This window comes from Manis pentadactyla, chromosome 11 (genome assembly GCF_030020395.1).
Source record: "Manis pentadactyla isolate mManPen7 chromosome 11, mManPen7.hap1, whole genome shotgun sequence".
NCBI classification, from domain to species: domain Eukaryota; kingdom Metazoa; phylum Chordata; class Mammalia; order Pholidota; family Manidae; genus Manis; species Manis pentadactyla.
In genome coordinates this window covers 117,518,643-117,662,821 of record NC_080029.1, presented here as the reverse complement: position 1 = coordinate 117,662,821, position 144,179 = coordinate 117,518,643, and the positions used below count along the sequence as shown (strand labels likewise).

At 47.8% G+C, this 144,179-nt stretch overlaps 1 pseudogene; it reads left to right on the top strand.

Moving 5' to 3' along the window:
• Positions 1 to 27,723: 27,723 nt before the first annotated feature.
• Positions 27,724 to 140,484, top strand: LOC118923596 (ER degradation-enhancing alpha-mannosidase-like protein 1; annotated as a pseudogene).
• Positions 140,485 to 144,179: the final 3,695 nt, after the last annotated feature.

The following is a 144,179-nucleotide window of genomic DNA, read 5'->3' as shown; positions in this document are numbered from 1 at the left end:
CACAAACAGACAGTGGCTGTTTTTGTTCATCACTGAACATTCCATCAAAGCACAGTGTCTTGCACACTGAAGGAGCTTAATGAATAGTTGTTGGTCGAATGAGTGAAACCAAATCCCTTCAAACAATCATGTGATAATCAGCCCTGGTGAAGCTTCTAGCAAAGTTTAGTGAAAATCCGAGAGTTGCGTTCCATGCGTGGAGGGCCCCATGTCAGACCTTCACAACATCTAGTGTCCCCTACTGGGGGCTCAGCTCCTTACGTGACCTGTCCAGTCCGGATTGCTCAGTGTCCTCTGAGGCTCCACAGGGACCCTCTGCCCTGGGGCACCACTAAAGACAGTTTAGTCATACATTCATTTATTCATTTGACAAACATTTGCCAGCATCTGGCCCTGTACTAAGTATGCGTACAACAGTAATGATTTAAACTGGCCAAGTTCCTACTCTCAAGGAACTTAACATGCATGGAAAGAGAGAGGAAATAAGAAATTTGTGTTGAGTATTACAACGAAACTGGTCAGGTGTAGAGCTAAAAGAAAAAATGGAAGGATCCATTTTAAGAAGGTGGTCAGGGAAGGTCTCCCTGTGGAGGTGACATCTAAATGACATCTGAAGAATGAGGAGTCTACCATGCAGACTGTGTGGGCAGAAGGGCATTCCTGGGGGAGCAGATAGCATGTGAAAGGGTCCTGAGGTTTGTGTGTGGCCAGAGCCAGGAGGATGAGGAGGGAGAGGGGTGCAAGGCAGGCAGGTTGAAGTGGGCAACCATGTGAAGTGTGTATGAACCAATGACTGTCAGTTGTTGGAGTTTAAAGCATAAGCAATGAGAGAAAACTACAAGGATCCTCAATATAAAATTTTAGAGATCCTCAACCAGCTATAGTCACAGAACACCTTTTGGGTACAGCTTTGTGCCTAACAGTGTGGGAAACAGAATGATGTGTGAGATGTGCTCCCTGCCCCCAAGCCAGTGGCAGCTCCTTTGACACAGAGACCCTCTCCACACCTAGCACTTACTGAGTGTGGCCCGGATCCAGCCCAGCTGAGAATTAGAAAGATAATCTGAGGATCCTGAGGCCTCTTTTGTACCAACAGCCCTGGACATTCAGGAGGAAGCGACATGGAGGCTTGGTGCCGTCGGGAAAACTTAAGCCGAACTTGAGCAAATGAGCAATATTTGTGGGTACCAGCGCTTTCTGCTAGACACTGTACACATCTCCAGTCTTTTCAATCCACCTGGGAGGTTCTGATCATCAGCCCAGTTCATAAATGAGGAAACGGAAGTGCACAGAGGGAATTAGAGCTGTTGGGTAATGTAGTGATTCGATCCCAGCTCTGCCTGGCTTTTTCCATTTTCACTCAGAGGAAATTGAAACTGTGTGCCTGGGTCTGGGCAGCAGGGCCATATAATGACTTTCACGGCCCTTTTGCCTTCATGGGCCCTGTTTCTCTATTTAAAAAAATTACTAAAAATTACATTTTATGAGTGTGTTGATGTAAAGACAAATATATTCATTTTCTCCTGTTGCTTTTACAAAGGTTTACAACATTCTTGTGGACCCCCAAATGCATTATGGGACCAGGGCAGTGTGCCCACTGTGCCGGGAGAAGCAGCCCTATTGACCACCCACAATGCCTTGCAGCTCCTCCAGGTCTGCAGCCACCACAGCCAACTCCAGGAGCTCACACCCGCCACCCCAGCGCTCCCTGCAACAGCCAGACTGTGCCCAGCACAGGGGGAGAGGCTGCACAGGGAGCTCCAACGTGAGGGTCTCTGCAGCTGAGCCGGTGAGGGCAGCAGGGCCAATAAATCTTTGCCTGGGAATGTACGTCTGTGTTGATCAGGGACAAGAGTTGCTTGTCTTTTTTCCTGGAACCAGGGCTTAAATTCACCTGGGTGATAAACGGTTTGGCCTCTGGGATTGAGACCACCTCCATAACTCACAACGCCAAGGAGGTCCCAGAAGCACCAGTCTCATGTTTGCTGTTCAGGGTGGGCTAGGGCCATGCTTAAAAAATCAAGAAAAAAATGGCCCACCCGTCCTGCTGTGCCCCGAGCAGTGAGGCACCCAGATGGTGGGATTGCACGTTAGAGTGGCCCACTGGTCCGGCCCGCCACCCTTGCTTCCCTCTGATCCCCAAGCTTCCTACTGTCCTTAAATTGCTCCCAAATGTACAGCTCTATTGGGGTGCTTCCCTGTCTCAAAGACCTTCCATGGCTTCCCTTTGCCCACAGAAGGAAAGCCACGTGCCTCAGTTTGGTATCCAGGGCTCTCCAGGGTCAGACCTCAGTTTATCTTTCTATGACACCTTCCCACAAGCTTTCTCTTCCAGCCCTGAAACCTGTTCTGTACCTTGAGGTCTTTGTTGACCCTGACTATTTTCCCTTCCTGGAATGCCTTTCCTCCTCCAGGGAGTCCTCCAAGAAGTTCCACTTCGTAGAATTATTTTTTCCTTTCTCTGTGTCCCCACAGACTGTGTTTGGATCTCTGTTGCAACCCTTCGTGTAATTTGCTTGTAGTTACCTATATGTGCCTCTGTCTTCTCCTGGTATGGGAACCCCTACAGGATGGGGACCTGATTTTATTATCGTTGTCCCTCATACAGGGTTAACATTGTGTTTTGCACACATAGGAAATGCCCACTGTGAAGTGAAGTGAATTTCCAATGGGGAACTGCCTTGGTCTGGTTGGATAGTGGGGAGGCACACAGCTCTACTCTAATAGGAGACCTGTGCTTAGAGGCAGATCCAATCCCCCCATTTCTAATTAGACAAAGTCTTGACCTTGACTCATGTCCCTTTTTGGCCTGGGAGAAACTCAGGACACCAGGTTTGGCAAATTCATGTCCAAGAATCCATAATTATTGATTCATTGTTTGCAGAGTAATTTAAATGTCAGTTAAGAGCCCAAGGCAGATAAAGATCTGTATCAACAATAAAACTGGATACAAGCCACCGAGCCCCGGGGAAGCCTTCGAGAGGAAGGGCTTTAAGGGGGAGACAGATCAATGACTCCATGAGACTTGGCTGCCTGTGATGCTTAGGTGGGGATGTGCTTGCTCATTACCATGTCTGCTGTTCGTGGATGTAGGTGGTCATCCATCCATCCATCCACCCATCCGTCCGTCCGTCCGTTCATCCATTCATCCGTCCACCCATGCATCTACTGTGGAGTTCTGTTTCTCAGCTATTCAGAGGGAGATAGAGACAGATACGCATATATACCCAGACACACACACACACACACACACACACACAGAACAAAGATAGACACTGAGAAAAAGTGATCGACATATGGCCAAAGGTAGAAATATAGACACTCGTGGAGAAGGGAACACAGAGAGAGACCGAGGGAGATGAAGGGAGAAACCGCTGCAGCCACAGCAGGAGGGCACTAGGATAACCACGCAGGCTTCGGGCACAGTCGTGCATTGCGGGGCAGCAGACCGGGACTTGTTCTGAAACAGGGGAACTTGATTCTAACTCCAAGAGGTAGTGTGCTTCAGTGGTTAAGATCCTCAGATTAGGAATTAGATTGCAATAATCACATGGAGTTCAAGTCCCAGCTTCCCAGATAATAGAAGTGTATGATATTGGACTCCTTAATTAAACCCCAAGCCTCGGTTTCTTTACCTGTAAAATGGAGATCCTCATATAATACACAAGGATCCTTCCCGCACAGGTTTTGAGGAGTATATGTATATTAAAGGCTTAGTACACCATAAACACTCTGTAAGTGTTGGGTTTTGTCATCCAAGTCAGAGTCTGCCCCTAAACTATGTGACCTTGAGCAAACTGGCTCTTCTCTCTGTGCTTTGGGTTCCAAATCTGTGACGTGAGCAGGGGCAGCTTTTCGGATTTCCAAGTCCCTGCCTCCCTTCAGTGCCTTCTCTCCCCATTGCCCTCTGTCTCTGGCTCTTCGTGGCTATCCCAAGTGAACGGTTTTTCTCCTTCACAGAAGGTGCCCCCTCTGTCTCCGATTTCATTTAGCCACAGTCAGACCCGGCAAATGAATTGCTTGCCTCCTCGTGGCTGACACAGGAAAGCAGCCGGCCTGACAGCTTCCCAGGGGGGATCGATTGGAGGATGTCCGACTCTGAAATGAACTGGAGGACTGCTTTGGGATGGAGAACCTGGGCTGGGAGCTGCTGCTTCACCCTGTGCCCTCGCTGTGGCTGTCAGCGGCAGAGAGTGAGCCGCCCTTGGGCTGCGTGGTGTCCTTCTAGCGCCCATGAGTTCAGTCTCTCACCAGACAGTGTCCCCTACCCACCTTTTCCTGGGCTTCTTGATAAATATCCACTGGTCTTTGACACTCTGCCTGAATACCTTGTGCCTGGGAGCTCACGCCATCTCCACCTTTGAACAGTTCTTAGAGACACAGAGCTGTTTAGCCTGTCAATGCTGATAATACCATGACAGTGACGACAGCCCTTACTTTTGCACAAAATATTTTAAGGAGGTGACACAGCTAGAAAAAATATGTTAAGTTCTCTGTTGTTAAGAAGCAGGTGAGTAGAAGGAAAAAAAACCAAACCAGAATTAGCATAGCCTCATCTGCAAAGCTTTCCCACTCTGTGCTGCTGTAACATTCTGTCCTCACATGCACTGTGGGGTTATAAACACTTAGTAGGCCTGTTTTCTCTACTAGGTGGTTAGCTGGGGAGGCAGGGGTTGTGCCCTGCTCTGCTGTTTTTCTAGGTGACTAATGAATGTTTGCTTAATGAATATAATTACATTTTGTAGTTTCAGTGCATGCAGCCCTCAGTTGATTTTTAAAATTTAATTAAAATTTTTACCCCAGTAAATGCATATATACCTGTTGCAAAGGCTATCTGGTATTACATGATTTCCAGCTAGAGAGAGTAGTCCCATGTCCTCCTCTTCCCCCACCATAGTCTGGCTTCCTGGAGACAATCATTTTAACTCTTTTCTCTGCACTTTTCATCTCCATAGTTTTGAATAATATGACTATTCCTCTGGTTTCTGATTTTTTCCATTTTAAATATTGTCTATTGGCTTTGCATGATAGAATTTACCTTTTCTATACACACATGTGCACACCCATGTGTTTTCTTCTCACAATATAGGTCTATCACAAGTTTTGGTAGTATATGAATATTCAGTATGTATACTATTATGGCAATTGTTTACAGCTGAGCCATGTAGTGTACTATGAACACATTTCCTTTCTTTTACAACTTTAATTTTTCCTGCAATACCTAATTGCTTCTTTTTTGTTTGCTTAGTTATCTATATTCCTATCACTAATTTGTCTCTAAAGTTTGCCAAAGAATTGTAAAATTCCTCTAACTATGGTGGAACACATCAAATAGTAGCTCAATTTTCTTTTTTTCCATGGAGACACCCCTTCTGGATTTCCTTATCTTCTGCACCAATCTGGACTGGGGGGGTCTCCAAGTCTGCCATCTTGTTCCTCCCTCTAGCATCATCCTGGTGCTTTTAATTTTTTAATTTTGGGGGCCTTTTTGTATGTTGACTCCCCCACTTCTTGGACTTCATCTTTACCCTCTCTTGGCTTCCTCCTGTACTATGGTTGAGCACAGTTTCCAATCAAGTGCAGGATTTTCAGCCCTTCCGGAACCCCTGCCTGAAGAAGGCCCGGAACCATGGATTCCTGACACTTCCTAGGCTCCAGTACGTAACTGGCTTACTTCTTTGAGCTCAGTCCTTAGAAGTACTTGTAGAGAGAAAAAGCTGAAACTTGAGTCATTTCATCAGTTGCTCATCTTTTTCTGATCTTCCAACATTTTCTTGAAAGCTCATTTGCTGTCTTCTCTTTCATTCTCCCCATGTTTTGGTATTTACCCTTTTAAAACCTCTTTCCTGTAATTTCAGTAAAGTTTTTGAGAGGAAGCAAAGATGAACTGAAAGTCCAATTGATTTATTTTAAGAATGTTTAACGAGTATAATAATTGATTCTTATGTTGTCTCTGAATGAAGAAAAAGTGTCTTAGCCCTCATGTAAAATTCAGGAGCCAACAAATGGCTTTTTTCCTTTAAGTACTTTTTAGCTAAGTTTTCTTAGAAATCCATAGTCAGGATGGGGAACATTTGGGACCCCAACTCTTCACAGCCAAGTATCAGATGAACACTAATGAGCTGTATCAGTTATCTATTGCCACAGTCATGCTGTATTATAAACAACCACAAAACCTCAGAGGCATACAATGATGCTTACTGCTTTCAGGTGTGGGGTCAGTGCCAGGGAGGCCAGGCAGCTCTGCTGTTGTCGGCTGGGTTCTCTCGTGCCTGGGGCGGGCTGGCTGTCGGCTGATCTAGGACGGCCTCATCTCTGGTTAACTGGAGTAACTAGGTTTTGCTGCTCCTGTCTCGCAACCTCCAGCCGGCTAGTTTGAACATCTGCTAATGCAAGTGACAGAGTCTCAAGGCTTCTGGAGGCTCAGACTTGAGAATGACACCCTGTCCCCTCTGCCACACTCTGTGGGCCAAAGCAAGTCAGGAGGCTAGTCTAGACTTCAGGACAGGGAAATTTTGTCTCCAGCAATATGGTGAGACGAACTGAGAAATGACAGGGCAATGGCTATGACTGTGGTGCGTGTGTGTGTGCGTGCATGTGTGTGTGTGTGTGTACAGCTGGGATCATTCAGGCAATCAAGCTACTATGCCGACAGAAATCAGGAATTCTTCAGATGAAGGCCGCCCCTACAAGGTAATAGGTTGCTTGCCCTTATAATCTGCTTTCTTTGTAAACTTTTGCCTGTTTCTGGCACCACAGGAATAATATAATATGTGCTAAAAGCCCCCAGGACAGGATAAACCGACAGCTCTGATGTTCACTCCATTTGCTGATCTTGGTCTCATAAAGTGGATTCTTTAGGATTTTTGAAAATCCAGATTGTTGACTGGGTTAAAAGAAAAGCCCCTTAGGTCCTCCCCTTGGGAGTCTCCCGGGTTTTCCGTGAATGGTCTCCACATTCCTGAGCCAGAGCCTGCCTTTTCTATCTGGACCTAAGCCCGGGGCCCAGAACTCTGCTAGGGAGGCGCAGGCAGCATATCTGATCATTGTCCGCAGCCCGTCTGCTGAGTAGCCAGACCAGCAGCTTCTCTCTCTTCCTCTTACCTCCTTGACTTCTCACGGGGTCACTCTGTGCTTTGACCCGAAGGCCTGACTTCGTGGAGGAGCATTTCAGGCCGGCCTCGGGCAGGCAGTCCTGGCCTCTAAGTCCCCATACCTGTCCTACCCTCGAACGAACCCTAGAGCAGGCTTTCTTTCTTTTAGACAAAGTGGGAATGAGTATTGTTTGAAATGGAAGCAGTGTCTGTGGCTTTGACCCCACCAGTGGGGTGGGGATGGTACGGGAGCCTCCCTCCCACGTGCGCTCTAAGGGTCTGTGGAGCTGATGGCCATAGCGAGCCCTTTAAAAGTCCTACCTCCTAAAAAAAGGCAGTTCCTGTGTGGAGACCTCCAATGAGTTCTACACAAGGGTATAAAGGGCATATAAAAGTGTAGGCAAAGGGTCTGTTTGTGTTTATACAGAGGATCAAAGCCTAATTGGGCTACCCCGAAAATGAACTAAGATACGATATGAAAAAGAACTTCCAACATCAGCACTCTCTGGAAGACTCATGCCAGAAGATGATCATCAAAAAACCCCAACAAAGATCCACGCACTGCTACAGCTGTAGATGCACTCATCCCACCAGTTCCTGGACTTGCCATGGGAATGAGGAAGGAGATATCTAAGCTGGCCTGTGCATACAGTAAAACAAGAAATTTGACTGGATCTATACTGTTGGAACTCAACCAAGAATTAGGAGAAGTGCAAATTGTAGCGCTCCAAAATCTTACAACTACAGACTATTTACTGTTAAAAGAACATAAGGGATGTGAACAGTCCCCAGGAATGGGTTGTTTTAATTTGTCTGATTTCTCTCAGACTGTTCAAGCTCAGTTGGACAATATCCACCATATCACAGATAAGTTTTCACAAATGCCTAAGGTGCCTAACTGGTTTTCTTGGTTTCACTGCAGATGGCTGGTAATTACAGATATGCTTTGGTTATGTAACTGTACTCCTATTATGTTAATGTGTGTGTGCAATTTAAGTAGTAGCTTAAAACCTATACATGCTGAAGTTACTCTACAAGAAGATATGTCAAAGAAATAATCAATCTTCCCATGTTTTCTTCCGCCTGCTACTTCTATAGCTTTTCTTCTTCCTTCCTAATTACAACCCTTAAATAGAATTCATGCCTCATATCAAATTTACCGAGTATCATAATTCTTCCAAGTGGTAAAGATACCTCAAGACAAATGCTGGGCATAGAAGCCACAGGGCATAAATATGCAAAGAAGTAAAAAGCTAACCTTTTCAAACAATAAGGCTTCCCTCTCACTTACCAACTTCACATTTCCCTGTATGGCCCCGGAAGATGACTGGTTAGCCAGAGACGGGTAAGATTCCTCAAGGGAGGAACAACCTAAGACAGGCACAGTCACAGGGGGGCCATCAGGTGAGAAATTGGGGATCAACAGAGGTGAGGCTTAGAACCTCACCCCCCCTGTTCTGAGAGAAATCTTCTGCATCCGTGGATGTTTTATTGCCCTTGTCTAGCTTGGATTAACACATAGTCTACAGGCACACACCTGATCATCTACATTTGCTCTCTTACAACACTAAACTATGTTTTCTACCTTTATCTTGTATCTACCTACCACTTCAGCATTTTATTAAAAATAATAATAATAAAGAGAGAAATGTGGTATCCACATATAAATCAAGTATAAAAACCAAATGAGTATTCATATTTGAACTGACTGTTTATAGTTCATAATGCATGAGCAAAACCAAAAGTTTCTGTGATGACTGCCCTTGTACTGTTCACCATGTAACTTATTCATTATGTAAGAATTTGTTCTACATGTAAGAACTTGTTTGTTATGCATCAGAAGATTGGAGACTGACGAAAATTAGGCTTGGGGTGGATTAATGATTGTGCATTGAGCACTGACCCCCCTATACAGAATTTTATTGTTGTTAACAACCATTTGATCAATAAATATGAGAGATGCCCTCACAACAACAACAACAAAAAAAAGTACACACTTCCAATTGTAAAATAAATAAGTAACCGGGATATAATGTATAGCACAAGGAATATAGTCAAAATATTGTAACAACTTGGTATGGTGATAGCTGGTACCTAGAATTATCATGTATATAAATGTTGAATCACTGTGTTGTACACCTGAAACTAATGTAATATAATGCTGTGTGTCAACAACTACCCTTCAATAAAAAATAATTATCTAAAAAAAAAAAAAAGTCCTACCTCCTATTTATTCCTAGAGCTGTCAGCTGACCTGCTCCCTGGCTCCTCCCTGGGTGCTCTCTGAAGAGGCTGCCTCCAATCTATTCCTTTCTTGTTCTTTGTTCTCTGGTGTTGGGCTCAGGCTGTGTCATCCTGCTTCTGCTCCTGAGGCCTGAGCTCCTGCCCAACATACCTGTCTGCCCCCGGTGCGTCTGACCTGCACGGCAGGCCTGACAGCCTGGAGGGAAGGGCCCCACTCATTCCTTGGGGAGGGGGTCATCCGCACACGGTCCTGGGCAGGCTTGGACTGCCTGCCCCAGGTTCTGTTCCCGGCTCAACCCCAAGGTGGGCCCTTGGGAAGTTTCCTTGCCCTGAGGTCTCCACCCAGTTCAGGGAAGAAGACCTGAGGGTTAATTCTCACTTGGCTTTGTTAAGAAAGATGTGGATTCTGACAGTGTCATTGTTCCTTGAAAACCGAGAGGAACTGAGAGGAAGTTCAGCGGCAGCTGGGGGCCACACCTGTGCCAGATCTGGGGGAACAAATGCCCCTTCAGAAACTGCGGAAGCCCCTGGGTCTGAGAGCCCCCGGCTCTGGGCTGCTGAGACCTCAAGGAAGCACCTCCTCCCTTCAGAGCTGGGGTTTGTCCCCCAGGAAATAAGAGTCGGGCCTGATCATTGTTTCTTAACCCAAATAAGACCACAGGACCCCCAAAATGCCTGTGACCTTTCAGGGTGAGGAAAAGGGGGAAGTTTTGGGCAGGTCTGGGGGCCGGAATGTGAGGGAGGCACACGCTATGGTAGAGGGGCCAGTGGGGGCAGACGGGGCGTGCTGGGGATCCAGGCTCCTCCAGGCGTACCCAGTTCTTATTTTATGAATCTACCTCCCAAGCCTAATAGTGTTGACTTTTATTATCATCCCTGGTCCTAGTAACAGCTATGGAATGCTAGTCAGCCGTGAGTGCCATGCAGTATGTCAAGCATGTTGTACAAGTTGCTTCATTGCATTTTCATGCCTTTCCTATGAAGAAATCATCATTATTCCACTTTACAGCTGATAAACAGGCTAAGAAACTTGCCCAGTGGTCAATACCAGTTGCCCATCCTGACTAGTATTGCCAGCAGAGCTAGGAATCAAACCCAGGACTTACCTGGGTCCAGGGTCTTCAATCCTAATGGGATTTCTGGAAGTCAAGCTCTGGGCTAAGAAGTTTGGAACACAGAGCTAAGGGAAAGCTCCCTCTCCACCTTGGAGGCTGTAAGCCAAAACTTGTGCTGAACATTATGACAAGGTAGCAATAGAGAGCTATGGGAGTTGCAGGGACAATCCAAAGAGGCTTCCTGGAGGAGAGGACGTTTAAACTGGCCCTTGAAGGAAAAGGATTTCAATGGTGGAGAGGGGACTCTAAGCAGACGGCATGGCTTTTGTGGAATGCTAGGTGGGAAGGTTAGGGAAAGTGGGTGTGGTTTGGCCCCGTGCAGTTCCAGGTGTATTTCGGTTGCAATGTGCTCTGAAGAGGTACCGGTGGAAAGTAGACTGGAAAGCTAGACGAAGGCCACATTGATGACAGCACGGAACCAGGGAAAGGTTCCAGGAACACGGCAACGGAAAGGGAACTGGAGAGATGATGACAAGTTTTGCAATTTTATTCTATGCTGTAGAAAAAGTGGAAAATGGACAGATACGGACAATACTAGACCACATGTAGGTCAAACAGGGCTAGGAAACCTAAAAATATTGTGCTGTTTTTTTGCTTTGCTTTCATAGAGCAGCTGAATGTCCTCATCCTAGAAATCTGAGCGACCCTCCATAAGCCAGGCTGGGAAGATAAATGACCAACTCCTTTCTAACTTGCTTAGATTTCCTACTTGCAAAACCTCACCAGGCGATGTGGAGAACACATTCAGCTCCTCAGCTTGTGCAGAGTAGCTTCAAATGTTTATTCATGGGTGGCGAGTTGGGGGGCCCCTCGGTTCCTGGATGGAGAGAGACAGCTCATCTTGAAATGACTCATCCTCGGCCCCCACAGGCCACATAATCCCTTCATTTTCAGTATCAGCCGTTTACTCTGCTGATTTGCCTAGTGTCACCTGCAAATGTCTCAGTTCCTGAAACCTCTGTGGCTGCCGCTCAAGCTTTGGGCTCAGGTTTGCAGCTGGGCAGTTGGCTCAGCCACCAGCCGGGGCAGAAGGAAGGGCATGCTGCTGACCTGATGGTCCCTGGGCTCCAGCCCTGCTCCGCTGTCACACTCTCACTGCGTGACCTTGGCAAGTCCCTGTCTGTCTCTGTGCTGCTGTCACCTCACTGCAGTCCACTGAGGGTTGGCACCAGATCAGCATTTTCAGAAACAGTCATTCTCATTCCCTCTTTGCAGGCATCATCATACCTGAGCACCCCTTACTTTAAGTGGAGCATTCCTTTCAGTGGACTAACTTTTTAAAACATACCAATTGATGTCAATTGACCATTCCTGTAAATGATGCATCATTTGCTATAAAATGGACACTGAAGTTCCCTATTACAAGAGTAAATGCTCACTCTTGTACCACCTAAGATTAGTGTGCATGCCTACTTGTGGCACGCATGCACACCACTGGGGGAGCCCTTATCTTGGAGTTCAGGCAGCTTCTCAAACACGACATGCACCCGGAACACCTGGGGAATACACAAAAATGTAGATTCTAGTTCAGCAAGTCTGAGGCGGGACTGAGACTCTGTATTTCTAACAAGCTCCCAGGTGATGCTGATGCTGCTGGTCCAGAGGCCCCACTTTGAGTAACAAGGGTCCATGGGATTTTCCAGTCCTCAGGGTCCAGGGTAAGGCAAGAACTTCAACAGCATCAAAGCAGCAAATTCTCTTGAGCACATTTGAAGTGAAATGCAAAGACTCATATCCAAACTCTGAAACAAAGGCTTAATAAAAGAAAACTCAGAGAGTTGTTATTTCTTCTTTTGTTCCGAATATACATTTACTTTTTCTTTACTTTATGCACATAGAATTATTGCCTCTGCTCGCACCCTCGGTGATTAAACATTTGTGACTCCTCCCAACCCAACACCTTCATCTGAAGACCTGAACATAGAAAACCATTCCTGTTGAGTTTATCACAAATCCTGCTGGCTTTGCCTGCAGCCTGGGCCAGGCTCTCCCTGAGATGGAGCCCCAGGGCTCTGGCGAGGTGGACTGTGTGGGGCTTCTCTTCTCTGAGTCCCACCACCCTCACGGTCAGAACGACTCACTGTGGCTTTGTGTGTTCATGTCATGTCTTCTGGGCTGGGGATGGTACAATCATGAGGTCTAGTAGCAGATGGTGGGGAGCGCCTGGAAGCGAGAGGCGAGGGGCAAGCGAGCTGCTCTCCAGGGACGCACAAAGCGCCGAGGCCACAGTAAGCCCTTGACGAAGTATTACCTGTGTCCAAGACAGGCAAAGAAGTTGCCTTTATGAAAGGTGGGCAGGGGGCTGTTCATGGAGGCTATGTGGTGGCCTGGATGCATCACTCTCATGCTCAGTGTGGAAAACAGGCTCCAGTTGAATGTAAGGTATGCCCCCTCCCAGGAGTCAGTCACAGAGACCAGATGTCCCACCTCCCTAGCCAGTTGCTGGCAGGTCACTGAGGACCCACCATGCAGCAGTTCCTGGCCTCCTAATGAGATTTATTGCAATCCATGCTGTGCTTCTAGTGTGTCTGAGATGATCTGAGAGAGGAGAGCAAAGCCAGGGACTGAGGTCAAGGAGAATTGTTAGAGGGACGTGAAGTTTACGTGCTGAGCAAAGGCCTGACCCGGGCCCCAGGGCAGTGTTTTACCTGGGCATAGCAAGAGGATTGCAAAGACCCTCTCCCCTGCTCCGGGTCCCTGGCAAAGCCCCTGGAATGATGCTTCCCTCTGATATTGCAATATCTTTCTACCTTGTCTCCTGTTCTCATTTAGCCTGGCCTGGCCTGGCTAGAGGAGAGATGCAGTGCAGATCCCATCCACCCTAAAAGGCACAGGAAAGAGTTGCCCTTCTTTCATTCCTGAGGCTATGAACACAGACAAGAGTTCATATATAGAGAAATTAACACACTCTTCTCTCAAATCAGGCCATTCTCATAACAGCCTGCCTTGGCTCCCTATTGCTTGCAGAATGAAGTCAGAAGATCATAAAACCTCTAAGAGATTGAGTCAGGATTTCAGTCTGTCCCTGTCTGGTTCCAGCCCCCAGGTGTGTTCCTCTTTCATGCATGAGGCTCTGCATCTTTGAGGACCTTAGATGCACAGCTGCCTTCTGTGCCTGGCCAGGGGAGCAGCAGTGTGTCAGTAGAGTAGTTCTCCCGTGAGACTGCAGCCCTGGGGCATCAGGGAACTCACATTCTGATTCAAGGACCTGGGGAGAGATGGGAAGAGGAGGTCAGGAGGGGACGCCAGCCCAGGAATCACAAGGCCCTGGCGCCTGCTTATTCAATGGCAAGCCTTGCAAAACCCCCATCAGTCTTTATAGAGCTTTCACATGTGGCTTCTGTACTGAGAGTCCCCAGGCCATGCCAAGGATATGGTACACGTTTTGTCACTCTAGTTCTCCAAACAACCTGGTGAGGTGGGTTGTACTAGCTCCAGGGTTCAGAGAAGGAGATTTGGTAATTGAACACAGACATGTGTAGGGTTCAAGTTCATGTTTTTGCTGCCATGATCTGCTGCCTGTCCTATTTGAGGCTTAGAACGACCCTGGGAGGTGGACATCATGAGTCCCATATTAAAGAGGCTAAAAACAGAGCTCAGAGAAGTTAGGTCACTTTGCCTAGAAGGTAGGTGGTTGAGCCAAGACCAAATGCCATTCTTTACACTCTGATCAGAATTTTCCCCTTGGACTATATCAGTGATTCTTCAGGTTCATATGGCTTGTATGATTTCTGAAGGGCTCGTCCTTATGATTGAAACCAACCTGGGCTGGGCATTGAGAGGTCAGGGTCTCAGCCTGACTCTACCAATGACTGGCTATGTGACAGAGACAAGCTAACTTCTCTCTGTGGGCCGTGGCCATCTTCAAAGTTTCTTTCAGCATTAGGATTCTGCTCTTTCTTTGTATTACAAATGTAATACATGTATGTTGTGAACATGTTCAATAATACAGAAATATTAATAGTAAAAACAACAACAAAAAAGGCTTAAGTCATCATCTCCTTAGCATCGCTAAAGGCATTTGTTAGTAATTTGGTGTTTCCTTCCACATGAATTTCTATCTCTTTCTCTCTAAATATAAATAAGCATATATAAGTTTATTTACCATGACAACATATTTTTTCACTTAAACAATGTTTCAATGGTCCTTTTGAGCCATGATATAGAGATCTGTTTTATTCTCAAAAAGCAATATATCTTGGACATATTTTCTCAGCAGTAGATCTTTCCCCCCTTAATATGATAAATAGTTTTTCATAGTATGGATAAGCAGAATTCATCTGGGTGTTTACATTATTTCTAGGCTTTGTTGCTATTATAAACAGTGCTGAAATAAACATCTTTGTACATATATCCTAACTCAACTGCAGACATGTTTCTTTAACATGAATTCTTGGCAGTAGAACTGCCAGATTAAAGAATACACCATTTAAAATTTTGTAAGATGCTGCCAAAGTCACTCTCCGAAGAGGTCAGTTGACTTTCTCCACAATGCTGAAGGGCAGCCCAAGGATGTTTGCATTTGCCCCATTGGGCAGCCCAAGGATGTTTGCATTTGCCCCATTTGAGTCTGGCTCAGCAGGTGCAGGTGTTCTGATGTTTATATCACAAATGAGACAATGGAAGTGTAAAGAGGACATGTGAATGTCTCAGCGTCACACAGGAGCTGGGAGCAGAGCTGGGATCAAAGCCCCTTTGCCCCAGACTTTGAGTCTAAATGCTCTGCAGCTCTGAAGTGATGGCTGAAGTGGAAAGAACTTTGGCTTTGAAGTCAGAACTTTTGAGTTTCAATTCTTGTCATACAACTTGCCACCTCTGTAACTTTGGCCAAGATGCTTAACCTCCTCCATTTCAGCTTGTTTCTCCATGAAGTTGGAGATGGCAACACTATCAAGGGGGAACTATTGTGAGGATTAAGTGAGAATTTATGTAGGGGCCTGGCTCCTAGAAAGTACTTTTTAAAACCTCCTCCCCTCTGGGTAATTGGGGACCAGGGAATTCTTCTGTGTTCTAGAGCCCTTCTGCATTCATGCAAGATGGTAACAAGAATTTACTGCCCAGTTGAGTACAACTCAAAAAATTACTGCTGAATATTGTTGAAAAGGCTTACAATTCAGAAGGTTTTTTGTTCATTTAGAAGTGAAAAAAGATAGTTCTTCTCTGGTGCAGCAAGAACTGCAAGTGTGGCCCTGAATGTTAGAGTATGGCTCAGAGAGACTTATAATTGTTCCTGGTAGAATTATGAAAGTGACTTCAGCAGGGGCCTGTTGACTTTCAGCTTAAAATGCCTTCTGAGGCAAACTCATTTCTCCAGAGGTTCATCCCATTACTTGTAGCCTTATAGTGCTTTGGAGGTGCAGGATAAAGGGAGAAGAGGCAGATTGTTTTAAAAAAACAGTCACAGTAGTTCCACTCGCTCCCTGGGTCTGGGCCTTTGGGAACTCACGTCTAACGCTGACTCAGAGTTTGTCCATATGACTTGCACTGGACAGTGGAACATTACCAAATGTGACAGAAACTTAAAAAGAATTTGAGTATTGGTGTTTGCCTTCTCTTGTAGGCTTGCCCACCATACAAATAAGCCTGAGCTATCATAGGCTGCACAGAAGATAACTGAGGTGCTTCAGCCAACAGCTTCTCAATCACTAGGTATATGAGGCCATCTTAGTTTATCCAGCTTCAGCCAAATCGCCAGCTGACCACAGATAAGCCAAGAAGCCGAACAAAGCAACCCAGAGAATTATGAGAAAAGATTAATGTTTTAATTTAATCCATTAAGTTTTGGGATGGTATGTTATATAGCCAAAGATAAGGGAAAAAATATATTTATTAAATGAATACCTGGATGAACTAATAAGTATCCCAAAGTTAGGAGAAATAGCCTGTCCCAGTGCACAACAACGTTTCAGTACCATGGACAGAAGCACAGGCCGCGAGTGTGTTGACCTGACCTTTGCCTATGCCAGGCCCTGGGGTGAGAGGGAGAACAGTGGCTCAGGGTAGGGTAACAAAACATGGGTTTGATACAGGCATTAGTGAGTCCTGCCAAGCAGCTGTGTTGGAAACCCATCAGTCCCAGACAAACCAGGACCGTTGGTCAGTCACCTGACTTCCCAAGTTCAGGCAAATGGAGGATTACGGGTTGAGGGCAGGGGAGGCAGGGGACTGAATTGATTGCTGCCTGGCCAAGACTCACTGAGAGATGATGTTTCCATTTTTTAACTGTTTCCTCCATTCTTCATACACAGCCTGACTTACCATTATTTCCTTGGGAGAAAGTCAGACTTTGTGTCAAAGGAATCTTGAATCTGAATTTCATAATAATCATAGTCTCTTGTTTTTGGACAGTGTTTAGACACTGATACATTTTTTCCTAGTCATATATTACATGATATGGCTTGATCCTCATAACCCTTTCTGAGAAAAGCAGAGAATTCAGGTGCCTTCCAGTTCTTTACTCCCGTTTCCTTGTCTAAATGTGTGTGCCAGAGCATGGGAGGGAAGCCCAAAGAGAAGGAGACCAGGATTCCAGAATTTTGGATTGCCTGTGTCCTAAGACTTTCTAACTAGGCGAGTGCCTTTTGGATTCAACATCCAGGCACATGAAGTGGGTTTTCTCACCCTTATGTTAAAATCAGAGGTCAGGAGACTCCAGTCCTTAAATTCTTTGAGGCTCTGAATATCCAGAAGTCTATGAAAGCTGAGGAGATTCAGTCTTTGTTTATTATATGGAGTGCTGTTTGGGAGGCTCCTAGATCATGGCCTGTTTTCCTGGTAGTTGTGTTGGTAGGGCCTCTCAAAGTGGGCAGTGTGGTGGTAATTCCCAATATACATTCAGCAGTCTGGGTCCTAGGGCCTGGATGGAGGGGCTTCCCAGGTGATTCATAGGCTTGTGTGACCTACCCGGGGTGGGGGGAAGGGGCATCAGGGTCCCGGGGTCGATTGTTGATTGCATCTCAGACCTTAGATGCCCCCAGGGCTCTCCCATCTCTGCTCTGCTTTTCTCTGCACACCAGCTTCAATCTCTCAGGCCAGCCTTCTCTATGAGGCTGGAGTCAAATCTCATCTTTATCCCCCCAGAAAGGAAGGGGTTTTCCTTCATTCGATTTTGAAAATAATCTCAGGGGAGGCCTCCAATTGGCCTGGCTCCTGCAGCCAGGCAGCTGGGAATGCCGTAACGGGCGACTTCTTTCAGATCTACATTGTTAGAGTTGTGGGAGGAGCGTTTCCCAAAATATGGGGAGTCACTGTCTGAAGAGGAAAGAGATGGGGAGCAGATCAAGCAGGTGGCTCTCACTGCAGGGTTTTCTTCCCTGCCTATGCCAGGCCCCATGCCTGTGCAGATTCAGAGACCTTGGCCACATTGTCTGAGGTTTGATGACCAGGAAGCTGGAGCTGGGATTTGAACCTGGGCAGTCCGACTCCAAAGCTGGCCTTCCCACTCTGACTTCCCACCTATGCTCTAGGCTCATATGGTGATGGGGGATGAACCACACGACTGCTGGGCTTTGGGACAGTGGCAGGCATGGAGAAGCCGTCCATGTCTCAGGGCATTCCCAGTAAGGCAGCACTGTGCTCAGCGGAGAGTCCTGGGCTGGGCAACAGGAGATATGTGCGTTACTTCCAGCTCTCCTTGCTGTGTGACCTTGAGAAAGTCACTTTCCTTCTCTGGGTTTCAGCTTCTCTGCCAAATGGGGATAATGGTCCCTGAGTCTCTCCCACAGGCCCTGAAGGGAACTAATGAGATAATTCTGTGAATGAGCTTTCAAAAGCTGTAAAGCCCACACAGATGTGAGGATTATTCTTGTGATCCTGGGCCCCACAGGATTAGCTTAAATTTATGGCAACGGGAGGGATGGAGGCTAACAGAAACGTCCAGATGTCTAGCAGCCTTGCTCGAATAACACAATACAACCTGCTTTGATTTATGGAGGGAGACTCATGCTGGGCTTGTTGCCTCTTCCTCGAACTCGCTCTCACCTCCCCGGCTGCCCCGGGTCAGGGGGCTATCGGTTCCTTTTATGATGGTGTGCAAGGCCGGCCACATGGCTCCAGTTTCCCCTTCTCTGTTTCTCCTTCAGGCCGAAAAATGAGGACACCGAACTGTTTCTTCTAGGGTCGGCTACACTTGCGTGTTTATTGGCTGCTTCCCGGGGAGGAAGCACAGCCTGTGGGGACCAGGAAGGGTCAGAGGCTACCATCGAACTCCGTAGGAGGCCAGTGGAGGGAATTGCATGAAAAGAGAACTGACTCTAGGCAGAAACACCCCGGAACCTTTGGACAGAGTGAAAATAAACAATTCTATTTTTGTTCTGTAGGACCTCTCAGTGCCTTTAATATACTGATGACTTTTGATTATCACCAAGAAGGGGAGAGAACAGCCATATATTATAAAAGTAATAATACATTATTATTATTTTTTTGGTGACCAGACTTTTTTCCCTGACAGAGCATTTTTGGGGGTTGGTTACTGCTGAACGCTCTTTGGAAAAGAGCAATCCAGCGTCATAGCCTAATTTCACAGATGGGGATAGGGAAGCCCAGACAGGGCAAGCCAGGTGGAACTGGGGGCCCATCCCCTGCCCCCTGTTCCAGGACTCTTTCCATAGCATCACCCAGTTTACATCCACCCAGGAAACTCTCTGCCTCCATGAGAGTCTGGGTTGCTTTCCAATTCTGAGGTTCCACTGGGCTCCACGGACAGTAGAGAATGTGCATCTTTTTGGTAAAATAGCCAAGATAAGAGAGAGTGTGAGTCTGACTGTGACTGGGGGTTCTGGGTGTGGAGAGAACCTTCAGTTTCCATCTTCACTGAGGGCCAACGCCAGGAATGGAGTAAGAAGACTGCAGGGTGGAAACTAGGGTGCTGCTTATGGGCCATAGGTTGCAAATGGCTGTTGATTTAATAGCTACTTAGCAAAAGCTTGTCACATTCTTGAGGAAACATGGCTCCTGAAGCACCGGTCCAGTTGAAGCGTAACTCAGGAGCTGTCCAAGGTTTGTGTCCTCAGGCCCACATGTGCAGCACCTGGAGGGGCGGGTGCTGCGGTTTGCAGTCAGGAGGGTGGGGACCGTCACAGCTGCCGTCACTAGTACCTGCCGGGCCCCAGGTGCCGTTCTAGCAGCTTTGCACATATTTACTCATCTACCTGTCACTTCAGTTCTGGGACGCAGGTGCTGTCACTATCACTGAAATGTCACAGAGGCAAACAAAGCAAAGAAAGGAAAAGGAGCTTGTTCAAGGTTGTAGGGTTCACAGGTGGTAGAGTCAGGATGGATTTCTCCCCAGCAGGATGAAACCCCCCTTTTAAACCACAAAGCTCTGTCACTCTATGGAGTATTAGGAAGTTTTGGGAAATGCTGCCTTGATTGGCTGTGGAATCTATGGAGATGCTTATAAAATCAGAATCTTAGAGCTGGAATAAGCCTCATCAATCATTTAGTTGACAACACTCTTCATTGTAACTAATGCAGGATGGGTCCAGGGAGCACAGCCGACTGACCAAGGTCAACGGCTCTCAGTTACTCTAGACGAATGGAAGTGAACGTCCAGCAACAGTGGTGACAGTGGGAGTCTCCTTGCTCTGGAGCCTAAGTCCAGCCATGTTGCCTCCATCCCCACAGCACCTCTGAGCCCCACCTGCCCCACCTGCCCCACCTGGCAGCCTAGGCCTAGGGTTCACTGTGTCCCACACCAAAGAGCCCCAGAGTCATTCTTCCCCCACAGGAATGGAAGTGACCCTCTCAGACACTTCTACTCCCAATCCATGCCCATCTGTTGATCTAACTTTAAAAAGAAAAAGAAAAAATGAAAACCACAACTAAAACACTTTAAAATGATTTCTGAGGTCAAATGACTTCTTCAAGACATCACAAAGAATCAAGATCCCTACATCAAAACCCTCTTTGCTCTAAAGGTCTTTCTAATTCAATAATCCCTCCCACTTCCCTTCCCCCACTCTGGGGAGACACGGGCTGCTTACAATACAGCTTGGGTTAAGCTGTGCAGGTTGACAGATCTTTAATCTTGCTGAACACATGTTGAGAAGAATAAAACTTATTTTGTTTAGGAAACCAAAGGCCAAACTCCACTGGAAATGAGCCCTTTGGGGAATCTCAACCATGTATTGACCAAGGAGGCCATGCGGCCTATACCGGGAAGCACTTTAAGGCCTCAGGCTCACTGGGTCCCAGGTAGGAGAAGGGGATAGGGTCCTCGCTGAGCATTCCTGCCTCAAATCCTTTTACTTCTCCCCTTGCAGCACAGAAAGCAGCTCTAATCCAGGCTGGTTATGGATCAAAGCTAATCTGGATGTAACTCCCCAGCCAGCTCACTGCACCCTGAGCAACACATAAATACAGATAAAAGAGTTGTATAGTCGTAAGTTTCTAATCGATCAGTGCAATCCAGCCACTGCAGGGCACATAGATGGCAGCTTTTACGTGAGGGGTTTTCTTCTTTGAGTTCAGTTTACAAAATGCAAGTCCTGTTCCTGTGATTTCTAATGCTAATGGCCATGGGGTGCTGGTGAGGGTTGACAATTCCCAGGAATGTACCTGTAGTGGCCCCAAGTCCTCAAGTTCTGAGGAGACCCTGGACCATGGAAATGCACGACTTCTTGTGGAGTGGTTTGGGGTTCAATCCTAGCCTGTTCCTTGAGAGGCTGTGTGGCCTAGGACATGTTACCCAAATTCTCTGAGTCCCAATTTCTTCATTGTTAAAAAGATGATTAGATCTGCATCAAGGGGTTGCTGTGAAGATTCAGTGCCATGTTTGGAAGTGCATGGCACAGTGCCTCGTGAATTGCTAGCTGCCGTTGTTTGCAGATTCCAGAGGGTGCATGTGGGAGGAGACGGCCAAAAATCTCAGGCCCGAACCTTTCTCTTTGTTCTCATAGATTTTGTTGTTCAGGATTTGCCCTAGATAGGGAACAGGGTTCACAAATCCAGGAGGGGTGTGGTCTCCCCAGGAACCTCCTCTCCTCAACCCCCCACTGCACTGCCCCAAAGGTCTGAATGAGAGAACTCAAGTATCTGACCCATTACACATGGGGTCCGCAAGAAATCACACTGCACAGTGCCGCCAAAAATGCTACTAATTATCGTGATGCTGATGAGCTAGTCATGCTATGTCCTTTGTCTCGCTGTATCTTTAATGACAAACCTATGTGGTAGATACCAATTTTATTCCCATTTTTTGGTTGAGGAAAATAAGACTTTAAGACATTAACAACTTGCCTTATATGGCAGAGCTTTCCTTAGATTGGCTGCCATTCTACCATTTTTCCTTCCTCTCTTCACTGCTCTAATGTTCTACCCCATGGGTGTGTGTGTGTGTGTGTGTGTGTGTGTGTGTACTCAAATTCCCCCACACAGGCCTCAAGCACACAGTTATACACATGCTGCAGTATGCCAGGTGCATGCATTGGCCCAACAGCCCATGCCTGCATCCTGCCTGCTTGCGTGAGGCACCACCACACTGAGAAGGAGCTAGGGAAGAAGGCCTGCAGGAAAAAGGGACGAGGATAAGTTTGAGAATATTTTCTAAGCTGGATGATTTTAGTTACTTCAGACCCATCACCGGTTTCCAGTGAAGTTAAGCAAGGTCGTGGGCTGGAGGGTCCTGGAGTGCCTGCATTTAAAGAAAAACTCATCAAGCTCAGCATTTTCTGCAGACACGGGAACCCCAATAGGAAACAGAAAACTGCTTTTCTCTGAATCGTTCTCTAATTTTTCTTAGGCTTAGGCTGTGATCTCTGACATCATCCATGACCTTGGGCAACTTCTGGGCATCTCTGATCCTCAATTTTCTTCTCTGAAAAATGGCAAAAATCCCTCCAAAATCTAAACCTTGCTTATCTATCTTGAAAGGTAATTATGAAATGCAAATGAGAACATATAGGAAAATTTGCTTTCAAACAAATCATGGGATGAGTGGGGTGGTGTTGAGAGGAATGAGCTCCTAGACAATGATCTCTTTTGAAAACTGAGCTAGGCAAATTCAAGTTCTCTGTCTTGTCCACCACCCTCTGCCACATTAGAAGCACCAGGCCTGGGATTGCCCACGCAGCCTGGGGAACCACCGAGTGCTGTCACTTTAAAAGTAGAGTGAAGTGTTCATTAGCTGGGCTATTTTTTCAGGTGTGTTCTAATTGTACTAATTAACTCTAAGGTAGATTTTAGCACTCCAGCCTCCACTGCTACCTTCAAATGCCAAAACAAATCTTGCCATAATTACCAGCAATCCTTTTCATTACCGGCTGCCTAATTATCCTATTAATAGCACATCCTAAGAGACAGTATTTGCTTGGCAGGCAAATATTTGTTTTTAAATGAGCAAACACAAAGACAAACTGCTCTGTTTGCAGAAGGATTCCAAAATGCAAAATGGTTTGTATTCATGGAAAAAATAATAATCCAAGTAAAACCAAATGCTTAATCCATTTGAAGCATTTGAGCATTAAAAATATATATATTTTTTTCCTGCTCTGTCTCCAGTGCTTTTTTGCTGAAGGGATTGTGGCTAGAAAGTTTCTTTAAAACTCTTCTGTGATTTGGAGTCAGATGTCTTATTGGGTTGGGGCTAAACCCGGTCAAAGAAGGAATGATGACAACAGTAAGTGACATGGCATAAAGCAATGGTTGAGCTAGGAGGAACATGACAGGGTCTCAGGCCAGAGGTTCCCAGCCTGCCGACCTGGGGACTCGCCTGGGGAAGGACTGGCAAAAATGAAGCCTCCCAGGCCTGCTGATTTTTCCTTCTTTCTTTCTTTTCTTGCACTGGTCCCGAGGAGATTGTCATGTGTGTCCCGTTTTGGGACTCATCAATCTAATCCAACCCTCCACTTAACAAAAGATGAAATAAGTAATTGAGGTCGTACCTTGGATACAGAACTCAGGTCAGAACCAGGTCAGCCTTGAGGGTTAAAACACCCTCCATTCAATCTCTGTACTTAATTTTCCTTTAGTTAAAAAAAATAGCGGTCACCATACTAATTGTGATGAATGTAACCCACCTAGAAGTGAAGTGTTAATGTTAAAATAAAAGCTCCCACCCCTCCAGCCTACCCCAATTCCATCCCCACTCCAGCGTTGTTATCCCAGTGTACTTGAACACACAACACCTGCTTTTTTCTTTCTATGTAAACAGGACCGAGAAACCATATGAAATATATTAGGTTGAACCATATGAAACTGCTGATGTGTGGCTGCTTTATAACATACCAGTTGGCAATTTCATATGGCTCAATTTAAGCTAGTGTTCCCCATTTGTTGCTGCATTCTTTTGAATTTCTAGCATTGTGCATGACCAATGTGACCGGTCCCTGCACATGGATGCTGCTGTAACTTCTTCCTTTCATGTGTACTGACACTGGAGCACTGCTGCCATGCAGCACCCTCCTCCCCTGGCTCTCCACCGCGTGGCCCCACCTGGCACGCCTGCTGTCGTCTGACCATCTTCGTTGTTGCTCTCTGTGCTTGCAATGCCTGCCCCAGCCAATACGGACAACCGCATAGTAGGGGCTCAATTAAAGGACTTCCAAGGAACTGAGCATATCCTGCACTTAGGTGTGTCTCTTAAACAGAATTTGCGAGTGTCTTCACATGGCCCTTGGCAGACCCAGGTTCATCACGTGTCAAGTGCATCAACTTTGTAGAGCATCTGCAGGATTAGACCTCACCTCTCTGTACCTATCAAGCAGCTGGCATACAAGAGGGGCTAATTCAGGGGTCGAAGTTATTAGGATTCTTAAGGCTGATTATTTTTTTGACTGGGATTTCCATTTCTTTTTTTAAGTTGTAAATGGCACATATCATCGCGGGTAGTTTGATAAGGGAAAATAACCGCTCATAATCCCAAACACACGATCATTTTTGTTGATTCCCTTCCCGTCTTTAAAAAAGTTTATTGGGCTAAAATACATACACTATAAAATTTACCATCTCAATTATTTTTAAGTGTGCAGTTCAGTGGTATTAAATACATTCATGATGCTATACCACCAACACCACTGTCCATCTCTTCTCTTTACGTTTTGTAAAACTGAAACTCTTAGACCCGTGGAACAGTAACTCCCCATTGCCCCGTCCCTCCAGACCCCTGCAACCACTCTTCCATGTTCTGTCTCGATGAAGTGGACTACTCTCAGTCCCTCATGCACATGGCATCATACGGTATTTGTCTTTCTGTGACTGGCAGATTTCACTGAGCATCATGTCCTCAGGATCATATCTTAGAACTTATTTTAATGGTTTGGCTGTTGGTTTGAGAGAGACAGACTTTATGCCATGTCAGAAAAATGTTTATTCTTAATCTTCTCAGAGATTTAAAATTAAGAATACATTTAAATTCATTGAATAGTTGTTAGCAAACATGAAGAAGATTTTTAAAATTTTGCATTGAAATGCCAGATTTCATCATTAGACCTCCTCGTATTCAATGGTTCCTGTTAGCAATGCCAACCCTAGCAAATCATGGAAAACTGTTCTCTTGATAGATAGTCAAATGCACTGGCTTGTACTGTACCTTGAATTTTTACATCTGTGTTCACTTTTTAGCTGTGTTCATTTAATCAGAGCTTAATGATCCAGTTATGTTTTTGTTATTTAAAAAAAAAATCTATGTGTCCTCTCTGAAGACTTGTTTCTTCCTTTCACATTAATTTGGTAATTGTATTGTGATGTTTTAATTGATTTTAATGTTTGTCCCTAATCCTCTTGCACTCTTACACATTTCCCTTCATGAATTCTCCATTTTGGTTCTTCTCTAAGAAGCCTAAGGCATGTCTTGAAGTATTTCTTTTTCTAGGAGGACATGTGGGTGACTTATTTTCTGTGGCTTACATATCTGAAACTGTCTTTTTGTGTTGTCCTCTCAGATGAAAAACAAATACGTTGGGTGGGGAGCTCCTAGGTTTCACTGCCCCACCCCCATGTCAAGATTCTTTAAAAAAAAGAAAAAAGTCCCCATTTCCTTCTAGTGTATTACACTGTCGAGGCATTGGAGGTGAACCTGTTTGTTTCATCTTAAATGCTCACAAGACACATTTTAGTTTTTGAAATTTAAAAAACATCCCCAAGATAAGCCTTTGCCCATTAGATATTGCTATAACACAATGGAAACAAAGATTTCTTCTATTTTAGGTTTGACTGTTGAATATTCCATTTGCTTGGGTTTCTTCTTGAAGGTACAATCTTGACCTGTACAGGTGAATCTAAACAGGTAAAGCCTAGATCTGGGAGCTTAAACTGATGTGCCTATTTCTGGCCCTTTTAAAAAGTATTTTATTAAAGTTTAAAATTTTTTATTTATTTGCTTTTCAGTTTACACACAGTAAAATTCATTCTTCGGTGTAGAGTTTTATGAATTTTGACAAACGCTTAGTCATGTTACCACCACTAGAGTCAAGATAGAAAATATTGATCATCCCCAGCAAATTCCCTCACGTTCACCCTTGTAGTCAACTCCACCACCAACTCCCGGCAACCACTGGTATGTTTTCTATCACCCAGGTTAAATTTCTAAAAAAATCACTCATTTTACTTCTAAAAGGACCATACACTAAAATTGTCCGTTTTTCTTTGGGTGTACAGTTCTGTGAATGTTAGCCCATGTGTAGATTTCTGTAGCCACCTCCCCAGTCCGTTCCATCATGCAAAAAAGACTCCTCACGTGGTCGCTCACCCTTCACTGTCACCCATTAACCCCGGCAACCACCCCAATTTCTTCTCTATCACCTTAGTTTTGTCTCTTCAAGGATATCAAGTCAGTGGAACCATGCAGTATTCAACCTCTTGAAACTGGCTTCTCTCACTCCACATAATGTCTTTGACATTTATCCAAGTTGTGGCTTGTATCAATAATTTGGTCCTTTATCCTGCTGCGCAGCATTCTGTTGTTTGGATGTGCCACAGTTTATTATTCTGTTCCCCTTGCCCAGTTTTTAGGGTCTTGTGAGCACGTTATACTCTGCTTCTATCATTTCTTCTCTGACTTGCCCCTTCCCAGTCTGTGCAGCCAGCCGCCTCCAGCTGCCTGCCCGTTGCTCTTCTCATCCCTCTGTGTCAAGTCCCCCCGACCACCTGTCTGGGAGTGGAGTTTCTAAGTGCAGGATGGGTGAGATGGGGCTCGGGGTGAGGGGGCTGCCTGTTCCCCACCTTGGTGCCCACAGTGCCCTGAGACAGACAGTCGCCAGGGTGAGCCAGATGCTTCTGCCTTTCTGACTCTCTGAGCTATTTTGATTTAATGGTGGAGCGGGACCAGGCCCTGTGTGTGTGTCTCAGTCCAGCCCTGTAGACTTTGTCGCCAGAACTAACTCCCCCTCACCTGGGTGTGCGGCTACTCCTCCTCGCAGTGTCCAGGGTCACGTGTCTTTATCAGTTGAGACATTTTAACTGTGAGTTGCTAGTCTGCTCTCGGGCCTTGCTAGTCTGCTGTCAAATTCACCCTCGGGTCTTCTGTCCTGCATTTTCAACTTTCTTTCTACTGGCATTTTCCTTAGCGTATGAACCAGGTCAAAATTTCTACCCTCACTTAAAACACAAACACAAAAAAACAGCAGCTAAAAAGAATCATACATAATTTTACCCTGAGAACTGGCTCCCCTGTTATGCTATCTTATTATAAAATAAAAATTTCTTGACAGTTAGTATTAAAAGAATATCCTACACCTATTATCCCCACTTTTTCACATGTGTACGTTTAGTTTTCTTCCAAAAAAGTAATTTTTAAAGTTTAAAAATTTTATTTTTATAGCTATCAAAATTGTACGTGCTCTTTGTATAAAACTTATAAAGTTCAGGAAAGAATAAAAAAGTGGAAAAGAACAACCATATTCTTACCCAGAGGCAGCTAAGAGTAACATTTCGAACACATTTATTTCACATTTTACCTAAGGATGTTTTTCTTTTTCTACAAAATATTGTACTGCATACAATTTTGAGTATTAACCTTTTTCTTTCTTTTTTTTTTTTTGCTTAACATCACATCCTGGGCATTTTCCTATAGTATTAAAATAAAAGCTCTTCTAAAACCTGTTTTTAATGGCCTTGTAGTATTTCATCACGTGGATGTACTGTATTTCATTTAACCATTACCTGAATGTGGGACATTTAGACTATTTCCAGTAGTTACTCTTTGTCACAAGTAACAATGTGTTTGCTTTGTCCATTTTTATACTGTCTCAGGATGGGTTTCTAGGAGAATTATTCCTTAAATATTAACATTTCTAACACTCTTGATGCCTATATAGTTAAACTGCTTTCGCGCCATGCGGGACCAAGGCGCGGCCTGCCCAGCAGTGGTTCTGAGCGCTCGCTCCCTGCCTGTGACTGTGCTTGGCCCCGATGCCATCACCGACTCCGTCCTACTAATGGGAGGGGTGAGCGAGGCCTTTTGTCGCTTCATTTTGCTATTTTCCTTTGCATGCTCTGAGCGCTGCGTGGGAACCTGTGGCCTGGACCTGCCGTGTTGCATTCAGCCGTTTCCCTTTTACTCATCATCCTAGGTTGTGTCTAACTTCTCACTATAGTAACTAATGTTGCATTGAATATCCTCGTACATAAATTATCCACATTACTGGTTATGTTTTCTCTTCCCCCCTTATATCCAGAAGGCTTGTCCCTCCATTTCTTCTGGTCTCTGCTGCCTGCTCTTCCCTGAGCATCCTCCACTAGATAGCCCTCTACCTGTCGCGCTCTGACCCCCTCACCCTGCTTTGTTCTTCGGGGTTATCATCACCTGGCATGCTGTTCATTTATTGGTGGTCTGTGCCCCACCGCTGTAACAGAACCCCACAAAAGCATGGGTTTTTAACTGTTATTATAAAAGTAACACATGTTCATTAAATCAAATTTATAAATAAAAAAATAAGATAAAGGATACCAACACAATGGTTCCTAATTTGATATGTTTCCTCCAGTCTTTTGCTATTGTTTTGATTTTAACATAACTAAAATCACTAACTATATAATTCTGTAACAGCTTAACAGGCTACCATACATAGTATACTGCCATCTTTAGAGCGTGCACGTGTGTGTGTGTGTGTGTGTGTGTGTGTGTGTGGTGTTTCCAGCGCCTGTTGTAACCCACTGCAGTCTGGTTTCTGCTCCCACCTCAGCAGGCACCTCTGTTGCAAAGGTCACGTCTGGCCTCCCAACCTCCACCTGCACTGCCACCATTCAGTCCTCATGTCCTTGACCTCCAGCACCTTGAACTGCCTCCTCAATGTTCTCTGTCCTGGGGTTCAGTGACACCCCCATCTCCATTTTTCCCTTTCTTTCATTCCAGCAGTAATTTGGTGGGGCCATATGTGGTTTTGGAAAGCAACATTTCACTTAATACAAATTCACAACCCACAATGTATCACTTATTTTTAGAGCATGGTGGCTTGGAAAGAAACATACGGTACCAGGAATTTTAGGGCAGAAGGTGCAGTGTTTGGGGTGTTTTCCAAAGACCCTGGGAAGCTCTTTCCCTCAGAGTACCACCCATCCAGGCTTGCTGCCTCCTTCCCTTCTCCACCCTATTCTTTTTTGCTTTTTTGACTGATTATTTTTTATTGCAATAAAATATACTTAAGACTTACCATTTTCAGCATCTTTACATGTACAGTTCAGTGGCATTAACTCACACTGTTGTGCAGCCATCACCACCATTCACTTCCAGGGCATTTTCATCTTCCCAAAGGAAACTTGATCCCCAGTGAACAAGACCCCCGGCCCCCCGCCTTCCCTCCCGCCAGCCCCGGGCAGTACTTTCTGTCTCTATGCTAGACACTGTTCGAGGTACCTGAGGTAAGTGGAGCCATGCAGTACGTGTCCTTAAGTGTCTGGCTTATGTCATTTAGTGGACTGTCCTCAAAGCTTGTCTCTGTTCCCTTGAGGATTTCCTTGAGTCAGTCCCCTGGGGACCGACAGAGCAGCGAGGCCCTGAGACTGCCAGCCAGCCCTGCAGCGTGCCCGCCGATCTCTGTGGCTGGGCCTGGCCTGTGGTTGGGGCAGCCTGTCTGGGGCACATATCACAGCCAGGGTGACTCGTGCTTCACTCAGCCTCTCCCAGGCCTCAGCTTGTGGGGGGCAGACACACCTCTCAGAGCAAAGCCAGAGGTCCCAACAAGACTCACGCTTCTCCTCACTGCCCAGGCCCCACGTGGCCGCACCCAGGGACCACCAAGTGCTTTGTAACCTGAGGGGGCAGGTGCACCGTGTGACTCCGGGGGCTGAACCGCATGCGACCAGGGCCAGCCTCTCCTGCCAGCCGCAGCCCCATGACGCTTGAAATAAGCCAGGCAACACGTCTAGAGGGGGCGTGTGACAAATCGCACTGTGGTCTGTCATGTTGACACTGACAAATGCCATGGGGAGAGTGACGCAAGTCCCAGACTCAGCGGACCCTGGCATGACAGGCAGTGAGCCATCGCATGTCCACAGGAAGGCAGTGCCGCCTCGCCACCAGGTCACCAGCCACCCTCAGGTGCCCGAGCCTGGGTCGCCCTCACGCGCAGTTCGTGCTGCCAGCTCCTGGGCAGCACCAGCCGGCTGGGGAAGGCTGGAGAGAGGAGCGGGGAGGGGAGAAGGGGGAAAGAAGGAAGGTGAGAGGGACGGGAGACAGGCGAACGGAACAAGATCTCAGTGACCAGGGGAACGTGCCAGCCGGGAGGCGGTCAGAGGCGAGGTAGATTCTAGCGACATGGGGCGGTCCGGACAGCACACGAGGCTTGGGGAGGACATGAGGGAGAAACCCAGTGAGATGGGCCGGAGGGAGAAACAGGGGCAGTGAGACAGAGGGGGCAGAGAGGCCCGAAGGAGGAAGGTAAGGGGAGCATCCCGAGCGGCAGGGTGGCTGCATCTTAGGAGACAGTCCTGTAACGCTGCCTGAGAACAAAGTCTCAGGTCCAGCGAGCCTGCTGCTGTCACCTCAGTCCCTAGAGGTGTATCGGACGCCCTGCCGGGCCCAGCTGTAGCCATTTTAATGAACTGGGAAGGAGGTCCCTGCCAACTAAAGATTGATTTAGATCAATTGTCCCGTAATTGTTCTGCCAGCCCAGGAGCTTTTAGGTGATTGAAAACAGAGAGAGAGAGAAAGAGAGGGAGGGAGAGGAGAGAGACAGAGTCAGAGACAAAGACAGAGATAGATTTGAGCATTGCTCTCCCCCATGGCCCTTACAGGACCCCTCAGACCTTGTGCATCTCTTTCCATTTGTCAAGACACCAGATGTATTTGTGGCTATTTCCTCAGGAATACATGAGCCAAGGTGGTGTTTGGGTACAGGAGCCACCCTCAGACACAGTTGATTATTCAGAAATCGGAAGGGGTTGTGCCCTGCTGCTTGGCCCTCAGCCCCCACCTCTGTGGCCTGGCTCTGCCCCCACCAATCGGGAGAGATGGCCAGCAGGTGTGGCAGCCTTGGGGTGGGGGTGAGACCACCCGGGATCTCATCCCAGTCCTGGCCCTGCCTCCACTGGCAATGGAGCCCTGGTTTCTCCATCTGCATGGAGGTGGGCACAGGGGGTCCCGTCTAGGATGAAGGCCTGGTGAGCTCTGCTCTGAACCCTGTGTGTGTGTGGTAGATGAGCTCAGGTTCTCAGGATGCACTGAATGACAGCCAGCCCCAAGCCACCAGGCTCACTGGGCTGCAGCTGCCTGCTGCAGAGAGCTGCTCCCCCATGCACCCCTGCTCCCTGGCCTTGCATTTCCAGGGGATACAACTACCTTATAGAGCCATAGAGCTGGAAGAGGTTAGACTTTAGGGGTCACTATCTAAATGCGTTACATGTTCTTAGGTCAAGAGTGAAACTGTAGCCTCTGAAATCAAATACCCTTGAATTTGAATTCCAGCTCTGCCACATCCCCTCTGGGTGATTTCAGGTGATCGACTCAACCTGCCACAGCCTCAGCTTTCTCTTCTGTAAGTGGGGATAGCAGCAGTGCCTAAATCATAAGGTTGTCATGAGCATTAGATCAGATAATGCAAGCAAAGTACTTAGCACAGTGCCAGACACATGGAAAGTCTTCAATGAACATTCTGTTATAATGTTGACTATATGGATATGAATATATGTGTGCATTTGGACAAATCCATGAATATGCATTCATAATAGCATGCCACAAACTCTGACAGATGCAGAGGGACAGAGCAAGCAGAAGTTTGCTTGGGCCCTCCTTCATCTTCTTCCTCTTTTCAGAAGGGCTTGCTGTTAAGGGTTTGTATTCTTCCAGACGATTTTATAAGCATTTATATACATGTGTTAATATAGGAATACATGGTTTGTTTTGTTGACAAAAGAGCCTATATATATTCTTTTACAACCTGCCTTTTTTGCTTATTAATATGTATTTACAGATATTTTGATCTTTTTCACATAGCTCTCTTCTACACAGACACACACAGACACACACACCCCAACAAAATAAAAAACCTGCTGTGAAATATTTGATAAGATTGTGTTCATTTAACTGCCCTCTGGTGATGAATATTTGGTCCTTTTTTGCTGGTATGGAAAGAGTAGTGAGTAGCTTAGACATATTGCTTTGTGGACCTGTGCAAATACTATTTCTCCAGGAAAGTTACTAAAAAATTTCTTGGTGAAGGGTATGCACATTTAAAAATATGCACATAGATTATGCCAAGATGCTCTCCAGCTATGGTGTTCCAATTTATATACCTGCCAGGAACTCATAAGATCATTTCTTCAGTCCACCTCCAATACTGAACATGTTCTTCCTGCCTCTCCTCACTTTTTGCTGATCTGATAGGTGATAAGCAATGTCCTGCTACTGTATTAATTTGTATTTTCCTGATTTATCATGAGCAGGGGCATTTTTTCATGGCTTATTATCATTTCTTCCACTTTCTTTGCTCATTTTTCTACTGGATTGTTTGTCTATTTTCTTACTAATCTCTAAGTACAATTTTTATATGTGGGATATTATTTCTTTGCCTTTTATTCATAGGGCAAATATTTTCTCCTCATCTGTTTCTTGTTTTGTGATTTTATATTATCCTTTGTCATTTTTATGGCACTTTTATGAGGCCAGATTTGTCAGTGACTGTTAAGTCCTGAATCTTTAAGATATATTTCCTTTCCCCAAGATTACATTTTCTTCTAATATTCTTATTATTTCATTTATTATGTTTAGTTCTTTAACAGGAATCTTTTTTGTGGAGCATGGTATGAAGTAAGAAACCTAACTTTCTTGCACAATGGTTACTGTTTTTCCAACACCACTTATCAAATAGTCCGTACTTTTCTGGCTGATACAATTTGCCACCTTTACCATATAATCAAATATTCTGTATATGTGGATTGAAAACTGGCAACTCAGTTTGGCCAGACCTAACTCCGGTTTTTTCACACCTAATGGTGTTCATTATTTTGAATAATATAGTTACGCATTTCAAATCTGAAGAGGTCCGGCAGAGACCTGGTGGCTGCAGACCACAATCTGTTCTTCCTTTCTCCCTGGGCACTTCGAGCTTCTCTCGATCGTGTGACTGGGCCGGAACCTGTGACGTGTGAACCGAGATCTGCCTCTTTCAGGTGTGGCCCATGAAGAGCTGCCCTCCACACTTCTCTAGCTCTGTCCCCTTTCTCATAGTTTGGAACATTGATGCTTCAAGTCCTGTGTTAAAGATGGGAAAGTCACCATCCACTGAGGCCTCCGAATAATACTGCTTGTATAAAATGCCCACCCTGGATTATTAGATGGACAAGAGAACACCATCCGTTGTGATGGAGCCAGGAGATAGGGGAGTCTAATTTTGTAGCAATTCAGTTAATTCTTACTAATGCAGGGTCTTCACAGGAGGACCCTCTCCGAGCTATGTCTCCAGCCCTTCAGTTTTCCTCCATAGAAGCAACTGATGGCATTCGCCATCTATGTATACTTCTAGACATATTCTAGGCACTTACAAATAATCACATATATGTGTGAGTACATATATAATCGGGCAGGAAAATAGATACGAGCAGGGTGGAGAGAGAATAAGGCCAGTACAGCCCACTAAAAGGGACTCAGAGAGTTTCCAGGTAAAACTAGAGAGCCAGGAAAGACTCAGACTTAATGAGTTAATCAGTTGAAGCTCCAAAGGCCGGGAGTAACTTGGAATGTCCAAACATTCCCCAGATAAAGAAAAGTATCCCAGCATAGCCTATGTCTTCATCGTGTCAAATAGATCACACCATTGTAAGATGTACTTTAGCCTGCTAAAAGGCCCGGCTGATTCCTTAACTTCACCTCTAGGCTGCTTTTCTCCTCCTCCAGCCCCTAATCAAGTAATTTGCAACCTGGGCAGGAGACAGGCATCATGATTAATTTTCCAAACAAGCCCAGATATAAATAGCATAGTAAAAAGAGGAAAGATTCCATCTTAACTAAGATTGTGTTTTAAAACCCAGGAAGTTAAGAAGTTATATTCTTAACATATTCTTTAGCAAGTAGACAATAACTCAGCCCACCTTGGGGGCAGGGCAGGCGGTCTTGATTGATATGTTCCCAGAGGGAAGCCGCTATCCTGGGAACGAAGTGATCAGTAAATTTCTTGTGTTAATTTTGCAGAATTATGGGGAGGACTGATAATAGAAGAGAAGAGACATAGTGTCTCTCATCAAAGATAAATATCTTGAGACCACTTAACAAGTCTACACCCCCTAGCCCTTTGTCACATTCCTGAAAAATCCTTAATAGGGGGATCCTCCAACCTTTCAGCATGCCTCTCTCTGAGGTCACCTGCACTTTTCCTCAGCTTTTCAGCATGTCTCTCCACTTTGAGGACACCCGCAGTTTCTCTCTCTTTAAATAAAACTTAGAACTTTTGGTGCACATCCTCTCTGAGGGTGACCAAAATTTCTCTCTCTTTAAGTGTGTAACTTAAAACAAAACTTCTACTCTGATTCACTACTGTGTCTCTGCCCTTCAATTCTTTGTTGCAGTGGGGACAAGAACCGAGAAAAATAAACAACCATCTCCCTAACATATATATATATATATATATATATATATATATATATTTTTTTTTTTCATCTTCTCATACAAATGGTAGCCCCATAACCATCGCATTCTGTGCCTTGCTTTCTTCTATCGACACTATGTTTTGGAGGCCAGTCCATATTTGCACACACAGGACTTCCTCATTGTTTTAAGGCTGCATGGTATTTCAGTGCCTGTGCTCCACTGTACATAGAGATAACACCATTTATTTAATCAGCCCCTGCTGATAGACCACTGGAATTGTTTCCAGTTTTTTCTATTGCAGATAATGCTGCAATAACTTCTATAACCTGTTATGAAAGTTTTTGAGTCTATCTGTAAGATAAATTCTTAGAAGTAGAATTTTTGGGTCATGAGTATGAGCATTTATAATTTTGAAAGCATTATTAAATTGCCTGCCACAGTGGTCTGGGCCAGGTTAGACTCCCAGTGTATTAGAGGGTCTGTTCTCTCACACCCTTACCAACACAGTGAGGTAGCAAAATGTTCAAAATGTTCAAAACTAGCATCTCATTAGAGCTTTAATTCCCATTTTTCATATTATGAGTAGGATGAACATCTTTCTGTGAATTTCTGTTCACATTCTTGCCAATTTTTTTCTTGTGCTGTTGTTTTATATTAGGTCATTTGCCCTTGTCTGTTACATAAGATGGAAGTTTCTTTGTTCAGACTACCACTTATTTTTCATCTTCAGTCATGATGGCTTTTGTCATGAAGAAAGTTTCTCTATAATCAATTTGATCACTTGTTTTCTTTCATGGATTTTGAGTTCTTTTAGTACTTAAAAAGTATTACCACTGTAAGATTATGAAAATATTTTCCAATGGTTTTTCCTATTACTTTAAAGGTTTTGTTACTAACATTTACATTTTTGATTCATTTACTCAAGTCACTTATCAAATATTTAATGACCACAGTCGATGTGCCAGACACTGTTCTAGGCACAGAGGTTACAACAACAGGAATCAATACAGTCAAAACCTCTGGTTTCCTGGAACTTTCACTCTAGAGAGGAAAGCAGGCAACAAACAATACAGGTGAGAGATCGAGGGTGTAGTAGGTCGGATGGAGCTTACTTTTGCGTGAGGTAGAGAGTTAGACCTAACTTTATTTTCTTCTTAGATATGCTCTCTATTACCTCCCATTTTAACCCATGCCTCCATCTTGACATTTCATCTTTATCATATTTTAAATTCCTTTATGTATCTATGTGTCTTTCTAGACTTTCCTTTTGGTTCTACCTCCCTTTAGTCATGTGCCAGCACCACGGTTTTAACCACTGAAACTTTATACTATGTTTTCCTATTTGATAATGCTAGACTCTCTCTTGGTTTCCTCTTATTTTTCAGAATTTTCCTGACTATATTTGCTTATTTGTTTTTTCTGTATGCACTTTAGATTCACATGTCTCTTTCCCCCAAATTGCTATTAAGAATTACTTAAAAAGTATAGATTAATTCAGGAAGAATAAACATCCTTATGATGTCACCTCTCCTATCCAAGAACATGGTATATCTTTGCATTTGGTTAAGTCATCCATTATGTCTTTCTTAAGTATAAGAAACTTATAACATTATAACATTTAGCCTTTTTTTCCCCCCAATACCTAACAACATTGAAAAATTGAGAGGATTCATTTTTCTTTTAATCTGGAAAATTTTTGCTTCTTGTGAAATATGGGAAGATCTGGCAACACTGAGTGCATGTCCTGCGAGGTGACAATTGATTGCCCACTCGGTAGAAATCCACCTGTCACAGAGAAGGTGAGCTCCCCAGATCACCACACAGTTTGCAGTTGTATACCTGGTTCATCTCTTGTGTTTCCACCTGGCCCTTAAGGGTGTTGGATTGGGACCCTCACTTGGCAAGTTCTGTGCCCTCATGTGTGTATTCATCACTGTGAAGTCCACTGCAGGCTCCTCTCTGGGTCTGCCTGCCTCACCTCCCTCTGGTCCCTGAGCTTCTTTCTCAGAAGGGTCCCCTCAGCGCCACTCATCTCCTGGTACCAGCCTCCGTCTCAGCGTCCTATGGTTTGAGGGCCAGGCTCTGTGCGTCTGTGGGCCCTGGCCAGGAAGCCTTATCAGCCCAGAGCAGAGGCTCTAATTCTTAGCCACTCCTGGGCTCAGTGAGGTGCCCAGCCGCAGACAGAGGGTTGGCTCCCTCAACAGCAGCTCTCAGACGACGCAATCTGGGAGTCTGGAGGATTTTACACCTTGTGTGGAAAACTCTGACCAATAAAAAAAGTAGGAAAGAGACAGCAAACCAACTCTTTATTTCCTCCCTGTTGACAGACTATTCTAAGGAGCAGAGGTTCCAAATAGCCCCTCCAGACACAGCCTGTCTCTTTTTCTTCCTCAATTTTTAACACTACAGTAAACACATAGAACATAAAATTTATTATCCAGCCTTGCTGTGTGCAAAGGTGTGCCAGCCTCAGAATGTGCTGCCTCGTATTTATTTTCCCTCTATATTGATTTCCTAGGACAGTTATAACTCTGTACCACTAATGGAGGGGCTTAAGATGCCAGAAATGAATTCTCTCACAGCTCTGGAGGCCGGAGGTCTGAAAAGGTGTTGGCAGTGCCAAGCCCCCTCTGAAGGGCCCAAATAATTTTCTTTGTCTCTTCTAGCTTGTGATGGTTGCTGGCAATCCCGGACATTCCTTGGCTTATGGACGCATCAGCGCGGTGCCTGCCCCCCTCTTTGCAGCCACCCTCCCAGTATTCGTCTGCGGGTTTCTCTCTCTCTCCTCTCGTGAGGACACCAGCCATCGGATTTAGGACCCACCCTAATCCAGTATGACATCATCTTAACCAGTTACATCTGTAAAGATCTTATTTCCAGATTATGTCACACTCGGAGGCTCTGGATGGACCTGGGCTTGGAAGCACTAGTCACCCTTGGGCGGCTTCCCTCCCTGTCCTCCTTCCTCTCACTTGTGCTGCCCTGGGGCTGCGCTTGTCCCAATAAGGTGCCAGCATACAAGCTCTGGCTTTCCTTTCTAGGGACACTGGGGTGAGGGAGCATCCACATTCCAGAAGAACATGATAACATAGATTTGGTTGCCAACAAGGAACTGGACAAACTCTTTCACAGTGTGTTTCTTCCACAAACATTTATTACATATTGATTTTACTGTAAGTTCTGTGTAGTCATGAGATAACCTGTGAGAGAGATTTGGGCTAGATCAAGTTCTCACACACGCTGTGGGCCTCTAGGCTATGTATATTTTCTTACAGAAACTGCAGTTATGAGCACAGGGAGGAAGTAGGGAGGCCCAGAGGGGAATTAAGATATACAGGAAACTGGGTATAGAAAATGGCAAAAGGTCATATCATCTTATCTTTCCAGTCGCTGGACCAAGGCCTGGAAAAAAGTTTAGCACTGGCTGATGGTATAGTTAAATGTCCTTGTAACTAGGGAAGGGGAGTGCTCAAAAGTGTCAATCAAAAAGACACTGTTGACTTGATGCGTCTCTAGAGATAGGTCCCAGAACTCTGTCTGAAATGCTCCAGTTTACATTTCAACCAATTAAGCTGATGAAGGCAGAACAACAGCTTGCCAAATTTTCAGGTGATCTGATTTTGGGAAGGACAGTGAATACATTAGAGAAAAGGTAGTGTGCATACACACCTTGACAGTCTAGATTGAAGGGGCAAATCCAATGGGATAAAATGTAATAAGGATAGCTATCAAGACCTGTATCTGGGGCCCCGAAGTAACGACACAAATCCCAGGTGCATGTTCAGAACAGGTGGCAGGGGTGTGGAGAGGAGAGCCAGTTGTTAGCTCAGCATGCAGTGTGGCTAAGAACAGAGAGGTGTGATATGGAAGCATTAAGAGAAGCACAGCATTCCAACGGGAAGCAGGGGAGCACCTGTGCTGTGTGCTGTGCAGCCAGCATGCGGAGGACCCGGCCCGGAGTTTGCCCCGTGGGAAGCAGAACAGAAGGGCAGGCCTGCTTCTGCAGCAGGGGCTGCCTTGGAGAGAGATGGTTTCCTCGGGTATAAGGTCGGCACTCTGAACACCTTTCCACCTGGTGAGCTGGTTCTCCAGAGTAGAATTCATTAACTAATTAATTATTTCAACAGATACTAACTGAACTGCACCCTGGGCCATTTATGTGGAAGTGTTGGGGCAATGTCATGAATAAGACGGGCAAGTCCAGGTCCCTGTGGGTCGTGGTCTAGTTCGGATGGCCGTTCTGCAGAGTGCTGTGACCTCCATGAATGGACAGGGTGCTCTGGGCCGTACAAAGGGGACTTAGACTTGGACTCAGGGAGGGCTTCCCTGAGGTCACAGTGATTGGGTCACCTCTGTCCATCATAGCTGGCTAGAGGGTTACATATAACCACCTTAAGCCCATTATTTTTCCAGGAAAATTATCCTAAATTCCAATGTATATTCATTCACACTCACCTGTCATACAGCCATCTGAGGCTGAAAGTGGTGAGGCCTCTGGTGGTCAGCATAGAAGGGCTTAGGCTAGACCCAAGTCTGCTGCAAACTTCCTTTATGACCTCAGGCAAGTCCCATCTCCCTGGGCCTCAGTTTCCTCATCTGTAAAATGAGGACCCTTAGACCCAATGATTCTATGGACTTCAATCGTATGATTTTGGGATCCCATATTGAGCAGCACACTTGCACGTGTGTGCTCACACTCCCACGTCTGAATCTATCCCTGGCCCCTGGCCTGTGGCCTCACCATGCTCCTTATTTTATTGACCTGATCAAGCTCTTACAGGGACTGTGGCTCAAAGGGCAGAACTCCGCTGGCTCCGGGGACCCTTTGGGCATTTGCCCAACGCTTTTGGAGCCGCAGGGAGATGGGACCCAGAAAAGAGGGGTTCCCACATAGTGATACTCAGGTCTGTGTGTGAAATGAACCAAACAGCCAAATTCGTGGGGTCTGGAATGAAAGTGCTGTGCAAATTCCACTCCTTCAGAAGGGCTCACCTGGGTGGGTGAGATGTGTGTCACAGTCACCCAGCATGGGGAAGCGCTGCCTGGGTCCCCAGGCAACTTGTTTCTAAAGCATGGGTGCCCTTTGGAATCAGCCATAACAGGTAATGGATCCAGTTGCTGGAAACTTCTCCAAAACTACTTTGAGGGAAGTCTGCTGGCTGCAGATATCTCAGCAGAGTGAGGGACAGCAGAGGCTGCCTGCCTCCGCTCTTCAGGACAGACATTGGGGAAGACCTGGGACCCTCTGAAAGGAAGGATAGTGGGAAACTGAGAGACTTTACCTTCTTCCTGCCCCTGGTGGAGGCGGTGGGGTCTGCCATGATGCCCAGATTTCTTCCAACCTAAAAAACAAAACAAAACAAAACAAAACCCAGATCTCCAGCTCCATGTCTCTTTCTAGCTACCACCCTACTTCTTTCCTTCATAGACAAACTTCTACAGAGCTGTGTGCACTAAAGTTCTCCATTTCTATACCACCACCTTGAGCCACCACCGCCTGACACCCATCCCATTCCCTGAAGCCGCACCATGAAGGTCAGGAACAACCTCAGGTGGGCAGGTCCACAGGAAGCCTCTCCGTTCTCCTTCTCGGATCACCCAGCTGCATCCGACCCTGGTGGCCTGTCCCCTGTTCTAAAACCTTCCTCTCTTGATTTGAATAACACCATTCTCCACTGGTTCCCCTTCCACCTTCCAGATCACTCTCTGACCCTTTCTGCAGGCTCCATTTCCACAGACCGGTGCTTTCGACTCTGATTTACATTGTATCATAGTGTCACTGTGCACTGGATTTGCTTCTGCCAGAGGACTGCATTCATCCCAGCCTCCCACAGGGATTCAGAATGTCTTGTTTATTGAGAGACTGGGCAGGTAGATGAACGAACACATGAGTGGATACACTTAGCACTGCTCATGAAGCTTTGCCCAATGGAAGAGGGGGAGTCCAAGACCAGTATTGAAAGTGAGAAGTCATGCACAGGTGAAGTACTCAGGTTCCTTCTTGACTAGTGTGAGGACACTTCCAAGAGGAGGTGACGGAACCTTGGAGACAGAAAGATGGAACCCCAGTAGAACCAGACTAGAACCAGGGCTCAGAACTGCTAGACTCCTGGTTCTTTCCAGAATCTGAATCTTCTGTCATGTCCAGTTAACTACAGTTAAAAAAAAGAAGGGGAAATACGGACACCAAGAGGATCATTAAAGGAAAGGGACACTGAGATCAAGAGTGGAGGAAAAATTAGAGAAAGGGATGCTGAGAAGGAGAGACTAAAGGAGGCAGAAAGGGATAGGAGTGCGGATTAGGGAGAGGAGTCAGACTTTACATGCACTGAAGTGTGTTCACGAATTGTAATTGTGGTGACTAACCTGGCTAGGGGCAAATGAGGATTCTGGATGTTATCGCCACTTGACAGTTGGGCCACTCTTCACTGTTGTTCTCTTTCGAATCCTTATAGCAACAGAAGCTGTCCTCTGGGTGGGTCGGTTTCAGCCTCGTCTTGGGCAGAGTTGTCTGCTCACCTCCGGGCTCTGGGCTGCACCGCCGCATCCCCCATTAGCCCTTTGCTCGTCTGTCTCCTACAAAATGTGAGACCCTCTTTATCTCTACCACTGACCACTAACTCATGCCTGGCACTAATCAGTACTCAATATAATGTTTATTTTTTCTTTCATAAATGAAAGGAAATTCATAGACTCCACCCTCAAGGGCCTTACAATTTCCCTGGTGATACGAAACAATGAGACCGATTAGACTGATTGCTGACGCGGGTGTCCTCAACCGTGATGACAGACACTAGCAATGCTTAGCTTTCCTGATTTTCTTCCTACCAGTTCCTCTATCACAGAAGCCCTGTCCCATCATGAAAGAAACCAAGAACTCGGAGAGAGGCAGCTCTATGTTTAGTAGCCTTTGTCATTACATTTGTCATCTGCAATAAATTTAAGTCATGAAAAAAGGAAGACAGTATTTCACAAAACCACAGCTTTAAATGTCTGGTGCATACTGTTGTCTTGGCACCTAACATCAGAATTTAAATGACCTGTTTATAGGTCTTCTGCTATTGGACAGTAAGCTTTCCACAGCACTCTAATTTTATTTTTCTAGTAGTGATTATGAGTATGCATCCCAGAACCAGATTTCTGAGGTTCAAATCCTGGCTCTACCACTTAAATAGCTGTGTGATCTCAGTTTCTCCATTGGTAAATTGTTAAAAGTTGGGATCAAACAGTTCCAATCTCTATGGCTATTAGGAGAATTAAATGAGTAAACTCTCACCAAGAGCCACTATTTTTACCATCATCATCTTTGTGCCCCCAGTATCATCCGGCATCATGTCTTTCACCCGGTAGATCTTCGATGAATGTTTGCTGAGTTGGAAACGTAAGTAAAAGTATCCCTTGAGTTGAAAATTATAATAGTGCTATTAAACATAGATTTTGTAAATTCAGCTGTAGAACACAAAGACAATAAAAATAGTTAGTTGTCAAGGAATTGGGAATAGCACGTAATTGCTCTGATGACAACACAAACAAACAAGATTAATCATTCTAGGATTTGAAATGTATCCCAAGACTGGTTATGCTGCAGATGGCTGACCAGGGAATTCTGAGCGAGGTGCATAATTGCAATGCTATTGCCTCTACTTGGCTGCTGCACCCGGTGCTCCAGTGCATACTGCTGGTTGTCACTGGGAATTACTGCAAAGACTGGAGTCCCTGGGGGGCTGCCCTAGATGGAGTGACAAGAAGCAGTGAGGGCTTGGAGCTTTAGGGCCAAGGAACAGCTCCAGTTTTGAAGTTGACGTTATGGATACTGTGTATGTCATGGTGGTGAGGGAGACGAGGATCTCTCAGTTCCCAGAAAACAACCATCTCCAGCCACCCACTCGTCCCTGAGGACCAACTAATTTTATCTCCTCCTGCCAAGGCCAAGTGGTAACTTTGTACTCCAAGCACCACCATTAATGTGACTGCTCCCTTCTCAGGGTCTTCATGACCTTGTTCTGGCCTTGGCTGGCAGACTGCCCATTGTGCTCCCATTCAAATTCCAGAGGGGAAAGTCTGATTACCTCCCCAATCCTGATTGCACCCCTGGTCTGTGCTCTGGCTGCCCTAAGGTCAGGAGTCCTCCACGCCCCTTCCTCTGGCCCCCACCAAGGGTCAATCAGCGACAGACCCTCGCTCAAGCCACAGCCTGGTCTCTGCTGCCCTCGGGAGGGGGGCGGGGGCAGACCCCTAAGGAGGGTGATGTTCAAGGCAGTCTGGGGTTGACATGTCTGGGCTAATGAGCGTTGTCTGGTTACTGGGACCCTAGAGGAGAATGGATGCAGGAGGGGAGGGCCCTGAGAGGTGGAGGGAGGCTCTGGCGTGAGCACACCGCTGATGTCTGGTGCCTGGGGTCTAGTGCTGCTCTGAGGAAAACACTCGTTGCTGTTCTCAGTGTCACCGGGAGAAGAGACTGCTGCGTGCCTCTGCCATGCCTCTGCCTCTGGCCACCTCCTTCTGTCTCCCTCTGGAATTTTGGCTGCTGTCACAGTGGTGGGGTTGGAGGGCAGGCACCTGCCTGAGGATTCGTGGGGCCCCAGTTCTCTCCAGTGACACGGCGCTTGGGTGGGTTTCAGTGTGGCGTTCCCGTTCAGTGTGTCGTCAGCAGCCTCCTCTCAGGTGGGCCCTGGCAGCAGCCACCTGGGGCAGGAGGAGGTCACTACCATCCTTGACAGGCTCCAGGAAGCATCTGCCATTGGCTTATGCCATTTCTTTGCTCCCTCCCTCTCCACAAAACACAGACACATGGTATAATCATACCTTCTCCCTCACCTTAAAAAAAATAAAACAAATCAGGAAATATTTCTACTTTAATTGTCACAAGAGATCATGGCCTGCTGGTTTGGCTGCTTGCCTGACAAGTAGTCTGCAGGCTTCTCCCAGCTCCTCCCCAGAGTGTTGTGGCATGGAGCTAGATCGCGGGGGGCTCAATGACAGGGATATTGTCTCACCTGCACAGTGAAAGGGGCACGTGACCACCTACACCCCAGTTTGGAGCGGCGGCTGTAGGCTGAAGTTCACCTTTGTCAGTTGGGTTTCCTGGGCAGGTTCTACTCTTTGAGCTCAGAGTCCTCAGGCGGGGGAGACTCAGTGTGGCACAGCAGATCTGGGCCCCTGGGGGCCCTTACACCTCTGTCATGGGTGAGGCCATTGGCTGAGAAGCAGCTGGAGGGCCAGGAGGAAGTCCCCTCTGTCGCACCCTGCACAAAAGACATGCACAAAAGACGTGTGTTTCAAGTCACCCCCAGCTGGGCAAGAGGGGTTGGCCCCGTCTGCCTTCCGTTAGCACTCTCAGACTGCTATTCTGGCTTAATTTCCCTTCCAAGGTCATTGTTTCTGTTCTTTGAAGCATGAAGCCCAAGGTCACTTGTTTCTGGAATGTGAAGTAGATGTGTGGCCAGTGATGGACAGGGCACCATGTTGCCCTCCCAGGCTCGCTGTCTAGTAGGAGGGGGGGTCGTGCCAACTAGCAGTCACCACATGGACGGACATGGGGGTGCCCTAGAAGCACCCCCTCAGCCTCAGGTGGTGGGGATCACGGAAGGCTCCCAGATGAGGTTCTACAGGCTGAATCTTTAAGAACTAGTAAAGATTAATGTGTGGGCTAGGGCCTTTGAAGCCACTTGGTACTAGAGTCCCAATGCCAGGTTTACCTGCTTGTCAGGAGCCTGCAGAGCACCTGGGGCCCAGGGAACCAACTGCATCAGTTCCAGAGGAAAAGAAAACTGCAAAATAAAAACGAGTAAATGGTCCATTAAATGCCTACAAAACATGCTATTATGTCACCCAGTCAACTGCACCTCCACTAAACTCTTCCACACTTACATATAAACTACATCGAATTGAATGTGGCATGTGGGTAAACTGAATGGGCTTGACACCATTATGGGCGACATTATGGGTGAGGCCTCAATGGGGGTGCCCCAGGCCGACGGAAATCCTGAAGCCGCCCTGCTGGGGGGTAGTGCAGAGGAAGAAGAGAATTGCAGGTAAAGGCGCAGAGCCGGTCAAGTGAGCAGCCACCCTGGCAGCTTCAGCAGAGCCTTGGGGAAAGATGTGTGTGTACATGGGTGCGTGGGTGCCATGGCCAGGGGCCCAAGAGGCAGGACGGGCAGCTGGGGAACTCCTAAGAAGGTAGGGATCGCCCAGCCTGCCGCTTCCCAGGGCACCAGCGTTTCCTGCCGCCCTGGATCCGAGTACCCACCGCATTCCGGCGCTTCCGGGGTGCCCCTCCGCAGCCACAGCCGGCGCCACTGAAGATAAACACGCATCCCACAATTCACCGTGGTTTGTTTTCCGCTCCAAGTCCAGATGGCCTATCTGGGGACGGCCGAGGCCCCTGGGTGCGGGCCGTTGCCGTTTTTGATGAGCTGTGCACATATGGATACCCAAACATCTGGAGCGGCCATGTGCTGCTCGGGGCAGGCCAGCCCAGCGAGCCAATCAGGGGCCCCGGGGCGCCAGGGGGTGCGCAGCCCAGCCTGCGAGCACGGATAAATTATTCATGACCGAGTTATTTGTGGTGCAAGGGGTCCATCAGCTACTTTGATTAAAAATCCAATGAGTAATGAATATGCAAACGCCAGTGACTGCTCGGAGCAACAGATTTGTCAAATTGTCTATACTTCACCGAGATAAAGGAAAATCTCCTGGGGTCCCGAAATTGAAAAACCGCACCGTCAAATCACAGCATTATCTTAATTATCAAATCTCCTTGGCCGTGCAAATACCCCGCATGAAGCTGAGCAGGGCGACAGGAAAAATAGAGAGAGAGATATATATTTGTCTCCGAAACCCGGGGGGCCTGGCTTGTGAGAAACAGCCTGGTGGAGAAGCAATTTTAATTCACATGGTGACTCCACAGCCATTTAATTATTTTAATTAGGCTTAATTAGTGGTAAATTTACAATGATATGCTTGATACCTGGCATTAAATCTTTCATGCATAAATGTTTTGTTAAAATGAGAAAAAGGCAAGTGGCATTTCGCCAGCAATTACTGCTGCGTGTTCTAATGAAGGATTAGGCTCTGCGGTGATTCATGAAGACAGGCGGGCACAAACTTGTTCGTGAGGCACCCGGGCTCACCATGACTCACACGCTCCCACCAGCTTCATCCTGTCCTGGTTGCTTCAGGGAACACTTGCTTTGGATGAAGGCCAGGGCAGTAGGGGCAGCGGGAGTTCTGGGGGTGCCGGCTCAGAGCCCCAAGGCCCTCTGCGTGTAGGAGGCACTCCAGTGCACCCCCAGAGAGCCTTCATCTGTGGTGTGTCAAAAGCAACAGCAACAGGGGGTCAAGTGTCACTGGGCAGGGTGGTGGTTCTGTGGCCCTGGCTACTGCGTGAGCACCTGGAATTGCTCTCCACGCAGTCTGCCTGGCTGCAGCCTGGTGCAGACTGCGCATGCGGGCCATGCTGGCTGCCCTAGATAAGAACCTTCGTAAGTCTCAGCTGTTGGGCTGTGGCCCTGCCTAGGATAACTACTTGCGGTAACTACTACCTGTTTGCCAAAGAGGCAAATGTGTGCCTTGTTCTGAGCTGCAGGAGGTTGCAGTTTGTGCGGAGAGAGTTTGGAGATCCCGACGAGATGTCCCCGACCCTTATCCTGTCCAGAGCTCAGCGTCTGCTCTGCTCTTCTCCACCCGAGAGTCCTTTACCAGGGCACCAAGACTTGGTCCCCACACTCAGAGACCAGCTGCAGCTGCTCCCTCACCTCAAAGAGGAAACGCAACACCTCACACCTGGACCAAGATGGAGGCGCCAGAGAGAGCAGGTGGACAGAGGGGAGGGAACAAGGACAGGAAGGGAGAAGGCGAAGCCAACTCTACGTGCCTGCCCTCTAACACCCCGACGTCTGGCTGGCCCTGTCCCTGGCCACGTGCCCGTTCAGCCCTTGCCAGAAGTCAGGAGTCCAGACTGTGACCCTGGGGGGCCATGGGCAGGTCCCTGCCTCACCTCTGGACCCCTGGCTGCTGGGTGGCCGCTGCTGCTCCTCCCGCTGGAGGAGGCCATGCTTAGCATACTAACGGTGCTATCTGCCACCCTTCTTTCACCCAGTTCTTGATCCCTAGTGACCTTCCCTCCTGGGCTCCCTCCCCGCCCCCTCCCTGTTCACTAGCTCAAGCTCCTCCTAATTCAGTGCTATCGCCTTTGGCTCTGACTTACCCATTTCCCTGGAGAGTCCCGATTTATGTTTCTAAAGCCCATTTTGAATCTCCAGTCTACTGGGTTATGTTTCTTGGTTTCAGCCTCTTAATGGGCTTTCAGAATATTCTACCTCGGTTTTCCTTCCCTTCACAAGAGAAGATGGGACGATTAATAAGGAGACCTTTCCTTTTTTAGTTTCTCATTGTACTCATTCAAGGGTTTACGCAGCTAGGAGGCTGCTTCTCTCTTCAGAGCAGTCACTACTTACCTCCACTAGAATGGAAGTTCCATGAGGGCAGACACCTCACTGGTCTGCTTTTCTGTTTATTTCCAGCCTACTGGTGCCTCGGCACGCACAGGGCATGCCGTGAATCTCTGCTGAATCCACAAATGATTAGATCCTGCCCAGCATGTGTAATCACTTCTCCAAGGGAAATGGTATTTGGAGTTTTAGCTTCAAACATGAGAATCTACCAGCCAAGGCTGGGACTCAGTACATACTTACTGCGTAGAAAAAACGTACACACACACATAATTCTATTTATTCCAACAGGGCAGACATTGATACCCCAAGATAACACCCTTATTCATTCCATGGCTTTGTTTCCCCTCTTGAAGCAATGGCACACACTCCAAGAGGTACTGTGCTCCTCTTTGAGAAACAATGATCTGGGGGCAGACCTCGCTGGATCACAGTTGGGACTGGAATGTGGGAGCCCCAGGCTACAGCCAAAAGGAAAGGGGGGAGCAGGGCTTTGAGATGGCAGTTAGAGGGCGTCAGACCTCTCCAGGGGAGGAGGGGACTTTGAGGAGTCATTTCTGTACAGCATGGAGTAGTTTCTTCCACACATCTCACTCCTCTTACTTGGTTGGATAATGTGGAGCTGAGAAAAACTTTCTCTTCTCCGGGGGGAGGGGGTGACAGGCAAAGTCTAACTGCAGGACAACATATGCCATAGATGAGCAAGGGTCAAGATTCACCGACTACAGGATGGAAGCTACTGGACGTCCAATGAGGAAGGATGCTGGGAAGAAGGTAGGATTCAGACCATTTGCTGTTTTATACAACTGCAATGATGGGCACCCAGTAAATGCAGCACAGTGAACATACGCTTACTTTCACCCTCTCCCCAAACCATGCTAAAATAGCAATAAAGGAATAAAAATAGAGGCATACATCCACATTGGGCAAGAGCAAGAGGAGATGACATCAGACAAGAGATTCCAATAAAAATTTTGAAGCTAGGAAGTAACAGAACTAGGGGTAAATAACTCATTAGATGGGAGACAGCCAGGGCTTCTCCAAAGGCAAAGGAGTGGGGGTGGGCCGTTTCCCGCTACAGAACCCCAGAAAGCCCTAGGAGCTAGAAGCACCAAGGACCCCTGGAGGCTAAGGTGGGAGGTGGCGCCGAACACAGCTTAACTGGGCGGGAGGAGCTGGCGTGTATCCCCCAGCTCCCCTGCTCAGAACCCATGCCCGCGGCTCCTGGGAAGGTGGTTGGTGCACAGCTCTCCGTGAAAGCTCTCCACCGGGAGTTCCCCTCCACCAAAGAGGGTCATGTCCTGTCCCTTGGGCAGGCCTGCATCCAGTGACCACCCAGTGCAGGGCTGAAAAGGCCCTACTCTCGTGCTGAAGATGGGGAGGCTCCAAAGGGCCATCCCAGCTGCAGCACCTGTGGGATCAGCTGAGACCTTTGTTGCAGTGATACCGCAGTTCGCCTCCCCACCAGTGTGAGTTTCTTTGCTCCTCCCAGGTACTGATCTGAAGTACATTTCCAAATAACCTCCTGGATACAAGTCTTAGTCTCAGAGTCCTCCTGCCCAGAGAACCCAGCCCAGGAAGGGTGGTTCGAGGGAGCAGACTCTAAACTAGGACTGTGGAGCTGGGTTCTGGCAGCCTGGCAGTGAGGACTCCATCACTGGCGGTGGTGGAGCGTAGGCAACTCCTGACTTGCTGTCTTGGTGCAATTGTTAAAACTAATGTTGCCCTGGAATGGGATACCCAGGAAAGTACCCCAGTGGGGGCAATATTCAAGACCTTTGAGAAGTTTGGGGCAAGTGGTTGTATCAAGACTATCATGCTAAATGGCCATTGCTAGGGGCAATCAATGCAAGGAAGAAAGAAAATAAAAGGCTGAGGGTGATTAATCACCGATTAAAGGCTAAGTCTGAAAGCCAGTAAGTGCAATTGGCAGCAGACAAAAGGACGTCTACTCTTAACACCTGGAGGGCAGGTTCAGATTCACAACTTAATTATAAGGATAGCAGAACTCCAGAGGAGACTGAATTCTCAGCCTCAGAAAGTCTGTCACTCTGAGGTCAAGGCCATGATTGGGAAGGAGTGAGACCCTGAGAACTGGAAGGCGCCGTCTGGGCTGATGCACTTAAAGTCTTGCATCTCCTTTTGATCTCTTTTTGAACTCTGTGGGTCCACAGGAATAGCAGTCTTGTTTCTGTTAAAAGATAGCAATTCTCTCTTGCTCGCAGGTGGTGCAAAGGCCCCTCTGCCACAGGGCAGTGCACTGTGCCCAAGGCAACCCTGAGATCCTTTCTCAAGATCTACTCCCACTTCTCCTTCTGACCACCAGACCAATCGTGACACGTCTGTTGGAATGAGGGCATGTATGGGGACAGGTCATAAATGGAGTCCTGACCCAGTGAACTCGCAGTGGGTCAGTTAGGTCCATAGAGCTACCCACTGTTCATTTCGTAGACTTCAAATGTGTAATAGTCATGGGCATACTCAGTAGTTAGCAGAACTATTCCTTGACATGCAGGGTGGGAGTTACTCTAGAGGAGAAGGCCAAGTGGAAGCCCCTGAAACTGTCTCCCCACCCAGAGTCAAGGCCATCAACAAGAAAACAGTATCACATCCCAGGGAAAATGGGAGAGATTCACCTGGATTTTTAGACTTAGAGAATGTGGGGGTGGAGAAGGTGGGGAGTCTGCATCATTTCCCCTTTTAATTCAATAGGCTGACGCCCTCCTAAACCAGATAGGAGGATGACATTGAACTCTATGCACATTCAATAGGTAGTAATCCTAATTGCAACTGATGTGATTTTTGTTAGAGCAGATTAACATAGCCTCAGGTACGTAATATATGGTCTGTGATTTGATGAATGCCTTCTTTTCCAGCCCTATCAGGAATGAGGACCAGAGATATTTTACATTTGCTTGGGATAGATAACTGTATACATTTATAGTTTTACTCCACAGCTAAGGTAACTTTCCACCCTCTGCCACAGTTTAGTCTGAAGACATGGGCCATCTGGACATTCCCCAGAACACGTTATCCTATTGATGACATGATGCTAATGATACTGGGCAAGCAAGAATTTTGGAGGCTTTGGTAATATACGTGCTTCCGAGGTAGGGCAAAAAAGCTTACAGAGCTTCAGGGCTTGGCCACAGCAGTATTTTGAGATTCAGAGGTATGGGGCCAACTGGGACATCTTCTCCAAAGTGAAGGACTAGTTAGGTATCTTGCATCTCTCATCACTAAGAAAGAAGCACAGCAATGTTGTCTTCGGGTTCTGGCATCAGCATATTGTGCTCTTGGGAGCAATGCTCACATTCATCTGTTATATAACGTGGAAGGCTGGTGTCCTTAAGTGGGGTCCAGAGCAGAAAAGCGTTCTGGGGAAGGGCCAGGCTACGGTGCAAGTGGTCCTACAGTTTGGACCGTATCACCTGGCAGACCCTGTGACATTAGAGGTGTCAAAGACAGGACAAGATGCCATGCGGAATTTTCGGAAAATACCGTAAGAGAATCACAAAGTGGTACAACAGTGTTCCAGAGTAAAGGCTTCCCGTCTGCAGTGCAGGAAGACACATCTCCTGAAACCCAGTTCCTGTGCGCTTCCGGCCGGGCCCTGTTGAGGCAGAGTACCCGGCCATAGACTATCCAGCGGCCACGTGATCAGAACTGTCCCCTCAAGGCTGAGTTTTGTCAGGCCCATGCAGTCGTAATATCAAGTGGGCCCAGCAGCAATCTATCAAAAAAGGGAAGTGGCACTTCTGGGACTGGGTATGGGCAGGTCAGAGGGGGCAGGCAGGTGGTCCCACTCCTGTGTTTTGTACCTCACTGTTGCACTGTGACTAGCTGGTGGAGAAGAAAGTCTCAGTGTGGCTCACAGACAGGTCGGGGTGGAGGTATGGATGCAAGCTGAACGCGGACTGCTGTTGAACTGCAACCCCCTACAACTTAGCTGTGGGTGTCAGTCCTCCCAGGGGCAGGATGTCAGGCTGTGCGTCTGCCATCTGTTTTGTATGGGAAGAGAAGTGACCAGAGGCAAAAACACAACAGGACTCATTCATGGGCAATGGCCAGATCCCCGTAGGTGGCATCAGTGGTTCTGAGAACCCAGGAATGGGGGCGGCGGGGCTGCCTCTCCTCACTCCTGGGGACCCACTGGAGACTGTGTGTTTCTTTCCCCTGCAACTTTAGGCTTAGTGGGTGTGAAGGTCCCAGCTTCCAGGGGGAGAGGGTTTCTCATGAAGACATAATGAGAATTTCATTCACCTTTAATCTATGATTGCTATGTGATCACATTGGGCTTCTTGCACCAAGAGACCAGAAGGCAAAGAAAAGGGCCCTCATCCCATGGGGAGGAGCTGACTGTGGTCATCAGGAGAGGATGAGGCTTTGCTTATCAACAGGCAGAGAGGGCACAGATGGCACTCAGGTGCCACTCTGACTCCACTGCTGACTCCCACGGGTAAATGACGAGTGCAGCATCCCCAGCTTGCGAGGGGCATCGCGACAAGGGCTCAGGCCCCTCCGGGTCTGGTCGCTTCCTCCAGTTGCCTCTCTGGTCCAGCATAAACACTCAGATAAGATAAATCCAGACTGGGGAGTAGAATAAAAAAGACGAGGGGTGTCATTACAGCACAAAGACCAGCTTCAGTAGTGCTGGGTGTGGATGTGGGGGCCATGCTTTCCTCCTCCATGTGTCCCCAAGGAAAAGGACTGACCCTACCCTGGGGGATCCTGTGAGGGCAGGTCACTGGAGCAGAGTGGGTGCACGGAGGGGCTCGCAGTGGCGTGTGCCCAGACACTCCTCAGACCCCAGGTACTCATTCGCCTGGCTTGCTGTGGGTATTGGTGACACTCAGCTCAAGTCTCTCTCCAGGAATTGCTCTTAGAGGGAATCCTCTTGCCTAAGGTCACCACCCCTCTCTGGGAGGAGCCCCCTTCCAACAGACTGGTCAGTGTGGAAGCCCAAAGGCCCAGCCCCCTGCCTCGGGCACGGCAGCTGGGCAGGGTCTCCCAGCGCCTGGGCTCCCTGGGACGGGCTGAGCCCCTCGCTGTGACCACAGCACCCCTCCTCCCTCTGCCGACTCCTGCCTCCTTCACTCAGAGCCCAGCCACATCCTACGGGCCCAATCTAGAGTCTTTCCCCAAAACTTGCCTGATACGGTTTGTGACAGAACAAGTTTGACAATGGATTTCCTCCCCTCTCAGTGCCACCAAGCCACTGTTTCTCCCCCAGCCAGCAGCAAAGAGCTTTGCTCTCAGAGAGGCAAAATAGGGCAGGCCTGGCCTGGGGGCGCGTGGGCTCCCCCGAAGCTGAGATGGAGTGCCACCATCTCGCTCCGTCTGTGGAGGTGGGACCCTTTCTGTCACTTGGCTTCCACCACGTTGGAAGCCAGGCTTAGGGTCACCTTCTCCCTGTTCCTTCCCCAGCAACAGAAGATTGGATGATTTTTTTTCTCCAGGAAAATCAGCAGGCCCAAGAGATACTTCTTGCCAATACTGGCAGGTGGGAGTAGCCCAAGGAATTGGCGGGCCTCCCTTCTCGTCATCTCACAGGGACACCACCCAGCCAGGCACTGAGCATCCGAAACCCCTTTCCGTCCCTGATGAGTGAATATGTATGTAAACACAAGGATTACCAGATATCTGAGGGCTATGTCTTAGTGAAAGACAGAGGTCAATATGGAACCAATAGAAAAGAAAATCAGGGGAAAATAAGGTAGGGGGCAAATGAAAACTTCAAAAAAATAAAATCTCAGAGATAAGTGAAGACATTGTCATGCAACAAAAACAGGATGTTGCACAAAAGGAGCCGTCAGAGAGCTTCTGGAAATTAAGACTACTGCAGCCGAAATAAAAAGCATGATGTAACTATATTGTAATGTGTGAGTGTGTATGAGTGTGAGTGTGTGTGCTGTGTGTGAGTGTGCAAGGGGGTATAGAAGGCCATCAAATCCTCATCTGTAGAAGGAAGATTTTAGATTACATCTTTTTTTTTCTAAGTCAAGAACGGGAAGTATAAATATTTTACTGAAATATGAAGATACAAACAGAAAATAGATAAAAAATAGAAAGTGACTGCTTCTAAGTTTTGGGGCCAGGGGCCTGCTCCTTTTCACTAAAAGCTTTGTGGAACTATTTGACAGTTTAAGTTATAACACTCATATTACCTTGTTAAAAGGCAAATCAAAATTTAAAAATTAATTACAGTGGGATTTGAAATCTGAAAACTTTAGGCTGAAGTCTAAGATCTGCCATCTGCTTGCTGGGTAGCCTTAGGTAAAAGCCCCAGTTTCCTCTCTTATAAAGACCAGACTGCTTGCTTTTCCAGGCTGTTCTGTGAATTCTGCCACATAATAAATACGGGAGCACATTTTCACCCAGCAAGCTCTGCACACATGAAGCTGGCATTGTCATGAACATTTTACCCCCTCCTGGATTTGGCCAGGACATAGGCTGTGCTGGTTGTGCTTTTTGGATGGCAGTGTTCAAAAAGGCAAACCCCTTTTCATTTCAAAGACTTTAAATGTTTCATTCTGAGACAGATTGTCTCATCAGAAATACTAACATCTCCGGATGATTTGCAAACCAACCATCAGCTAAATTTGCTGCCTCCTAAAATAGTTTTGGGATATCTCTAGGACAGGCCCAACCCCAAACACATTCATGAAGGCAGCCAAGACTGTCTTTGGCACTCTCTCTCCTTCCTGGCCTGCAGTCTCTCAGCCCCCACCCCAGACACCCAGTATTACCCCTGTCTCCTCCTCCTCCTCTTCTCCAGTCCTCCGTCTCCAAACAAAACCTGCTCTCTGTGAGGAACTGAGAGCCTAACCACACTGCAGGGACATAATTGGCCCACAGTAGCTGATGTCACACTACCCCTCTCCCACGAGAACGTGTATTTAAATATGAAATAAAGTATTAAGCTAAAGAAGTAAAGCTCTAATGGTGAATCAATGCAGAAGCTAGACATTAAAGTAGTATATTTTTGGATGTGATGACACCCTAGCCCTTCTGAAATTATATTATACATACAAGTACCATTGGAATCTCCATTTCCACACACAGGTGACCCCCTGTCTGATGGGGCCCTGCTCTAAGGCCCCAGACAGGGTCTATGCACTTCATATTAATAGAATCCTGGGACTTTACAGATAGTCCTTGGAAAGAACCTTCACTTACTGCCTTCCTGGTGCAAGGAGCCCCTTCCCAGCATCTCTTGACATAGGATCATTCACCGTCTATGCCAATGACAACCTTCTTCAAGACCTAGCCTACTGCTAGTATTGGGCAGTCATAGTATTAGAAAAGACTTCGTCTTACCAATTTGAAATCTGTCTCCCCTGAGTTTAACTCATCGGTTGCACTTCCTCCCTCTGAAACAAAAGAGAACAGCGAGCGAGTGAAGCCTCCTTCCCAGGGACGGCCCTCGGTTTACGCGAAGACGTTTTGGTTGGCATTTTCCAAAATGTGTCCCACTGAGCACTAGTTCTGAGGGATGCTGCTAAGAGGTATGCGGTGAAATGGGTGGCCGGTCACACAGGTTCGGAGAATGCTGAGCTAACTGAAGCTACACAGGTTTCTTTACTGCAGGACCTTGGGGGCCTTTCCTAAGCTAATGCACCAAACCGTGCTCTGAGAGTGGGATTTAGAATGCTGTATTTTTCAAACTTGTATAACCTTAGAATGTTCCTCTAGTAGGTATCTTTTGGGACTAGTGGTGGGGAATTACTGGTCCTGCAGATAGAGCTGTCCTGGGAATTGCTGGTGTGCAGGAGCCAGTTCCTAACAGCCGACTGTGCACATCTCTCCCCAGCTCTGCATTTCGTGAGGGCACATTGGGAGCTTGGAATCGGCTGCAGTGGGAGGGTTTACACCGCAGAAACTGGCAAATACTAGAAGTCCAGGTTCTACATTCCCAGTGAGCGAATTGTTAAACTTTTACCAGCGCACCACTCCATCAGAGGCTTTGGGTAAAAGCCACCAGATACTAGACCTGGGACAAGTCAGCCCCCTCTCTAGGTCTCTGGCCCAGTCATCTGAATTTGTGAGTTCGAAAGTCTTTTTCTCTTCTAAGACCACGTGCCTCCCCTCAGAATGCCCCCCAAGGACCCAAGGCAGCTGGAGGAACACTCCTGCACAACACGCTGCAGCACTTTCAGAGTGGGACCTTCCTGCCGCCAGAGTGGCCGCTCCTGCCTCTCACACTCACACCAGGCATCATTCAGTGGTAAGACGTCCAGGATCTAGGGTGCAGTGTGGACCTTATCTACTGTGTGACCTTGAGTGATTAGACTCTCTGTGCCTTGTTCGGTTTCCTTCGCCACAATCTTGGGAAATAACAGTACTTAGCTATACGGTTATTACCAGGATTAAATGAGAACACATGTAAAGTGCAAAGGAGAGTGTCTGGCACATTAGTGCTCAACAATAGACAGCTTTCATGACTTGTTGTTGTTATTAATCAATTAAAATACTTTTCCCCACTGTCCTACACGCCCTGGTGCTCTGCCCAGATGCTCTTTGGCCGGTTCTCTCAGCTCCCAGCTGCTGTGAGTGTTCCGTGCTAACGGCCCACAGCTGTGCTCTTCTCTCAGCAGATGGGAGTTCCCTCTCCTGGAGATTCCTGGAAGGTCACAGTCTCCTCTGCCCACCCTCGGGGTCAGCCCACGGCTGACGACTGACTGACGCAGGGATACAAAAGCTTATTTCACGGGGGGACAGCTCTGTGGTATGTTCACAGCCCAGAACTCCCGGGGTATCAGGCTCCACTCGGCATCAGCTGAAACCATGCCTTTGTTTAGCTTCTCCTGCGTCCCTCACTTTCTTACAGGATTCTCTGGAGTCCCCTCTCTCCATAAATGAAGTGCACAGGAATACTTGTCTCAGGCTCTGTTCTGGGGACCAGACCTATGATACCCACTGAGCCTGGATACCGTCTAATCCTAACATCTTGCATAGATCTGCCCACAATCAGACTTGGCAGGAGAAGGGAGACCTATTGGTCATTCCTGCTCCTGGTCTTACCCTCTTCTTGGCTTGGTTGGAAGACTGTGTGGGGCTGGGTAGGGGATCATCGCAGGTAGACGGATACCCGAATGAAGCACAAAAATGAAACGGAACGGAGTTTAGTGAGCAGTGAAGCAGTGAGAAATGAAGCTAGATGGATAAATCATGACTGAGGAATACATGGCCTTAGGTGTAGGTCAAGATATTTAGCTCTGATTCAGAATATCCAAGGATTGAGTCAGCTGACTGATATTGCAGCGCCAGCTCTGCCCCTCATTAGCTGTGTGAATTGGAGAGATGATCCTAACTCTTACCTCACAGGGTAAACATTATGTGAAATAACACTGTGCATTTTAAAGTGGCTGTGGTGGACGCCCCTTGTTTTTGCTTGCTAAGCACCTATTTCCGCCTTTCTTGACATTGGCATTCAGGTGGTTTGGGTGGGCCTTACGCCAATCTCTCCCTTGAAGAGTGGCTGAGTCACTATGATTGGCACAGAGATGGGCGTGTGACCCAGATCAGGCCAATGATGGTTATCTCTGTTACAGAAATGAGCCACTCTCTCCTGCTGGTCTCTCTGTTTCTAAGACTCATGTAAGCCAGGAATTGCTAGGGGCCAACTGCTCTGGGAATGAAGCCAGTGTGGAGGAGAGCAGAGACCTCTGTTCCCAGCAACATTTACCCAGATAACCCCAAATCCCTCCCTCAGAAAATTCCTTTTAAAAATTAGGTATAAACTATAATAAATATGTGTAAGATGCCCAGCTGAGTTTACAAAATACATCAGGAATCAGAAGGAGTCCCAAATGAAGATGAGAGACAAAAATCAGAGCATTTGGCATATAAATGGATGCTATAGCTGCCTTAGGGTGGGGGTGGGCAGTGTCAGTATCTCTAATTTGGACTTGAGTTAAGATATTTACAGGAGTAAGAGACAAGGCTTTGAGCCTATGCTGAGTTTGAAATGAGAACCTGCATAAAGGTGGGCTCCTCCAAGTACTGTGCTTGGAGCAAAAGGGTGAACTGGAAATCATCTTATCCAGGGAGAAAGCAGGAAAGCTGTAGGTGTTGGCCTGAGCTCTGGAGAAGGGGGCATCTCTCCTGACAATTTATAATGCAAGTCTATCTTTGGTGAGGGGTTGAGCTAAGTCATAGTACCACCTGCATGGTCTAGGAATCTCCAAATCTATAAATTGACATAAATGTGATTCTAGGATAGATAGGGATGCCTCCAGGGAAATGGCTAGAACCAAACTCAGACTCTCTGGCAACATGCCATCAACCCAAAGGATCCTCTGAAGATTAAGCTCCACTGAAAGTAGTCTCATAATCCTACCTAACAAAACACGCAGGGACTCTCTCCCCTCTGAGTGGGAGCCAGGAGTCCTAACAAAGAGCAATATTAGATCCTAACACCCTCCACCCACAAAAAACCCAGATCACAAATTGCTAACCTATAAAAACGAGTATGGCTAAAGTGAATAAATATATGAGAAAGTATCAATAACATAAGAAAGAATATGACAATATGAGAAAATAACTTTCATGTTGCATAAAGGACCCTATAATTACTAGAAATGAAAAAATACAGTCATTGATATTTTAAAACTGTGGATGAGTTAAAGAACAGATTAGATACAATTGGAGAGAAGATTAGTGAACTTGAAATAATGTGAAGAAAACACTTAGATGCAGAGAGTTAGAGAGATAGAAATGTGAAAAAGTGGTTAAGAGACATGGAGAAAAGGACAAGAGGTCCATATACATCTAGATGGAGTTACAGAAGGAGAATAGAGAGGCAACATTAGACAATGTAATGCAGAAAAATATTTCAGAATTACTGGTAAGCATTAATCCTCAAACTTGGGGATCATAGATAGTCCCAGTCCGGATAAATAAAAGTAAACCCATTCCTTGAACACCACAAATTATACTAAAACTGCAGAGCACTAAAGATAAAGAAGTCTTCAGAGAAAAGATCGACTGTAGTAAAGGAATGACAATTAGCAACTACAGAAGCAGTAGCAACTTTCAATAGCAACTATAAAAAGAAGAAAATGGAATCATGTTTTCAAAGAGTTGAAAAAAACAACCTTGCCAAATTAGAAATCTAATTAAGAGTCAGAAAAAAATCAAAGTAAAGACATGTCAAACAAAAAGAATAGGGTTTCCTGGTAACAGATCCTCTTCAAAAGATCTATGGCAAGATTATTTTAGGAAGAAGGAAATGTGACCTGGAAGCAAGAACTGAGATGCAAAAAGAAAGAAAATAATAAACATGTGGATGAATCCGACCAAATATTTCCTTTATGGAACTATAGTGATAATATTAAATAACCACATTAAATATAAACAATGTGAATCTAAAGTATTGGGTAAGAATAAGATGGAAAGGGGCCAAAAGTGGTTGAAGTGTTCTAAGGTCTTATATTGTTTGATGATATGGATTTTTATTAACTTCAGACTTTACTAAGTCAAGTATGCATGTGAAAAAAATCAAGGACAACCACTAAACCAATGTATAAGTTACAAACCAGTAAAAGAAAAGAAGGGAATAAAGATAAAAGATCACCCAATTAAGTGGAAGCAAGGAAAAGAAGCATAGAAGGAGCAGAGTCAAAAGAATGCAAAATAGAAAATGGTATAAATAAATCCACATAGACTAATAATCACAATATATCTCGATGGATTTGAATTTCTGGTTAAATACAAAGATTATCAGATCATATTTTTTTTTTTTTTTTTTTTTTTTTGTTTTTTTTTTTTTTTTTTTGTGAGGGCATCTCTCATATTTATTGATCAAATGGTTGTTAACAACAATAAAATTCTGTATAGGGGAGTCAATGCTCAATGCACAATCATTAATCCACCCCAAGCCTAATTTTCATCAGTCTCCAATCTTCTGAGGCACAACAAACAAGTTTTTACATGTAGAACAAATTCTTACATAATGAATAAGTTACATAGTGAACAGTACAAGGGCAGTCATCACAGAAACTTTCGGTTTTGCTCATGCATTATGAACTATAAACAGTCAGTTCAAATATGAATACTCATTTGGTTTTTATACTTGATTTATATGTGGATACCACATTTCTCTCTTTATTATTATTATTTTTAATAAAATGCTGAAGTGGTAGGTAGATACAAGATAAAGGTAGAAAACATAGTTTAGTGTTGTAAGAGAGCAAATGTAGATGATCAGGTGTGTGCCTGTAGACTATGTGTTCATCCAAGCTAGACCAGGGCAATAAAACATCCACGTATGCAGAAGATTTCTCTCAGAACGGTGGGGTGAGGTCCTAAGCCTCACCTCTGTTGATCCCCAATTTCTCACCTGATGGCCCCCCTGCGACTGTGCCTGTCTTAGGTTGTTCCTCCCTTGAGGAATCTTACCCGTCTCTGGCTAACCAGTCATCTTCCGGGGCCATACAGGGAAATGTGAAGTTGGTAAGTGAGAGAGAAGACTTATTGTTTGAAAAAGTTAGCTTTTTACTTCTTTGCATATTTATGCCCTGTGGCTTCTATGCCCAGCATTTGTCTTGAGGTGTCTTTACCACTTGGAAGAATTATGATACTCGGTAAATTTGATATGAGGCACGAATTCTATTTAAGGGTTGTAATTAGGAAGGAAGAAGAAAAGCTATAGAAGTAGCAGGCGGAAGAAAACATGGGAAGATTGATTATTTCTTTGATATATCTTCTTGTAGAGTAACTTCAGCATATATAGGTTCTAAGCTACTACTTAAATTGCACACACACATTAACATAATAGGAGTATAGTTACATAACCAAAGCATATCTGTAATTACCAGCCATCTGCAGTGAAACCAAGAAAACCAGTTAGGCACCTTAGGCATTTGTGAAAACTTATCTATGATATGGTGGATATTGTCCAAATGAACTTGAACAGTCTGAGAGAAATCAGACAAATTAAAACAACCCATTCCTGGGGACTGTTCACATGCCATATGTTCTTTTAACAATAAATAGTTTGTAGTTGTAAGACTTTGGAGCGCTACAATTTGCACTTCTCCAAATTCTTGGTTGAGTTCCAACAGTATAGATCCAGTCCAATTTTGTTGTTTTACTGTATGCACAGGCCAGCTTAGATATCTCCTTCCTCATTCCCATGGCAGGTCCAGGAACTGGTGGGATGAGTGCATCTACAGCTGTAGCAGTGCGTGGATCTTTGTTGGGGTTTTTTGATGATCATCTTCTGGCATGAGTCTTCCAGAGGGTGCAGATGTTGGAAGTTCTTTTTCATATCGTATCTTAGTTCATTTTCGGGGTAGCCCAATTAGGCTTTGATCCTCTGTATAAACACAAACAGACCCTTTGCCTACACTTTTATATGCCCTTTATACCCTTGTGTAGAACTCGTTGGAGGTTACCACACAGGAACTGCCCTTTTTTTTTTTTTTTGCTATCACTAATCTACACTTACATGACGAATATTATGTTTACTAGGCTCTCCCCTATACCAGGTCTCCCCTATAAACCCCTTTACAGTCACTGTCCATCAGCATAGCTAAATGTTGTAGAATCACTACTTGCCTTCTCTGTGTTGTACAGCCCTCCCTTTTCTCCTACCCCCCCATGCATGTTAATCTTAATACCCCCCTACTTCACCCCCCCTTATCCCTCCCTACCCACCCATCCTCCCCAGTCCCTTTCCCTTTGGTACCTGTTAGTCCATTCTTGAGTTCTGTGATTCTGCTGCTGTTTTGTTCCTTCAGTTTTTCCTTTGTTCTTATATTCCACAGATAAGTGAAATCATTTGGTATTTCTCTTTCTCCACTTGGCTTGTTTCACTGAGCATAATACCCTCCAGCTCCATCCATGTTGCTGCAAATGATTGGATTTGCCCTTTTCTTATAGCTGAGTAGTATTCCATTGTGTATATGTACCACATCTTCTTTATCCATTCATCTATTGATGGACATTTAGGTTGCTTCCAATTCTTGGCTATTGTAAATAGTGCTGCAATAAACATAGGGGTGCATCTGTCTTTCTCAAACTTGATTGCTGCATTCTTAGGGTAAATTCCTAGGAGTGGAATTCCTGGGTCAAATGGTAAGTCTGTTTTGAGCATTTTGATGTACCTCCATACTGCTTTCCACAATGGTTGAACTAACTTACATTCCCACCAGCAGTGTAGGAGGGTTCCCCTTTCTCCACAGCCTCGCCAACATTTGTTGTTGTCTGTCTTTTGGATGGCAGCCATCCTTACTGGTGTGAGGTGATACCTCATTGTAGTTTTAATTTGCATTTCTCTGATAATTAGCGATGTGGAGCATCTTTTCATGTGTCTGTTGGCCATCTGTATTTCTTTTTTGGAGAACTGTCTGTTCAGTTCCTCTGCCCATTTTTTAATTGGGTTATTTGTTTTTTGTTTGTTGAGGCGTGAGAGCTCCTTATATATTCTGGACGTCAAGCCTTTATCGGATGTGTCATTTTCAAATATATTCTCCCATACTGTAGGGATCCTTCTTGTTCTATTGATGGTGTCTTTTGCTGTACAGAAGCTTTTCAGCTTAATATAGTCCCACTTACTCATTTTTGCTGTTGTTTTCCTTGCCCGGGGAGATATGTTCAAGAAGAGGTCACTCATGTTTATGTCTAAGAGGTTTTCGCCTATGTTTTCTTCCAAGAGTTTAATGGTTTCATGGCTTACATTCAGGTCTTTGATCCATTTTGAGTTTACTTTTGTATATGGGGTTAGACAATGGTCCAGTTTCATTCTCCTACATGTAGCTGTCCAGTTTTGCCAGCACCACCTGTTGAAGAGACTGTCATTTTGCCTTTGTATGTCCATGGCTCCTTTATCAAATATTAATTGACCATATATGTCTGGGTTAATGTCTGGATTCTCTAGTCTGTTCCATTGGTCTGTGGCTCTGTTCTTGTGCCAGTACCAAATTGTCTTGATTACTATGGCTTTATAGTAGAGCTTGAAATTGGGGAGTGAGATCCCCCCTACTTTATTCTTCTTTCTCAGGATTGCTTTGGCTATTCGGGGTCTTTGGTGTTTCCATATGAATTTTTGAATTATTTGTTCCAGTTCATTGAAGAGTGTTGCTGGTAGTTTCATAGGGATTGCATCAAATCTGTATATTGCTTTGGGCAGGATGGCCATTTTAACGATATTAATTCTTCCTAGCCACGAGCATGGGATGAGTTTCCATCTGTTAGTGTCCCCTTTAATTTCTCTTAAGAGTGACTTGTAGTTTTCAGAGTATAAGTCTTTCACTTCTTTGGTTAGGTTTATTCCTAGGTATTTTATTTTTTTTGATGCAATTGTGAATGGAGTTGTTTTCCTGATTTCTCTTTCTGTTGGTTCATTGTTAGTATATAGGAAAGCCACAGATTTCTGTGTGTTGATTTTGTATCCTGCAACTTTGCTGTATTCCGATATCAGTTCTAGTAGTTTTGGGGTGGAGTCTTTAGGGTTTTTTATGTACAGTATCATGTCATCTGCAAATAGTGACAGTTTAACTTCTTCTTTACCAATCTGGATTCCTTGTATTTCTTTATTTTGTCTGATTGCCGTGGCTAGGACCTCCAGTACTATGTTAAATAACAGTGGAGAGAGTGGGCATCCCTGTCTAGTTCCCGATCTCAGCGGAAATGCTTTCAGCTTCTCGCTGTTCAATATAATGTTGGCTGTGGGTTTATCATAGATGGCCTTTATTATGTTGAGGTACTTGCCCTCTATTCCCATTTTGCTGAGAGTTTTTAACATGAATGGATGTTGAACTTTGTCAAATGCTTTTTCAGCATCTATGGAGATGATCATGTGGTTTTTGTCTTTCTTTTTGTTGATGTGGTGGATGATGTTGATGGACTTTCGAATGTTGTACCATCCTTGCATCCCTGGAATGAATCCCACTTGGTCATGGTGTATGATCCTTTTGATGTATTTTTGAATTCGGTTTGCTAATATTTTGTTGAGTATTTTTGCATCTACGTTCATCAGGGATATTGGTCTGTAGTTTTCTTTTTTGGTGGGGTCTTTGCCTGGTTTTGGTATTAGGGTGATGTTAGCTTCATAGAATGAGTTTGGGAGTATCCCCTCCTCCTCTATTTTTTGGAAAACTTTAAGGAGAATGGGTATTATGTCTTCCCTGTATGTCTGATAAAATTCCGAGGTAAATCCATCTGGCCCGGGGGTTTTGTTCTTTGGTAGTTTTTTGATTACCTCTTCAATTTCGTTGCTGGTAATTGGTCTGTTTAGATTTTCTGTTTCTTCCTGGGTCAATCTTGGAAGGTTATATTTTTCTAGGAAGTTGTCCATTTCTCCTAGGTTTCCCAGCTTGTTAGCATATAGGTTTTCATAGTATTCTCCAATAATTCTTTGCATTTCCGTGGGGTCCGTCGTGATTTTTCCTTTCTCGTTTCTGATACTGTTGATTTGTGTTGACTCTCTTTTCTTCTTAACAAGTCTGGCTAGAGGCTTATCTATTTTGTTTATTTTCTCGAAGAACCAGCTCTTGGTTTCATTGATTTTTGCTATTGTTTTATTCTTCTCAATTTTATTTATTTCTTCTCTGATCTTTATTATGTCCCTCCTTCTGCTGACCTTAGGCCTCATCTGTTCTTCTTTTTCCAATTTCGATAATTGTGACATTAGACCATTCATTTGGGATTGCTCTTCCTTTTTTAAATATGCTTGGATTGCTATATACTTTCCTCTTAAGACTGCTTTTGCTGTGTCCCACAGAAGTTGGGGCTTAGTGTTGTTGTTGTCATTTGTTTCCATATATTGCTGGATCTCCATTTTGATTTGGTCATTGATCCATTGATTATTTAGGAGCGTGTTGTTAAGCCTCCATGTGTTCGTGAGCCTCTTTGCTTTCTTTGTACAGTTTATTTCTAGTTTTATGCCTTTGTGGTCTGAAAAGTTGGTTGGTAGGATTTCAATCTTTTGGAATTTTCTGAGGCTCTTTTTGTGGCCTAGTATGTGGTCTATTCTGGAGAATGTTCCATGTGCACTTGAGAAGAATGTATATCCCGCTGCTTTTGGATGTAGAGTTCTATAGATGTCTATTAGGTCCATCTGCTCTACTGTGTTGTTCAGTGCTTCCGTGTCCTTACTTATTTTCTGCCCGGTGGATCTATCCTTTGGGGTGAGTGGTGTGTTGAAGTCTCCTAGAATGAATGCATTGCAGTCTATATCCCCCTTTAGTTCTGTTAGTATTTGTTTCACATATGCTGGTGCTCCTGTGTTGGGTGCATATATATTTAGAATGGTTATATCCTCTTGTTTGACTGAGCCCTTTATCATTATGTAGTGTCCTTCTTTATCTCTTGTTACTTTCTTTGTTTTGAAGTCTATTTTGTCTGATATTAGTACTGCAACCCCTGCTTTCTTCTCACTGTTGTTTGCTTGAAATATGTTTTTCCATCCCTTGACTTTTAGTCTGTACATGTCTTTGGGTTTGAGGTGAGTTTCTTGTAAGCAGCATATAGATGGGTCTTGCTTTTTTATCCATTCTGTTACTCTGTGTCTTTTGATTGGTGCATTCAACCCATTAACATTTAGGGTGACTATTGAAAGATATGTACTTATTGCCATTGCAGGCTTTAAATTCGTGGTTACCAAAGGTTCAAGGTTAGCCTCTTTAGTATCTTACTGCCTAACTTAGCTCGCTTATTGAGCTGTTATATACACTGTCTGGAGATTCTTTTCTTCTCTCCCTTCTTGTTCCTCCTCCTCGATTCTTCATATGTTGGGTGTTTTGTGCTGTGCTCTTTCTAGGAGTGCTCCCATCTAGAGCAGTCCCTGTAAGATGTTCTGTAGAGGTGGTTTGTGGAAAGCAAATTCCCTCAGCTTTTGTTTGTCTGGGAATTGTTTAATCCCACCGTCATATTTGAATGATAGTCGTGCTGGATACAGTATCCTTGGTTCAAGGCCCTTCTGTTTCATTGTATTAAATATATCATGCCATTCTCTTCTGGCCTGTAGGGTTTCTGTTGAGAAATCTGACGTTAGCCTGATGGGTTTCCCTTTATAGGTGACCTTTTTCTCTCTAGCTGCCTTTAACACTCTTTCCTTGTCCTTGATCTTTGCCATTTTAATTATTATGTGTCTTGGTGTTGCCCTTCTTGGATCCTTTCTGTTGGGGGTTCTGTGTATTTCCGTGGTCTGTTTGATTACTTCCTCCCCCAGTGTGGGGAAGTTTTCAGCAATTATTTCTTCTAAGATACTTTCCATCTCTTTGCCTCTCTCTTCTTCTTCTGGGACCCCTATAATACGGATATTGCTCCTTTTAGATTGGTCACACAGTTCTCTTAATATTGTTTCATTCCTGGAGATCCTTTTGTCTCTCTCTATGTCAGCTTCTATGCGTTCCTGTTCTCTGATTTCAATTCCATCAATGGCCTCTTGCATTCTATCCATTCTGCTTATAAACCCTTCCAGAGTTTGTTTCATTTCTGCGATCTCCTTTCTGGCATCTGTGATCTCTTTCCGGACTTCATCCCATTTTTCTTGCGTGTTTCTCTGCATCTCTGTCAGCATGTTTATGATTCTTATTTTGAATTCTTTGTCAGGAAGACTGGTTAGGTCTGTCTCCTTCTCTGGTGTTGTCTCTGTGATCTTTGTCTGCCTGTAGCTTTGCCTTTTCATGGTGATAGGAATAGTCTGCAGAGCTGGGACGAGTGACGGCTGGAAGGACTTCCTTTCTTGTTGGTTTGTGGCCCTCCTCTCCTGGGAGAACAGCGGCCTCTAGTGGCTTGTGCTGCGCAGCTGCGCGCAGACAGGGCTTCTGCTTCCTGCCCGGCTGCTATGGAGTTAATCTCCGCTGTTGCTGTGGGCGTGGCCTGGCTCGGGCAGCTACTCCAAAATGGTGGAGTCGCGTTGGAGCAGGAGCTGCTGGGAGGCTATTTATCTCCGTAAGGGGCCTCCCTGCTCCCTGCAGCCCAGGGGTTAGGGTGCCCAGAGATCCCGGATTCCCTACCTCTGGATTAAGTGTCCCGCCCTGCCCCTTTAAGACTTCCAAAAAGCACCCGCCAAAACAAAACAACGACCACAAAAAAAAACAAGAAAAAAAAATTTTTTTAATAAAAAAAAAAAAAAAAAATTTTTTAATTAAAAAAAAAAAAGGTGGTCGTTCGTTTTTCTTTATTCTCCGGTGCCAGCCTCAGGCCTCTGCTCACCGGTCTTTCTGCCCTGTTTCCCTAATATTGGGGTCCCTGTCCCTTTAAGACTTCCAAAAAGCGCTCGCCAAAACAAAGCAGCAAAAAAGCAAAAAAAAAAAATGGTCGCGCGCTTTTCTTATGCCCTCTGTCGCCCAGCCTCCAGTGCCTGCTCACTGTTCTTGCTGCCCTGTTTTCCCAGTATCGAGGGCCCTGCACTCTGGCCCGGATGGCTGGGGCTGGGTGCTCGGCAGTCCTGGGCTCCGTCTCCCTCCCGCTCTGCCTGCTCTTCTCCCGCCGGGAGCTGGGGGGAGGGGCGCTCGGCTCCCGCGGGGCCGGGGCTTGTATCTCACCCCCTTCGCGAGGCGCTGGGTTCTCTCAGGTGGGGATGTGGTCTGGATATTGTCCTGTGTCCTCTGGTCTTTATTCTAGGAAGGGTTGTCTTTGTTATATTTTCATAGATATATGTTGTTTTGGGAGGAGATTTCCGCTGCTCTACTCACGCCGCCATCTTCCGCCCCCCCAGATCATATTTTTAAAGCTCAGCTCTATTGTCTATAAGACATACATTAATCATAAGGACACTGAAAAGTTGAAAGTAATAGAGAAAGATGCCATGAAGGAGAGCAAAGTTAAGAGAGAGGAAAAGAGATGCTGTTGATGGCATCAGGTAACCCTCAGAATCCAGCCTTTACCCCTTGAATGTCCAGTTATGTGAACCTGTAAATAAATATCCCATTCTTCTCTGCCAGTTTGCAAACTTGTTTGAGTTGCATGTTCTCACTTGCAGCCAATAGATGACTGATCAGTGCAGAGGTGGACGTGTGCAGCTTGGGGTCCTGGTCAGTATAAGAGGGCCAGATGAGAGTTCTGTTTTAGAGCACTGAGTCTGGTGGTGAGAGGAAGGGAGGATTGGGGAGGGGAGAGTTTGGAACTAGGCAGAGGACAAGGCAATCATCCAGGCAGGAGGTGAAGAGAGCTGGATTAAGAAAGTGCCAATAAAGCTGGAGGAGAAACGGGAAGGTTCCCAGAAACCCCAGCTGACAGTCTGACTTGCCTAGCCTTCCAAGTCGTCTTCACTCACACAGCTCCCGAGAGCGTGCTGGAGTTTATAGGACATTAATTGTGGGGCTTCTCTGCCCAGAGCCTTTTGAAAATATTAACAGGTGCTCAGTCGACCTAACAAAGGCATCAAAAAGCAAACCAAAACCAAAAACAATAGCAAGGATATTTCAGTCACACCTTAGACAGAAGTGATGAGGCTGTCTGAAACGCAGCCACTCAGGAACAAGAACTCAAGAAACATAAAGACAGGCTCTGCATCAAGGACTAGTTGATTTATATGTTTCTAAGCAGAAACCCTGAAACTCGGGCGTCTGTAAATGGGCCTTGGGGACTATTTGCTATCTTTCTGAGCTTCATTTTCCTTATATGTTAAATGAGATGATTGGACCAGCTAACATCCTTCTCACTTTGAAATTGTGAGCTTCTTTTTTTTCTTTTCTTTTTCTTGAGTGTGAGATACCTGAGTACAGATGTGTGTGTGGTTCCTTCTGTGCTTTCAAGTGTGTATGTGTGATCAACAACCACGTGTGAGTCTGTGTTTCCTCTCGGCGTCTCCCCATGGCTCTAGACACCTACCTGTGTGTGTACACAGCCATTCGTTTGCTTCTCATCCTCTTGATCGCCCCCCTTTCCTCTCCCTGTAACTCTGAGATGCATGAACATTTCTCAGTGATGCGATGTTCTCAGCAGGCGGATGGAGCCAAATAATTGTGTTTCTAGTTATTACTCTGATGAATGGCAAGGGAACAGCCTTCACCAAGGTAGAATGTCTTGCAGAGAATATGTTCACTCAATTAAAAAAAAAAGAAATTGAAAAATAAGATACTGCCAACATGGGGCTGTGAGTTATGTAGGGTTTATGCAGCGATTCTATTTGCAATTCAAGCAAGAAACACACCAGTGAGGCACCTGGGAGCAAGCTCCTTGAAACGGGGGAAGGGTTTCCACTGCCGGCTAAAAACCCTTTGGCTCTGGTGAAGTTTCTAGAACAGGGAAAGGGTAAGTACAGAGGGTCGTTGGTGTCCCCCAGCGCAGTCTGAACAAGACATTCTGTGCTAGAGATGCGATGTCCTCTACTAGGGAGGGCTGGATGGTCTGTGACCTCTCCTGACAGGTGGCTATGTTTTGTACCATGTGACTCCCTGCCCCATCACATCAGCTGATTGGCTCAGGTATGGACACCTGACTCAAAGACACCAGACTGACCTATGAGGTGGCCTGGCGCAAAAAGATCTGAGCCAATCAGATTCTGTTTCTCTGTGTTCCAGGAACTGCACTTGGACCTAGTATCAAGAAACTAGAAAGAATGAAGCAGTTAGCAACTGGGGGCTGTGGAGGAGAGACGGGTCATGGTGGCCACGTAGAAATGGAAGTTATGAGAAAGCAGAGAGTTAAAAAGACAAGGGGGTGGAAGTCAGGAAACAGCAGAGGTGCCGTGTGGCAGGCAAGACCACGTGGCCGCTGAGGTGAGGGGAGCTGTGTGTAAGGCATTGTTCTAGAAGCTGGGAAAGAGACAGAAGTCCCTGTCCTCACGCAGCTCTTCTTTCAGTGGGCCGTCCCTGAGGGGCTGCTGGGCCTGCGCCTCTGACTGGCATGATCACACTTCCTGTCATTCCCTACCCATTTCATTTTCCCTGAGCCCCAGACAACTATACTTTGGGAATATCAGCTCCTACTTCATGGCAGAATTTTGGTCACAAGCAGCAGAAATGAACTTTGGCTGACCTGAGCAAAAGGGGAGGTAAGGCCATGCAAGCAGCTCAGTAGAATTGAAGATGGAGCTGCAGGCTTCAGACCTCCCTCACTCTATCTCCTGCCCTCTCTGCGTGTTGTGCTTGACGGCCTTCTGCAGACAAGGCCACAGTGGCAAAGTAAATGGCTGCCTTCAACCCGCATTTACACTCTCCCAGCTCAGGCTCCTCAGGAGAAAGAGGGCAATGGCAGGGAAGGTTCTGAGGGGCTGGAGCTGGGTCGGGTGGACCCCAGACCAATCCCTGATGCCAGGGAACAAAGCAGCAGGAGTCAGCCAGACCTCTATACCTAGCCACTTTGTGGACAGAGGGGTAGGTGTCTTTACAAGATAAAGGGAGGTAGAGGAAGAAATACGAGAGGAAGCGACAATAGTCACCATAGCATACAAACCACCAGGGTAGATTTTGGCCCCAGGCCCCTCACTCACTGCTGTTCTTCCCAGACGTTGCAGCAAAGCACTTTCTACCATGTAACTTCTAGTCTATTTACTAATGGCCTCTGAGAAGGTGGCTGCTGGAATACATTAGGAGAACTCGATTGTAAGATTTTTAATGCCATAACATTGAGACCTCAGGAGGCCTGAGCCCTGAAGTCGATCAATTCACATACCTTTCACTCAGACCCAAGTGACTGGAAATCATTTTGCTCCCCAGGCTCTTAAAGGTCAGGAGTTGAATGCTTCAAGAAAATCTCTTTCTCTATCACAGGAAACCTCTTGCATTTTAGCCTCCTGTCAATCAGAAGCACCCCAGGAGGCCTCAGAAGGGGAGTGTGGAGAAAATGTGGCCTGTGTTCCTTTTCTTCCTTTTTTTTTCCCTGTCTAGGCTGGGGTGTGTGGGTGGGAAGGCGGGGTGGGGATGCTGGCTGAGGGGAGTCCAGATAAGGCTGGGTTGTTAGAATTTACTGGCCTCCTAAGCCATTGTGTGGTTCCAAGTTTGAACTCTCAGAGCAACAAAGCCTTTCCACCCCACCAAAAAAAAAAAGGTCTTTTCCCACTTGTGTCACAGTTTGGGAGGGAAACAGGGAGAAGCTGGGGTCACCATTGAGAGAGGGCACCCCCCCAGGCCCCCCCAGCTCCACAGTTATCCCTTCAAGAAAACCCTCTATTTCAGATCTGCGGCTCTGGCTCAGGGCAGGTGTCCAAAATGCAAATGAGACCCCGGAGCCTCTGTGCCCCAGCTTGGCAGGGAATCTGAAGCTATGTGTCCCCCTCCACTAACTGGCCTGCAGTTTAATGACATGCAAATGGAAGGGACACTGTCTGTCAAATGGGGCCTAATCCCTTTGTTCCTACCTGCCAGCCGGCCAGCCTTTTCGGAACCAGTTTTGGCTGTGAGGACAGCTGCGAGGTGCTAATGGGGAGCGCGGGGCAACGCGGAGCCTGTTGCCTGGTAACCAGGGCGGCTCTCGGGGGTCTCAGGTGGCGATGGGCTCTCAGAGCCCACAGCACAGAAGTAGGCTTCCTTCTGCCTCGGTGTTCACACCCAGGGAGCTTCAAGCCTCCCAAGGATTTGTGTTTCTCGAGAGAACACATGATCTTGAGCAGGGGGCCGCCACTGGGCCTCAGTTTCCTCACTTCTAAAATGAAGCATCTGTTCTTCAGACAGTGTTTCGCTGAGGAGGAGGCATCCTAAGGGGCCGCCATCTCCAACTCAGGCTGATCAGCTCAGTTCTTCTCTGTTTCATAAATTGGAGTTCTGAGTTAAAAAGAAAAAAATTTTTTTTTAATTTACCTGCTAAAATAAATATATGAAAGGCATTAGATCTGTTGATCTGCCATGCCTTTACCATCTCTGGTGGGCTGTGGTTTTCCTCACAGGGGCCTGTTAGATAGACAAACCCAGGTGGTTCCAGCTCTCCATTGTACAAATGGTGAAGCTGAAGCCCAGAGAGGTCAAGTGAATTTCTCAGAATCACACAGCTAATTAGTGCCATGCTGAGATTGAACTGGAGTCTACAGATAGTAAATGGAGTTCTTCCTGCTGAAAACTCATTGTAGAAGAGGCAGGGTGGGGTTAGGAGAAAGATCTGGGCCCTCTGTGGATTCCAGCCCATATGACATGGATATAAGAGGATCAGAGAGTTTGGTGCCCAGATTTTGGTCAGCCATGGATGAAGACTGTGAAGACAATACTGACCTTGGCTTCTTAGCCAACTGTGTGTGTGTGTGTGTGTCTGGGCAATTCCTTGCCCAACTGTCTTATCCTTCAACAGCATCCTGTGGGCCAAATACCATCCTCGCCACGTTAACTAGACACCACCTTGTGCATGTGTACATTCAACAAATGTTCACTGAGCACCTGCTTCGTGCTCAGCACCCCATGGTGGGGACTCCAGAGAGTCTGCGATTCCATCCTTGCCAGTAGGACCCTGCAGTCCAGGGGTGGATCAGCACACACCCGACATGCTGTGTCCAGGGCACAGTCCTGGGTTATAAATTCCAGATCTGAGTTATAAATTCAGGTTCACCTGCAGGTCAGCGTATTGCAGACTTGGATCTCAGGACTCTTGACTGAGCAGAGCTGGTCTCAGCTGATGAATCCTGACCTTCACCTCAGATTCAGGGAGGCTCCCACTCATTCTGTGCAGGCTCTGGGTGAGAACTTTCACTTACCAGCTCATTTACTCCTCAAGGTCATCCTTTTAGATAGGGACAGTTACCATGCCCATCGTGCAGCCGAGAACATGGAGGCTTAGCAAAGGGAAGGAGCCCTGACCAAGATCAGCTGGTTGTCAAGGGGCACAGGAAGGGGAGTGAAGGAAACTGCCTTTATAATTATGCATCTGTTGTTACCTCTACTGCATCCAAGCCATCCTTTAAGAAGATCTCTGGGGACAGGTTAACCAAATGGCCACAACTCCTTCATTCTATTAATGGAGGCAGTGTGGTAGAGTGGAAAGATCCACAGGAGGATGGGGTGGAGTTCCCACTCCTTTCGTGGCCACTGTGGGTCTTTCTGCTCCTCGAGCCTCCTGCCTGGACAAGGGGAGGTCAGATCAGCATCTCTGAATTTCCTTTCAGCCTGGCACTCCAGGTCACCATGAAGTTCTCAAGCCCCAGCCAGGTCCTTGGCTTAATTATAGTTCATGAGGTCCTGCAGAAAATGAAAAATCTGCTAAAATTTGCAGAGACCCATGAATTGGATGTTTTCTAACTAAAGCCAAGGACGCCAGAAGGGATATTAACTGTCTATGGGATTTATCGATCTCAGTCCCAGGCTATTTCGGAAACAATTAGAGGTCAACGTGCAACACAAAAGGAAATTTGCAGCTGTCAGATCAACCACTTGGAAATATTCCTTTGCCCTTTTACCTCTATTTTCCATCAAGAGAAATCATTCTTGGGAACAGACCCGACAGTGGGGCAGGGGAGCCATGCACCGTGTATGCCGGGAGGGCATCCCCCAGCTCCTGTCAGCCTGGCACAGCCTGGAGAACATTGCCCGGGGAGCTGCAGGCTGCCTCGCCTTGCTGTTTACTGTCCATAGCATCTGGGGCAGGTCACTCCATTCTCTGGACTTAGTTGGGACAATTCCTAATCTGAAAAAACCCATCCTGGATATAAAAGTCTCAACTTTTACCTTTCTTGTTTGGCTACATCCACAAATAATTTGATGTGAAATCTCCGTCTTGAAGAACTCTGAGTTGATAAATGATAAATAAAAGTCTTTGTTTTCTCCTTTGCCTCTCCACGTTCCATCCCCTGGCACCTACCCTGCCCGTCACCTCTGGCCTAGCTTGTGCTCATCCACCTGTTAGTTACATCCCAGCCAAAATGTCAACCCATACCAGCTTCAAGGTACCCCATCGGAAAGTACTTGTGTTTTAATGGGGAGACTGGGAGACCAACAGGCACAATTAACCTGTAAAGGTAGGGTTTCAGGTAGTGTGGCACCTGAGAGTAGGAAGTGAGTGAGTTTTATTTAGGGCTGGGAAGTTATGTTCTGAGCTCCCCACTCCGGCCCACCCATCAAATACTTGGGGAAATTTGGCAAAGATCAACAGTTTCCTTTACTGCAAGACTCAGAGCCCTCATATCTCCAGGAGGGCAGCATCGTATTCAGCATATCTCCAACTTTTCTCAGAGCCTAGTGTTCAGAGAATAACATTTTGGAGCAGGTCTAAGCTAGTCTCGCTCTTCATTTTAGAGCTGAAGAATTTGAAGCCCTGGCAGTTCGCAAAAAGCAAAGATGGTTCCGGGGCTCAGGTCTTTGCCTTTGTGCCCAGGCTTTACGCCACCTTCCTGCTTTGGACTGAAGATATAGTTAGTCTGCTCTTGCCAAGCCCCACTTTGCTGAGAGCCTCCAGAAAGCCACTGTCCTGGACTCAGCAACTCCAGGCACACCCTGCTTGAAGGGGCTGGGTATCTGCCCCCTGCCCTCCCCTAGGCACAGCCACAGAAAGCTCCAGAACTCTTAAGGGCCCACCTCAGTGGAACATAAATTTGTTTTCTCCCAATTGGATTAGCTCCATCCTTGAAATGTTGCTTCTGAGTAGCTGAGCTCAGGAGGCTGTGGCTCTTGAGATGCTGTTCTCTGAGCTGTTTGGGCGGGTCACGCCAGCTCTGTGTCTCCACGTGACCTGTGCCTGGGGACACATGCTCCTGCCGTCTCTGCTCCAGGCAAGAAAGATGGACAGATGCAGGCTCACTGCAGGCTGGGCAAATGTGCAGCACAGATGTGAACACTAGAAATCTGAGGGCTTGAAAACAACTGCAGCTTCTCTGCCTTCCATGGGCGGTCCCCAAACCTGTATTTGCAACCTCTCTTTCATGAGCTTTTTCTTTTCCAGTCTTGCTGTTACCACCCAAAACCCTGGTTTCCATCCCTCCCTCTGCCTTTAGTATTGCTGTAGCCTTCTAGCTGTTCTCTCATCCCTCCAACCAGCCCCTCTTCTGCCCCCAGCCACTCACAGCGCTAAGGTCTCCCTCTTCCTGGGTATGACTCTCCCCACCCAGCTCTAAAACTCTCAGGTGGTGTCGATGGTCACAAAGTCCTGTGAATACACTAAAAACTGTTGTACCCTTTACAAGGATGAATTTTATGGTATGCAAATTATATCTCAGTAAGACTGCTATTAAAAAAAGAAAATTCCCTGGGTACGCCTTCTGTTTATTGCAGTGTTTCTTAAACCTTTCCATCAAAGCACCCCTGTTAGCAGAGGACGGGGGATAATACCCCCAGGTCTGAAAGGAGCCTGAAAGTGCCTGTCTCAAATCATTTGTTCATTCACTCTTTCTGCAAGAAATTGTGCAATTCCATATATCAGGAATGCAAAAATAATCAAGTGTAAGCAGACCCCCATGCAGCTTAGTTAGGCAGAAAATGTTTTCAGTCTCACGTTTTAAAGCTCCACATACATTTTGCATTCAGTGATGTATCTGTGACCATTTTAATGTAACAGATTTTCCCAAACCCTTCAGTTATTATTGCTGCTTGGAGAAGTTACTCTTTGCCAGTCCTGGACTTCACATCTCTCTGCTCCATCTCTGTGTTGGCCTGGAAGGACCTCAAGCTGTAGAAGACCTTATGGTTGACTCTCTAACATCTTGCCCACTCTACCTCTGTGGGAAGCAGTTTGAATTTTGGGGGTGCTTGCCCCTCAGCCCAGAGAGAGTGCCTGGTTGTTGTAAGCGTATTCCTTTTGTCCTTGTCAATAGTTGGTTCAGAAAGGAACATGTGACCCAATTCTGGCCAATGAGACTTGAGGCTCGAGGTTTCTCAGGAAGCCCCTTCTTGTTCTCAAGAGAGAGCTCTGGGAGTATGTGCTCCCTTTCTCTCTCTTGCTGGGAAGGAACAAGGAAGCCCTTTGCTCTGACTGCTGTTTGCAGACCTGTTATATCCATGAGAACCAAACAGACACATAGACGGGGAAGCTGTCTGAGCAAATCATCAGAAATGATTGAGCTGGAGCTTTGATTGAACTGGACCTGAAGCACACACAGTTGTATGTTTTAATATCAAGTAAGTTACATTTGTGATACCAAAGCTGTGAGCACCCTAATGACTGGAAAGGATTATAGGATGAAGTCAAACTTCTTAGCCAGGTTTTTAAGCCTTCATGATCTGTAACCAGGTCTTTACCCACCCCCTCAAACCTAGGTGGGCTTAGCAAACACTCATCACACCGTTCCCTCACATTACACACCGTTCCTTCACATTACACACTGTCCCCTGAACCTACCTCACTTTCTCACATCTGCCTTCCTTTGCTTACCCATTCTGTATCCCAGGGGTGTAACTGGGCACGATGGGATCCTCACAGCACAGGCAGCTGCCTGGAGTAGGGCCTGCTGATTAGAATTGGGCTGTGTCTGCTTCTTTCTGAAGAGAACCCCTGAACCTCCTAATTGAGCTGACCTGGGTCCAAATGTGCAGACGGAGAGGAGGCATAGGATGGTGGAAGGAGGGAGAGGAGGGGAAGAGATGCAGACAGGCCTTGAATGGGAGGGCGGGAGGGAGTGGAGAGATATTCAAAGGATGTTAGAAGGAAAGGGAGAGAAGACAGGAGGATGAAAGGGTAGGAGGGGAGAGGCAGAATGAGAGGAAGGGAGGAAGGCCAGGAGAGAAGAGGAAGCCAGGGACCAGCAGCCTGCAGGGGCTGAGCAGTGAAGGGGCCAAGAGCTCTCTGTGTGAGTGCGTAGCTAGGTTCCGGCGGGAGCAATTTCATCAATAGCACTTTACTACACAAGTGATTCTCATCACAGCTGGTGCTAGGTGGGTTGGGAACAGCAATAAAAAAAAACAAAACACAGTGTTATAAAAAAAAAAAAAAGAAAACACCATCCAGGTTTTTTGAAAACATTGTACACACACCCCCACGGGCCCTAGTGGAGAGGCATGGCCCCACCATGATGGTGACGGGGACAGGCGCCCCCAACACACGCACACAAGCCAGAGGGGACAGTGCATAGCTCCTAGGGTCTCCTGGGAAAGGGCCAATTTGGAATCTTGGTGGAGCCAGGCCTGCAGGGCTCGAGGTTGGCATCCCTGGCAAGACTGGGGCCAGAAAGAAAGGAGGCTTCTCCTAAGGACTGGCTGGATGCTGGGCCCTGAGCCAGACACCTCTGTGTGTGTGACCCCATGTCATTAGAGGTGCTTTCCAGCCTAGACAGCTTGTCTGGCACACACAGCCTCAGGAAATAAGGCCACATGTCACAGAGGACCAAAGAGAGCTGGAAGAATCAAAGAATGTCAGAAGAATTGTAAAATCACAGAAAGTCACGTTTTAAAGGTTCTTCAAAGACCATCTGAGGAGTCGTTTTGGAACCGTATTGTTTGGAGTCCTGGCATTCCAGGAGGGCCGTGGTGGCCCGGGGGGCGGGAGGGTGGGGATCAGGTTTGGGACAGGCCTCGAGTTCACATCAGAGCAATTCTGTTTTTATTTTCTGTGTTGCATAATACAGAAACATCAAGATGGGGCTTTACCAATTTGCTTTTAACAATATATAAGATAAATGAATACAACAGAAAAAAAATGCTGGTGTCGTTCAACCCATTGGGCAGATAGAGAAACTGAGGCCCTTAGAGGTCCCTTAGCTTATTGGTGACAAAGTCAGGACGTGGGCCCTACTTCAAGGGGTTGTTCCCACAAGCAGTTTTCTTGCATTTATTTAATGTAAATGTGTGTTCCTGGGGGCTGATGGAAACTGGGAGTGAGGGGGTTTATTATTCATGATGAGGTGGCATTGATGCAAACACCAGGTTTATGGATTTTTCTGTCTTCCACTGTGTTCCCCAGCTATCAAGACCCTTCTCCTGGCAGATAAGCAGTTCTTACATGGCTAATGTATTATTTCCAGAACATATTTATTGGTTCTAAATATTTGAGAGGTGAGGTTTTATTTTCTCTCCATCTCCTTGTCTTTTTTTTTTTTTTTCTTAAACCATGCAACTCTCCATGGTGATTTTTCCTCAGAGCCATAGTGTTTCATAAACCAGGGTGGATTTAAACTTTATTGCCCCCCCCAGTTTTATTGCTTCTGCTGGGTGATAATGTAAATATTCCTGAGGTTGTTAATGTTCCCTAGTGTGAGCAGGGAGTAGAGGTCTATGAACAAATGGTTTGTTGCTAATGGGTTGGAAAATGCAAGTTTTAGATCTTTCCCTGACACTAAACAGAACAGCCCCTTGCTTTTCTTTGGACATTAGGTGATGCTTCTCAGAGCTTGGTTTACTAGGCACCACCTTACTGACCCTGACAACATCTACAAGTAGGAAGAACAGGAGGGGAAGCAAAGACCCAATGAGGCCAAGCCTCACACCCAGTGTTGGGGCCCTATTGAGGGCCTTGACTTGGGGTGAGCTGTGTGGAGCAAGCCAGTTTTGCTCATACCTCTGCCTGAGGCTTTAGATGGCCTACTTACATCTCTCCAGCCTGTGAGGAGCTGTTGTCCTCAGGATACAGGTAAGGAACTTGAAACTCATGGAAACTGAGTGAGTTCTTGAAGGCTGATGGTCAAAGGTCACTCACCTGGAAAGTGAAGGAGCAGGGGTGGATCCCCGGGAGCGCCAGGCTCCCCATCCCCTGAGCTAGATGGACGAACTCCTCCATCTGCTTTGAGGGGAGAGCTTCGCCAAGCCCCTGGCACATGGGTAAAGCAATGCTACCCAAGATGTGTGGCCCAGCCCGGCCAGTGGGCATCCGCTGGAGTGAGGATGGGGGAGGCCCCTCCCTTCAGGCTGAGACAGGCTCAGCTTACCCAATAGGATGGGAGCATTTTCACGTGGTGTCCTCCTGTTTGTCTTTGTAATGGTTTTACAGTCACATTAACACACTGTCAGCATCGACTTTGTGCTCCCACACACCAGCTGCCTCGGTTGCCCAATTCCCTCTGTTTTAGTCCCCCTCTGAAGGGTCCCCGTGTTCTGTACTTTTCCTGATCTCTGAATCCTAACAAAATTTATCCTTTCTGCATCCCATGTCCTTGATACATAGTGCCCTACCAGCAAGTCTGGTAAATGAGGTTCAACCAAGTCTTTACTAAAAAGCTGACTACTAATACCTAGGTTTTTTCTTCTAGAAAAGACGTAAAAGCCTCCTGAAGTAACCAAACCCAGAATGATCTGGATTGAATCCTACTTCATCACTCACTGTCTGTGTGATCATAGGCAAGTCGCTTAAACTCTGAGCCTCAACTTTTTCTGCCAAAAAAAAAAAAAGGTGGGGGTTCTACAACATGATTCTTCTAAGGAAAGATCCCTTTTCTTTGCCCTTTCAATGCCCTGGTGGAAAACACAGGCTAGTGGTGGGGCATCCCATCCTTCAAACCCTGCCTCTATCCTGAAATCTTCCTTTCCTGTCCCAGAACTGAGGGCTGTCTCCTGCTTTGCACTCTGGAACCGTTTACTACCAGTCTCCCTGGATTGCCACCTTACCCAGGGCAAGAACCATCCTGACAATTTATTGGGAAAGAAACTGTGAGTATTTTTATTTTCCCCAGGCTTTCTGCAAAGAAAGCCATGACAACTATTGGATGATAGACCAGATTTGGGCCCTGTCAGGACACCAGCAGAAGAACTTGATTTCTAGGCAGGAACCCTCTTCAGTGACCTTGTAGTTTTGTATCTTGACAACTGCCAATCAGGCTATGAAGCCACAAAGACCTGCTCATGCCTCATGCCTTCCAAAACCTTCCCCAAAGTCCGCTTTCGTTTTGAGCATATCTCATTGTTCCAGAGAGATTTGTCCCTGATTTCCACCCGTTCTGTTCCCCTGCTCATGCCCTGCCTAAACCAGCGTCTGGCACTCAGCAGAAGTCTGCTAGTGAAGTAATGAACAGCCTCAATTCTTAACAGGGAGAGAAATGCCAAGCTAGTGTCTACAGCACCAGCCGAAGCGGGATTGGTGACCAGGTCCGTCAATAGGTACGAAGCAGCTACGGTCAGCACACCACCTGTTTCTGAGCATTTGCCTAGCAGGAAAGGGGCTGAAAGTGTTTGAGAACAGTTGTTTTTTAAACTGACTGCATATGCCCTGCCCTTTACTTTTGTTGAATCAATGAATGAATGCACGCATGCGTGCCAGTGGATGACGCGCATGGGATTTTACTTGGCCTTGAAGTCCTAACAGATGGCATTGGTGGTGGGCTGTGGGAACAGAAGGGCAGTGCAGTTCCTGAGAGGTGGGGTCAGCCATTCTTGGTAAGGGTTATGGTATCTTCACCTGGGGGGGGGGCTGTGATGTTCTTGAAAGAGGCAAAGAGGTACAGAGTTTTACAGACGCTAACTCACTCATTGCTGGAGAGACAAAGGCAGAGACTGTGAGATAAGTGGGGTAGAGTCAGAGAGTAAGTCACAGTGATAAGGAAAGACTCACAGAAAAGTAGGGCTGGCCCCAAATGATGGAAAACAAGATGGACTTGATTTGGGGAGGTCGTATTGAGTGCGGTAGGAAGGAGAAACACGGGTCTGCCCTGGAGACGTTTGAATGTAGCCACGGGGGCAGGATGCTTGCTTATATGACGGCGCAATTCCTCCCTCGTCTCAGCACCCACATCCACACCGGGCAGAGGAGAGGCTTCACAGCCCGCGCCCCTCTTCCTGGCTAGTTTAGCGGATGATGCACTTCCTGCTGGTCTTGGCAAGGGGATTGGTGCGCAGGAAGTGCTTCGTACAGACCACCTAAGGAGAGCGCGAGAAGGTTGCTTGGAACAGGACTCAGCCCCGAAGGGGAAGGTAGGAGCGGCTAATCCCGTTTGCTTTCCTCTGGTGGTGTGTATTTGGGTGGGGGTGGCAGGAAGGGAGCAAATGGAGAGGGGAGACACGCACAGTGTGCAGAAACATGGTTTGTCTGCCCACCCTCTCTTTTTGGGGGGACCCACCCTCCTCATTCCAAGGATCAGGGGTTCTGGAGGCCACGTGACGCGCCGGGGTGGCCATGTCACAGGGTCTGGCCCTTCAGAGTTGGCTTCCCTGCTGGGTCCGCTGACTGGTTCACAGCTGGGCAGCAGGGCCACTCAGGGACCTGACAGGAATTTGCTGGGATTCTGGAGAGAGAGGCTCCTTCTGTCCTTGAAATAGCTGATGTGAGGATTGTTCAAGGCTGTCGGTGCCTGGTTTTGCCAGCATGGCATGTATACCTGCCTGAGAACAACACCAACACAGAAAAAGCAGTCAGGAGACGGAGGAAGGGAAGCCGATTCTTGGAGTCTTGATGGAATCTGTGGTTCAGAAGGGCTTGAAGCCAGCTTGTTTCTTGAACCTCTCATCAGCCAATAAACCCCCTTTCTGCCTTTTTGGAAAATTTAAAACCAGTAATTTGTAACCAAAGAGTCCTAATATAGAGAGTGATAGCTAGTGCAATTTACTCAGACCCTGGTTTCTAAAAAATAGCCTTTTATACTAAGGTGAGAATGGATGATAAGCTAGCAAGAGGGGTGAAGAGGAGACAGCCTTAGACTGTGAGCACACAAGCCTGTCCGAGTGCCAGAAAGGAGCCCGGAGCAGCAAGATCTGAGGGACGGCATTCCAGGCAGAGCATCCGCACAGGCTAAGGCCCTGAGCACAGAAAGGTCTTGAGCTACTGAGGCACAGAATGAACCAAGGCCACCATGGCTGCAGGCACGAGCGTAGAGGGAGATTGACAGGACTAGACAGATGCGGACCCTGGAGAGCCTGAAGGGAGAAGGCGGGGGTTCAGGGTTTACTCAAGGATGGAGAGTCACCAGGGAGGAAAGTGAGCTGACTGGCTCTGGCTGCTGTGAGAAGGGCCCCGAGGGGAGCGGGGGAGGCAGGAAGGCCGGTGAGGAGGCTGATGCAATAGTCCAGGTCAGTGGCAGATGGTGGTGGGTGGAGGAGATGGAGCAGAAAGGGTGGACGCTGCGTGCACCTCGGAAGGAGAGCCCACACGTTGCTACCCTGGATGCGGGAAGTGAAACAATGAGAAATCAGGTACTTCTGGGATGATAAAGACTGGGGGACAAGTTTGATGAACGTATGTAAACTACAAAAGTGGGGTTTGGGGAAGTGGGAAGTGCCAAATGAGGGTGCTCCTGGCTGTCATTTCCTCAAGAGCAGGTGCTAGGCTCAGCCTGGAGACTGGCTCAGAGTGGGCTGAATGACTGGGTGGGTTGGCTCGGTGGGCAAGTGGCTGCATGGGTGGATTTGGGGAAGGATGGGTACAGGGGTGGACAGGGATAAGTGGTGAGGGTTGGTGTAAGAGAGGACGGCAGGCTTCATCCACTTCGGATGTCAAGGTCACGTCAAAATCTTCCACTGCAGGAAGAGATGGACCTCACCTTCTCCCACTGGGGCTGGGAGACTGTCTCAAGCAAACACTGATACCCCAGGGGACTCGGTGAGGAGTGATTTAAGAGACAGCTGGATTTTGCCCGCCTTGCCCTGGAGAGTGGTGAGCCTAGGCAGCAGAGTACAGATTCCTGCCAGCACCCCCACCCGCTGGGGATGAGCGGGCTGGGTGGGGTGTCACCCACACCAGTCCTTGCCTCCTCCTGGCCTGGCCTGTAAATGTGCTTGGGAAAGTTTCCAGGGCTCCTGTCTCACAGGACCAGGGAGGGAGCAACTGGCATCCACCCTGGGAGTATCTGTGAACAAGTGAAGGGAAATCCTTCCTTCAGTCAGACTCCAAATAAACTCTGGGAGGACCAAGAGGTTGGTGCTATCTGGGCACCTAAGGGTCTAGATTCCAGGGGCTCCTGTAACTACCTTCTCATTCCTTTTATTAGCTTCTAACAACCACAGCCTTTCTCTGGACCGTCTGTAAAACTGGAGTCAGTCAGCTCTAAGACCTTTTACAGAGCTACTTTGTGAAATATCAAATTCTTGGTTGTTTTAAAGATTCTTGCTTTTTGGAAAAACAACTTTATTGAAGTGTGATTTACACAGCTAAACCTCATCTATTTTATGTGTATAATTTGATGGTCTTTAGTGAATCTACAGAATTGTGTTATCATCACCCCCCAAAAATCCTTGTATCTGTTTGCAGCCAATTTCCATTTCCACCCCCAAGCCCTGGCGGCCATCAGGCCACTTTCTGGGTCTAGGATTTGCCTTTTCCAGACATTTCACATAAATGGAGTCATACAACATGTGGTCTTTTGCCCCTGACTTCTTTCACTTAGCGTAATGTTTCTGAGGTTCATCCATGCTGTAGTACTTTTTTTTTTAATAATGGAAATAATTATAAGTATTTAAACAAGGACTTAATCTTACTTTTCTCCCAAGAAATTCCAACATTCATTTCAGACACACTGGTTTTGAATGAAATTCGTTCCAACTTCCGTAGCTTGACTTTTCAATGTGCAGTTTGGAAAAGTCTGGGTTCTTCGTGGTAGGCAGCACACGTGTGGTGGGTCTGTCGGCTGGCCGGCTGGGTCTTTGTGGACCAGTTGGCCACTTCTGCTTATTATTCCTTTCAAAATGGTTTGCCTGACACTTTACCTCGGAAAACATCCATTGTCCACCCTTCAGCTGACTGGCAATGGATTGCTTCCTCAGCCACAGGGTTTTTGTTTGTTTGAAAATCACATTTCAGCATTTGTCTGGGGACATGTTAGGAGAGAGGCCATTTTCAAGCAAAGGGTGAGCCAAGATACAAACATTTACAGCCATCCGCAGGCCAGCCCTGACACGTTTGCCTGGGAGCATCAGGCTGCCTTTGTCCACGTGATCTTTTCAACCTGTCCCAAGGGGCGCCTTAGGCGCTGAGAACCTGGAGATGCACAAAATTGACACAGATCTTCTGCTTTCTTCAATATATCACTGTGACCAAATCAACGCATAACTTCTCCAGGCCTTAGTTTCCTCATCTGTAAATTAGGGACGATTGCCCTGTACAACTTCTTTAAAGAGATAATACTTCCTGAATACTTAGAACAGTGCCTATCACTTAATAAGTGCTCAGTAAGTGACAGCTATATTATATATTATAATTGACATTATAATTATAATTGACAGCACACTCCTGTCCTCAGACAATTGATGTTATTTACAGAGACACGAACATGCAGTTAAACAATCATTAAACAGTGTGAGGAGTACTAAGTGGGAGCCTGGCTAGGTTACCGTGGGTGCACAGAGGAGTGATTGGCTTCCCCGAGAGTGGGATGTGGAAGGCTGACCAGTCATGGGCACTATTCCACATATTGACATGTCAAGTGTATTTTTTGAACAACTCTGATTACATACCACCCACTAAAGTGATAAGCACCCAGGTCAGCTGAGACTGTCCCCTGCACAGACCTCTGTGTCTGATGTGATGAGTCCCGTGGCTGGTCCTGACACCTGCCCTGCTCCTTCCAGTCACCACGCCTGTGCATATGCTGTGGTCCCTGCCTTTTCTTCCCTCCCTTGTCTAGTCTTATCCTTCTGAATCCTTCCCAAGGGGCTGCTCAGACCTGACCTGTTCCCAACATTGTTTCTGACTCCTCCAGCTTACCTGGGCCCTTTCTTCACAACTCTAAGGGCTTGAGGCATTAGGAAGTAATGTGAAAGACTCTAGAAGATCCAATTCCCTCCTTTTACAGATCCAGAAATGGAGGCCCAGGGAGAAGTGACCTGACAACATGAGCCCAGCCCGGGAGTCACCTGGACTCCTGCCTCCCTCTGACAGGCTCTGCCCCCTCCCCAGGGCCTGCTGCTCCTGGGTTCTAAATACCTCTCCTGTCCATCCACCTCGGGCTCCTCAGCCACCACCTGGGGCTGAGCCACCATCATTTTTAAGCCTCCTCCCAATCTCTCTGCCTTCACCCTCACCCCCTCTGCTCTGGTGTCCCCAGGACAGCAAGAATGATCCTCCTAAGATGCAAACCGGACCATTCCACAACCCCCCACCCCCAACACACACACACACATAGAACTTCAGTCACATCCCACTGGCTCCAGAATGAAGTCCACTCTCTTTAGCAACACTTTCCAGGCCAGCATGATCAGAGCCTCAACAGCACTGGAGCCTCTGCCTCCCGGGGTTCCATAGGTGCGCCCTGAAGCTTCCCTGAAGTCTCGGAACCTGCCAGACCCCTTCTCACCCCTGGGTGTTTGCGAGGGCCCTTGCCTCTGCCTGGAATTCTGCCGACCCTTCCTTCCTCTCCCCCCCACACTCCTCTTTGCCTGGGCAATACCTATTCTTCTTTCAGTGTCGCTGAACGAGGAATGTCCCGGGGTTAGACCTCCTGCTCTGGGCTCCCACGGTTGTCTGCACCTCCTCATCAGATGCGCGCCCAGTGCTGTAATTGCTATTGTAATGCCGCGTGCACCTTCAGTTCGGCTCAGGCTGGTTCACCAGCAGGTCTTCAGCTCTCAGCGCAGCGACCCACAGATAAGGCAGCCAGTGCGTGCTTGGACTGCGCTCTTCTTGTTCTTCCTCTTGACTTTATTGTAAAAAAGTTACATGCTGCCTATTGCTCTGCAACTGGCCTTTGCCACTTGACAGTGTAGGGGGTGAGGGGCGGAGCGGGCCTAGAAATAACTCCTCCTGTCCAGTCAGGCAGGTAATGAGATGAAAACTAGCCTAGAGGACACAGCTTTTGTACTTGACCCTGCCCCTGTCACTCCTTGGGCCTGGGGAGGGACACACTTCCCCAGGATTGTTGCCTCCTACTGGCAGGAGAGGAAGGAAAAGAAACGTTGGAGGGGCTGAGTCACCTGCAGGGAGTGGTGGGGGAATGGGGCGGGTGGGAAGGGCTGCGTTCCAACCAGACTTAAGCAAGGTGTGTTTCTCAGAAGAGGAACATTCTAGAGAGATGGAACAGAAGTGTCCACTTCCCAGTATATCAGAGCACCTCAGGCGTATTGTTTATGCTCTGGACGCTGCCCTTTAAGAGAAATATTTTAACATGACATCATGGTTCCCGTCCTTTGTGGGGAAGGCCTGTTTATGATGTTAAAAAAAAATGTTCCAGCCTCCCTCCCTCCTATCTCCTTAATGACATTTCTCCAATGCAAGCTTGGGACTTACGGCAGAGATTCCTAATCAATTACCAAATATCCATTGTCCCCCTCTTAGTTAACAGAATTCCACATTTTGGCTGACTGTGTTACAGCCAGGATAAAAGGCAGGATAAAATCCCCTCTTGGACTGGGCTCTTCTTGATCACATGGCCAGGTTCTGGCTGATGAAAGCACCAGGCGGCACTTCTAGAATATCACCTTAAAAGAGAGGGGGTAAATGGCTTACTTTCCCCTTTTTCTGTCGTCTGGAACATAGATGTGATGGCTGGAATTTCAGCAGCCATCTTGGACCATAAAGACAGAAGCCACATTCTGAAAATGCCAGAGAAGAAAGATAGGAGTTTCAGTTTCTGATATAATCATAGAGCTTCCATCTCAGTTCCAAACTGTGTCTCTCATACTTCTTTTATGTGAGAAAGTAAGAAATGTTGACCTTGTTTTACAGCACTGCTCTTTGGGTTTTTCACTGTGTGTAGCTGACTCTAATACTAAGGAATTCAATACTGAAATATTCAGAGAACCCTTGGAATAAGGTTCCTGGAAGTCTAATGTATAGAGTTTGGAACAATTGAACTAGAAAGAATGTTGCAAAGGGAATCATATGATGAGGGAGGCAGGATAAATGCCTGAAAGCCACATGCACTAGTATGTAGTAGTTAAACTGGGGATGTTTAGGCAAAAAGTGAGCAGATCTAGGAAACACATTTATGAGAGACAATGCCAGAGAAGAGAGATGAAAGTTCTGGTGTAGTTTAGATAATATAAATTACCATGGGGCAGAATTCATCACTAACTTCAGTAGTTAGAATGGCTTAGAGGCAGTACAGGTGTGTAAGCATGGAGTGAATAATGTGTTAGGGTTCCCCAGAGAACATAAGCCATCACAAATGGCTATCAATTTTTGGATCAGCTAATATTTGATTAAATTATGTGATTCTACAACAAATTGGAAAAGGCTCCCCCCAAAAATGGGGACTTTGGGTTAGAATTTCCAGTGTCGACTGTATCTCACAGAAGCCTGGAACAGTGCAAGCACATAGTAGGTTCTTAGTAAATCTTTGTTGAATGAGTGAGTACACTGCCCATAGACAAATTTCTATTTTGAGCCAAACAAAAGAAAAAGTGGAGAATTTTGATTGAAAAAAAAAAAAACCTAAAGACTTGTCTCTATGCTTGCAACAAAATGCCATTGACATTGCTGTGCACTGAAGACTCCCTCATGCCCCTTGGAGGCCCGCCTTCCTGGGGTGCACATGGAAAAGGGCATCACTGGGCACCTGCTCCTGGGTCTCTGCAGGGAGGCCATTCTCTCCGTGTCTGTGGGGGTCACGGCCGGCAACCCCAGAGCCTCTGTCCTCCTGTTACACTGCTGCTAGTGCCGTGGCCTTCGTGGAGAGGGAGCCACACTTCCTGGCACCCTGGCACCCCTGAATTCTGCCAAGGCAGTAAAGAGGGTTAGTGGAAACCTGAAAGGCATTGGAGTATAGGGGGAATATGGGGAGCCATAGTGTCAATGTGACACTTCCCATCAAGAGAAAATGACAACAGCAATAGAGGGGTTGACTCTCAGCTGGTAGGGCACACATGGGGCCCCTAGGCCTCATCTCCTAGTTACCGGAGCCCCAGTGCCATCCTTCTTCTCTGGAATGCTTCTCTTCTAAAAAAATCTCTGGGGGTGACTCTCCAGCACCTTTTAGGGGAACCCCATCTCTTACCCATAAGAGCTGGACTTGCCTAAGGGTGAAGCCCCTTTCAACTGATGGTCAGAGGGACATCAAATTCTCCAGTCATGGCTTTCCTAAAGCCTGAGGAATCCAATTTCAAAAAGATACTGAACTGAATTTGAGTGGAGGGGTTGGGGACAGTAGGAAAGTCCAGAGGGGCCCCAGTACTCCAAGGTAGGCTCTGTTCTAGGGTTCCCTGCCTCCCCATTCCCCTAACCATGCAGAGTGTATGCATGCACACACGCACCCCACAACACGCACGCACACACACACATACACACACACACTCCCAGGGACCAACAGTGATCTCCAGGGAGACATCAGGGTTCAGACCCACTGGAAGGTAGGAAAACCTTTCCCTAGAAACATTACCTGCCATCTGGAGAGAGAGCAGAGTGGTACCCGTTGCCTTTTATTCACCCTTATACTTGCAAGCCATCCTCAGAGGATAGCCCGGGCACAGGAAATTGCCACATTACCTCTGCTGCCTCCAAACAGCAGAGGCCCTGTCCCTGGTGAGTCCTTGGACTCCACAGAAGGTAGTAGAAACTTAGAAGCTCCTGCCTTTCCCTTGCCAAGCGCCCCACACTAACCTCTTAAAGCAGAAAGGAGGCGTGAGGAGGACTTACAGCCTCTCTGCAGATGGCAAACCTCTGGGTGGGCTAGGGTGTTGGTTCCTCCTGTTACAGATGCATGAAATATATCAGGGGTCATGATCTAGGGCACCACGGAAAAATGTCATCTGAAATAAAGTTTCCTGGTATTCAGAGAAGGAAAAGTAGCTGACCTGTGCCTTCCTGCAGCCCTTCCCTAATTCCAGCACTCCGGAAGAAAATGATCAATTTCTGCACAAAGACCCTTTCTGGAGGCAGGCAGAGCTTTAGCACGCTCAGAGCATCACACGAAGCATCTGGTTTTTCCCCTTTCCATTATTCAAGCACTCACTGTATTGTGGAAGGTTGAATAAGGCAAAATAATAATGCACATGCTTTTATCTCGAGGGTTGGTAATTTTAGAACGGGAGCCAGGTGAAATGAAATTAAAATTTTTTTTAAAAAAGGGAAAATATATTGAGGCTTAGATCATGGCTGAGATTACACGTTCTTCAGTTCTGAACCTCCATGGAACGGTTCTTGTGGGTTTGTGTGTGCAGCGGGGTGGGGAGCAGTAGTAAAGCCCATTTCAGGGCAGAGAGCAAGGCAAGGGGCAGGGAGGGCGTCAGGATTGTGGGGCAGCCTGTATCCTTGAGAAACCTTATCATCCCAGTACCATTCTACTGGGAAGGGGGCAGGAACCCACAGTGTCTGAGCACCAACTATGTGGCGGGTCCTGTCCTGAGCATCTTGCCATGCACAGTTTCATTAACTCTCAGATTATCCTTGCAAGGTAGGCCCCATCATTCCCACTATATGGGTGGTAAGACTGATGTCCAGTAGCACACCCTGACACGCCCAGGTCACTCATCTGGGAGCAGCAAAGCCAGGGGATGGGCTCCGGACAGCACAGTCCTTGTTCCTTCTCGACACCTGTCACCACTTCTAGGGAAGATTCGTCTCAGGCCTCAGGAATGTGGGCAATCAACATATCGCCACCCCTCTGCCCCAAACCTGTTTTTCTGGATTAAGAGGAAGCCTCAGTCCAGGCAGACCTTAGAAAATAATTGAAGAGTGCTGAGAGACGGCCCCGTCTGGGACACCCCCTGTGTCAGTTTGGTCTGGCACTGGCTGAGAGGCTGTAAGCTAGAGTCCGTAAGCTCTCACCACAAGATGACACCGGGATGGTCTGTAGGGACCGAGGCTGGCAGCCTCCTCACCGTCCTCGTGGTCCTAGGTGTGGGCCACTCTGCAGGTGGGCCTGGTTCAGCTGACAGTGGCACTAGGCTGCAGATCAGAGCACGGCCACTGCCCCTCCCAGGTGTGTGGCGGCGCCCATTGTGCCAGGTCTCCATCCAGGCTGTGAGGCAGGCTGAGAAATTCAGCCAAGTTCCTCTTTGGAGAGGACAGGTCTGTGACCTGCAGGTCTATTCCATGAACCCTCTGTGCCAGCAGATGAGCTGAAAGTTCCTGGAGACACGGAGTAGAATAGAAGGAGGCCTTTGCACCTTAGAGGCAAACAGACCTGGGTTCAGATTTCTGCACTACCACTACTGGCTGGAGGACCTGAGGCAAGTTGCTTACCCTCCCTGGGCCTCCATCTCCCTCTATGATGAAAGTAACTATAGGGACCCCACGGGGTTATTGTTCAGGGAAATGAGACAAGTACTGAAAGCACTTAGCGCAACACCGCCCTTATGGCCAAGGCCCTCTTCTATCCTTGCAGGGAGCCTAGCGGACTGTGGGGCGAGCCCTCTGTTCTCTTCCTTCTGAGGGAATAATAACAGCAGTCCGAGCTACTGCCCAGAAAAGGGCTGAGCCCTTGAGGAATCATTTTCCCATCTCAATCCCTCAACAAGCAAGTACTGTTTCAAGGCTCACTTACAGGAAAGGAGCTTAGACTGTAACTTGCTTCAGGTCACGCAGCTAATATATGACAGCAGGGATGCCAGCCAGCCCACACGTGACTCCAGAGCAGCATTCTTAATACGCTTCCTATTCCAGTAGACGTCATGGAGCATGGCCTCATGTGAAATAGGGTTTGCATAGTCTCCAGAGCCCATTGTGCATGGCCCAGAGGGGTGCGTGCGTGCCTGTATCTTCCCTGTCACGAGTAAGGGATGAGGTGAAGTGCAGGCCTGTGCAAGTGCAGCAGGCGCAGGCGCTGTCTGTTAGAGCGTGCCCCTCACACCCTATTTGCCTACCCTTAGGCAAATCCCTGACTTCTTCGAGGCCCCCCTTTTGCTGGCTTTGAAGTGGACAGGAGAGTGGCTTCCAGGGTCCCGCCGGCTCTCAGGCCGCCTTGGAGGCGGAGACCGTCTCCTTTCAGCATGAGCAACAGCTGGCTCCGGGATTGTCCTCCCCTCCATGAGAATGCTCTCTGCTCTTCCAAAAAGACCAGAATCTTCCATGGAGGGAAAGCCATACCTGAGATTTCAGTGTCCCCAGTGCTATCCTCGGAACACAACTGAGGGTTTAAAGAATCTCTCCTTGATCGTAAATCAAAATTGTGGGCGCGTGTGTCTGAGAGTGTGGGTACATTTTGTGTTCTTCTTTGAGAAAGAGCAGGCTTTCTATTTACAGCCACATGCTTCCTGAAGTCCCTTGTAATTGATCACCAACTTTGGCCCTCGGGCCTCCCCTGCCAGGCATTATTCCCATTCTGCAGATGAGAAACAAGTTCAGAGAGGTTAAGTGACTTGACAGAAGTCACTGACTCACTCCCGGTCAGCTGCCTCTCACCGACCTCCCCTCGTGAGAGAACAGTCAGGGCCATGGGGTGCCAAGGCCCCCTTCCCTGGCAGAAGGTGGGTACTGTCAGAGGGAGCCCTGCTGCCTCACCCCTGCTGCGTAGACACCTGAGGGGCTACCAGGTAGGGAATGGCGGGCAGCATGGTGGCCCTTCCAGCAGGTGGCCCCTCTTCTATGCCCTTTCAGCAGCCCTCCTGGGTGGGCTTTGCTCACAGGGCAGACCAGCATGCAGGTGCTTTGGATGGCAAGGAGGAGGCCCCCACCCAGGGTGTGTGAGGGTGGGTGCTGGAGGCAAGGGGGAGGTTGGAGGGGGTGTGTAGCGGGCTGCAGGTCAGGGTCCTCCTCTGAGCCAGGGTGGCCCCAGGGAAGGGCAGGAGGCCCTGCAGTGACACAACAGGTGGTGGTCAGTGTGTGTGTATGACACACACAGACAGAGGGAAGCTGGCGGGGCCCTCTAGGAGAGGCAGAGGAGCCACAGGGCAGCAGAGGTGACTCTCTAGACCTGGTGGCTCCAGGATGTCTGTCTTGGGTGCTGCCCTCCTCTTTTTCCATGCCCCTTGGCCTCCGGGCCCCCATAGTGCCCTAGAAGATGGACCATGGAAACCTCCCGGTGCAGGCAGGCCAGTAGGCGTCCTGGCCCTGATCTCCGTCCTGTCCCCTTTCTGACCAGAGCAGGGGAATTAAATCCTCATCTGGGAGGCGGGGCTGAAGTCCTGTGCCACGTAAGGCTGTGTGACTTCAAAGAGATGGTGTGTTTGGCAAAACCGTCAACAATAATATAAGGGGTTTAGCTCTGCCAAGAGGAGTTGAGGCTCGGGAATTAGGGGAAGAGGGCGCCTGTGTTCTCAGATTGAGTATTACTCCCATTCTGACTATAGTGTGTCCAGAGGCTTGCCTGAAAAGGAACCTTGCAGGGAAAAGGAACTGTGTGGCCGGCTGGGGAAGGCTGGCCCAGCATCTCCATCGATGGACCTTATGGCCCCTGGCAGGGCAGGCAGGGCTGGACGTCCAGGTGGGCCCTGCCAGGGCACTGTCACCTGGCACGTGGCTGTGTGAGGCCTCCTTCCCTAGGCAGAGGGCATCGTAGATAGTCAGGGCTTGTGGAGGCCGGACTGACCAGCTTTTTTAATGGCCCACTGGGCAGCCTGTCCTGGGACAACTTGAAACATGCCCACCTAGAGCTGCCCGGCTGTCCTGGGATATGGGCTGCTTGACCTGGGCATCTGTGTGCCCAGACTGGGCTCTTCTCAGGAGGTGGCATTTTAGAGTGCCCAAGGGGATTATTATGAGCAGGAATTTCTCAATGTCTCTGAAATTAAAAAAAAAAAAATCATCCATTCACTCCTCCAAACATCCATGCATTCATTCATGCATACAGGCATAGACAGGTCCGCATGGACATCTGGTGAGCAGCCCCAATGCTGGCGGCACTGCCAGAGACCCAGCAGTGACCCGGAGAAGTGCTTCCAGTTCACTGGGGACCAGAGGTCTGCCCAGGACGGGCAGGTGGGTCTCTTTGGTCGCAGCTCTGTATTCAGAAGAGCAGTACCTCTGTTCAGTAGTCCAGTCCCCGTGACACTCGGCAGGCTTGTGAGCAAGAGAATGTTTCTTTCCCTTCTAACGATGTTTGGTCCCAGAGGATGAGGAGGGAGTTGGGGGAGGCTTACAAAGGGGAACAGACTGGCGATGTCCCCTGGGGATGATCAGGTTGTGTGTATAAATGGGAATTTCACAACTAACTTCTTATGGATGTCAGTGAAGCAACCCTCGGGAAACCAGGGAACTTAGCATCTGGCTTTCATTGATTTTCAGGCATCTTTTCTTACATGTTATCACCAGCTCATCTACTCCTGGGTCACAGCGAGGCTTAATTAGCTTGTGTGGATAAAACGCTTGCAGCAGTGCCTGCTGAACAGCGAAAATGCTATGAGTGTCAGATATTACTGTTGATGAAAGAGCGCCCAGTAAATGTAGGAACGGTAGGTGGTCAATACATGTTTGTTGAATGAATGACTGAGGTTGCTGAGTGCATGAAATTAAAAAGCACCAAGCAGAATCACACAAAAGCTGCATGTCAAGGTCTGCAATGGCCTTTGCTGCCTGCTCAATGGCCTGGTGCCATGACCAAGGCAATCACAGTACGTGCAGAGTCAGACAACCATCGAAGGCTTCGATGATGGGCTTTGTGGATGTGCCCGGGACTTTGCCTTCCTGGCTCTGTGACCCCCATCTTAGGGCCATGAGTTCTCCAGTAAGAATGGCTCACTTGACATTGCCTAAGACCTCCTGCAGCTGCAGTGATCTAAGAACGGGCCACCTGTCTCTAGCTGGGCCTTTTCAGGGCCAGAGGCATAATGACAACATCCACATCTCCAGCCAGGGCAGCTCCAATAATCCACCATGTGAACATACTCAGAGACAGGAATTTGGTCCCAAATGACCCATTCTGCAACAGCCCAAGAATTTCCAGTTGTGTCTGCTAATGAGCATAAACTCCAGAAGTGGGATGGCCCTGTAGGACATCTCAGATGAGTTATGGAAGCCCTCTTGGCTCTGCCAAGGGAGAGGGCAGGCCAGTGTCCACGGAAATAGACAAAACAACTCTAACAAGGTCCAAATTGCACACTATAGAATTCTGCAAACTTAGTTTGGGTGAATAACCTCTTCTGTGTCTGGCTGCCATGAAGCCAGACACAGTCATAGCTCCTTTCTGCTGGCTGCCTTCAGCCCTCAATGTGGTCTTTGTCTTGTCAACACAGAGCCCTTTGACCTCCAATTCTATTGTTCTGATTAAAATGCTAGAATTGGTCCCCAGATCACTATTGATTTTATATCCTTTTAGAAGAGGTGGGAAAAATGGAAGTTGAATAGATTGGGTAGCCCAGGTTTGAGGAATGGGCCACGCTTCAGCAGGAGAAGGTGGACGGGGGAGAACAATCTGGGGGGTGGGGGTGGCAGGTGTGAGAAGATTCTGTCCTGCCAAGTTCCAGGGAATGAGGTCTTCATGCTTGTGTGGGGAGCCAGGCTGTGAAGAGAAATGTGTGTCGACATCTCTTGGCATGACCTCAGTCTCCGAACGAGCCCGTCCAAGCTGGTCATTTCTGAGGAGGGACAGCCCCGGATCTGTATGCCCGACTGGTGAGGGGCTCTCTGTGCTGCCCCTTCTCCTCTGCCTGGTGCGGCGATGAGTAGGGAGGACGGAACTTGGCGCTTGGAGTCGCCAGGGCCTGGCTGGCTCAGGTACTTCCTGGTTATGAACATGAGGGGAGTTTGTTCACCTCTCTGAGCCTCAGTTTTCTTAACTATAAAATGGGATTCCAAATCTATCTTACAGAATCAATGGGGATGACCTGACTACAAATGAAAGAAGTTAAATTAAGCAAAGTGGAATTTTCATGATCATTATTGTCTTTGTTCAGCTTTCTTAAAGCACTGAGACATCCAGTGGACTCCACCCATCTTGGTTTTCTCAGAGAACCTTCTTTTTAATTTCACACTGGGCATTTTACTCCAAGAACTGCTGGCTTCATGTCAGTTCCTTCAACCATCTTTGGTGCGCACCTTCTTTGCTATCTGATAAGTGCTCCCAAACCCTCCGTTCAACATTTGCCAGTCAACATATATTGAGCATGTACTTGTACATTATCTGTATGCCAGGCACATCTGTGAACAAAACAGAGATTTATGCCCTCATGGAAATTACATTAGAATGGAGGGAGAGAGATGATAACCATCACACCTAAGCAAATTACACAATCTGTTAAAAAGCACTAAGTGCTAAGAAGAAACGAAGAGTAGAGCTGGGGGGTGGGAGGCCGAGAGGACAGTGGGAGGGGTGGGCTGCCGAGGGCGGCCTCGTGGGCAAGGACATGATGAAATGAGGGAGTTGACCCAGCAGAGCTTTCTAGATAGAGAGAGCTGTTGAACACAGCTACCAAGTCGTGCGGGAGTGTGCAAGGACAGGGTGGAGGCCAGCGTGGCGGGAGCAGGGCTGGGTGCAGGTCTGAGGAGAAGTCTTGAGGATGGAGTTAGGCAAGTACAGGTCACACAGGGCTTCCTTGGCCACTGCAAGAACTTGGGGTTTGATTCTGCCTGGGTGGGGGCCATTGAAGGGTTCTCAGCAGAGGCAATATTTGACTTTCTTTATAGAGAGACCTTCTGGTTCTGTGTTAAAAAGAGACGGTGAGGAGGCAGGAGTGGGAGCAGGGAGACCCTCCGGGAAAAGTCTGTCGTATTGCAGCGGGAGAGCTGCTGCGGCTTGGAGCGGCGTGGTAGCAAGGGAGTAAGGAGTGGTCCGAATCTGGGTCCATTTGAAAGTAGAAGCTCCAGTTTGCTGAACTACTGGATGTGGGCTGTGAATGAAAGAGACACATCAAAGGTATCTCCCAGTCTTTTGGCGGGGCGAGTGGAGGGTGGAGGACCACCAGCTCAGCTGGGGACAGCTGTGGGGGGAGACAGTTTTGGGTAGGGAGAGATTAGGTATTTGGGGTATGCTGAGTTTGAGATGCCTGTTGGACATCGACATCAAGATGTCGAATGGGTGTTTGAGTAGATAAGACTGAAGTCCAGAAAAGAGGTCTGAGCTGGAAATATAAATGTGGGAGTAATCAGTATATAGTTGGTATTTAAACCCATAAGACAAGATTGCCATGAACCTTTCTTCCCACAGTGCTTCTGCCAAGTCATAAACCAAACCTTTCCAGGAGACCAATGAGATCCCATTGCAAACAGCACCTCAGACCTTTCTGGTTCTTTGCCCCCCACCTGCTGATGCAGAACCCTCAGCCCCTGAAAGTGTCCCACTCCCCTCTGGTGTTGCTGGGAGTTCTCAGGTGATGTCTCTTCCATGCTCACAAATAAGTCCAGGCCCCCCTACCACACTGCTGTTCCACTGCCATGTCCAAGGGCGACTGCCAAGGTGCCTTGGCCCGTCCAGGGGCACCACTGTTTCCTCCTGTCACAGCTGCCACTGGTGCTCCTTCTCTGCTGCAGGGGCTGTCACGATCTGGCATCACCCACCAGGGCCTGACCTGGGCTGGGAATGCACATCGCCCTGACTCTGTGCTGAGATCTGCCTGCTGGAGATTTCCACAGCTCTATTAGTTTAGAGCCAGGCTTCTCGCACTGAGAGAGGGCTTAGCTAATGATGCATTTTATGGGAGTATTAGTTTTCCTTATTGGGATCTAATTGAAAATCTTTTTTAATGGGAAAAGAACAGTGATATTGAAGAGGAGGATACAAAATTGACACTCAGTTTGAAGTCAGACCCAAGTTACACGCATAATCATTTTTCCCTGGCAGCTGTGTCACAGATCTCTTCTGGAACCTCCCGTCATCTTTCAATGGATGGCTAATTACAAAATTTTGAAAAGTCCACTGGACACTCTCAGGGGACAGAAAGGGAGTATGACAAAAAAACTCAGGGCATTCATTAATTTTTAAGTCCCTTAGTTTTGGACTGAGTTAAGCCAGGCAGACATCCGCCAGAGCCCAGCATAACCAGAGGGGGCAAAGTGGGATGGTGAATTACATTTTGGGGGAAATCATGATTTGGTGTGGTGGGGGAAAGCTTCTGCTTTGTCTCAGTCCCAGTGTGTTTGAGTTTCTGAAGTCACGCCGCCCTGTAGCCAAAGCCAGTCTTGACTGGGTAGTTTGCAGTTCCAGGCTGATGGTTTCCTGATAAGGCAAGGTTGGCATCTCTCTAGGTCTGGAAGGCAGGGATGCACGGGCCTAACCAAGGAAACCTCACGCTGGGATTTGATGGAGCTGAAAAACGTCTTTCAGATGTGGTATGAACTACATAAGGGAAGCTGAAACAGGAAACGAGGAGGAGATGCTCAGGGATCTCTAGGGGACACAGCTGGAAAGAGAGTCCATGCCTGGACCATTCTAAAGAAACAGCTCACACGTCCCACACCTAGGGAACGTTCATGTGAGCTGGAAGCCGTATCTGAGTTCTGGGCCAGTGGTTTCAAACGATGGTGTTTATCAGAACTTCGATGCTTAGTAAACGTACTTACCTCCAGGCACCTCTTCCAGACCTCTTCAATCAGAATCTAAAGAATATAGTTCCACAGGGGCCCCTGTGGGCTTCCAGGTTAAGTTCCATCTCATCTCATATGTCCCGTATTGACCCTTGTTCAGTCTTGATAACCACGGAACAGCTGCTCTGTACCAGGGAACGTGCCACATCCTTGGGAGAGTACAAACTATTTAAGACATGGGCTCTGCCCTCAAACAGCTCAAAGACATGAGAAGAAAAAGACAAATAACAACTTCATGATTGAATTCAAGGCAGTGAAATCACGGTTCTCACAGGGCAGTGGTGCTGAGAACCCATAAGTACCCCTGCACACTGGAAAGGCTATGAGGCCACCGGAGGGCTCCTGCCAGTTGTTATCAACTGGCCAGGAGAATTACAAAATGTGCCATGGATTTGGGGCAAGGATTCCAGCTAGGGAGTCAGTGTCTCATGCGGGTGTTGAATTGGTGGGTTGGTAAAATCCCTGGGGAGAATTTGCTGCAGGGGGGAGGGTGTGGGGGTCTGTACAGAGAAGTTGGGAGCAGAGATGAGGGGCCATAGAGAAAGACAGCATGAGCCCTCTACCTGGCCCATCCTTGGCCGTGTCTGAATGCTGGGAAGTGAGGGTGGCAGGAGGGAGCCGATGCCGCTGTTTCCACAGGGGCCCCAGCAGTGCTGTTTGGAAGCCTCGTTGGCAAAGTGGCCTGCAGAGCAGAGGAAGCAGGCGCTCCTCCCTGCTGGGGCACCATGGAGGTTGTCAGAGACAGAAGGCAAGAGCAGGCGAACCTTGATGCCAGGCTGTGAATGTCATTCCCAGTGGCAACTGGGCGGCCATGGTTGATCCTCACAAATGGCAACAGGATGGACTTCTGGGAATTCACATGAAACCTTCCTTGTAACCTTCCCAGAAACAAGCTGACTGGGAGGAGATGCCTTGGTGGGGTTCCTGTGTCAGTGGGTGAAGGTGATAAGCCAGAGAAATCTGAGGTAACACTGGTAAGTAGGCAGGCCTTTGGTGTCCCAACAAACTGATGAAGCCGGGAAAACTGCTACGACAGGACCAGAGCATTTTGGGGGATGAGGGGTGGGTTACCAGTGTGTAAAGCTGTCTGTGTGGGCTTGTGTTCGTGGGAATGTGAGTTGCCAAGGACAGCAGTCCTAACCCATGGTTCCTAGAGACACATTCTTTGGTTATGTGAAGGTCTGAAAGTCCAAATGAAGTAAGAAGGAGGTACTTGGTGGGGACCAGAGTGGGCGAGGCGCATGTGGAAACCACAGGCCCTATCGGATTGCTTGTCCAAGGCACCGGCAGAGGTTGGGCCCTCCCAGAAGGCAACCACAGACTGAGGCCATCTGCCGATGAAGCCAGGGGGATCAGGGCCAAGAATTCAGGGGCTTCCCTGAGGAGGGTTCCCTAAAAAGATGGAACCAACAGCCCTCTGCCTTCTTTTGCCCACAATGAGGGCTCCTAACGGGCATCCCAGGAGCATTTTGGGAATGAGCATGGGCACACACCCCAGTGAGCATTCCTATTGGCGGGGCTGCAGATCTGCACCCACCTCCTAATTACAATCGCACACGCCTTGACCATTTGTTCCAGACTCCTCCTCTCCCGTGTTAGGGGCTTCCTTCCTCTCCTGGCGGAGAAGGTCCTGCGTGCCAAGGTAGCCACTCACCCAGGAGACAGGAAGCAAACTGGGCTTCGGAGAGCAATTTCAATGCCATTAATGATTCTACTGCCTCTCCATTGTGCAGCTGAGAGCTCAAGGGACAGGCGACCTCATCCCCCCCAATCCCGACAGAAGCTGGAGGACTCTGCGATCCGCGGGTGAGATTATATGACACCACCTAATTTGCTCTGAGCTCCGTAAAAGCAACAGGGAAGACACTGGGATTGTAGTTTCCAGTGAAATACAAAAATAAAATAAAAGGTTGTGACAGAGATTTAAATGAGAATGAAATGCCAATTAACTTGGAGGTATTGGATGAGAATCTGTTTCTCAGAAGAATCCCAGGTCGCACTTGGTGGATCGGTTTCAATTTCCCCCAAAGCACTCAACAAGCCACATGGAGGAAACAGACCTCAGAACAATCCAGAACTCAGTGCCAGACCCACTACTTATCACTTTAATTGACACTTACTCCATATGATGCTCATACATTCACCGAATGGGTTCAATTTAATTTGAAATGGAGATTTTTTTTCTTTCCCCTACTGAAATATTAACTGCAGTGCGCTTTTTAAAGCTGAATAGCTTCAATCCTAGCATTCCATCACTCTTCTGTTTTGCTTTAAAGATACCAAAGACCCCTCCAACCATGATTTATTTTGAAAATATTTTTTTAACAACTCTGCAATTACAAAGCCTATTGGTCTGTAACTTTTCTTTTGATAAGGCAATGAGATAGGTAACAAAAAAAAATCTCTTCTTTGTTATTTATTATGTAGTCCTAAAAGTTAAACTAACAAGCACAGATCTGTTGGGGAGACGTCATCCTCAGAATCAGGGGGGTGGTCAGGCACTCTTCTACTCCTGGTGAATGTGTTTCTGCTCAGTTCATGCCTCTCCCACCACCATGTGCTGTGCTGAGGGAGGGAGGGGCAGGAGGGGGAACTAGGGTGGGGGGCAGGAAGGAGCTGGGGAGGCGGCATCTCTGCTGAGCAGGATGGATTGCTCCAGATCCAGGCTGATCACAGGAAAGCACGTGGGTTCTCCGCCGCCCTGTGTTTATTAGTGCTGACAGACGGAGTGCAGAAGCATCCTTCACCCTGAGGTGTTACATACTGATACACTGACAGGCAATTATCTTTGGAGATAGTGTTAAAACACAATAATTAATTGGTACAGCAAGCGAAAGAGTGGTGGCCCTAGGCCCAGGCAGAATGGTATTTCTAAAAATGCTCTGTGAGTCTGGTAATTTGGCCTCAATGGGTCATTTGATTTCACCCTGCACCCCTCATTCCCCCATCCCCCATCCTGAAACCTTCCCAGCACTTTGTTTTTTAAAAGCATTAGCCTTGAATGTGTCTCAGACGTCATTAAAGTACAGACCAACCTCCCATAGCAACTTTCCAAAACGGTGCCTGGCAATAGAAAAAAATCACTGCCTTCGCAAAGATGTCTCACACAGTCCTGCTTTTGCGATGGTACATGCCGGCAGAGTGCCTTTGTTTCAAACTGAGGCTGACACATGTCTGCTTAAATAAAACATTCTCACTTCAGCTGACTGATTTGGTGGGAGCAAGAAGTTCACACGCCAAAGCACGGGCTGACCTTCGTGACCCCCCCACCAGCAGGGGGAAGACCACATTGTCTCCTTTTACTAACAAGCATTGAGAAGTATGAGCTTTTCTTTTGCTTGTTTTACTATGGTGACATCCATTGACCCATATTTGATATTCTGCATAATATGCGTGTGTCAGAGATCACACATTTGATTGAGAATGCAGAAAGAGGACAAGGAAGAGAAGGATGGAGGAAGAATTTACAGTTTAGCAAGAACCTGAATGAATTGTAGAGGATTCTTCCGTTGTAAGGGACAGAAACCATCTGGATTTAACTTAAAAGGAGAAAGGGGAGATTTATTTTTAGGGCACAGGATGTCTAACAGAATCCAAAGGAAAGCAGGCTTCCTGACATAGGCAACAGGTCAGAACAAGAAGCCATTTGCTCTCTTTCAATCTCTCGTTCCTACTAAGATTTTAATTCTCATCTTATTGTTCAAATGGGACCTTCTTCCTCTTTGGTCCACATGGTGACGGACGACTCCAAGCCCCAGGAGGCAGGCCACTTGTTGAATGCACAAATACATGAATAGTGTCTCACTCATGCTGTCTCCCGGATAAAATTCCCAGTTCTGAACAAGGGTTCTGATTGGTCTAGCTGACATTAGGCACCCATCCCTTGTTAAGCAACCTCACCTCCAAAATTCCTACCAGAAGCTGGAGGGGCTGGGGACTTATGGGTGGATAAGGCTATATGACACCACCACCTAACTTGTTGCAGAGAAGTTATTGGAATTGTAAAAACTAGAATAAAATAAAATAGGAGGTTGTGGGTTATCCTTGAGGGTCAGTCCCTTTGAACAAAAAGACTGTGTCTATGTTGGGGCATTAGAGTTTAAGGCAAACAGGTAAACTATCCAAAACAGTCGTGCTGCAGGGCTAGCAACTTATTCTTCAACTAAAGAAAATACTGGGGGAGAATTAGCCTTAAATGTGCTGAGTTATTTAGAGAAAGCTTAAAGGGCTGATGTCAGAATTGAGTGGTTGCTTGCAACCTACCCTAGACTGTAGCACCCTTGACTTCACTTTCCAGGGGAAGCATTTTATGGTTCTGTAACATCCTACATTTACTTTTCTGGATAATCTACAGGAATCTTTGGTGTAGAAGGTTTAGAAGAGCTGGAATCTTTTGCCTTTCTTTTGTTGGTTATAAAGGAATTATTTAATCGGTATTATAGGGTATCTCTGAGTTATGTGTGATAGACTCCAATTCAGACTGGCTTGAAATATTAAAAGAGGACATGTCAATGCGTGTTGTAACTGGGAAGTGTTCTGGGGCGTCAGGGTAGGCATGGCTGTGTCCAGAGGAAGTTGGGAGTCTTGGTAAGGGCTCTCTCTCACCCGCCTTCTCCTCTCAGCCGATGCCCTGTGTGTGCTGGCGCCATTCACTCCTCCTGAGACTTATTGTTTCCCCTGTGGTCAAGGAAGATGACTGCCGGAAGCCCCAGCTTCACATCCCCCTGGACCGACATTCAGGCAAAAAGCAGCCCCGGCAAACCAGACCTTGCAAGACTCTGATTAGCCAAGCTTGGGTCCTGGGCACGTCTCTAAACCGATCACTGCAACCAGGGCCAGCCCCAGTCAGAGCCTACCCCAGAGGAGCGAGAGTGCAGGGCACCATACTGTGGCACCTACTGGGCCACATCGTGTGTGAGAGGGCTGGTTCCCCTAAAGGAAGGGCTGTGTGCACACCAACAGGATCGGACCGCCATGCCTATTCTTCTTGTATATTAGTGTTGGACATTTAAAAGGCATGTGTAGGGCCGATAAATAGCTTTGATATCAAGATGTTAAAAATCCAAGGACCCATCTGGCAATGTTCCCAGTGTCCACGGACTCTTGGCACCCTCCACAAGGTGCTAGGACCTCAGAAGCCTGGGTGATTCCTAAATGGAGCTCCTAATAATAAACCTCCAAGGTCAGGGTTAATGTCACCTTGACAGGTTCTTCCCTCTGGCCTCTCCTGAAAATATCCTCACCTTTCATCCTGGCATCTGGTTTGTTATGATGATGGGAAAATGGAAAGGAGGGGACTGCCAGGGGACTATAGGGGGAAGTGTTTCAATGGGGAAGATTTTTTGTTTGCTAGTTTTTGTTTTTTCTTACTTTTTTATTTTGAGATAATTGTAGATGCACGTGCCATTATGAGAAATAATCTGGAGAGATCTTCATTACCCTGCACCCCCAAAAGTGACATCCTGCATGAGTATAGTATAGCATGGCTACCAGGACATTGACGCTGCTGCAACTCATGGATCTCACTCAGATATTACTAGCCTCACATGCACTCATTTGAACACTGGGTTTTAATCTGCATCAGATTTTCTCAAAAGTGACTTCTTTGAGCTGGGCTTGATACTGGTGCTCATTACGAAAGTGATAAATTTCCTATGTTTTGCATCCAGATGCCTTGCTATGATACTTGGATCTGATAAGATCACGCCTTGAAGGAAGAGTGGAGACGATCTATATGACTGAATATAAATAGGCTGTTCATTTCTGTTTTGGATTCCCAACTGAGGAACTTGGGACGCACCCAAAAGGCGCTGGAGACACGTGGGCAGTATTTTGCACTTTGCAGCAGACTGTAGGGTGGCTTGGTAGGGGGGAGACTGCAGGAAGGGAAAGACCTAGCAAGCTAACGTGACACTTGAGATGAGACCCAGCAAAGGATTGAAACAAAGCTGTGGAAAATCAGTAAAAGGGGACGTGCTGGGGTGATGCATAAAATTGGAGAATGGAGTTTGCACTTGGTTTTGTGTGTGTGTGTACCCTTATCTATCCCAGGACACAATCAGGATACAATATTGCATGTAGATGAGCTTTATTTTTAATTCTTTTGTTTTGAGAAACTGACAGAACATCCGAGTGTGATTGGTGCTTCAAGGCATGGACATCTTATCTCTGTGCTTGGCTAAATTTGGCAGAAGATAGGAGTGGGTTGGAAAGAATCTAGCTGCCAAAATTTTCATTTTCATTTTACAGATTTTTCTAGATGTTACCTCTCTTCAAGAGATCTGCAGGGAGTCTTGCATGAAATCAGGTGAGGCATCATGTGATTCTCCAAGTCCCTTTCTACTGCTAAGGTGAAGAATACGAGGAGGCTCAGGGGACACACGACTGGCGGTGGGATCCTGCCCCTGCCTGCTCCTGTCCGGCTCACCTGCCCCACAGAACAGATATGGTTGTTCCAGACAAGAACTGTGATTGTCTTTGGATCCCTAGATGTGCCCACTCAGTGGCTGACATAAAGAAACTGCTCATTACATAGTTGTGGAAGCACCAGAGAGGAGGAAGAGGAGAAAAAAAATAGTGTGAATCCATATATTCAAATCCTCAGCATTAGGGGCCTAATTAATCACTTGAGCTGGGATTTAATTAGGGTTAAAACAACAGCCGTTTTATCTTGAGTACCAACTGCATATGACAGCGTATGATCCACAGTGAACTGCCTCAGACACTATACCTACTTAAAATAAGCCTCCACAAACTGAAGGCGAACAGTGAACTATATTTAAATGGAAAAAGCAATCTATTATTCAAACCCTTAAGTCAAAGATTGCTAGTTTCTCGCACCTTTGGACAAAGCTGGAGATGAGTAATAAAGTAGAAGCAAAAACGCTAAGACTGGGAGTCAGGAGACCCACCTGGGTCTTCGTGGTTTGTGAACCGTGGGACCACTGAGCAAGTCCCCCTACCCTGGTCTCCACGGCCCCATTTGACAAATGATGATCTAGATCTCTTGCAGCTGGGAAGTTGTGCCAACCCTCGGATGACGATGGGCACACTGAGCTCTCAGTGTTCTTCCTGAGACTCAGGAGGAATAAGTGCTGTCAGTATTCCTTCTGTTTAAAGCCACGTGAACTCCCCAAAGCCATCTTTGCTGGGCTCTTTGCCCTGTCTGGTCTTTCTCCCACCACTCGGGGTTTGATGGATCAAGGAGGGAGAGGCCCAAGCTGGCCCAAGTGTTGGTGTCCGCCTTATGCTCAGAGCTCCATGAGGACAGGCCACAGGGGGCAAGTCCTGTGTGACCAGTGCCCACCCAAGGGCAGGCAGGGACTGGAGCTCTCAGGAAAGGGCGATCAGTGAACGCATAGAGGAACAAATGAGCAAAGAACAAATGAGAGACCGTAACTCTCAGGAAGAGGGCAAAACCCTAAACAGCCCAGAAGGTCTGCCTTTTCCTGGGAATAAGTGCCCACATGCATGAGCTCCTGGTTGCCCAGAGTCAGGCACTGTGTTCAGCCTTGCCCACACACCTTGATCCTTCCAACAGCTCTCTGGAGCAGGTGCAGTTATCTAAACCATTCCACAGAGGAGGGAGCTGAGATGCCAGGTGCCCAGAGAAACACAGCAGGGGTTTGAAGCCCTATCTGCCAGAGGCCAAAGCCAGTGTCTTGATTTCTCCACCGAGTGGCACAATGCCGTGCCTTCCCGGCCTTGGAGCCCATTGTTTGCATCAACAGCTTCCTTTCTTCAAATGTGGCACTAAGAGCCCCTTCAGCCATTGAGCAGAAATGATTGAGGAGTTACCCTGGCACCCTTAGGGAAGAGGGAGAGGCACCTGCTTTGAAATGAGACCCAGCTGGGTCTCAATCCCAGCTCCTCCACTTGCCATCTGTGTGATCTGGGCCATGTCACTTAACCTCTCTGAGTCTGTTTCCTTCTGTGCAAAGTGGGGATAATGTTACCTGCCTCTTGGGGCTGCTGGGATGATTAGAGATCAGCCGTAGAAAGTGTTTTGCACAGGGCTTGGCATGAGCTGGTGATGGATGAATAAGCGGTAACAGCCACAACTGCTTAATTGGGAATGGTTTGTGTTTATATTCATCTCCATGAGTTAAGCATGGGAATCGCCATTGGACATCCTGTTACAGAGGGGGACACAGAGGCGCAGAGGCTGAAATGACAAGCCTAACAACAGTTTATCAGGGGCAGTGCTGAGACTAGAACTGGGACCCTAGGCCACCCTCCGTGAAAGCGCCCTTTGTGTTTGTGTTCTGCATTTCTGCCCCACTGTGTGGCATGACTCTTTACTTGTCCTCCTGGCCGAGAGCGAGATGCGTACCCTGGTCTGGAGGCCCGCAGCACCATCCCTGGGCCTCAACTCGAGGAAGCAAGGCCATAAAGCATTTGCTAAAGTCAGTGTGACTGTTGGGTCCCTTGTGTGGTGACAATGAGGAAACTGAATACCCGGAAACAAAGCGGTGAGGAACACTGGGTGAGATGGCACAGGCATGAAGTCTGGTCTGATCCCAGGAGATGGGGGCCTGAGTCTTTTTTTGCTCTGCATCTGGGGGTAAGGAGAAGGGAGGCTGGGGTGAGACAAGCCTCAGAATGTTGTGCCCCAGGTCCCTGGCCTCCTCAAACGGGGACACTCTGACCTCGAGTGCACTCCAGGCCCTCGGAGGTCAGAGTGGAGGGCAGCCCAAGAGAGCAGCTAACGCGGTCAAGGTGGACTCCACAGAGGCTGAGTGCGGCCTCCCAGCCCCAGCCCTGCACCTCAACTTCGTCCTGCCCCTCGCCTGCCGCCAGGCTGGGCAGCAGATTCCTCCATGTCTGTCAGTCTTCATGTGGAGAGAGAATGGAATCCACCTGCTTTAAGTTCACAATTTACCTGTGTGGCTTTGCACAGGGAATGTCAGAGTCCGTGGAAGCCGAATGCACTGGCCATGGGCACTGGGCTGTGTGGGGAAGAAGTGGGTCTGGGTGGCGAGTCTGCTGCAGGCATAGCCAGCGCTGTCCCGGGGTGGGAGCTTTGCTGCTTGGGGGTGCTTGATTTTCTGACCGGTCCGTGCAAGCAGGAGTCTAGACTTGCCCAAGTTTACACCAGCAGTCAGGGTCACAGACAGGATGTGTGGCCTTCTGGGAGGACATTCTGGCCCTGCCCCTCAGTCCTAAAAAGCCTTCAGCGCTGACTTTGGGTTGCACCTCGAGATGCAGTGATTCATAGAGGCACGGATGGGACATGAAGAAAGCATCTGTCCCAACATTCTCAAGGAGCCACTATTTTCCATAACCATATCTTCATTTTAAATACACCCAGAGCTGCACGAGATAAGCCTGCCTCAGCCTCTTGGGAGTGTCAACACTCAGGATGAAGCCAGGGAACCCAGACCCACACAGGAGTGGGGTGCCTGTCACCTGCCTGCCTTGTGACAAATGGGAATGCTCCTCACCCCACCTGCCCCCTTCCCAGGGCCCCCCAGGTGTGCGGACAGCATTGATTGAAGCCACAGCAAACAGCCAGCACTGCCCGCCATACTGAGAAACACGCCCGGCTGCTTTCAAAACGCCTTTCTCTCCTCTCCTTTCTAATGAAAACCCTCTTGTAATCTGTTAGTGCCTGTCTGCCTGAGCATGAATTATTCAGAGAAGTCTCTGTTCCCTTATCACGCCTCCCCCGGGACGCCCCTACCATTGTCCGCCCTGATGGGTCATTATGCACTCTGTGAATTTAATCTTTTAGGCTATCCGGACGCACAGAAAAAAATGTATGAATAACAATTTTCCTGTAATAACCTTCAACTAACCTTTCAACCAGAGTGAGTCATTCCAATCCCATTTTCACATCAAGAGGAGTCAGAGGCAGGCAATTACCTCTTATCTGTTTCAGGAGCTGCCCCCACCTCTGCTGCACCCTTAATTTTTAAAGGGGTGTTGAAAAATGTTGTGGGAGCTCGAGGAGGAGGTAGGAAGGATTGGGTGATAAGAGGCGGGCTCTGCAGTCCCAGTGCCAAGTCTGGGCTTGGGGACCTGAGCCTCGTCAGTCACCTGTGGTCCTGGGGACCGCCCCTGCCCATCTCGTAGGGCCACTGCGTCCGGCTCTCACCAACTAGCAGTGTGCTTTTCTTGTCCCACTGAAGGAGCCACTAATTCCTTCCCTTGCCCCTGCTAAGGAAAAATGACTCCTCCGCCCAAAGATTCCCTTCCATGGATAGCAATTTCAGATCAATTCTAGCTCCTGGTGAGAGTTTTGGGGTCCACCGTGCTGCTGACATAGAAGAGGTTGGAAGAGCGTAGGGGCCATGCACATGCCCAGGAGCCCTGGCCTTCGCCCCCCTGGCTCCCGAAGTGCAGAGATATGGAAGGAGCCTGGAATATGGAGTCAGAGAAAGCTGACTCCTGCTGTGCGACCTTGGGTAAGTCACTTTCCCCCTCAGAGCCTTGAAAGGGCTTCAGGGATAAAATGGGGATAATAACACATTGCAGGGTTTTTTTGAGGATAAATGGTACACTGAAGCACTTGATCCAGTGCACAGCCCTGGGCCTCTCCTGGGGCTGAGACCCTCAGCCTTACTCCAAGCCTCATTTTCCCCATCTCTGTTTTCTGTTCCTGAGTTCAGCCTGATTCTGAGCACCCTCCCTCCTTCCCTCTGGCAGCTTGGCTGTGAGACGGGGTCTGATGCCCTCCTGTGCACTCAGGTCTGAGAACAGCTGCTCCCAGTGACTCGACAAATCCGAAGAGGAAAGGGGCGCAGCGCTCACCGCACGGGGACTTAGCGCATTGGTGTCTCGTGGAACTGACTCACCTTTGACTCCTGGACCACGTCTCTGATCCTGCTTTTCTGGTTTGCCTCATACCCAGCCTCTTCTTTTTTAACCAAATGACAAATGTAAGCCCAGAGTGTGAAACGACTTCTCCAAGTCCTAATTCAGGGGGTCGAAAACAGATCCTGGACTGGGACCCTGTGTCCTAACTCCCCTCTTGGTGCTCAGGCCATCATGCTGCCTCTTACGGTGCTTGACCGGTGGCAGTACAGGCAGGGTGGCCTCGGGCAGGAGTGGGGATCCCTGACATCCCTCCCATCAAACCATGCCAGCTCAGCTTTGGTGAGTTTCTTCCCTGTAGTCACAGAATAGTCAGGGACCTGGTTCTCAGGGTCTGACAAATATCTCAACATGGCAGTGCCACTCTGGGCACTCACAGAGATAGCATGGCAGACCTCAGAAGGGCTGTCTGCATGGCTGGGACAGACAGGGAGACGCCAAGCATGTAAGAAGGAGAAAGAAAATGATGCGCTAGGACTTAGCAGGATTCACCCGCCATTCAGACTGTCCATTAGAAGATTCCCACGCTCCTGGCCAGCTGTCCTGGCTCCCACAGAGCAGGGAGTTGAAGATCCTAGCCCACATCTGCCCCCCACATCCTCCCTGACCCCACCCAGGACCTCACCTATTCCTGTTCTCCCACAGCCTGAATCCCAGACTCTGGCACTGACACCCTGAGGAGCTCCCTGCCTCTCTCTCCTGACCTCTCATCCTCCAGAAAGCTCCCTGCCGCCCTCAGTTTGTCTTTGAGGACTGGAGGAGGCAGCCTGGACCCAGCCCTTCCTTCCTGTCCATCCCAAGGCCTGTGGGTCTGGTTCGGATCTTTCCTCCACGCTCTCTCTTGTGTGTTTGCATGGCTCAGAGCATCGCTGCTGCAGCCTCTGCAGAAAGATCTCGAAAACCAATTCCCCAAGCGCTGGAAGTAAACACAGAAATCATGAATAGCTGCCTTTGAGCAATGGGATTAGAAGTTGATTTGAGTTTTACATTTTGTCCCTACTTTTTTTGGTAGTTGCCAAACTTTAAAAATGTTATGTTATAAACATTGACAGACTTTAAGAAAATCACCATTCTCCATATGTTTACCTTCCCACTTAAGATCTGATAGTGATGCTTTGGTGCCCACCTGACACACAATTCTTGAGACCCTACTGGGCACCAGGCAGCCAGTAGGGCCATGTAGCAGGCAAGCCTCACAATTGGCAGGTGTTGCTGCGATTTGTAAGTTCAAGGTCTGCTGAAAGACTCTCAGGTAAAAAGAGAAACCCTCCACCTGCTAGTGGGGTGATGCCGGGACTGGTCACCTGGCCCAGCCCCTCAGGAATGCATGCTTGAGGCACGGAGGCAGCTGGGGAGGCTGATTTGCTGAGCTGTGTGATTGCCAGGCCCAAGCGGCCTGCTCTGGGCATCTCCACAACACGATAATGAAAAAGTGTCCTCCCCTTCACTCTGTGATGATGCCTTGACATTCTGAGGTTCCCAGGTCTCAGCCAGGGTGCTGGGCTGAGACAGTAGGACAGCAGGGGACCCTGTGGGGACCGGCAGGCTGGGTAGGGCCTGCCAGTGATGGGAGACAAAGGCAATGCTGCTTGTCGGAGGCCACGGAGCCCGCAAGGATCGTGGCCCTTCAACTTCACATGGACCTGCCGGGCTCATTTGTAGGTGCAGGTGAAGCAGTCCAGGGCCTCCTGGGGACACCTGGCAACCTTCCCAGACAGTGGCTCTGCTGCTTCGTGGAGGAGGGCACAAGAGACAGCAAAGTCCCTCATGATGGAAATGCAAGCCCGCTGTCACCCTCAGACGTGGTACACAGGCCACTAGGCTTCACTGGAGGGGGTAGTTTGCACACCTGCCTCTTTGGCTTGGGGACTGTGACTGATCCTGTCCTGTTTCCCCAGTGCACTTTGCCAGTGCCCCAGCCCAAGCTAGGGTCATTGTAAGAGTGTCGCCTGGAAGGTAGAGAAGACAGAGCCTCTCCAAAGGGCAAGTGTGGATGGAGGGACTGGGGCAAGGAGCACCAGGGCCTTTGAGCCATTTAGGAAGGAGGGAAGAATCCAAAGTGACAGCTGAGGGCCCCAAGAATAAACCATGGGGACCACCGTCGGCATCTCCCGGATCCGGGGCTGGGCTGCTGCCGTGATGTCTGCATGGGCTCCCAGGAGGAAGAGCTCTCCAGGAAGGACCTTGCCTGGGCCAGAATTCACACTCAGGTCCAGCTGCTTCCAAAACCCGCATGCCTGACCCACCCCATTGCCCTCTCCAGCACGCATAGTTCCCATTCCTCACGGACTTCACCTTAGCTTGTCGATTTCCCCAACAGCCATAGTACAGATACATTCCCTTCCCCTCTACTGTCCCTGCCACCACCCCTCTCTCTGCCCCCTTCACACCTTCATCTTTTACAGTTATTCCCAACTGCCCACTCTGAGACCCTATTAGGTGCCCAAGACCCTTCTGCTCCTATGCCAGTTAGCATACCCAGGCTGTGCAGGCTTGGCTCCTGGAGACTTTGCTGTGGAATCTGGGGCAGATTCTCCTATAAGGGAAGCTCACAGCCAGGCTGAGGAAAGGGCTCTGAACTTACGGGGTGTGTTCGCTCAGATATTTCACATTTGAGTATATATAACAGACCAAAATGGGCTGAAGAGCCAGCATCTGTGCTATAAAAACATGTCATATCCACAACAGCAACCTTTTCCCCAGAGAAAATTAAGCTGTGTATATGTGTATGTGTTTTGTTTTATTTTTTCCTGGGGGTGGAGGTGTTGCATTTTAATGCCTGATTTTGGCACTTGGTGCAGAAAAATAATTGAGATGCCAATGGCCAAATTTTCCTCCATCCCATCTCCGAAAATTCCAGTTTATGTTTAAATTTCTTGCAGCTGAGTTATATACACAGTACATGAGGGCAACTGTTCAAGATGTACACATTTATAGCTCCACTGTATTTTTTTTTCTTTGCGAAAGAGAACTGAGACATAAACACCACCCCCGTCTGACTGCACACAAGGTATGTATGTATGCGACAAAAATAAATCCCCCAGGATTTCTACCACCAGGCTTTCACGCACACAGGCACGACACATGTCAGTGCAGACTGCCATCAGGTGTGGCTTGAGGGAGGCCACAGCAACAGGCAGGATGACTGTGCGGAAGTTGGTGGAAAGGTGTCAGAAGGGGCGGCAGCTTTTCTCTCCCATAGCCTGGCCCCGTCGGCCTCCTAGACCGAGTATGAAGCACGATCCCTGGCGGTGTCTGGGCAATGCTACAGCTCCTGCTTGGGCCTCTGTAGGAGAGACGAGGAGACATACATATAACCCAGAGTTTCAGGGGCTGGAGTAGCCACTCTGGGAGGAAAAGCCAGTTACTGCCCACTGTTCCCTGGTTAAAAACCAGCTGTTCTTGGGTCCTTGTGAAAACCAGGGTGACATGTATTGGGGTACTCTAGAATCTTCTTTCTGGGCCTCCCCTCCACCGTGTGAGATACAATGGGCAGGAATTGTCCTCCCATTTCACAAGTGAGTATCGGAGAGGCTGAGTGACTGGACCACAGTCACAGAGCCAGTTGAAGACAGAAATGAGTTTTGGAGCCTTCTGAGGAGAGGCAGAGGGGATTGCCATAGGCACAGGGTGACTAGAGGGACAGAGGAAGTCCTGCCTCACCTATTTGCAGACCTGAAGTCCCATGGGAGGAGCCCATCATTAGGTTTTGACAAAATTTCTCAAAGGTGTTGGGTGGAGCCTTAGATTCCCAGGATATAAAAAAGTGTTTAAAGACTGTACCCAAAGAACTTTGGGATATGCTGATTTCAACAAATGTAGTTTTCTAACCTACAGGACTTATCAGAGCCTTTGATATGCTAATGATCCCAAGTGGGGTTGTAGCACACAGGATTTCCCAGCCCCATTGACAAGCAAAATATTTTCACCAAGCACCCTTACTAGTGCTCTTGCAGACACACACTTTCTGAAATAGGGAAGTGATGAGTTTAGAAAGGCATATTTTCTTGGGGAGGAATAAAATATTACTCTAATATTGGTTAAATCCTCCTAAATGCAAAGTGGTTTGACAGATTAGCTTTTTATCATCTGGGAGGCTCTGGAGAAAATGGGTCACAAAAAAGGTAAGTTTTGATTAGAAGAAGAGCGGAGGGAAGTGAAACCACCTTAAATCCAATTTGAGCAAAGCTTATTTAAATGTGTTGCTGAAAAAAACAAAAAGAGGTTTCATGTAGAAGTCAGACTTTGCACCAGAAACTTAAGCTGGTTAGAGTTCTGAAAGGTGCTAACCCATCGCTTAAGGAGTCCATGTCTGGTTCAGTCGACATGCAGCCAGAGGCATCATGGGAAAAACCTGTTGTCTGGGGCATGGGGGTGGCATCTGGAAGAGAGATGTTTCTTTACTTTCTTTTTAAGAGGAGATAAATTTTTTCTTTCTTATGGGGAGAAAATAAATCCATGCATTTTGTGGTGATGCTATGATAAGAAGACATTTCTCTTCCACTGAAGGGTTTTAAAAAATGAAGCCCTTAACATGCAAGCTCCCCAAACGGGCTGAATCATGTTCATCCCTGTTGCCTCACTCCTAGTTCAGAGCTGAGCACGTAAGGGAAATACTTGTGCTGAACTGATTGTTTGACTTCTGTGCCTTTAAGATGGGACTCTATTGAAAATAAGTAAATAAACCCTCGGTCTGCACACAGCTCCTTCTGGCAGGATTGTCCTGTAAGTTGTGATCCGGAGGGACAAAGGTCCAGAAGGAGCCCTGAGTTGGGAGTCCATGATTCCTTCTGCTCCTTTGCAGCTAGATGGCCACAGGCAAGTCTCTGAACCTCTCTGAGCAACAGCTTCCTCATCATAAACTAGGGATCCTAAAAGCTGCCTAGCTGATCTCTCAGGTGTTAGGAGCATTAACAGAGAGAGGGAATAAACACATGTTGTAACATTAAGATGCTGGACAAACACCAGTTGTTATTACATGACAGAATTTAAGCAATGTCAGGAAGACTTCTTTTCTGATGTAGAAATATTTTATTTTTTTTGTCAAGGCTTGTCAAGGGTCTGAAATTGTATCATTAGAAATGCAATCCCTGGGATGTTAAAGGCTTTTAGATCTTTAAGACACTTTCACTAAAAAGCATTAGGGAGACATCAATGTGAAGCCGTTGAGAGCCTGGCGGAAGAGATGGACTCTTCCAGAATGGCAGCAAATCAGCGAGCTGGCGGTGGATGGGGCTGACGGGGGAGGGGAAGGGATAAAGAGGTTGCTGTTCCAGGAAGGGGTCCCAAGTGAGTGACCGACCAGCGCGTCTCACCCTTGAATGTGCCTATGAATGACCTGGGGATGGAGTGAAAATGCAGATTCTGATTCAGGGTGCCTGGCAGGGGCCTGAGAATCTGCATTTCCCAGAAGCTCCTGGGTGATGCCAAGGCTGCTAGTCTGGGGCCATGTTTGGGGAACAAAATGATAAATAACAGCAATCTCATCTCTCCCAAGAAAACCTGGCTTGGTTAAAGGCCTAAGCACTGCAGCAGTTGATGGTTTGGGAGGAATTCTGGCAAAAAGCGGTGCTTCCTTGTGAGAAGCGTGCCACCAGTATACAGGGATGCTTTTTGTTAATCTGGATTTATAGTTTTGTGTTAGCCTGGTTAGGAAATTCTTAAGAACTGTAAGACGGGCACGTGAGATGGGGCCTTGAGACCTTGCTGGGCCCCACCTGACAGAGCCCAGTGGGACCCAAGTCTCTGTGCCCACACCCACTCCCGCCCCACATGCCCCTCCCTGGCTTTGTCTTTCTACCCGCCCCCACCCCAGGCTTCTCTGAGTCTCTGGCTCCCTAACCTGCGCTGTGTGTCTCAGTGGTGTGCGTGTGGTTTCTCTCTGTTCCTCTCTATCTGTCTACCCCTCTCCATCTCCCGCTCACTGTCTCTGTGTCTCCTCTGCAGTAGCTGGGTCACAGAGGATGGGTGACTCACCATCTCCCTGTGATCAGTGTTCCCCCTCCAGCAATCCGGGGCAAACACAAGTGCTCCCTGCCTGCAGCTGCACTGCCCAGCACAGCGCCCAGCACCAGGTGCCCATGGAGATCTGACAGTGTTCCCACCGCTTGTCATTGCTGCTTGTGGAGGTGGGTTTGTGAGTGTCGCAGTCTAGGCCTCCAGCCATGGGGAGAGGGCACAGTGCTCCCCAGGCGTGCACTTTCCTGCTTGCTGGAGCCTGGAAATCACCACATGAGAATGAATGAGGAGGACCTGGATGTAATGCATGAAACTGGTCATTTAAGGCAGCGGAATCCCAGCTGATCGGCTGTGCATGGGTGACAGAAGTGCCTCTCCCACCTGAAGGACCAGGGTAGCCCTCAGGGAGGACTGGGCAGGGGTAAAGCCAGGGAGAAGCCTGGGCCTCCAGAACCGGGTGAGCTGCACAGCACTACCAAAGAGGGAGGCCAGGTGGACCCGGCACCATGGGCACCGGGCATCTGGCAGCAGGAGACCTGACCTTGCAGGGAAGATGAGGTCATGAATATTCAACTTAATGACTGAAGCTCAGTGATGGGAGCACAAAGGCTCATTGCACTATTCTTTCTACTTTCTGTAAGTATGACATTTGCCAAAATAAAAAACGGGAAGGAAGGAAGGAAGGAATCAACATACTTATTATCTCTAAGGATTAGAATCCGACTACCTACCGCCCTGCTGGTGAAGGCTGCTCTTATCCTGACCACACAGTCCTGGTTTACCTGGTGGTTACATTTCCCTTTGCAAATAAAGAATGTGGCAAGCAGGTTTGGATTAGCTCTGCTCAAGGTGTGGTGTGAGGATCCGAGCCTGTCTGTGAACTGTCCGTTACCAGGATACAAGGTCATTGAAGCAAGTGTCTAGAACACATGTTGTGGCCATTTGGCATTGACCTAACATCCAAGCACATGGCTGGCTCACGTGTCCATTGGATGGAGCTTGTGGATTGTCAAACTCAAGTGGTGAGTGTCATGTGGTGTGAACTGGGGCTGGTCATGCATCAGACCATGATGGATTGGAGATACAGATATATTTTTTAAAGTGGTATTTCCCAGCACGCAGTTTGAGTCCTTGGGACTTTCAGTAGCATCAGTCAGTCCTTTAGAATCAAGTTATGGCGTCCCCTAACAAGATCAAGTTTCTAGACCTGCAAGAGAAGGCCTCCATGCAGGGACTGTGCTCTGGACTGTGGACTTCCCTATGGGGCCTGCCTAGGCCACCTGCCCATCCTCCCTGTCCCTTCACCCCCTCCCCCTTCTCACCCAGTTTGTCCAAGAGCAACAGATGCAAAGGACACGCAAGGGCAGGACAACTTCTCGAGCGAAGCCAGATCCTCTCTCCCTCTTTCTCCAAATTAAAATGGAGATGTGCTGAGGCTGCCTGCCCCAGATCTCTCTTCCTGGGAGGAACTGGCAGGGGCAGAGGGGCACCCGGGAGCTCCATGCAAGCTGTCGAGGCTGGTCTGTGAGTGGGTAATCTCCGAGACGATGATTTAGAGCGCAGCGTGGCAGGGCTGGAGGCGGCGAGGTAGCCGTTCCCCACGGCGCTCATTAAGCGTCCATAGATTGCATTTCCTGCCTCCCCCCGCTAGCCCTCCAAAGTGCCTGTTATTAATTCATAAAAACACTGCAAGCGTGATTGAGTCCGCTGATTACTGGAGCAGGCAGACACAAGAGACGGTAAAATATTCTGTGCCGCTCTATCAGGCTCTCAGGGGCTCAGGAGGAGGAAAAAAATAAAAAAGAAAAGCACCAACATGAAGAAAGGAATAAGAGGGGGAAGAAAAACTGTGTTGTGAAATATTAATCAGAGCTGTTTGCCCCCAGGGGCCAAAAAAATGAGGCAGCATAATCAATGTAGCAGGAGCTGCCCGGCGACATGTCTTTGAGAAGCTGATTATTGCCCGTAAACACAGCTAAATATTCTGGATCTTTGGACTGCGCCTCCAGGGTTGCTGGAGAATCCGATTCCCTTATCTTCCTTCTGCAGGTGTGGCCCCAGGGGAGTGTGGGAGGTGCCGGCAGGATGTGGCTGCAGGGGCAGGGAGTCACTTGGGCGCTACTAGGAGCTGCTTCAATTCCTTTCCAAATGCTGATTCAGGTGTAGTGGGAGCTGGGGCGGGTGTGCGCGCCTTGGAAGGGGCGTGGGAGTGTGTGCGTGCGTGCGTGTGTGTCTGTGTGTGTGTGTGTGCAGGCGCACATGTGGGTTGGGGCTCCAGATATGGCTCTTAACAGCTAATGACCTGATACTGGCCATGCCAAGGGAGCCCCAGTACTAGAGCAGCCTTTCGGAGGCTCTCCAGTAGTAGCCCACGTGGCTTTGGAAGGAGCTGGGGTGTGCATTCAGAGACCTCCAGCAAGACTGGAGTCTTTTCAACAAACTGCATCGGGGAGGGTGCAGATGGTTGGCTGCAGCATAAGCTCACAGTACACATATCATCGCATTAAGAGGCCCCCACACCTGCCGCACATCCCTCAAGCTCAGCGATTGGGGTATGAAACCTGCATGCAAGGCTGGAAGGGAATGCTTACTGGTCACAATGGGTTGGAGTGAGCCTGGGGATCAACCATTCCTGAGGGTGGAATGGCGCAGAAATGGATCTCATCTGCATAGAGTCTGAGACTCTCAGAGTGAAAGTGAATTTGAAGATCAGGTATTCCAAGCTTCCTCACTGGTCAGAGGCCCAGAGAGGGACAGTAAGTCGCCCAAGGTCACACAGCAAAGATAGAATTTTTGGATGCATGGGTCAGTACACTGCTGGGGCAGGAAGGAGAAGGAGTAGGAGCAAATGATGGAAATTGGTTTTCATTGAGCCTTTGGGCTTAAGGAAAGCTCCCTGTCAGCTATAAGTGAAAGGAAAGGAGCGACACACAGCAGCAATTCACCGGAGAATTCCGCTTTATTAGGGAAAGGTGCTGGGTTATATAGGAAGGGGCATGAGCTGATTGAGGTGTCACTTCTACGGGGCTGGTGGCTATTGGCTAGGTGCTGGGATTAGGGGGGCGAGGGGTGGTTGGGCTTCAGGTGGCACCGGTGGGAACCGAGGACCCGGAAGAGAAGCAGGAAGTTCACCATCTTATGGGTGGGGGCCCTTCAATAAGGAACTGGATCAGAGGAGAATGAGCCCAGAGGAAGATATAGCACCCCCAGATTCCTGGGTACTAGCCCCAGCTCCATGACTAAATGTTTGGAGAACCTTGATCAAATCGCCTCCTTCTCTGGGTTTCATGTTCCTCCTTTGTAAAGGCGTTTGACTAATTAGTAATAACAAAGACCTCATCAAGTCTGAGAATAAGAGCAGTATTGGGGGTGAGCTTTAGCCAGGGTCTTCTCTATGAAGAGCAGAAAGAGGACCGGGTTAAGCATGGCACACTAGACCAATCATAGCCTTTTCTTATCCAGGACCAGGAGAGCAGCTGTCACAGTGAGACTCAGGAGAAGAACTGCCCTCTGCCTCAAAGTGCCCTGAATTTCTCCACTGTCCTCTTGGTGTTTATTACAGAAGTGCAGAACTCTATCTCTGTTACCCATCAGTCACATCAGCAGAGGACCCAGGCAGGCAACACTTGATGGCTTTGGTGAGTAGCTTAACTTGGGAAAGAAGTTTTCCTTCTTGATTCCAAGAAATGGTTGCTTTAACCACTTGGGATGGTAATGGTAATTATAACTATCATTCACTGAGCATGTACATCATTCCCAATCTTAAGCCAATTCTGCGCATTTTACAGAAATGGAGAGCAAGGATTTGTGAGGCTGAACAACTTCCTCCAGGTCACAGAGCTGGCCAGTGGTGGAGCTGGGATTTCAACAAGGATCTGTCTGGTTCATGGGGCCTATGGCCTTTCCACTGATGACAGAGGATGCAAAGGAGATGAATGTTTTCTGTTGCTGATTTCTTCTCATGTCAGGAAAGTGAGCTTTCCAGGAAAGGAAAGAACGCTATCGAGTTGATGGGACATCTGCGATGGAGGGAGGAGATACCTAAGCTACCCTGAACTTAGTTCAGTCTCCTAAGGTCAATGAACTACACCTCTGCGTCCTGGCAGCTTCTTGCAAGATCATCAGACAGCTGATAGTGATGTCGGGAGGACTGTGGATATCAGAAAAATTGAATAGTCATGGAAATATTGTCTACTCACGTGAGCCTGATGTTGATCCAGGAAGGGATTGTAGTATAAGCAATGAAAGTCACAACTTACCAGCAATTGGAAAATGGCATATCATCAGGGCTCAAGACGGCTTTACAAAGAACAGCTGAAACAAAATAAGCCCATGTTAAAACAAGAATTCTTTGATAAGGTTACTGGAAGTGTGACCAGAAAAACACAATAAATATAACAGATCTAACTTTGTATCAGGTAATCAGCATGGACTCAAGATGCCCTGATGGATGAAATGAAGAAATGCAGGCAGGAACCAAGCACAATGAATTCAGTGTCATTCACAGGACTTTGATTAATGCCTAAGGCCTGGCCCTCAACAGATGCTCAGCAACATTTCCCAAATGGAATGTCAATATGGGCATTAGGATTGTGCCCAAGAGGATCACACCCCAATCCACAACTTTGCCCATCAGCTGATATAGACAGAGAAGTCAGGCTTAACTTTACCTCGAGAATAATAGTAAATGTATAGCACAATCTTTGTAAAGTTCTCCAAGTACCCTCAAAATAAAATAAAAAATAATTGAGCATACAGAAAAAGTTCTGGAAGGATACATAGAAAACCTGATGTCAGTGAGGAGGGCATTAAGGGAAACTGCTTTCTCTGTGATGACAGTTTTATAAGAATGCAATCATACCTTATAAGTGTGAATAGAATTAAAGAAAGAAAAATAAAAAGAACAGTCAGGCTTGCCAAGTATTTGGTGAGATTTGAACATCAGATATGTTGTTGGCTGGATGACAGGGAAAACCCTGGGCTCTGGGCTCACCTTTGCTCCAACTCTTATTCATGGTGTTGACTTTGGAAACGCCCTTGCTCACTTGGCCAACACTTTCTGGAACCTGGTCTCCCCTCTCACAGGAAAGTCTAATTTAGACTTGGGTTTCCCAAGTGTAGCTGTGTATCACTGTCACTTAAAAAGCTTTTTAAAAACAAGAGATTCAGGGGTCACCCTATCCCAGTGATGAATTAGGTACCCACTCACACCCTCCGTGCAGTGGAAAAGACAAGAATACGAGCAGCAATGGCCTATTAGACACAAGACGCTGAGCTCTCCCTGACATTCTTTCCAGTCAGCATGTCATTACCATAGAAGGATGAGGACCCAGAGGCTTGGGAAGGTGGGGTCCTTTTCAAGGCTATGCACCTAGGAAGTGGCAAAGCCATGGTTTAGACCATTTCATAGGAGGTGTGTTGTGGGGCCTTCATGGAGGAAGGAGGGGTTCAGTGAGATGTCACTGAAATGACGCATGTGAGCAAAGGTGAGAAGGATGAGCATGTTTTGCTATTACAGGCAGGCCTGGCAGGAGAGAGGTATAAGGCAACTGAACTAAACTGTGGAGATAGGAAATCAGGCACTGGGAGGGTAGGAAGTGTTCTCCCCTGGCTCAGAGCTCTGGCCTGATGGGATGGACGGGAGCAGGGGAGGCAGCAGTGCTGCCCACCTCTTCCACTGGGGTTCCCCAGACAACAGCAGCTCAGGACTCCATCTGCCCAAGGTCAACATTTATTGATTCTCTACGGTATGCCACAGCCTGTTTGTGGCATAAGTTGGAGGGTGGGACTAATCTAGAAAGGAGGAGGGTGGGCATACCAACATAGTTTGATGCCCTTGAAGCCTCTGGTGTCTCAAGCAAATGTCTGTCCCCACCAAGGGCCCCACACAGCCCCAGCCCAGGCAGCTCTTCAACCCTGGCCTTTGAGGTCAGTAGCCACCTTCTACCTACAGAGCTGCTGGGACAAATAATGAGCTTGTATTTACAAAGGACTCTCAGCTCCTCAGGAGAGCTCTGCACAAGTACAAGTGGGTTATAATTACCACCACTGTAATTAGTAAGTCCAAACTTCTTAAAGAATAAAGTGTGTAATAAAAGGAGGGGGGGAAGAAAGGAAAAATCTCCATGTGTTTGAATTTGAGATTTTTTCTTTTGTAAAATACACTTTGGTAAGGTGTCAAATGATATTATATTCTCTCCTTTCAAAACTGAGAGGAAACCCAGATGGGATGTCTCAATGCCAAGGGCAGGGTTTCCAAGAATAATGGAGCGTGTTGCAGCTCTTTGAAAAACACTGGGCTGGAAATCAATACTGCCATTCCAGGAACTTGGATGGTGAGTCTGTAAGGGGATGATGCTACCCAGGTGGAGGGGGCGTCACTGAGCTCAGGAAGGTGAAGCACTGGGCTCAAGCTGGCTTTCAGTTCACACCAGTTCTGTGACCTTTTGCACCTCAGCTCCCAACCACTCTGCTCACTGGAGGGGAGAGAATGCCTTCTGCTTAGCCCAAACATAAAAGTAAGAAAACTCACCCATCTGATTTTCTACTTTAGTAAATGTAGTTATTTGTAACAGACATCTTTTAGCTTTTATCTTTTGGTGGTAGTGAGGTATCACTTCCTTGGGATAAATTCCCAGGGTTTAAAGGAAAAAGCATTCTTATGGTTCTTGGAAGACACTGTTAAATTTCTCCCCAGAGGAGTTTATGCTGAGGCCACCCAGGTGGCTAAGGATGTATGTTTTACCACAACTTCACCAGCACTGTGTATTATGATTTTAGTGTGTGCAGACAGGGCCACCATTCCTTTTGCAAAGTTTCCACGAATGGTGTGGCACTTGGGAGGCTGGGAACTCCTACTTTGCCCTCTGGTCCCAGCTGGTGCTGGTCATGAAGCCGGTGGTGGTGCTGAAATTTTTGTAACAAAATTGGATTATTGGAAAAATTAACCAGAAATTCATTATATTTTAAAATAATTTTAAATAACTTGCATTTATTACCTATCAGGCAAATTCAATTTTAAGAAATCCTCCTAAGGGCGATGAGCATGTAGTGGCCCTTCAGTGAGATGAAATTCACTTTCTGAGCTTGGCTTGGTTTATCTGGCCATCTACAGAAGCCTCAGACCTCTTCTTGGCTGTGGTGATATCAGGCTCTATTTACTCTTAGCTGTTGGGAAATTAAAGTCCGAGTGCTATTTTTTTATATTAATTCTGTCATGTCATTTGCTAGAATCCCCTATGTCTCAGTCAGTTTTCTTAAATTTGTCGGCTGAGGTTCATTTCCATTGGCTAGTCAGCATCCCCCACCTTTGCTCTTGTTCCCAGTCTGTGCATCCGAAATCTGTCAAGAGGACTCCTCTTACTTCTCCAAGTACTAAACATGCTCAGATCCCACCTGGGCAAATAATTCAGCATGTTAACCCCAGGTCTGATTTAACTGGGAGTCACAGGTTTACATGTCTATCCTCCACCCCCAGATTATGAGCCACTAGAGCCAAGGGCAGTTTAGTTGTCTTTGACTCTCTAGTCTTGGGGAAAGGAAAATAAATGTAGAAACAAGTCTCAAGAATAGTTTATATGTTGCCTGCCCTAGAGCCTCAGAGCCTTCCTGGAAACAGGCCAGCCCCTACAGACACTGAAGGGAGTCCAAAGGAAACTTTCCCCACACGCCTGGAAGGAAAGCTAGGGCTGTGTAAAGGACAGTGAGAAGAGCAATGCTATCCTCGGGTATTTGTGGGGACATAATGGCCTAAGTGTCTGGCTGCCCAGCAAGCTCCCCAGATGACCAGCTCCCAGGGGCCTGCCCTGCTGCACCTGCTGCACCAGGCTGGGTGGACATCTGACCCACACTTGAGCTATCTCATGATAGCCCAGGGATTTTAGAATTGGGTCATAGAGACTTTAGGCAGTCTCTGTGGGCTCTTGAATTGGTAGGCAGGGTGACCATTTTCTGCTATATACATAGAGAAAAGAAAGGCAAATATCAGAATCAGAGACAGACAGACAGAGTCAGACAAAGGGAAGGGGAGAGAGAGAGAGAGATTTGAAGTAGATGAGGTGGGAGGGTTGGGGAGAATCGGAAACCGAGACCATTAGAACTCAAGAAAGGGAAAGGGGTCGGTTTTCCTCACGGGCCCACCAGCCTCCTGCCCTTGGTGCCTCAGATGCCCCCATGGTACCTTACAATAAATTCCCTGTTGTACTTAAGGCAGTCAGGTAGCTTTCTGTTCCTTGCAACTAAATGATCTCTGCCCAATACTCATGGTTTCCTTAATAACTTGACCTCATTTACTAATGTGTACAAATTTTTTTTTTTAAAAAGGAAAATCTAATGGGAAAAGGATGATCATTTCTCCTGTTTATTCCTTCTGCAACAGAGATTTCTAGTTGCCTACCCAATATCCATTCTCCTCATTTTATAACAGAATCCTTATATTTTAGGGGTAGCAAGCAATGCGCCCAACTAAAAAGCTGCAAATCCCAAGCTATCGGTTGGTCCCTAAAGGAGTTAAAAGTAGAAGTCATTGGGTGGGACCTCCAGGGAGGAGGTTAGAGGGAGGTATTAGCTGCAGACGGCTTTCCTTCCTTCCTTCCTCCTGGAATCTTTCTGTCTGGAACATGGACATGATGGATGGAGTTCCAGCAGCCATCTTGTGAATAAGAACACAGGGTCAGACTTCGGGGCTGGCATAGCAGACAGCTGAAAGGAACCCGGATCCATGATGAACTCATGGGCCACCCTAAGCAGTCAGCAAATGGTTGTTGATAGCCTACTTGGGCCTACCAGCCCTACCTGGTGTAGCCTAGGGAATCTCAGTCCTGGATCCTTCATCTTGACCTCAATCTAGGTGCCATCTCTTCTCTAAGAGATTTGCCTGCATGACCCCAAAGCTTCCCTTTTCCTCCTGTTGCATCAGCAATCCTGGCTGCCTCTTTCTTCCCTCACTGACTTGGGTATCCATCCCTGCTCTTCATGGAAACCCACCTTCCTGTTGGGTACATCCACTCCGGGTTGAGGGTGACACCATGCAGTTGCCCGCATTGAGAGACAGGACAACAACAGCAAATCTGGTTGTTAAGGCAGAACCTTGATCCTGAGGCACAAATCTAGAACCCTAAACAGGATCCCAACCCAGGGCTTCCTAGCTCTAGAAAAGACCATATAAGCTTCCTAGACACCCAAGACAGACATGGGAGGCACCCTCTCACCACAGCTCACCTCCCACCATACTATTCAGAGGACCACCCTATTCAGGCAACATATCTGCTAATCAGCTCTCAAAGCCATTTTCTCCATCCCATCGCCACTGCCTGGCCCAGACTGCTGGCCTCCCTCTCCCGGGTTGTCTTAACTGCCTCTGGGACCCCTCCCTGCAGCCCTACTCACTTCCAACCCAGGCTCCACTCAGCAGCCAGCATGGCTTTTGCAGAACTGAAATCTGATCATCACCTTCCTCTGCTTAGCACCTTTCAAAGATCCCTATTTCCTCTAGACGCACACTTTGCTCTTGAGCCTCGTCTCCTGGGTAAGTGTGAAGCTGGAGCTCTCGACTCTGCCTGCCTTTCTTCCATCCATCATCCTCAGGAAGCCTTCCCTACCTCTGCTCCAGGTAGAATTCCCCTGGAACTCGGTCCCAAAGGCCCTTGGAGGTCCCCTGCCACCGTCCTTAGCTTGTGGTTGAAAGCATTCATTGTCAGATGCCTCCCCTGCCAGGCACAGGCTCTTGAGAGGGTGGGTGCTCTAGATTTGGGGTGGGCCTGAGAATCTGCATTTCTAATAAAAATGTTCCCAGGGGATGCTGATGCTGTGGTCACGGGGGTTTACCTGAGATCTGGAGGAGCCAGCTAGAGCCTCGGCCACCCCTGAAGCAGAGGAGGAGCCCAGGCTGGCCCAGCTGCCAACCAGACGCCACATCAACCACCCCAGAGAAGGGCTGCTCAGCACCCCAGGGTGCTCACCCCACACCCAGACCCTTTGCTCCCAGAGCCTGGGCTCCATTCAGCTCCCTTTTCAATCCCTTCCTAAAACCCTTGAAAAGAAGAAAGATCTGATGTCCTTACTCCACACTAAGGAAAAAAAATATTAAGGAATTATCATGTAGCCTTAAACCTTATATATGCAAATGCACTCATTTGAATAACTGCCAATTTATATGCCTCATCAAATTAGGTATTCAAATTCTAGCCTATGTATGTATAGTTGTTCCTCTTCATGGTTCAGGCTTAAATAGTCACATGAAGGATGAGCTGCTGGCTTCTCTTCTGGGCCCCTGTCTCTTTAGAACTGAAAGGAATAATTAGGGATTCATTTTCTGGAGTATAAATTGTCCCTTTGATGGTTGGGCTGGCCCTTTTTTGTCATTTCTGCCACAGTAATACACCACCTCCTTCTCCTGTGTGTGGGACTCTTGAAAACGTGTTTTTTTTAATCACCCGGGTTTCCCCACACCCCAGGAGGTTGCCAGGGTGTAAAGTGGGACCCACATGTCACAGGTGGGGAAACCGAGACCTGTGGTTCACACAGGCTACAAACTTGGACTCAAGTTTTAGATTCAAAACCCAGGCCTCTCTGTTATGTTAATCCTATTTATTGTGCTTTTTTTTCCTTTTTTTTTTTTTTTTTTACCTCAGATAATCAAAATTGGTCATAATTTAAAGCTCTTTTATTCTTTTCAAGGAGTTCTTCAAAAAATAGCAAAGCCCTTCTACCTGTTTCTTTCCCTGATGACCTCTGTGGGGCATATGGAGACAGTGATTTTTCCACCTCATTGTGTGTATGAGAAAACCGAGGCCTGAAGTCAGAGGGCAGGTTAGAATCAGAGCAGCAACCAAGCTGAGGCCACACTCACGCAGTGAGGTGAGACCAGCCTGCGAAAGGATTGTCAGTTTCTCTTCCCACTTGCGTTCAGTGACCTGGCCTTGGCAGTTTGAGATCAGCCGTGGTGGGAGTATTTACACCATGGGAATCAGCAAACTTTACAAATCAGGGCACGTACCACATCCTCCCCCAAAACCTAATTAATTCTAGATCCATCTTGCAAAGAGGGGGTAACTAGGATAGAAAGCAACCATACTTCCCAGCCTCTCTCAAATCGTCATGCTACAGCCTCTGCATCCCTTTCTCATCTCTGGAGGCAGGCCAGGCCCTGTGCAGCGGACTCCCAAGGGAGGCGGCCCAAGTTCAGCAGAAGTCCACCTGCCTCTGAGCATCCTCCCAGATCCTGCCAGTTCCCATGGGATCTGCAGGTTCCCAGAAGATGGCCGAAAGAACTCCCTCCATTCCAGAATTACACACCACCTGAATGCTGCCTCCCTGTACCCTTTGACCTCTGGGACCCAGGATCTCATGACTCAGGACACTCAGCACCTGCCTTTCCTCCCCTGCCTCATCTGGTTCAAGACACTTTGAAGGGAATGAATTCTCTATCCCCGAAGATGTTCAAGGTGAGGCTGGACAGACACATGGCCAAATTGCTTCGGGGTTAAATCCAAGCATCATACAGAAGATACGGCAAGACGTCAACTTGAGGAGCTGTGATGCCCTCTTTGGGCTTGACTCTTGATCTTGCCCAAATTTTAGGAGCTGCTGCCTCCTCCTGCTGGGTTCAATACCTGGGCCTCTTCTATCCCAACCTATCACAGCCCAGGACCGGTGTGACGCGGTCCAGCATTGAGCTGTCCGGATGTCACTGTGAAGGCTCTGCCCTACTGCAGAACCTAGGTAGTGAATTGGGCCACTAAAATCTCAGATTTCCTGTTGACATTCCCACCTGTAGAAACTCCTCTTTGAAACAAGATGCTAGCTTGAAAAGGCCTCTGTTAACTGGCTGGCATGGGCTCATCAGCCTAGGGACACAGTAGGGCAATCATGCAAGGATCACCAGGTCAAGAGGGGCCAGGAGGGACTGGGAGATGTGGCCTGTGGTTGCAGCCTGAAAAAGCCTGTTCTTTTTCTTGGATGTTGGTGTTCTCACCCCTGGGTTGTATATATAGGTAAAGGACATCAGGTAGTTAATAATGTTAATCCCTTCCTTTTTCTGAGACCTGTGGTCCATTCCAGCTCTGACCTCCCTGGTCTCAACATTACTGGGGGTAATTTTATTACCTCTCCAATAAAGAGAATGCATCAGCAAAAAAGACATAAGATAGCTGCATTTTAATGGAGGCGGGAGGAAATGTTTGGTGCATTTGAGGTTTATTTGCTTATGACTTCCACCCCCACCTACTTCCTGAGAGTATTTGAGACAGTTTGCATTATTAAAACATATAAAACATAAAGAGTAGCCAAAAGTGAAATAAAAAAGAGGTTTCCTGAGCCATTTAGAGAATTGGTAGGAAGAACTCTTCAGGAGCCTGGAATAAGATCTGATTTACCTCTGAGCTCCTGGCAGCCAAAGCAAAATGAAGTAACCCCAGAAGTAACGGCACCTTGGAAATCGTTGTGAAAGGCAACCTGATCCTTTCCTGGATGTGGGTCAGGCTTGGTGCCTCAGGCAGGGAGGGGGCTTGCTAACTCACCTTCTCTCTCCTCCTTCACCCAGGTAATGCCCGCTTTCCCCAGCTGACCTCGACTAAAAGCCCAGAAGGTACAGTGGTGCCTGCTCTATTTCCAAGCCAGCGTCATAAATAAACATAGGCGTCTAGGAGGAATTCCCCAAAGAAAGTTAGGAAATCAGAGTCATGTTTAGACTAAGGAGCTGTGCATGCAAATACAGCAGCTGCTGTCATCCGTAAATAGGAGAGGAGAGGGATTTGGCGGCTGTTTGTGATGATCAACTGCGGTCTAGACCAAAATAGTCAAGTGTATTTGGGCTGGGAATTAGGTACAGATAAACATGAGGTAACTCTTTATGCAAGGACTTTGCCTGGGCAAACTGGTCGCTTGTAAAGTGAACATTATTCTACATACTCAGGCAGGCTTCAATTCAAGGGCTCCAATGGCTAATCTTTTGTTGAGGTTCCAAAGCATCTGTGTCCTTTCTCTGTTTGATTCAGGTGACTTTCTAATCAATGTTTTGATAAGAAAGGGAGTCTGCCGGGCTAAGGAGGAGCGCCTTCAGCTTTCTCATGCCTGGACGCCTGTCAGCGCCTCTGTGCCCTTCCATCTTCCGGCCCGCGCCCTGCCCTGCGTCCTCTTCAGGACAAATCAGCTTTTAGTTCGTACCAGCCGAGTCAGGAAAGGGACACGGTGTGATTGGGGACGATCTGTACAGCTCCAAAGGCAAAGGTGGGCCCCCCAGCTGTGATCCCCGGAGAAGCCCTACCCGCAGTGCACGTGCTGAGACTGCAGCTCAGGGGTGGACAGGGCAAGAAGCCTGAGGCCCACGGCGGGGCTCAGATGAGCAGAGTACCTTCCACAGCAATGTCAAAGCCTGAGCAAAGCATCTGAAGCCTTTCCTTAGTGCCCTGAGCGTGTCTGCAGCCTCATCTACTCCCAGAGGAGGCCTAAGGGGAGTGTCAACTTGTGTTGTGGCAGCTGCAGGGCGCCCCAAATGTGTCAAACCTCCTCTTTACCTGGGATGCCCCTCCTTTTTTCCTCTAGTGGTTCTCAATGGGAGGCAATTTTCCTCCCCACGGGACATTTGGTAACATCTGGAGACATTTTGATTATCACCACTTGGTGGAGGGGGTGTGCTCCTGGCGCCCAGATGGAGGAGGTCAGGAAACCCACAGAACACCTACAATGCACAGGACAGCCCACAGCAGAGAGGTGTCCAAATGCTGACCGTGCCCAGGCTGAGAATTTCTAGGTAACTCTGACTTGCCCCCCAAAACTCAGCAAGGAACAGCATTTGCTCAAGAGGGACTCCCTTGCCCCCTTCCTGGCTGTGTTGGAGGAGCCCCCCCTATGTCCCCAGGCCAGCAGAGAGGTTGACCACAAGGCTCTGGTGCAGGACAGTAGGAATGAACACAGGTATTCATGTGTTCCTTTTCTGTCCTGCCTTCTCTCTCACCTGCCCAAATTATTTCCTGGCTAGTGGGCACGTGCAGGTCTTTGCAGAGAGGCCCCCGGCCGGTCCCTTCCAGCCTTGGCTTCCCTACTTGTAAGAGAAGGAGCCCAGAGCCTTGCCGTGCTGACCTCCTTCTGCTCCAAGCTCCCACCCCTCCAAGGTGACAGCTGCCCACTTTCTAGTCAGCCTCAGTGTCAACAGCTGCAGTACAGGAACTGAGATTAACTCCACTCCAGAAAAACCATGGGAGAACCTTGTTAGAAAATGCCTACTAAATACAAATGAAAGCCACATTTTAAATAATTCCCAGAGAAGAGCTTTCTCTTTGGGGCTGTTGATTTGCACCCTTTGAGCTGTTTCTCCTGTCACCACAATCCCTCCAAATTGGCTGATTTGGCCCAGAGAGCTCCTCCCGAGTGAGAGCAGAAAACTGAGACCCTGGCAGGAGCTGGGTAAGGGCCGCCTGGGGCATGAGCCTGGTTACCGGATGACCCAGGATGGCCTTCACTGCCTTGTGGACTTGGGCAGGTCTCCTTACCTCCCTGGCCCTCAACTTATCCATCTGACTAATGGGGATGATGATGCTCAGGCTACTTCATAGAATTATTGGAAAATTAATAGGAGGAGAACAAGATAGGGGACACAGCTAATATTCCTGGGACTGTACTGTGTGCCAGGCCCTTCACATACATCATTGCCGTTACCCTTCATGGTTATTCCTCCGTCCTGCAGAAGAGGAGACCAAGGCTCAGAGGAGGAGATCGGTGCTCACGGTCCCCTGGAACTGGGCACATGAGCCCAGGTCAGCCGACACCAAGGACTGTGTCCTGTCATCCACACTACACCGTCTCAACTGCATGTATGCTGCCTGTGGAACAAGAGAGTGCTAGCCACGTGCAGGCCTTTCCAGAACCATCACCCCACCACACTTCCATCCTTCGTTGAGGGCTGATGATTGTGGGGCTGAGGATGATATCCTGGGGGAGGAGAGGAGAGGAGCCGTGTGAGTAGAGGACATCTGGTCCTAACCAGGCTTGGAGAGTGGGACAGGAAGGGGCCAGGGGGGATTCCGAGCAGAAAGAAGGACAAGACCCAAGGCAGGGCAGCTGGAGGGGGGCAGTGGGTGTCGGCGGCCGTGAGGAGAGCATCTGACTAACGCAGGGGGTGGGGAAGGGGTGCAGTGGGTGCTGTGGGGATGAGGAGGGCATCTAACTAACGCAGGGGGTGTGGGGGAAGGGGTGCAGTGGGTGCCCGCGGCGGTGAGGAGAGCATCTGACTGACGCAGGCAGGGCGGGAGAAGGGGCGGAGAAAAGGGGCAGAGAGATGGGTGTGTTGGGGACTAGACCATCTTCACCACCTTCTCCACCTTCCACCCCCGAAATGCACTGCTCAGCTCTCTCTCTCACACTCTGGAGTCAATGGCAAACCAGTGGAAAAAAAGGTAACAAGTAGAATCTTGCAGACAATTAACATTTTAATAGGGATCGCTGTTTCTGGCTAAAAGGGGATGCCTTACTGTGGAATCCCAGGCAGCAGCTGGCTCGTCCAGTAGGACGTGGGACCCTGTCACAGCACGCAGGGATCACCAGGCTTCTCTTTTCCTTCTCCCCACCTCTCCCTTCAATTACCCTCCCTGCTACCTTCTCGACAGCAGCCCTTCCAGATGCTTTCACACACTGTATCTCACTTAATTCTCTCAGCAGCCCTGTGCTACCTGCAAGTTATTTCTATCCATTCCGCTCTCAGGCTGGCCACTGTTTGTTCAGCCCCATCTCCAGGGGTGGTGGCAGAAGGCTTAGACTGTTGAGGTGACTTGCCCGAGATCTCCCAGGTTTTGGTGGCAAAGCTGACCCTTGTTATCAGATCCACCTGCTCCCTGGCCAGGGCTCTTTTGCTGACAACTCTTGACCTGATGGAAAGAACAAAGAAGAGTTTAGGACCCATTCACCAGACCCCAGCGGTGTCAGAAAATGCCAACTAAATAGAAATGGTTTGGGGTTTCAGTTGGCAGGATTAAACATGAGTGCCCTTTGACCTAGAGACCAAGGAAAGGTTCCAGAATGTCAATTTCCAGCAAATTGAAGTTTCTCGTTGTAAGGACTACATTTAAAAAAATAAGTATTTAAGATTTCATATGGAAATCATTCTTTCCTGCTCCAACAAGTGGCCCTTAGGGGACCCAAGGCATCGTCTGTAACAGAGGAGGTACCTGGAGCTCAAAGGCCGCTTAATGTTTGTAGTGTTTTCACTGTGGCCTGCTTGGGTGGGCAAAACCCATGACCCACCTGCATGATTCATTCTCATTTTCCAGAAGTGAGAAGGCAGAGAAAACGTAATTGGAGGAGGCGAAATAATGAAAATTGTACCAATCTCGGAGCCCCTTTGTTAACGTGGAAGTGTAGCCTCTGCAAGCAGCCTCTGAACAGTCCCCAAAATGTCAATTGGTGAAATTGCACATCAGTAGCTCATAAAACCAAACAGGGGGAGGCGCTTATGCTTTTTATTCAATTGGCAGTTGATGGAGAGGCCCCAAGCCCCCAGCGAGAGTTTCTTCCCAAGTCCTGCCCAGGCTGATATCCTAGCCACCCAGCAAACACCCTCTTGCCTGATGCATCCCGGGCTCTCCCTTTGGATACAAGCTTGGAGGTGCTCTCAAGAGAGATGCCGCTCACCCAGCTAGGAGCAGGCCCACGCCCTGAGCTGAGCCAGGCTACCACCCTCCTGGGGCTTTGGAAGAGAGCGAGAGGGCGAGGGAAGGTGTGACCTGCAGTTCCGACAGCCTGGAGACCCAGGACACACTGGCTTGGCGCCCATTCCATCCCCCAGATTGGTTTCTCTTCTGTGGGCTTCCTGCCATCCCTCCAACAAGCACCCTACCTCTCCTAGTGGCCAGAGCTATTCTGTGGCTTGTAACTAATGTTCCTGAGCTGAATGTCACCATGTCCTTCTTTGCTGCCATCTGTCCTGGTACCATCTCACCATGACATCAGCACGTTGGCCTTCAGAAACCCTCCCCTCTGGGTCTGTACTACTTATGGGCTGTGGGATGGACAAGCGCCCAACCAGCTCATCAGAGGTGTGTGCTGTGGATCCAGGAGGAGTCCACAGGATCCACGCGGTGTGGGAGGCCCTTGTGCATCGGCTACGCAGTCTGTCAACAGACATTTATGAATTCCTACCTTGTGCCAAAGTCAGTGCCAGCCTCCGGGGAGTGGGGGGTGGCCAGGGCTGCCGGGTGTGTAAGCCCTGGTGGGCAGCACCTACCACATGCAGCAGAGAGAGGTACAGTGCCTCGCCCCTGTCAGTGTTGACCGTCCTGCGCTGGGGAGCTTCCCGCTAAGAGAACTGAGGTTTCAAACAGCAGTCCCAGCGGGGCCCTTTGATCCAAGCCTAAGTGCAATACGGAAACTTTTAAATAGCCTTTTATCTTTACAACAGGAAACTGGGTTGCAACTGAGGGTCCCTCACATGCAGACGCCAGGCTGGTTTGGCACATAAGCCCTGTCTAGAAGAAGAAACACACACCAGCGTGTGGATTAGGCATGCTGGGAGCTGGCCCCAGGCTTCATGTTCACATTTATGTGTTTCTCTCTTTAGTGGGCCTTTTTTGAGCCCCTCCTATGTGCTGGGTCAAGTGCTGGGCACTTAAAAAAAAAAAAGAAGATAGATAGATAGATAGATAGATAGATAGATAGATAGATAGATAGATAGATAGATAGATAGATCCACACAAGCATGGCAACAGCAGGCTCTGGGAGGCAAGAGGTACCCGCTCTGGGCAAAGCTGCCAGCTCAGAAGATGCCTGGCTCCTTTTATGACCCATCTGCTCAGGTTGCTCTACCGCACTGACCCCCAAGCCGCTCCCCAAACACTGCTCAGAGCCAAGGTCGGTGTTAAGCACCAAACATATTTTGTCTTTGACCTGACCTCCCATCTTCCCCAGGTCCATGCTCCACGCCAGGCCAGAAAGGGGCCTGGGTCTGGTCCCACTGTGGTGTTAGGAGTGGGGCTTTTGCCCTCCCAGCACGGGGAGCGGGCAGGGTGGAGGAGGAGCAGGCCAGAGGTGCTTTTAAAAAGAGAAACTTTGTGGGGGTGATGCTGAACCCAAAGGGGCGACCGGCCAATAGGGGAGCCCTGGGCTCCAGGGCCAGTTCATGGACTGAGGGCTGGGAAGGACGTGGGTGCACTGTCCTTAGACCTTGGCAGTGTGGCCCAAGGCCACCTCTGGCCATGACCCACCTCAGAGGCAAGGGGTCACAGGACCAGAGGGCCATGCCCATCCCAGCTGGTGAACCCCTCCTTCTAGAACAAATTTTGGAAACTGGGACCCCAAAATTCTCCACCCAAAATGATCCTGACTGTGCTTCTGGAGTCTGACTAAATCTTTTACTGGGGGTCCAGAAATCTTGACCACATATCATTGTGCACAGCCCTGGGCCCGAGGGGTACCCCACGGCTGGCTGTTTGGGAAGCAGAAGGGTGGCCAACAGGTAGAGCACCCACAGGCATGAATGCAAGGCCTCATACAGTGTGCGGTGCAGTATGAGTGGAGATGAGCTAACTGAAGATGACTTTGTGTGCATGCTGAAAATCAGTGGGCTGATTACTCACTATTTTTATCAATTCATTAATCCAAACTTTCTGAATACTCCAATCTAAACAGATTTTTTTAGTAAGTATAGCTTTTGGAGATTAGGGACTCACTCAAGTACTTACTGAGGGTGTGCTCAGGGCTGGCCTCCTGGAGCCTGGAGCTACTGGGGGAAGACAACAGGAAGCAGATAAGGGTACGAGAGATAAACACTCTAGAGGGAAGTGCAGGTTTCTAAATGCAGGTCTCAACTAGGGCATGTGGTTGGAAGGCTTCCCTGAGGAAGCGAGAAAAATGTTACAGATGGGTAAACTGAGGCCCAAAGAAGCTAAGTGGATTAAGCTCAGAGGGGCTGCATGATTTGATGCAGCTTTCCCAACTCTGAGCCCGGTGGTCTTGTGGCTACCTTTTGGGGCCTAGTTTTCATTTTAGAATGACTTAGGAGGCCACACACCAGTGGCTTTAGGTAACTCTCACAGTGTGCACCCATCATTAGAGCTCATTCTAGCCCACACATGCTTGCACACACACACACACACACACACACACACACACACACACACACACTCACACACACATTGCTTCCAGTATGAGTGTGGTGACAAGCCTGAATGGCAAAGAGAGCCCTGGGTCCTCCCTTCAAGGAATTCAAAAGAAAACAAGAAGCACCAGCCGGTTAAAATGTGCCCTCGGCACAGCTTTGAAATTTGAGCTTGGGCTCCCGGCCCTTCCCTGCCTGTGGTTTTCCTCGCCGGGTTTCCCCTGGGGAAGCAGGCCCAGCCCAGAGGCTGGATTTGATCAAAGCCTCCACAAACGGAGCCGAGGCCGCAACTCTCTGCATTATTAAAGTGTTTAATAACTTTCCGTGACTCCTCCCTCCCAAAGACCCTGAAAGGCCTCTTGTTCCTCTTTCATTCACCCTCTGCCTTTTCATGTGAGGAGGAGGGGGCCGACGGGGTGGATGGATTTGATTTCCCTCCCCGAGTTCACTATCATAATCACAACGTTCGTAATTTCAATGTTCTGGAAGGCTCCTTACAGTATAACAAATGCCCTAATTACCATGTTTGCCGCCCCTTGATGTCCTTTTCAACACACGGCTCCGTTTCAGTCGCCCACAACGTGGCAGATAAGCTGCTGCTAGAGTTTCCTGTGTGCAGAACAGGTCTCCGGCCTGCCTGAATCCAGAGATTTCAATCTTATCTGGCAGGCAGAGTAATTTGAAATTTAATCATCTTTCCCCCAAGTGACAATGCCTTATTATTACTTTTTTAGAGAAAAGAACAGGCCTAGAAATCAATCTCCAAAATTTGGGGGTGGAGGTGGAGGGAGGGGGTGCATCAGGCTCTGGATCCATGGCTGCCCACTAGGGACCTCTGCTCCTGGGGCAGTCATGGTGGCCGTGTCAGCTGGAGCAGCGCCTGCGCGCCCAGGCAGGCCAGGATGCTGGTGGGCAGGCCCTGGCAAGGTCCCTCCATCCAGAACTCTTCCCTCCACCAGTCTCTTCTGTGCTCAGAGTTTCAAGGGGGAGATTTTCTTCCCTCCTTGCTGAAAAGCAATCCTCTGGTAGAGATGGTGCATGTGCCCAGGTTAGCCAGCAAGTTGGCAGGAGTGCCACCTGGTACCCAGGTTCCCCAATTGCTCGATGAAGATGCTTTAGCTGCAGCCTGTGGTCAAGTGAGAGAAGTAAGCATGTAGGAAGCTTTTGATAAAACCAGATTCTGTCTGTGGATTATGGAGGAGAAAGAAGGTTTGAATGCACAGAGCCAGAACCTAGTCTAAGGGAAATTCTTCTTGTCATCAGCTGTGTACACTTCTAAGTGGAAAATCTGTTTCTCATCATGTCTGGCCAAAATGGAAGTTCTTTCCCCTCTGGAATATACCTGATAATCCTGTGCATGCAATTAGGAACATATAATACATTGGCAGGTCATCTATGAAGGAAATTTGATAGAGGTTTTCCCAAATTTGGCAATAGTCTTAACATTTAAATGACCTCACAATGATGAAATGACTAAGCTGAAAGAAACTTCTCTAAAGGATCAGTAAAAAACAAAATTCAATGGACAATCTAAAGGGAAGCCAGAATTGTCCTATTCTCCCCATAGAAAATGATAACAAAAAGTTGTTGACATCTGAAGAAGGGATCAAAGAGTATGTCAGAACATAGGGGGAAAAAATCTCTTACAATATGTCAGGCCGGTAACTATTAGATATTATGCAATTTTTTTCCTGGATTTTGTCATGTTTGCACTGTCAGCTTTTGAAGATGTGATTTCTCATTCTAAGTAACACTCACTCTCATGCCTAATTTTGTATGTGGCATTTGGCCTTTTTTTCTTAACAAACACCTAACCAAACCCGAGTCCAATCTGGGCAGAGCAGCCAGGGTCTGCTGGTGGGTTGGGTGTGGGCAGGACAGAAGGGTGATCACGGATGACTCCAAGATTATGCCTTTCCAACATTTAGGTAATAAAAACCAAAAAGCAAAAAAAGATATCCTCTTATTTTGTAGGGTAATGGCAATAATTAGATTTAAAAATGACTTCACTTGACAAAGGAACTAGCTGGTCCCTTATGCTGACGTCCCATTATACTTACATTTTGAATGCCTGAGATCTCAAGTCAAAGTTGGGCAATGCAATATGCCCGAGCAGGATTTCCTGGAAATAGGTCTTACAGAAGTGCTTTTGAAACTGGGGGGCTGGGAAAGTGTTGGTGCTACGAAGAGATACAGAATTAGCTGCGTTTCACCTGAGCCATGCCGTGGGCCAGAGCGCAAAGCTGGAAGAAAACAAGGACTATTTCCCAAGGGCTGATCCTGTCTGCCTCTGTGGTCCCACCCCTCATGCCCCCCAGGCTGGAGTCTCCCCCGGCAGCTCTGACCCCGCCCTTCACACCCACTCCCCTCTAGGCTTCAAGCTGTTTGTGGACCCAAATCTCCAGGGTTTATGTTTCTCACATTGCGTATCCATGTTGCCCACATGCCTTTTGGGGCTTTCCTGCATCCTTGTACACACACCCAAGGTGGTCCCCTACTCCCCCCTGCATCGCCTTGTCATCGCAGTTCTCACCCTAACGCTGACTCATGGTTTCACCCGGACTGGGCCACTTGTGCCCTCTGTGCACTGACAGATGGGACATGTGTCACAGGCATAGGAAACCCTCTGCAACAATGAACAATACCTCTGAATCCTTCCCTCCGGCCAACAAGAGGTCCAACCAAGGCTGTCTTGGAAGACAAATTTAGCCTGTTTAAAATCATCCTTAGTTGCACCTAATTCTTTCTGCCCCTTAGGCATGAGGCCAGCTGCTCAAAGATGCTGTTGACCTTCACTGATGACACCCCTTAGATTAACCTAGAATAATGGCATCCCCAACATGGTGGTGATGGGGACAACAGGTCCCTCTGCATGTACCTTTTAACCTCAGCAAAGCAATTTCTCCACCTTTGGACTCTGCCTGTGCAGGAGGAGGTGAACTGGACTTAAGCAATGACATGGGATGGCGAACACTTCCACAGTGCTTAGGTGTCAGGCCATTCCAAGCACTGAAAAGACGTAAACTGCTTCCTGAACTCTCCCGGCAACCCTGCGATGATCTCCAATTTAAGAGGGGAAACTGAGCACAGCTCCCATTTTCCAAAAGTTGACTTCACCCTAGGCCCATCACTAATTCTTCACCAGGGCTAATTCACATTAGTGCAGTCTGAGACTAAGTGCAGATGTGCAAGAGATGCAGTTTGTCTCCATCATCTTGAATCTGAGTGTGAGGCCCCCTCACCCCAGGGTGGCAAAATTCTACAGCAGTTATTCTTGCTACCCTGCCCCACCCCCGCCCCCTAGGGAACTTCAGGTTGTGGAGTTTTCATGGTGCCCAGAACTGAAGCAAGGCCTTTGGAGGCCTGGCCGTCCTAGGTGTCCCCAAATTCGGCACCGTGTGAGCTCCACAGCCCCTGACTTGTGACTCCTCTCCACCTCTAGGCCACAGGAAGGGCACTGGTCTTTGCCAGGTGAGCCGCCCTGAACCAGGGCCTGGCCTCTTTGTGCCTTCTGGGGTCTTGCCTCTTAGAGCTGGGGGAGAATGCTCACAGTGTGGGGGCCCAGCCACTGCAGACCCATCCCTGCATGGGGCAGCTCCCCTCTTTTCCTCAAAAGCACTCCTTCCCCATTGCCCCTTGCCCAGTACCTACATAAGCCTGGAAAACATACAAACCAGGAGAGAAGAGGCCAACATTCCCAGTGTGATGAGTGATGTTGTTTCACGGGCATGATCTGATTTTTAACCCTCAGAGAAGCCCTCTAAGTTAGGTATTCTTCTTATCTCCACTTTGCAGATGGGGTAACTGAGGCTCAGAATTCTTAAATGACTTACCCCATAGTCTCAGAACTTGTTAAGTGCAGAACAGAATCCAGGTCTGTCTTAGTCACACCACAATAACTCCTCCAGGTTTTATCTTTTATCTCTGTGTGCAAAACCCCAGGAGCAGGCTTCTCTCTGCGTCTGGCCAGGCCTTCCAGGAGAGCTGCCTCCTGGGGTCTGTACCCGGACTGCCAGAGCCACTTTCTGACCCATCCAGCTGCTTCTAAGAAAGAATGGCAATAAAGGCTCAAGTCCTGATTTCACTGAAGAACAGTTTAGCTGGGTCCAGTCCCCCATCACACGGGAAGACCCTGCCATAGCAGACGCCTGTCCCCACTGTCTTCCAGAGGATGAAGGCTGGCCTTCCCAGTGAGGGATGCCCCGAGAGGTGGCATGACAGCAGACAGGTGCCCCAGGGGAGGCAGGAAGCAGGTGATACAGGGGCTAGTTGGGGACAGGAAGCAGTTCCCGTGAGCAACCAGGCTGTGATTGATGCTCCCTTCTATAATCTCTTTGCAATTGAAAAGCAGGGTTTTGAGGAGTCTGGCAGCTCTGAAGGACTGGGTTGGAGGCAGTGACCCTGTCCCCTAATTAAATGGAAGGGCCAAGGGAACAGGATCAAAAGCTGGGCCCCTGGCAATGGAGGTGGCTGCCTTCCTTCATCACGCCACAGCTAGGCTCTGCCAGATTCATAGGGGCTGAGACAACACCAATTTAGAGATAAAGCCAGGAGTGCAGCAATGTTAGAAAGAGGCTGGGCAAGACTAGTTCAGGAGGCCCTGGAAATTCCCAGGCCCCCTCCCTGATATCTGATGATTTCAGGAAGTCAGCTTGTCTGGAGGCAAAAGGTTTCCATGTACCTGTGGGCTGCTACATGCTCAGGTGTGCAGTGAACACTGCTGGAGGCCTGGGATTTTACACCATCTGGGTAAAAATCTTTTACCAGAAGAGAGAAACAGAGGCCCATAGAGGGGAAGGGTTGTGCCCAAGTTCATAAGATGCTTTAATGCCAGCACCCTGCCTGTGTCCCCTGAGGGTCTCTCACCAGGGGGAGCAGTTGGGGGTGCAGGTGCAATCTAAAACAATGTAGCTGCTTCTGGAGTAGCCAAGGAGTGAGGAGAAGATGTGGAGAGGTGGCTTTGAACTCAAGGGAACAGGGGTGGCAGAGAGGCCAGGAAACCAGCCAAGGCCATCATAGCAGGAGCCAGCTGTCATGGTTGGCTTTGTGCCTTCAAGAGGGAAGTTGAAGTCTGAGAAAGCCTGGGAGGCCAGGGACTGAGGTTAGAGGCTGGAAGAGGACGGGGGGCTGTTTCAATCAGTGAAGATCAAACACTAGGGAGCCCTAAAAACTAAGAAGCCCAGGTCTGTCCCTCCACTTCACAGATAAGGACCCTGGAGCTCTGGAAAAGCGGCTTGCTTGGGACCCTCGGTGGGGAGGGCCAGGTCTTCTGCATGGTTTTGTGAGACTGGCAGGAAGTGTGGGGCCTTCCTGCTTGCTTCCTTCTGTGGAGTGACTGAAACTTTCCTTTTCCACCTCAATCCCCTTTCTTTTCCTCCCCCCTGTCCCTGGTGGGGAGGGGTCCTGGATAAAGCAAAGCAAAGTGAAAACAGACGCTTTGTCAGCTTAATAAAGCATCCAAATGCTATTACGACAAGGGGTATGTAGCCAGGGCCTTCCCTGGAGTTGGAAGGGATGGGAGACCTAAACACCTGAACCCGGCTCAGGGCGGACCGTAAGGACCACTTCCCAGAGCTAGGAAGGCTGTCGGCACCCCTCAGGAGCCCACGGGAGCAGGGGGAAAGGCTGAGGGACGAGAAGAAAGAGAAGAGTCCCAGCGACAGCAAAGGGACCAAGGAAACAGCCAGACACAGACCCGCCTCGAGGGAAGCTAGGCAGTAACAAAGAAGAACTCCCGATCAGCAGGTGGCCGGGCATCCCCATGCAAATGGTACACTTCCGTCCCAAGCTCCCACACACGGGTCAATCAGCTGGGTCACAGAAACTGTAGAAGAATATGTGATGTCAGGGTAAGGGAAGATTCCTTCTCAAAGTACAAGATCGCAAACCCCAAAGGAGAAGGCTGACAAATTTAGCTAGTTACATGCATTCAATATGGCCAAAAAGTTTTTAAGAAATAACAAAATGCTTCCCCCCCCGAAAAAGGTGAGAAGAAAAGCTGCTGACTTAGAAAGGACAGTTTCCCAACATTTTATGTGAAATCTTCAAGTATCCCCCAAAGTTCAAAGAATACCCATGTTCCCATCACGTAGATTAGGGGTGGGCAAACAAACTTGTAAGCAGAGAGTGATTTTTATGTTTTGAAGTGTTGAAAGGAAAAAAAATCCAAAGAAGAAAAGATATTTGGTGACACGTGAAAATTATATGAAATTCAGATTGAGGTGACCGTAAATAAATTTTTACTGGAATCAGGCCGTCATTTTCGAACTGTCTATGGCTGTTTTTATGATACATCTGCAGAGCTGAGTTGTCGTGATAGCCACCGTATATGACTTGCAAGGCAGAAAATATTTGCTATCTGGCCTTGTAAGTAAAAGTTTGTTGACCTCTGACTAGGTTCTACATGTACTATTTTACTGCACATGCTTTATCACATACCCGCCCAGCTATGAAAACAGATACCTGCAAATCAGATGCTAGCAAAAGATTAATATGCAAAGTATGTTAAGAAGGAGCTTTGGACTTTGAGGCAGCCTGGAAGGGACGTGAAAAGGGCCTTCGTCGGGGCTCCTTGTGGGTTTCCAGCTGTCCGACAGTAATATTATTATCACTGCTGTTGTTTTTCCTTATGATGGACTCGGCCAGTCCCAGTCTTGAAAATATAAAGCATTTCCACAATGTGTAATTATGTATTTGGAAGAATATTTGACTAACACGGACCCTAGGCTCCCAGGAGGCAGGGTCCAGGCAGCACCGTGCGTGTCTGCTGCCTAGCACAGCGCGCGGGGCCATATTAAGACCTCCATCGGTATTTGTTAAATGAATGAAGTACTGCCTGTGGGGCTGGAGGTGGGGGGCAATGGGCGGGTGGCTGATGGGTCACCGGGGTCCCCTAAAGGGGAAGTGAGCTGTGCGGGGTTTGCGGAGGAGGCCCTCCCCGCACTTTAACCAATGCCCGTGGCGCCCGCACACCAGGCAGTGGCGGGCGCTGGTCCTGGGGCTGGTACCCTCTGGCTTGCCCTCCAAGGAGTGCTGTGGTTCGTCTTCAGCCTGGAGCCCGGTGGGCTTCTACCAGCCCTTTCCGTTCAGCTTTGGTGTCCAGCGCCTGCGCCTTGGGAGCCGAGGGGGCGGCGGCGATGGGTTGGCTGCAGGCTCCATGGCTCAGGCCTGGAGGCCGCTGGGGCTGCTTGTGGCGCGGCCTGGGCCGTGGTCAGCGCTAGTACGAGAAGCTTCCGCAGCAGCTGCGCGCCCAGATGCGGCCTGGGCAGGGCGTACTCCTTGGCTGCCACTACCAGCGCCAGCACGCCCTTGCCAGGACCAGCCCAACGCCACGCTCTGCCCCCGCCCAGGGCCTCACCGCGAGAACCCTTCAAATCTGAACATAAGCGATGGCCCTGGGGATCATGCACTGGCTCCTGGGGAAGCCTCGCATGCACTTGCAATAATGAGAAATTCATTCCAGTTCCAGAAAGCAGTCAAGTTAGTGGTCAACACAGTTTCATTGGACAAAGATTCCACGGGCCAAGCCTTTGGAGCCACGATAACAGTCCTAGGAAGCCTCCTTTCCGCTCACAGGATAACTGACTCCAAGCAGCCCTTTGGTAACATGACAGGGGTTATGATAATGAATTACTGCAGCTGGCTGATGACCTGGGCCTGCTGCTCCTCCTTGCTACTTTGAAAACCCAGACAGGGATTCCCCTGTGCAGAGGGAATCTAACGACAGGCATTCCTTCTGACGGCTGCGATGAGAGGCACATCAGGAGCTGCTCCCCTTCCGGTGCAATTTGGGATTCTCAGCACACTGTTGGGGGATTGGACTTTGGAGTGGGTGGCCAGACAGGCCCTTTGGAACCTCGGGAGTAGTGATACAGGATTATTAGGCAATGCCGTGGACTTTCAGGCTGGCAGAGTTTCTTGGGTGCTAAACTGGACTCTTCAATGAACTGGACCTCTTGAAATCTTACATTCTTTTTGGAGAAAATGAAAACCTGGAAATATTTAATGCTGCATATCAGAGTATTCAGAACTACTTAAGAAGAGGCCAGGAAGCCTATAGAAGGAGAAGGAGACCCACCCCTCTATGTCAATGTGCACATGTTCCCCGGGCAGCCGACAAACACTTGGACTGACTCTGCAGGCCTTCTCTGGACTGAAGGTTCTGTAGGACACGGGGAAGATGCCCTTGGCGTCCATGCCTTTTACTCCGTGTGCTATGTGGTGATGATATGGGGCCCTCCCCGAGAGCTTTAGCTGCTAGAGACAGGCCCCTGGCAAGCTCTACTCTCCTGTGAGACCGGAGTCAGTGAAGTCTGCTTATCTCCTCTACCAGGCAACCAAGAATCTCTTCTACCTCCATGTAGGAATAGACATTCTACAGGGCTGGAAAAGTACACAAAAGCCGAGTGTCACGTCATCACTACACTGCATCCCGCCCTAGACACACCCAGAGACGACCAGGTGGAGAGTTTCCTTCTCAGTGAGACCTGTAAGCACTTGTATCTGCTATTTGATGAGGAGAATCCAGTACACAAATCTGGAACCAAATACATATTTACAACTGAAGGATACAATGTATTTGTAGACAAACATCTTCGGGAATCATCCTAGAAGGAATTCTTTTCTGAAGAGGGAAGGCAAAGTAAGTGTTCACAAATCTCACAAGTTAAAAATCATCAGCTCCAGCGCCAATTGCAGTCGTGTCCCTGACAAGAGGAGCTACACCCTGACCTTAAAGAGCATCTACATGCAGCGCATAGACCAGATGGTTGGATTGATCTGATCCGCTTTCCTCCATGTGGCCTTAGGTGAAACTGGATCAAAAAAGCTGAACATGGAGATCCAGGCTGAGGCAGAAGAGGAGGGAGGTCTGGCTGCCCACCGTTCGGCAGGAATTTCTGTCTAGCTCTTTGCCACATCTGGTATATTCTTGCATAGTTTAGTGTTTCTCTTCTACTCAATAAAATGCCCTTGTTTCTTAAGGGGGGGTAAAAAGAAGGAATGATTGAATCTCTGAGACAGGAAGTAAGTCTCCAACCTCTGCTCTGCCCAGGTATTGCCTTTACTTGCCTGCAAAGGGAATCTCTGGCCCACCCTGTCACCTGGAACAACTTGGGGTGGCCTGACCCCAGGAGAGACTGGAGGGAAGGTGCCAGTTTAATCAGGCATTAATCCTGGTGGGAGCTGCAGGGATGATCTGGACTGGTCCCTGCACCTGAGGTGTTCTCAGACAGATAGGGCCATGTGCCATTCTCACAAGTCACCATAACACAAGGCAGAAAGGCAAGCGCACCCTCCAGCACGAAGCACGCATGATGTTTTGTGCAGGTGTTAGCCGTACCATTTTGGCTTTCTAGGCAGCTCCTGAAAACAAGCTTCAAAATAGTTCTATAACAGGCAATGCAATTGCAACCAGGCATCTCAAAAATGGATAATATAACTACTATTTATAAGTAAAATTTTTATAGAAAAACAGAAGAGCAGTCCATTTGGAGTGGTGAAAAAGATCAGAAAAGTGGTATAATTGAGTAAATCATAAGATGATCATATGACTCAATTTGGGTTGATTTGATGAGACTTGAGGGAATGTCTTTTGAGCCTTGGAAAAGGTTTCTTAAAAATGGACAGAAGGGTTTTCTTTTAAGGTAGTAAAAATGCTTGGGAATTTGATATAGGACAACATTATGACTGTACTATATACCACTAACTTATACCTTTTAAAATAGTTAATTTTTTGTCATGTAAATTTCACCTCAAAAAAAAAAAGACACTAAGAAGGGTCATTTGCCCTTCTGGCCTTATTCTAATGCCATGTGAGCATGCCAGCCTGGAGCTTCGGCAGCCATCTTGTGACCATGAGGGCACTAGGCTGGAAACACTCATTGGTATACAGAAGATGGCAGAGAGAAAGATGGAAACATTTAGCCTTGATTGCATAGAGAAGCTGTGAATTAGCTAGCCCTCAAATAGACTTGTTTTCAGATCTATTATGTAAGATATTAAGTAACTGGTTTGCTGAAGCTGTTTGGAGTCAAATTTCGCCAAAATATTTTGTATTACCTGCAGCAGAAAGCACCCCCATTTTGTGTGGTTCTGGTCTGTTTCCTCCAGTCCAATAAGGCAGGGATCTCCTCTCTGCTCAGCACCCTATTGTCACAGCCCCATAGTCATGTCTAGCATAGTGTAGATACCCAAGAAGTATTTACAGAACGAATGGTTATTTCATCTAAATTATTTCATTGACTTTTTATAACACTGAAAGATAGATCGAACCAGCTGATTTTAAAGCAGAAGAAGTTGAGTCTGAGAGAGATTAAGTAACTTGCCTAAAGTCACAGAGGAATAAATTCAAATCTGTCTGACTGCTGTGTTCCCTACAGCCTTCAAGTGCAAGACCGTGGACAAAGACACGGCTGCAGCTTGTGTCTGTGCAACTGATTATGCAGTTAGATAGAAGATTTAGCTTTGAAAAAGCACAGGCTCACATGGCAGCTCACATGGTCACCCAGCTCCCACGTGTATGGTCTTGGGGCACAGCGTACTCTGACACAAACCTTCTGGGATTCTCCCTGCAGCTCTGGAAGGAGGGTGGGAGGTGGAATTTCTTATATTTTAGAGATGAGGGTGATATATGGAGAGAAGGAAAATAAGATGAATTTCCTCCCCCATTATTGTGAAAGTGGATTAATAGAAAGAAAGTCATCCATGAGCTGTAAGACACTGTACATGGTAGGTGATTTGCTGGAGCCCAGGAAAGGGAATTGCAAAGTAAAAGGCTTATGATTACAGTAACAGCGAGCAATTATTAGGCCCCTACTATGTGCCAGGCACTGCATTAAGCATTTTATTGTGAATTATTTAATTCTTACAATATTATTATACAAATGCGATTATCATCTCAGATCTGCACATAAGCCAATGGAGGCCCAGAAAGGTTAAGTGATTCTACCAAAGTCACACAGCCATACTCGGAGGAGCTGGGACTTGGGTCCAGGCAGTCTGACTACAGTCTGAACTGGCCACTACAGTGAACTGTCCACCTGTTCCTGAGTCTTTGATGGGAACTATAATCTCCAATACAACCAACCAGACAGAACATTATACCTTTTCCGCCACCTTCAAAGATGACCAAAAAATGGCCCCAAATGAGGCATGTCTCTATGGAGTTGTTTAGACCCATTATAGCTTAGCTTTTCATTGCTAAAGACAATTAATCATACAAATTGTCCTATTCAGTAAGACAGCCGCCTGGGAAGGGTACTCTTGTTAACTCATATAAGTTATCCTTTTAGTTAATAGATGATAAAAGTGTCACATGAGAGTAAAACACCCCTGCTCACAGGTGCACAAAGGCACGAGAGGAAATTTTAAGCATAGCTTCTGCATGGGGTGGATGAGGTGGGGGACTCGTGTGCTTACTTATGCAACCTAGAAAATGGCATAAATATAAACTCAGTGGTCATGTACGTGGAGTAGATTTTCTCTTCTGTGAAAAGTGGAGGAGGTCTACAAGACCCTCCAATCACCAAAATGCAAAGAGAAAGAGATGGTCGTTTTATACCAGGCACCTGCAGGAGACGTGATGGCCAAGTTGTCGGACACTCACATCTCCAGCTTTTGCAGCAGCTCTAAATAGGAGCAAAAATAAGCAAAGCTTTGGAGATGCAGCTGATGAAGACCCCACCCTTAATGTGTGAATTTTGCACAATTTTAGAGTGAGAACTCTTCAGCTACTGTCAGGCCAGCCCTGATGCAGATGAGTGAACACCTGGTACAGGGTGGACCGTCAGAACTAGAGTCAGGGTGGGCATGGAGAAGCAAGGACAATCCCTGGCCCAGATGACAGAAGCCAACCAGGGCAGTGGTAGAGCCCTACCTTACCTAGCTGAGTAAGGGGCTTCTTCCTCACTCATGCCACCCGGGAGGTGAGATTGCCATTAACACAAGATCCCAGAGTAGCTATAGTTACATGCAATTTATTATTTCAGATCCATATTTAAGCTTAAAAATTGGGCTAGAAACTCTACAGTTGAGTCTATGGCCTGCATTCAGTCCTTAGCCAATTCCCTTGCTTTTTATAAAACCCAACAATCATTCCTGGCACTACTAAGGAGAGGGAATTCATCCAGGCAGACCCTAAAGCAATTGCAGTTAACGATCTGGTGCTTATCATGTAAAATGTTGGTAGACATGTGAATTGCTGCAAGCCAGTTGGATGGTAACCGAACTCCATGGATCAAAGTCTTTCATACTTCTTAACCATACTTCATTCTTCTGAAAATATATACTAAAATCATCCAATATATGGTGATGTTCCATCCATATCTTATAACTTCAACAATCTGGAAACAAGCATAATGTCCAACAATAGGGGAGTGCCCAGGTAAAGTGGTACGTCCACTTAGGGGACTAGTAGGGAGCTGTTAGGAATTATACTTACAAAGACCGTGATAACATGGACATGCTTACAATGTAGAG